Source organism: Theropithecus gelada, chromosome X, assembly GCF_003255815.1.
Source record: "Theropithecus gelada isolate Dixy chromosome X, Tgel_1.0, whole genome shotgun sequence".
Lineage (NCBI taxonomy): Eukaryota > Metazoa > Chordata > Mammalia > Primates > Cercopithecidae > Theropithecus > Theropithecus gelada.
The window spans coordinates 153088532-153199861 of record NC_037689.1 but is presented as its reverse complement, the minus strand read 5'-3'; the positions used below and the strand labels follow the sequence as shown (position 1 = coordinate 153199861).

At 47.4% G+C, this 111330-nt stretch overlaps 4 protein-coding genes, 1 pseudogene and 1 gene segment (V, D, J or C); 2 read left to right on the top strand and 4 right to left on the bottom strand.

Moving 5' to 3' along the window:
• Window positions 1–3194: 3194 nt before the first annotated feature.
• Window positions 3195–4162, bottom strand: LOC112615318 (annotated as a pseudogene).
• Window positions 4163–10273: 6111 nt separating this feature from the next.
• Window positions 10274–11151, top strand: LOC112615316. The segment is given in 2 exon segments: window positions 10274–10347; window positions 10751–11151. Coding segments are annotated over 2 exon segments (447 nt in total).
• Window positions 11152–14736: 3585 nt separating this feature from the next.
• Window positions 14737–35949, top strand: LOC112615940 (testis-specific protein TEX28). The gene is made up of 4 exons (XM_025372855.1): window positions 14737–14830; window positions 18411–19138; window positions 34678–34813; window positions 35429–35949. The coding sequence occupies exons 1-4, from the start codon at window positions 14819–14821 to the stop codon at window positions 35783–35785; spliced, it is 1233 nt and encodes a 410-aa protein (XP_025228640.1). The 5' UTR covers window positions 14737–14818; the 3' UTR covers window positions 35786–35949.
• A 174-nt stretch (window positions 35950–36123) lies between these two features.
• Window positions 36124–50392, bottom strand: LOC112615942 (long-wave-sensitive opsin 1). Its single transcript, XM_025372856.1, has 6 exons — window positions 50227–50392; window positions 44896–45192; window positions 42032–42200; window positions 40399–40564; window positions 38615–38854; window positions 36124–36337 (listed from the first exon to the last, which is right to left on the bottom strand). The coding sequence occupies exons 1-6, from the start codon at window positions 50381–50383 to the stop codon at window positions 36227–36229; spliced, it is 1140 nt and encodes a 379-aa protein (XP_025228641.1). The 5' UTR covers window positions 50384–50392; the 3' UTR covers window positions 36124–36226.
• An 11560-nt stretch (window positions 50393–61952) lies between these two features.
• IL9R (interleukin 9 receptor) lies at window positions 61953–73796 on the bottom strand. Its single transcript, XM_025372967.1, has 9 exons — window positions 73590–73796; window positions 69055–69168; window positions 68514–68625; window positions 68043–68221; window positions 67562–67707; window positions 66634–66835; window positions 66196–66301; window positions 64731–64815; window positions 61953–62932 (listed from the first exon to the last, which is right to left on the bottom strand). The coding sequence occupies exons 1-9, from the start codon at window positions 73615–73617 to the stop codon at window positions 62360–62362; spliced, it is 1545 nt and encodes a 514-aa protein (XP_025228752.1). The 5' UTR covers window positions 73618–73796; the 3' UTR covers window positions 61953–62359.
• Window positions 73797–98903: 25107 nt separating this feature from the next.
• The window catches only part of VAMP7 (vesicle associated membrane protein 7), a 71312-nt gene continuing 58885 nt past the window's right edge, over window positions 98904–111330 (bottom strand). For all 3 annotated transcript variants that reach the window (XM_025373210.1, XM_025373209.1, XM_025373211.1), the window contains 2 exons: window positions 102841–102933; window positions 98904–100786 (listed from right to left, as the gene is read on the bottom strand). In XM_025373210.1, coding sequence (XP_025228995.1) covers window positions 100718–100786; window positions 102841–102933 — 162 coding nt within the window. In that variant the 3' untranslated portion in view covers window positions 98904–100717. The remainder of the gene's footprint in view (window positions 100787–102840; window positions 102934–111330) is intronic.

Genomic DNA, 111330 nt, shown 5'->3' with positions numbered 1-111330 from the left:
GGTTCACGCCATTCTCCTGCCTCAGCCTCCCGAGTAGCTGGGACTACAGGCGCCCGCCACCTTGCCCGGCTAGTTTTTTGTATTTTTTAGTAGAGACGGGGTTTCACCGTGTTAGCCAGGATGGTCTCGATCTCCTGACCTCGTGATCCGCCCGTCTTGGCCTCCCAAAGTGCTGGGATTACAGGCTTGAGCCACCGTGCCCGGCCCTCTGGATTCTTAAGGAAATTTTTTATTGAACAGTGGAGGCACAAATCAGATTAGTTTTAATTCCGGGGTCAGGACGCACTCTAAACATGCACCTCTGCATGCCTCGCTTTTTAAAGCTGTGTATCCTATTATCTTACAATAACAGAATAATCACCTGCAAAACCCACACCCATTTAATGGACACACTCTACAAAGATTGACACTAGAGGTTGCTGGAGAGGATGTGGTTCCACGTAATATCTTATTGAGTTACCAATGAGTAAGTAAGCTGGTAAAATGTCTTTGGAAAACTCACCACGCCTGCTATACTTAAACATTCAGATGCCAGACACCAGAAATTCCACATCGTAATGTATTTCCATGAGAAAAAACAAGAGACTTGTATTAAAATAGTGATTATTATTAAAAATTATCACACTTGGTTTCCTGAATGTTTTATTAGCAAGTCAGTCTCTGCCTATTTTTAGTAGTACAACCTCTACCTAACATATATTTTTGTTTTTAATCATAAACTAAAAAAATGATATTTTGTCTTACTTCTACATCCAGTGCCATAACCAACATTTTGTAGATCCCACAGAATCATTTTTTGAATAAATAATGAATAACTTAAATAAGTTAATATTTATAGTGTCCATACACAAATAATGTATCATCTCAGAATACAGTGATAGCATGTTATGTAGAAAATTATTTCAATCTCAGTTAAAACTATTTTGGGCACAGGAGTTACTGTCATATATAGATGTTCACATTGTTTTTTTAATATGAAAATGTTTGTAATTAATGTACATTTCTGGTACATAGGCCTTTTGCTCTTGCTGCCATAGCAAATAGTGTGTCTATTAAGAACATGAACCTGAGTTTTACTTCATTTTAACAGATTTCTTAATAAAATATGTACCATACTATTTGGTTTAATACAAAGAGTCATCCACTCCAGCATTGCCACCTGTCTCTCCTCTAATGTGGCTCCTGAAGATGTTACCGATAGCAGAGGACTTTATGTTCAACCTAAGCACTTTATAGCCCTTTTATTTTGAACTAGGCATGAGATAAACTAATTCAGCAGCAATACAACTCATACTTCTTAAAGAATGACTCTTTCTTTTGAACCTGGTTAGCATTACGCATCAAGACAGAGTACACTTCTCTATCCCAGCAAATCAGTGTTGGCATTACACTCTCTACACTCTGACGACTTGTATTATTGACTTTCTTACAAACACCATTTGAGCTTATAATTTAGATGCCATCAAATAATGTACGAAAATATGCTACTTCCTTCCCCTTCTCTTCTGTTCTCTTCTTACCAGACAATTGTCAGTTGTCTTTTCTCTGCAACTGCTTTCTTCTGTCTACTTGGTTTTTAAAAGACTTTCTGCACATTTACAATCTTGGTATTGTAGAGACCAAATATATGGTCAAACTACACACACAGGAAGAGTTGAATTATATGCAAGCATTTTTAAATAAACGATTCCTCCTCAGTTTTCTGTGATTATTTTATATAATCAAATGTCTTCCAGGTATACATCCCAAACCAGCGGTTGCCAAGCTCTGCTTTATTGTCTAATTTCATTGGAATTATCCAAAATTATTATGATAAGTACAGATAAATTGGCATAACTCCAGATTTATGAAATCAAAATGTCCAGAACTGAGGAATATGCATCGAAAAATGTGCTCCTCAGGTGATGCTGATGTAATATGGGATCCGAGTTTAGAATCCAAGGAAAATTAACCTTCGTGCCCTCTAGTTGACCAGAGTTATCTAGATGACCAGAGTTGCCCTCTTGTTATCCAGAGGTCCTTTCCCCTTTCACTTTCTGCTCTCTCTCCATCTGCACGATCATCCTCTCCTTCCTCCACTTGTCTTCATCCACATCCAAGCCCTCCTCCATCAATTCTCCTAAAGCTCCAAATGGTCAGTTGTCACTAAAGTTCCCTCTGTCCCATGAACAAGTTATGCGGGCAAATGTAGAATTTAAGCTTGGACCCAGTGGAATCAAGAGCTGCAATTAAAGATTTCTCTAAACCCAGAGAGGATCTGCAAATACTTGTAGAAGATTAGAGATTTCCTGTGAGTGCAAAGGACTCGGGGTGACCTGATGCTATAGACAAAATCTTACGGTCCCCTCAGATTCATGTGTTAAAATCTAATTCCCTATGTGATGGGATTTGGAGGTGGGGCCTTGGAAGGTGATTAGGTCATGAAAGCTGAGACTATGAATCCGAACAGTGTTCCTATCAAAGGGACTGCTGAGAGCTCCCTCATCCCTTTGGTCATGTGATGACACGGTATAAAGATGACAGCCTATGAACCGGGAAGCAAGCCCTCAACAGACATGAAACTTGCTGACCATTTGACCTTGGTTCTTACCATCTTCAGAACCATGAGAAATAAATTTGTTTCCCTGCTACCTAGTCTATGACATTCTATGTTGGCACCCAGAAATTGGCTAAAGTACCAACATAACAACTTGTACACATAATTTCTGGAATCACTGATGCCAAATCTTTGATGGCAAGAGGCGATTGATCTGCTGGAGGAATGGACCTATGTGATCCCTCTTTCCACAATAAACCAGAGAGTAAAAACAAGCTAAAGTAGGTCAAGGTCTCCTAAAAGCGGTGCCTGAAAAGTTTCCAATAACAGTTGATTAGATGGTAATTCCATCGCATAAACAACCACAGCAAAGTGACACAACTCTCAGAGATTTCAGGATAACCTCAAAAACACCATCTGACAACATCAGGGAGTTAAAGAAGACATGAAGTTTCAAAAAGTCAAAATTTATTCAAATGTCATTGTAGAAATTTTAATTTAACACTATGAATAAATTCTGGGCAAGTGGCGGCATGGCATGGTGACTTTGGGGCACAAGTGCTGAGTTTCGAAGCTTCAGTTTCTATACCCTTTGGAGATGCCCCTGGCCTCCTAACCCGTACCCACCTGTCAAGTAGAGTGGGTCCTGGGCAGCGCCTCAAGGGGAAACATCACAGATGCCCAGCTGAGCACAGACTGTCATGCCTGGAGGAAGAAGCCGCTTCTGGGAGCAGGAGGAGCTGCTGGAACCCCTCCTGGCAGGCTTCTTTTCCTGCCCTCCAACGTCTCATGCAGGCAGGCAAACAATCCCAGCAGCAGCAGGCGCTCCAGCTGCTGGGCTGCAGCTCTGCCAAATGAGAGAAGCCTCTCTCCAGTGAGGCAGAGGAGCTCAGGCCACATACCCGGTCTATGCCTCCATGTCTCCCACTGTGCCCAGGACTTACAGCAGCGTGGGAGATCCTGGCTGGGGCCATGCTGGCCCCCTCCTCTCTTCTACCTCTTGCTCCAGCCATACTTTCAGCTCCAGGGCTGAGGACTATAGCTACAGCAGGTGCCATGAAGTCAGGCAGCTGCTTAATGGGCTAGTGCTAGGCAACACCAGGGCAGGGGCAGGAGGGCTCTGAAGCTGCCACTAGCTCCAGTTCTGTCCCTGATGGGGGTTCTTCCCCTAGTGCTGGCACTGGCTCATCAGATGGTGCTGGAAGGTCCTGTATTGCTGTACATTGAGCAGGAGTTGAAAAAGAAGAGAGAGTCACCAATGTCAGTCACTTTCCACTGGAATTTCCACACACAGAATCAACCTCGCTGAATTTAAGGAACTGCATTCCAAAAACACTAGTCCTGCCACGTCTCTTTGTCTATAGGGAAAACACCGCGCCCCCTGCCCCCCGCCGCAAAGTTTCTGAGACTATAGGCCACCTCACCGTGTGCCTGTGCCTCGAGGAAGAGCAGAGGCTCCGGTTGGACAAGAACAATGCCCAGATATGGCCCCAGTGGGATCACAGATGAGGCCTGCCCTGGGTGGGGTCTGCTCTGGGCTGCCCTGTGGTACCTGGGGGCGCCTTCAGCCAGAGGCACCTGGGTGAGGGATGAGCCTGCATCAGCATCGTGGGAAAGGTTCTCCATCTGGGCCCTCCTGAAGCACGAACCTCGAGATGTGGGGATGCAGCATGAGAACATCTTGCTCTCCTGAGCGTCTCCCACCAAGGGAGCAGGCTGTGGGGCTGTCCCTAGGATGTGGGTGCCTGGTTACCAGAGTTCTAAGTTCCAATGAGGTCTGTCACCAAGGAAGTGAACTCACTTCTTTAAGGTTCCGTATCCTTGGCTCCTTCCTTCCATAAGACCTACTAGGAATCGCCTGGGCTGCTTACTGCTCACCCTCCCCCCAGGTCAGCTCCTTACCTGTACACAGGTAAGTCCACCCAGGGCCTGCTTGTACACCTGCGCCTGATGTGCACCTGGGGCCTAGGAATCCACTTGGGGCCTGCGATCCAACAGGGGCCTAATGTGGATTAAAAGTCATTTTGATTATTCCTATAGGGAAGAAAAGGCCTTCTAGCAATAAGAAGCACAGTTTCACATCAAACATGTAAAAATGATCGAAATCTTATGGAAGAAAACTATCGATTTTAATCACTGAAATGTTAACTTTTGATAAATATTTAAGTTTATAAGGAAAAACAAACCATGCTGATTAAACCACAGTTGTAGGGAATGCTATAGCGTTTCTCGTTTGTGGGTTGAACACGGAAAGGTCCCACCTACTTATGGTCATAATTTTCTACCTTAATCTTCCTGTTCTTACGATCCATAGAAAAAATACCATGACAATGACGGTTATGATCGTTCAAGTACACAACTGAGGTTTAGTGACAGAAACATCAGGTGCTCCAGTTACAGTGCAGCTGTTCTTATTGGAGTGGGAAAATCAGTCTTCTGTTCAGGATACATGGGAAGCAGGAGTACATGTGGGGAGAACCGCATTTCACTGGACTAAGGTTTTTCCCAGAAGAGCTACAGTTTATCCTGCACTCTGTATTCTGTGATCAAAAACCATGGAACAGAAAAAAACATTTCAACCTGAGACTCAGTTACCAGAAATGCACCCGCCCCACCTCCCTGCAACCATATATACCACCTCTCTGTGCTGAGCCAGAAGGGTTCACATATGGCACAGACTGACGCTGGACTCCATAGTTTTCAGCCTCCCAGGTGTCAGGTGTTTTGTGGTCACCTGGAGGAGGGAAGCTCCTGGGTTCCGTCTTCTTCACCAGCAGGGGGCAGCAGAGCTGCAACCAGAAGTTAGTCTGGGGCTGCCCAGGAGGAGTCTAATAGGGAGGCCTGCCCTGAAGGCTCAACAGGTGTTTGAGGATCAGTCCTGGGTCTGGAAGCCCAGTAAAGTGCATCCTATCCCCTCGGGCTGCAATAAACCCGTCCTGAGTGCTGCATTCACGTGGCGTCACTGAAATGACAGGAGACGGGGAACAGTGAGGGCCTCACCTGGGAAATGCAGCTGGAGGTGCCTGGGCCCTGGTGGCAGCCTGGGCAGCTCCTAAAGGGCTGGGATTCCCTGGGAGATGCCCTGAGGTCAAGGTGCTCTAGGAGGAGGGCATGGTGTGAGGAAAAAGGGTTTCCAGGGCCTGAGCCCTTCACCTAGTATTGCTGCCTGAGCCTCCTGCCCCTCTCAGGGTCTTGTCCCTCTCTGTTCAGCAACATTCTGAGAAGCTGAGTCCTCAGTCCTGGGCACTTCCACAGGCTCCCCTGTCCCTTCTCCCTCTGCCTTTCCTTCCAGCTCCAGGCCGACTCTGACTCAGGGGGCGGCTCCTGTGCTCAGGGAGTCTCAGGTGGGTGGGGTGGCGCACTCAGGACCCTGGTTCCTGGATAGGACATCCCCAGCCTCCTTGAGGAGATGATCTCCACAGGGGAGGGGATTCTCACCTGCCTCAGGCCACAGCTCTGGCCACCGGGTGGTCTTTGGCTCATTGACAGGATATATCTCATTGCAGGGATCAGGGACCACCACCCTACGGAGCCCACACCCTGAGCAAAGACTGTGTCCCTGGGATTCTCACAGAGACCATGGGGCTTACAGTTGGATTTCCCATCAATATTTCATGTAAACTTGTAAAAGGCACCAGAAAACCACACTAGATAGAGAACCCTGGTGCTTTTTACCATTTTACATAAAATATTGAAGGGAAAATAAATAAACAATGGCAGAGATGAGGATGGCAATGGCTGGTCCACTGTGGGGAAGGGGATGGCCTAGAAGGATCAGTACCATGGGTGAAATGAGACCAGATGTCCTGATGACTCCACATGGGTGAGCGGTTCCTTACATGACTCAACTATTCTCACTGAAATAGGTGACAAGTGTCCTAATGACACAATCCATCATTTAGAGGAAATGACCAGGATGGGACATGTCCTCAAGCCAGGAAGACTGTGGACAAATTCATGAGCAGGGCTGGCCCCATTCACGTGGATCTGAGACCCTCGGATCTGAGTCCCTCTAGCCCTCCAGGCAGACTTTGAAGAGGGGGCATCAAGAGTGGATTTAGAACTTAGCTGACCAGGATGTATTGGGGTTTGGGGACTCAGCTGTGACTTAGGGAAATGGGGTCTGGTTGAATCATCAGACCGAGGTGGACATCCCTCAGCTGGTCTCTGGATTTCCACAGGTCATGACAAGCCAGTCCTTGGCCTGAATATCCTGGATCAGTCCCCAGAACTGCCCAGCTCAGGCTCATGTCATTCTCTACAGAAAATCCAGTGGACTGGACACTGTGGGATCTGCCCAGATTCTTTTTTCTGTTCTCACCCACCCAGCACTTTTGGGAGCTTGTGGCAGCTGAGAGATGTGCCTTCACTGGGAAGTGCCACTCAGAGCAGAAAATTGCCTCCTCCAGGTTTATGCTCTTCCTCAGTGAGGTTAGGTTTCATGACTGCCTGAGGCCAAGATCTCAAGACTCTGCCTCAATATAGAAGGACCTGAAATTCCTCCTAGCTCCATAGCCCCCTGTGGGAAAGACTGAGGCCTCAATGAGGGTCGGGGTCTCCTGCCCGGTGTTGCCTCCCTCACCTCCTTTCACATCCTCTGTGCATGCAGTTCCCCATCTCAGAGTCTGCTTCCAGGGAACCCAAATTAAGATCACCAACCATCCCCAACATGGGCCATGCAGGACCTCAGGAGGCCACTGTACACTGGAAAGCACCCATTTATTCCTAAATTAGCATTGTGAGTATCCACATGCCGAATGAGATCTGAGTGTTTCTTGCATTTGTACGGAATGCAAAGGGAGCCTGAGTCACCAGGTGCTCTGGGTTCTGAGGGAGAGTTGGAGACAGATCCCCCCGCAGGGAAACCCGGGACAGCAGGAGCAGCCTCACCCCATGCAGGGACCACAGATGCACCCACAGGGTGAGCTGCAGGATGGACACTGCCCACCTCCACCCTCCACACCCTGGGCAAAAAAATCATTCTTTCCACCCCTCCTTCAGCCTATCAAAGCTGACACTTAAAAAGCCACCACAGCCCACGCTTGTCAACAGGAAACCCATTCACATCTCCATCAGCCACACAATCTCCACAAATGCTTCAGAACATAGTAACAGTAGCCATGCAAAGTATAGAAAATGTCTCCTAAATAATTGTACTTAGATTACATATGAAAGCGATACTATTTTTGATATGCTAGGTAAATAAAGTATATTATTTAACTCATTTTCTTCTTCTCTTTGTATTTCTTTTTTTTTTTTTTTTTTTGAGACGGAGTCTCGCTCTGTCGCCCANTAAATAATTGTACTTAGATTACATATGAAAGCGATACTATTTTTGATATGCTAGGTAAATAAAGTATATTATTTAACTCATTTTCTTCTTCTCTTTGTATTTCTTTTTTTTTTTTTTTTTTGGAGACGGAGTCTCGCTCTGTCGCCCAGACTGGAGTGCTGTGGCTGGATCTCAGCTCACTGCAAGCTCCGCCTCCCGGGTTCCCGCCATTCTCCTGCCTCAGCCTCCCGAGTAGCTGGGACTACAGGCGCCCGCCACCTCGCCCGGCTAGTTTTTTTGTATTTTTTAGTAGAGACGGGGTTTCACCGTGATAGCCAGGATGGTCTCGATCTCCAGACCTCGTGATCCGCCCGTCTCGGCCTCCCAAAGTGCTGGGATTACAGGCTTGAGCCACCGCGCCCGGCCTTCTCTTTGTATTTCTAATGCGACTACTAGACACTCGGTTTCCCATGAGGTTCACAACATATTGTGAATGAACAGTGCTGGTCTGCACCCCTTCAGGTTACAGGGGCTGTGGAGTGACCTGGTGCTGGAAGCCCCGTCTCCATCCCTGTGACATTGGTGTGAACCCAGGGACAGGCGCTGGTATAAAAGAGATGAGAACACAGGTGTCAACCACCTGCTTGTACAGGGGACTCAACCTTCACTTTGAGTCAAATAATTTCCTTTCCTATCTTCAATCCTGAACAGGAGGGCTTTCTGGTCTTCTTTTTGTTTTCAAGTTTGTGCCCCTTCAAGTTTCATGCTGTCTGGATCCCAGCCAGGGGACACTGAGGAAATCCAGGAGTCTGGAGGGCCCTGTCACCTCCTCCTCCACATGTGTTTGTATTTCCATCAGGAATCTGAGCGCCTTGTGCCAGTTCCTGAGGCAGGAACGGGCCACATAGAGAAGAGGAATTTCTTCCCTGAGGTCAGCAATCCATGAATGAAGGAATCAGGGACCTGAGCAGCAGATTCTGAATCTACACCTGGACCCAGGAGGCCCCTGAGCCTCCAGCAGCAAGCGTAGAGAGGCCACCAGGGGGCAGCAGAGAGCAACCTGGCAGAAACTCCTGGGGATGGGGTGAGCCTGGGCATCAGGGAAATGCTGCCATGCAGGGAGGGTCCGTGACCGTGACCTGAGACCTGGAGGGAAAGAGGTTCTTCTTTTCTTAGAGTACTTGTCCCGGGCACTGATGTTTAAATTCTTCTGAATTCCTGGTTCTCAGATCTGACTCTTGGAGATGGTGCCTATTTTTCTGACACAGATTCAGGCACTTTGCCTCTTCCCATAGCCCGGCCCCCATCTCACGGTCACATATGCCATCCCATTCTGTAGTCAAACATATCCCACCTCTCTACCCTTTGCTCTGGGAGCTCCTGTCCTGCAGATATAGGGACTTCTCCTTCCCTGGCCACTCCTCCATGTCCACTGTTCCCAGTCTGTCCTGGTGAACCCCCCAAATTACAGCTCTTGATTTCCTTATGAGGCACAAAATACTTTCTCATTAACCTTTCCTTGATTTCAGTGTTTATCCATTGATACATTTTCCCAGCAACTGAAGACAACTTCATTATAATAAACACTCACTTCCAGGGTCTTGGAGTTTGCAGTGCCTTCTCGTTTTCTCATGAAGCCAACACCTCCTTCACCTCCTGATCTGTCCCTGGTCCTGACAGCACGCTGGTGATACTGAGGCACAGCACCTATGACCTGGCACTAGAACTCACTGTCAAGGTAGAAACTTATCACATCCCATGGATCTTGCAACACTCCGTGTGCACTTGGCAACCAAGCAATTTCATTCTCCCCTAGCACTGAGGAGCTGTGCCCTGGGGTGAGGCCCGGACCTGTCCAAGGCTTCTGCTGGCCCCTGTAGAGTGGGAATGAACAGGGTCCCTGCCTTGAGCTCTGGAATGTGTCTCCAAAATGGATTTAGGCCAATACCAGACATCTCACATCTGGCATAACATATTTATGACCAGGATATTTCTAGAGACACAGACAAAAGCTAACCACCTCCCTCCTGAGCCAGGATGGAAGGGAGGAGGGAACTCTGGGCTCCAGGTAATTCCCCCATCACCACTGTGACTCTGGCATCCCCTTGAACAAGGCCAAGCACTATCCTATAGGAAGAACTTTGTATCCCCTAGAGAATGAAGAGAAACTCAGCTCTGAGCTTTTCCGTGACCAACCCAGCGAAGCAGCAAGGCTGGGCACAATCTGGGTAAAGATGTGAGCCCAGACCATGAGACCAGTGGGTGAAGGAAAATTGCATGGGCTGAGGGGGTGGGTAAGCAGGGGCCATCCCTCCTCTCTCTGTTTCCCTTTGGGTTGAGCCCTTCACTGGAAACCACAGATCTCCTCCAGCAGCAGCCCCTGACTCTGCTGATTTGCATCACAGGCTGTTCTCTTCAGCAAAGGTATAAGAGAGGCCTGAGAGGAACCTGCCCAGCCTGGCCTTGGGAAGCAGCCTTGGCGGTGCCTCAGCCATGGCCGGGACTCTTCTCCTCCTCTGCCTCCTCGCTTACTGCACAGGTGCTGCCCCCAGAGTCTCACCAACCTGCCCAACTCCAGGACTCTGGGTCCAGCGTGGCCCTGACTCTGAGCTCAGCGGGGCCCTGCCTGTGGTGGGCAGGATGGTCATGACCCTGCTGCAGGGTGGGGGCTGTTGGGGCTGAACTCCCCCCACACTCTGCTCAAGAGCTTGTGAGAGCCAGAGCGGCTACACCTGCCAGGAGAGAATAGTGGGTTTTCAGTTCAAAGGCTCCACGCAACAGGAAAGTCCATGGGCCACTGGGACTGGGGCTAATTGCCGGGAATACCCTGAGGGTTCACAGACTCTCTGGAACTTGTCGCCATCAGGAGGGCAGGGATTTCATAAAAAGGGTCTTTTACCTGCAAGTTAACCTCTACTTTTTTTCTTTCTTTTCCTTTGCAGGCTCTGTGGTCTCCTATGAGTTGACTCAGCCACCCTCGGTGTCAGTGTCCCCAGGACAGATGGCCAGGATCACCTGTGGGGGAGACAACATTGGAAGTAAAAGTGTGCAGTGGTACCAGCAGAAGCCAGCGCAGGCCCCTGTGCTGGTCATCTATGCTGATAGCGAACGGCCCTCAGGGATCCCTGAGCGATTCTCTGGCTCCAACTCAGGGAACACCGCCACCCTGACCATCAGCGGGGTCGAGGCCGGGGATGAGGCTGACTATTACTGTCAGGTGTGGGACAGTAGTAGTGATCATCCCACAGTGACACAGGCAGATGGGGAAGTGAGACCAAAACACCCTCCCAGCCTCTGTCACCCTCTTGCTCCAGCCCCAGGAGGCCTGTGGATAAACCCATGAGTGAATCTGGCCCAGTTCACCTGGATCTGAGCCTTGCAGGCTGTCCTTCCCTCCAGCCCCCTCCAGGAGTCTCTACAGAGCATACATCAGGCAGAGACATGGCCTGGAAGGACCAGAATCATCTGGTGACTTGGGGCTGTTGTGTGAGTTAGAGAATGAGGGCCTGGGTGGAAACACAGACAGAGGCAACTTCTGTCCACTGTCCTGCCCCTGGATGCTCATATGGTTGGGACAGGGCAACTCCTGAGATCAACTGTCTGGATCAGGCCCCAGAACTGCTGCCCAGCCCTGCTGAGGTCCTGGGCCTGAGGCTGTGTGGCAGCCTGTGATTCCCAACAGAGCAAACCAGAGGAGGGGACACTGTGAAGTCTGCCCAGATCTCCTATTCCTTGTGACCCACCTGGCACTGCTGAGAAGCCCAGTAGCTTCTCAGAGGTTGTTTACAAAAGAGAAATAACTCGCTACTGCACATGACATAGACTTGTTGCTAAATCCCATGGGTCTACAGTAGGATTCTCCTCTGAAGCTTTGCCTTAAGCACAAGGTTTCAGTTCCTATGTCCAGTTCCTCTATTATGGTAGAGTCTGCTAGTTTCTCAGTCCCAATAGCAGGACACTCACACCCCTGCCTGCACCTGCAGCAGAGCCTTTCTGCTCTTGGCCCCAAAATAACGGATGAGGCATTTCTCAGACCCATGATGTATGAAGTGGCACAATCTCGGCTCACTAAAACCTCAGCCTCTCAGGTCGAAGCAATTCTCCCTGCCTCAGCCTCCTGAGTAGCTGGGATTACAGGTGCCCACCACCTCGCCTGGCTAACTTTTGTGTATGTAGCAGAGACAGGTTTTCACCATGTTGGCCAGGGTGGTCTTGACCTCCTGATCTCAAGTGATCCACCCACCTCGGCCTCCAAAAGTGCTGGGAATATACACGTGAGCCACTGCACCTGGCCATGTTTTTCTTATTTTTGCTCCTCCTCTTTTCCTCAACACCTCAGGTCAGTGAACTGGGGAGATTTTGAGGGACAGGCTCAGTGCTCCCTCAAAATTCCCCTGTCACGCATCGCTGAGGCCCTGTCCTGGAATCTCCCCAAAAGTGGATGGTCTCCCTATAGGATGGGAGCTTCCAAAATGGCTCCACAGGGAAGAGTTAAACTGAGTCCATTCCTTCGTCCTCATTGACATCCAGCATTTGTGATTTCCATGGACATCAATACTTTTGTAGCTGAAATCTTTATTAATCTACTTAAGGAGATAATTAATTTAATAAATATTCAGACATTAGTTGCATCCAATATTTAAATTTCTTTAATCAATTGGTAAACATAGCCATGATTATGTATAGTTTAGGCTTCATAAACTTTGATTAAATGGATTTTATGAAAATCAAAGTAACTATTTTATTCTACATATATCCTATATCAATATGTTGTGTACTTGAAATAACCACAAGAAAATGTATTTCAAAAATCAAATTGTATTTATTGCCTATTGTTGCATAAAAATTGCTCCCTAATAGTGAGCATGGTAAAAGAACATGTGTTTGTGATCTTGTCACTTCGGTGCGCCTGGAAGTGACAGTCGCCTAGTTTTGTGGTTCTGGCTCTGGGTTGGTCATGAAGTTGCAGCCAAGTTGTCAGGCCAGGCTGTATTCAGAGACCAGAACAGGTGGCCAGGCCCTGCCTGAGGGGCTTTTACTGTCCCTACCCTGTTTGGCTGATGTGGAAAAGCTCAGAGGGAAAGGAGAGAATGAAGTGTAAGGCTTTTGTCCTGGTCCCCCTTGTCAAAGACCATCCCCTATATGCACCATTTCTTGTTCTTTCCCGGGACATCCTATGCATAGACACTGCCCAANGTGCAGTGGTGTGATCTCGGTTCACTGCAAGCTCCGCCTCCCGGGTTCATGCCATTCTTCTGCCTCAGCCTCTTGAGTAGCTGGGACTACAGGTGCCCGCCACCACGCCCAGTTAATTTTTGTATTTTTAGTAGAGACGGGATTTCACCGTGTTAGCCAGGATGGTCTTGATCTCCTGACCTCGTGATCCGCCCCCCTCAGCCCCCCAAAGTGCTGGGATTACAGGCGTGAGCCACCGCGTCCAGCCTATTTATTTATTTTTTGAGATGGGATCTCAGTCTGCCACCCTGGCTGGAGGGCAGTGGTGCGATCACGGCAGCCTCGACATCCCCGGGATCAAGTGATCCTGCCGTCTCAGCCTTCTGGGTAGCTGGGACTACAGGTGTGCACCACCACTCCAGGATAATTTTTGCATTAATTATTTTTTAATAGAGACAGGGGTTTCGCCATGTTGCCCAGGCTGGTCTCGACCTCCTGGGCTCAAGAGATCCACCCACCTTGGCTTCCAAAGTGCTGGGATTACAGGCATGAGCCAGCATACCCAGCCCTTGTTTTTGTTTGTTTTGTTTTGTTTCCCCTTTCTTTCATTTTTTTTAAATTATTATTAATCAAGTCCCATTTTTTTCTCCCCTTGGTTATTTGGATGTTATGTACATATGTAGCTTCTTTTCTAGTGATTACTTTTTTTTTTTTTTTTTTTTTGGAGACAATCTCACTCTGTCAGCCGGGCTGGAGGGCAGTGGTGCAATCTCGGCTCACTGCAACCTCCGTCTCCCGGGCTCAAGCAATTCTCCTGCCTCAGCCTTCCCACTAGCTGGGATTACAGGGGTGTGCCTCCAAGCCCAGCTAATTTTTGTATTTTTAGTAGGGACAGTGTTTCACAATGTTGACCGTACTGGTCTCAAACTCCTGACCTCAAGTGATTCATCCGCCTTGGCTGCCCAAAGTGCTGGGATTACAGGCGTGAGCCACCACACACCGCTCCCTTTTTTTTTTTTTTTTTTTTGAGACAAGTTCTCACTCACTCTGTTGCTCAGGTTGAAGGGCAGTAGCACAGTCACAGGTCACTCTAGCCTCTACTTGCTGGGCACAAGTGATCCTCCTGCCTCAGCATCCTGAGTAGCTGGGACCACAGGTGCACACCACTGCCCTGGCAAGACTTGCTTTTTAAACAGTTAATGAATTCTTAGATTTGTCAATGGTGTACTGAACTCTTTCATGTCTAAAAATGTCTTTAGTCTAACCCCACAGTAGACAGTTGGGGTGTAGAATTTTAGGCTGGGAAATAATTTTTCCCTCAGAATTTCGAAGGCAGCACTTCATTGTCTTTTTTTTTTTTTTTTTTAAGATGGAGTCTTGCTCTGTCGCCCAGGCTAGAGTGCAGGGGCGTCATCTCGGCTCACTGCAACCTCTGCCTCTTGGGTTCAAGTGATTCTCTTGCCTAAGCCTCCCGAGTAGCTGGGATTACAGGCACCCACCACCATGCCCGGCTAAGTTTTGTATTTTTAGCAGAGACAGAGTTTCCTCATGTTGGTCAGGCTGGTCTCAACTGTTGACTTCAAGTGATCTGCCTGCCTGGGCTTCCCAGAGTGCTGGGATTACAGGCGTGAGCCACCGTGCCCAGCCAGTACTTCATTGTCTTCTAGTTCCCCATGCTGTTGCTGAAGTCTGAAGCCATTCTGACTTCTGATTCTTTGAACGTGACCTATTTTTTTCTCTCTGGCAGTTATTCTCTCAGCGTGTCGAAGGTATCAGTCAACTATCTTCTGGATTGCATTGATGCTATTGAGAAGGCAGCCTGCAGTCGAAAAGTCATGGTTTTAAAGGTAATCAGCTTTTTTCCTCTGGCTGCTTTTAACATCTTGTGTCGGCCGGGTGCATTGGCTCATGCTTGTAATCCCAGCACTTTGGGAGGCCGAGGCGGGTGGATCATTTGAGGTCAGGAGTTCCAGACCAGCCTGGCCAACATGGTGAAACACTCTCTCTACTAAAAATACAAAAATTAGCTGGGCGTAGTGGCGGGCGCCTGTAATCCCAGCTACTTGGGAGGCTGAGGCAGGAGAATCGCTTAAATCCGGGAGGCAGAGGTTGCAGTGAGCCGAGATCACACCACTGCACTCTGGCCTGGGCAACAAGAGCGAAACTCTATTTAAAAAAAAAAAAAAAAAATCTTGTGCCTAGGTGTGGACCTATTTCTGTCTTCCCTGCTTAGGATTTATTGGGCTTCTTGAATTTGTGAATTTGTGTCTTTCTTCAGTTCTGGAAAGTTCTTAGGGAGTTATCTCTTAAAATATTGCTGCTGCGCCTGGTCATGGTGGCTCATGCCTGTAATCCCAGCACTTTGGGAGGCCGAAGTGGGTGGATCACCTGAGGTTGAGAGTTTGAGAACAGCCTTGCCAACATGGTGAAACCCCATCTCTACTAAAAATACAAAAGAATTAGCTAGGCGTGGTGGCACGCACCTGTAGTTCCAGCTACTCGTGAGGCTGAGGCACGAGAATTGCTTGAACCCGGGCAGCAGAGGTTGGCAGTGAGCCGAGATCGTGCCATGACACTCCAGCCTAGGCAACAGAGTGTGACTCCTTTTCAATAAAAAAAAAAAATTATATATATATTGCTGCTGCTTCATTCTCTCTGTCTTCTCTCTCTAGTATGACAATTGCATTTTTGTTAGACCTACTCACGCTACCTTCCATGTCTTCTATTTTTCAAGTTTTCTATTTCTTTGTGCCTCTGTGCTGCATTCTGCATACTCCTTCCTTCCTTCCTTCCTTCCTTTCTTTCTTTTGACGGAGTTTTGCTCTTGTTGCCCAGGTTGGAGTGCAATGGTGTGATCTCAGCTCACTGCAACCTCTGCCTTCTGGGTTCAAGCGATTCTCCTGCCCCAGCCTCCGGAGTAGCTGGCATTACAGGCATGTGCCACCACACCTAGCTAAGTTTGTATTTTTGATGGAGATGGGGTTTCTCCATGTTGGTCAGGCTGGTCTTGAACTCCCGACCTCAGGTGATCCGCCTGCGTCGGCCTCCCAGAGTGCTGGAATTATAGGTGTGAGCCACCATGCCAGGCTTTTTTTTTGTATGGATGGGGTTTCACCCTGTTGGCCAGACTGGTCTTGGACTCCTGACCTCAAGTGATCTGCCCACCTCGGCCTCCCAAAGTGCTGGGATTATAGGCATGAGCCACCACACCTGGCCTATATTGAACATTTAAATAGTTTTAAAACTGTGAAATCTGGCATATGTATATAAAGGTGCAGAAAACATTGATGTATGTTTTAAGAAATAACGATAAGGGCCGGGCGCGGTGGCTCAAGCCTGTAATCCCAGCACTTTGGGAGGCCGAGACGGGTGGATCACGAGGTCAGGAGATCGAGACCATCCTGGCTAACACGTGAAACCCCGTCTCTACTAAAAAAATACAAAAAACTAGCCGGGCGAGATGGCGGGCGCCTGTAGTCCCAGCTACTCGGGAGGCTAAGGCAGGAGAATGGCGTGAACCCGGGAGGCGGAGCTTGCTGTGAGCCGAGATCCGGCCACTGCACTCCAGCCTGGGCGACAGAGCGAGACTCCGTCTCAAAAAAAAGAATTAAAAAAAAAAAAAAAGAAATAACGGTAAGGTGAACACACATTTAACCACTACTCAGGCCAGGCACCACAGCCTCCACTGTCACCCCAATCATAATCACCTTCTCCCGCCCTAGTGGGAACCACCATCCTGGGGTTTCTGTTGCCAGCATCCATGCTGCCCTTTATGCTTTCCTGCCTGCGTAGTCATCCCTACACAATATGGTTTAGTTTTGCCTGCTCTTGGAATTTGTGTAAATGGAACCATTTGTAGTATGGATTTTCTGTTTGGTTTCTTTTGTTGAGCATTATGCTTGTGGAATGTATTCATGTTTTTCAAGGCTGTAGTTCATTCTCATTGCCGTACAGTAGTATATTGTTGCATATATTACGGTTTACTTACACTTTCTGGGCAGGTGGTTTGTTGCTAGTTGTTGGATATTGGGAACATCAGTGTGTTTGTCTCCTGGGAATATTGCCTACGAATGCAGTTGCTGGATCATTTGGTATGCATGTCTTCAACTTTGTGATACTGTCAAGTGCTTTTCCAAGGTGGTGGTAGTACAAATTTGCTTCCCACCAGTAATGGTTGAGAGTTCCTGTTGCTCTATATCCTTGCCAACACTCATCATTGTTAGTCTGTCTGAGTTTGACCAATCTACTGGGTGCATAGTGGTACCACTTTGCGTTTTAAAAATTGAGGTATAGGCCAGACGCGGTGGCTCACACCTGTAATCCCAGCACTTTGGGAGGCTGAGGCGGGAGGATCACTTGAGGTCAGGAGTTGGAAACTAGCCTGGTCAACATGGTGAAACCCTGTCTCTACTAATAATACAAAAATTAGCTGGGCGTGGTGGTGCACACCTGTAATCCCAGCTACTCGGGAGGCTGAGGCATGAGAATTGCTTAAACCCGGGAGGTGAAGGTTGTAGTGAGCTGAGATTGCACCGCTGCACTCCAGTCTGGGTGACAGAGTGAGACTCCATCTCAAAAAAGAAAAAAAAAAAAAAGTAGAAACAGAACAGAGGCTGCACCTGAGCTGCCCCCCACCTCCGTCTCCTGGCTCCTTGCTCCCCAGTCTGCCCTGGTGGGCTGGGTTCCAGCTATGCTTCTCTTGCCATCTTTGTTTTAGAGGTAAGAAAACTGAGCCTCAGAGCAGTTTATTAACTTGCTCAAGGTCTCAGAGTGGTAGAGCCAGGATTTGAACTGGGCTCTTTGTCAAAGGCAACGTTAACCCCCTCACCATGTGAGAGACTCATTCTTTTGTGTTACAATAAAATTTTCTACCCTAGACTGTAAGCTGTATGAGATCAAGGAATGTATCTGGCTTCTGTACCACATGGTAGGCACTCAAAATATGTGTTGAATGAATGATTGGATGAATGAATGAACCTGTTAGGAGGCAAATCTCTCTGCCTAACCCTTCCTGTCTCCCTGGGAGTAGCAATACAGCAAGCTGTAAGGGTTAACGGAAGTGTTTATTCCATAGTTTACAAGAACAGCTCTTTATAAGTGAGACCCACAATTGGTAATTTTTGGAAGAGAAAATAGGAGTGCAGTGCAAAAACAGGCAGATGTAGAAGGGAGTCTGGCCACCTGTCGGTCGTAGTGAGGCACAAAATGTAGAGCAAGGAGTCAGACGCTGAAAAGGAGGGGAGAGGAGCCCTGAAGATGAGCATCACCTCCCCAGTCTGCGTCGGGCCCATCTGGAACGCACAAATCTTGCGTGTGTAAGTATCCATGCATATGTGGAGGTATTTTATGGAGTCATAACGTGTCCAATTCTCTCACACTTTGCGGCTCACAGAGCACCGTATTGTGATTTCTTGTTTCCCAATGTAGGCGGAACACACCAGGAGCCCCAGCGCAACCCTCCCCTCCAATGTGCCTTCATGCAGGTCCCTGTCATCCAGCGACGACGGCCCCAGTGGCCCTTCCAGCCTCTCAGATGGGGGCCTAGCCCACAGCTTACAGGATAGTGTCAGGCACCGCATCCTCTACCTCTCAGAGCAGCTGAGAGTGGAGAAGGCCAGTCGGGATGGCAACACCGTGAGCTACCTCAAGCTGGTGTCCAAAGCAGACCGGCACCAGGTGCCGCACATCCGGCAGGCCTTTGAGAAGGTGAACCAGCGCGCCTCTGCCACCATCGCCCAGATCGAGCACAGGCTCCGCCAGTGTCACCAGCAGCTCCAGGAGCTGGAGGAAGGCTGCAGGCCCAAGGGCTTACTGCTGATGGCAGAAAGCGACCCAGCCAACTGCGAGCCACCCAGCGAGAAGGCCCTGCTTTCAGAGCCCCCCATGCCGAGTGGGGAAGACAGGCCCGTCAACCTGCCCGATGCCAGCACACCCTTCACCGAGGAGAGTCGCTTCCAGAGCTCACAGCAGGGGATGCGCTTAGAGACGGAGGATGTGGCCCGGCAACAAAACCTGATATTGCAGAAGGTAAAGGAAGAGCTGGAAGAAGCCAAGAGGTTCCACATCAGCCTCCAGGCGTCCTATCACAGCCTAAAGGAGAGGTCTCTGACTGACTTGCAGCTGTTGCTGGAGTCCCTTCAGGAGGAGAAGTGTAGGTGAGGCCTTGGCTTTGGGGACTGGAAGCAGAGGAGGAACCGCTCCTGGGAGCCACCTCTGGGAGGGTGAAAGGGAGCCAGGACATGAGCCTGGAGAGCCAGAGTGAGGGGCCAGTTGGAAGAGCAAGTCCATGCTTCTCTTAGCGACTGGACCCTGCCGTGGGGCGACCAGCCTCTCCCTGCAGTCCCACACCTGCCTTGACCCTTGCTGGCGAAAATGCTCCAGCTCGGCAGCCCCTGCCAGGTGGTTGCAGCGGCACAGCAGCTGGCCCTGACTCTGTGGTGGCAGGAGACAACATGGGGGTGGCAAGAGTCCGGTAGACACCTGGCACTAGTTAGGGAGGTGGCGTCCTCTGGTCCCAGTCTGCCGGGAAGGTGGGAGTCAGGACCGGAGTCGCCTCGCCAGCTCTGGTCTCTTCACCCGTGCTCCTAGCTGAGCTGGGCACAGGTCGGGTCTCAGATACTTATTTCAAAAATGACTGCCTTCTGGTGAGTGCTTTCTCTGCGCCGTGCAGTAGCTCGATTTTCTTTTTCTTTTTCTCTTTTTTTGAGACGGAGTCTCGCTCTGTCGCCAGGCTGGAGTGCAGTGGCACGATCTCGGCTCACTGCAACCTCCACCTCCCAGGTTCAAGCGATTCTCCTGCCTCAGCCTCCCGAGTAGCTGGGACTATAGGCGTGTACCAGCACACTCGGTTATTTTTTGTATTTTTAGTACAGGCGGGGTTTCACCATGTTGACCAGGACGGTCTCAATCTCTTGACCTCGTGATCCGCCTGCCTTGGCCTCCCAAAGTGCTGGGATTACAGGCGTGAGCCACCGCACCCTGCCCTAGCTCGATTTTCTTTCCCTCTAAGATAAGGCTAGGGCCTACCAATTGGAAAAAAAAAAAAAAAAAAAAAAAAAAAAAAAAGGCAAACTCAGTCTCTCAACGGATTCTCTCCATTCCGACTGGGACCGTTCTCTGGGTTTCCATGGGCCCTCAGGGGGTGTCACATTCTGTCCCCCTCGCTGCAGTCTGTGGCTAATTAACGCCAGTCCCTCCAGAGTCCTGGCTAGGGAGGCAGTGACTCCCTTAGGTGAGCCAAGATTCTCAGCATTTGCATGAAAAGAAGAACTCCGCAGTCCTTTTAGTGCCTGATGCAGGGGAAGAGGCACGTGGAAATCATCCTCTTTAGTTTCCCCAGGGAAATTTTGCCAGTGTTTACATAGCCTAAGAATCTGTTAAAGGACAATCAAAGAATATTACAGGACAACCACTATCAATGAGATGACTAGTCAGAGTCACAGGTGTCTCTTGGAGGTTATTTTCATAGGACATGGCAACCAAATCTAAAATCTTGGGAGCATTAAAGACCCTTTTGCCAAAATCACACTTACCCAGTCAGCTTTCTATTAAGCAACAACAGAGTTTGGTGGCAGTTACAAACTTCCCCGTATGTTTCCAAACCGTATGGGTCAATGAGAATGCTGTGCTCGGGTAAACTCTTAACCCCTCTCAAATCCGAGTCTTTCACCCCCTCTTGATACAGGGGTGACTACCAGGGAGCAGGGCAATACCTCTCTCTCCCCCTCTCAGACTTTTGCTGCAAATTCCAGAAGCCTGCACTTCTGACCCAGTACCCCCCATTGGACTGTGACATGGGATTTCTGGTTGTTTGCTGTAGCAGCGAGCCTATCCTTACTAATGTTCGTCGTGAGCAGAAAAGCAGGTCTGCAGGGCCCAAATTTACTAGGAGGAGAAAGGGCTGATGATGATTTTTCACTGTTGTCACGGGCTCGTAACTGAGCTGGGGCACCAGGTTAAGCAGCATTGTTCTTTGGCCCTCAGATGCCTACTTTGTGGTTGGGGAAGCAGAGTCTCACAGAGGCACAAGCAGCCTATGTGGATGGTAAGAGTGGACCTGAGAGCGTTCCACCACACCCTGGCTGTGTGGCTAAGTTAGATGCAGGAGACACAGGAATTCATGGCATTATAAAAACATATACTTTCGTAAAATCTTCTTCAAAACTTTTACATGAGCTGGACGCAGAAGTGTTTCAACCAGCCAGGCCCCCTGTGACTGTTGCGTCCCTTCTGGTGCATCACAAACTGAGAAGCCACACTGCAAGTCCTGTGCTGTTTATCACAGTTAAATCCGTTTGCTTTCAAGAGGGCTGTAGTGGTTTTTACCATTCTGGTTTCTTTTTAATTTGGTCTTGGCACGTCTCTACTGAGCGTGGCCATAGCCGAGATACCCAGTCTCTAGGAGATCCCTGACCCGTGGGATCGTTAGGTTCGGATGTGTGTGTCAGGGGAGCCACAGTGAGGAGGCAGATGAAAATGTATGAAACAGCGACATGGGCTGGGCGCGGGGGCTCACGCCTGTAATCCTAGCACTTTGGGAGGTTGAGGTGGGCAGATTGCTTGAGCTCAGGAGTTTGAGACCAGCCTGGGCAACATAGCGAGATCTTGTATCCACAAAAAATTCAAAGAAATTAGCTGGGCGTGATGGCGCGTGCCTGTAGTCACAGTTACTCAGGAGGCTGAGTGGGAGCGGGGATCCCTTGAGCCTGGGAGGTTGAGGCTGCAGTGAGTCATGATTGCACCACTGCACTCCATCCTGGGTGACAGAGCGAGACCCTGTGTCAAAAAACAAACAAACAAACAAACAAACAAAACAGAAAAAAGAAATGTATGACTCAGATCGCAGAGACGTTAGGTGTGCTGATGGGAGGCAGAGGGGAAGTCTGGATGCAGCAGGGAGCTGATTGAGCTCATCAGTTGTGCAAGAGCGAAGCCCAGAATGAAGGGCGGGGAAGCTTCCGGGGCTGTGCCTGTATTAAGGTCGCAGGGTGTGAAGGGATCCCACAGGCTTTCCTGCGGGGGTTGCGGTTGGCTGGTTTAAAGAAAACATGCACAAAGGAGGAAACTGATTTACATGACTCTGGTGTTGAGCATTAGGTTTTATCGTGGTCAGCAGCCACGGAATGTGTTGGGTTTTGGGTCAGTGAGGTGAGGACCACATGAGCTATATCGCAAACAATCACATGGTAGGGAGGGACGGGTGTTATCTAGGGCAAAGGTGACAGGGTACAACTGCTAAAGTTGGATGCTGAGGCAGCAACTGTATTAAACACATTTATGACAAGCACTTTAAAAAATTGGTGTAGAATTCACACAATTTCAGATAATGTGAAATTAACCATTTGGAAGCATGTAATTCAGTGCATTAAGTACATCTGCAGTGTGGTCCAACCGTCACGTCTGTACAGTTGTCTAACATTTTCATCACCCCAGAAGGAGACCTCCAGACTCACTATGCAGTCACTCCTAGCCTCGGCTCCAGGCGTTCCCTAATCTGCTTTCTGTCTCCGTGGGTTTGCCTCTTCTGGACTTTTCATATAAATGGGACCACACAATATGTGGGCTTTTGTGTCTAGCTTCTTTCACTGTTTTCAAGGTTCATTCATGTTGTAGCATGTATCAGTACTTCATTCTCTTGATGGCTGACTTATATTCCAGTCCATGGGTAGACCACATTTTGTTTATCTGTCCGTCGGTGGATGGAGGTTTGAGTTGTTTCCACCTTTTGGCTATTGTGAGAAGCCCTGCCCTGAACACTCACATACATGCCACTTATTTGAATACCAGTTTTCAATTCTTTGGGGTCTATAATCAGGAGTAGAATTTCTGGACCCTGTGGTGACTCCAGGTGTAACGTTTAGAGGAGTCTTCCCACAGCAGCCGCGCCGCTCCACCTTCCCACCAGCAATGCCGAAGGCTTCCAGTTGCCTCACATCCTTGCCAACGTTTGTCGTTATCCTTTTTTTTTTTTTTCTTTCCAACAGATGTCACTGTGAAGTGGTATCTCATTATGAGGGCTGGCTTTCTTTTTTATTTTTCCTGAGTCTTTCGATACGCAAAAGTTTGCTTGCTTGCTTGCTTTCTTTCTTTCTTTCTTTCTTTCCTTTCTTTCTTTTTCTTCTTTCTTTCTTTTTCTTTTTCTTTCTTCTTTCTGTCTCTCTTATTCTCTTTCTTTCTTTCGTTCTTTCGTTCGTTGTTTTTTTTTTTTCAGGGTCTCTGTTGCCCAGGCTGGAGCACAGTGATGCAATCATAGTTCACTGCAGCCTTGAACTCCTGGGCTCAAACGATCTTCCTGCCTCATCCTCCCGAGTAACTGGGAGTACAAAGCATGTGCCACCATGCCTGGCTAACTTTTAAAAAATTATTTGTAGAGATGGGATCTTGCTATGTTGCCCAGGCTGGTCTTGAACACCTGGCCATGGCCTCCCCAAGTGCTGGGGTTACAGATGTGAGCCACTGTGCCTGGCCAGTTCTTACTTTTTAATACATTTTTAAAGTTGATTGTGGTAAAAAAAAAAAAAAAAAAGGCGACATGGTATATTCTTTTTGATTCTGCAACGTGCAGGGTCTCTTATCACAGCAACAATTAGACTCAGGAGGCTTGGGGCTGGGCTAGTGGCCCTGGGGTCTCCTCCTTCATGAGGTCTGGGTTTGTGGGTCCTTGCAGAGGACATTCCTGGGCCCTGGAAGGACTGTGACTGCTTCTGCTGGAGTTGCTTGAGGCCCCTGGTAACTCTCCCCTCTGTGTGCTGAGGAGAAGCACGGGCGTCGCGAACTTGATGCTTCTGGATGGAAGCGTCTTTGCCAAGCTTCTCTTTCTTTCTTGTGGAAATTGGGGGAGCTTCAGATCTCCAAGAAGATGCACAGTGAGTGGCCTGTCTCCTCGGCACAAGGCAGTCTCCTGGGGGACCAGAAGGCCCCGGTTCCTCAGCGTCTCTGTGGGTCAGGAGGAAAGAAGGCTTGAGAAACTCAGAAAATGTTCATTGGTAGAAGAGATGGCACCCAAGGAAGGCATGTGGAGCCTTCAAGTGAAAGTCTCGACTGGCCAGGTCTCATGTGGGCACCTTGCATGGAGAGTTGCAGGAGACCCCCTCTAGCCTCCTAATGAGCCAGGGGGCTCTGGGAGGGTCTGGGGGTCCTTCTCCCTCTCTTACAGGATGTACAGCTGACTTCTGCTTGATGGTGAAAGGCAGTCAGGTTTCAGGCTTGGCCCCGTAGACAGGGCATGGACAAGTCCTGGAGTTGGGGGTGTGGTGCCAGCAAAACCATCTTTACTCTCTGGGGTCCATAGCCAGTCCCAGCCTGCCCAGCCCACCCTCCTCCTTCACCTTTGTAGCCCTAGTGGTGAATGCCTGGGGTAGATGGGTTGCTGGGACATCTTTGTTCTTTGTTGGATGAGTAAAATGGTCCCAGGAGAAAACCCGACGGTGAGGAGGACATTGCTTCTTTTTTTTTTTTCCTTTTTATGAGATGGAGTCTCACTCTGTCCCCCAGGCTGGAGTGCAGTGGTGTGATCTCGGCTCACTGCAATCTCTGCCTCCCTGGTTCAAGCGATTCTCCTGCCTCAGCCTCCCGAGTAGCTGGGATTACAGGCGCCCCCCAGCACGCCTGGCTACTTTTTTGTATTTTTTAGTAGAGATGGGATTTCGCCATGTTGACCAGGCTGGTCTCGAACTCCTGACCTCAAGTGATCCACTCGCCTCGGCCTCCCAAAGTGCTGGGGTTAGAGGCGTGAGCCACCACACCTGGCTGGAGGACATTGCTTCTTACCCCATTTCTAGTTCCCTAGACCTGCCTTGGCATCACCTCATTGAAGGCTCCACTTGGTGACAAGGAACTGGCTTATTTGGAAACAGGGTCGTTGCGGACGTGATGAGTTAGATTTGGATGAGGTCATTCTGCAGAAGGGCAGGTCCTAATGCAATGTGACCTGTGTCCTGAAAGAAAGGGGAGACGGAGACACGGACACACCCAGAGGGAGAACGCCATGTGGAGACAGAGGCCGAGGCTGATCTGCCGTGGCAGAAGCCAAGGAAGCCTGCAGATGGGCAGCAGAGCAGAAGCTGGGACAGAGGCCCCGAGTGGAGGCGCCTACTCAGTCCTCAGCAGGAGCCCAATTCCGCCTGTGCCTTCCTCTCGGACTGCTGGACCCCCAGCCAGGAGAGAGGGCATCTCTGCTGGGAAAGCCACTCAAAGTTTGTAACACTTTGTGATGGTAGCCACAGGAAACTCCCACACTCAGCTTGTCCTTTAGGCTCTGCTCTGATGTCCTCTCCTCAAAGGGACTTCCCAGGCTACCACGTTCAAATGGCCTCTTCTTTTATTCTTTTGGAGGTGGGGTTTTTTGAAGTAAAGTGTTTTTTTTTGTTTTTTTTGTTTTTGTTTTTGTTTTTTTTTTTGACGGAGTTTTGCTCTTGTTGCCTAGACTGGAGTGCAATGGCGCGATCTTGGCTCACTGCAACCTCCGCCTCCTGAGTTCAAGCGATTCTCCTGCGTCAGCCTCCCGAGTAGCTGGGATTATAGGCATGCACCACCACGCCTGGCTAATTTTGTATTTTTAGTAGAGATGGGGTTTCTCCATGTTGGTCACGCTGGTCTCGAACTCCCAACCTCAGGTGATCCACCCGCCTCAGCCTCCCAAAGTGCTGGGATGACAGGCATGAGCCACCGCGCCTGGCCTTTTTGAGGTAAATTTTATACAGTGAAATTGCATTTAAGTTTAGGCATACAGTTTAACGAGTTTTGACAAAGGTTTACACCTGGCCAACTAAAATCCCAATAAAGAGCTTTGCCACCACCCCAGACAGTACCCTCACGCCCTCTTCCAGTGAACACCCATCTCCCATAATCAGCCACTGTTCTGGTTTCTGTCACTCTAGCTTGGTCTCCTCTTGAACCTCATGTAAGTGGAATCGCACGGCGCGCAGTGCTTTGCGTCTGGCTGCTTTCGCTCCGTGGAATTGTTTTGAGATCCACCCAAGCTGTGTGAGTAGCTCATGGCTTCGTATTGCTTGGCAGCATTCCATTGCATGGAGACACCGCAGGTTGCTTATGCCCCGGTCCGCTGCCAGTTGGGCGAGTGAATAAAGCTGCTATGAACGTTCTTGTACAAGTCTTTCTGTGAACATATGCTTTCATATATGGAATTGCTCGATGACGGGGAAGTGTTATGTGTCTTAGTCCCACTTTCTGGTGCTGTAACAGAGTACCGCAGGCTGGGTAGTTTATAAAGAAAGGAAGTTCAATGTCAAGGCGCTGGCAGCTGGTGAGGACCTTTGTACTGCATCATCCTGTGGCAGAAGGCAGAAGGGCAAGAGGGTGTGAGAAAGCGAGCGGGGGCCAAACTTTCACGATAACAATATTAATATTAATCCCCTCTTACCAGTCCCACCCCTTAACACCATCACATGGCCATTAAATTTCAACATGAGTTTTGGGGGGGACATGCACACCATAGCAGTATGCTTAACTTTTTAAGAAAGAGGAAGGCCAGGCGCGGTGGCTCACGCTTGTAATCTCAGCACTTTGGGAGGCCGAGGTGGGTGGATCACCTGAGGTCGGGAGTTGGAGACCAGCCTGACCAACATGGAGAAAGCCCGTCTCTACTAAAAATACAAAATTAGCCGGGCGTGGTGGCACATGCCTGTAATCCCAGCTACTCGGGAGGCTGATGCAGGAGAATCGCTTGAACTCAGGAGGTGGAGGTTGCAGTGAGCCGAGATCGTGCCATTGCGCTCCAGCCTGGGCAACGAGTGAAACTCCATCTCAAAAAAAAAAAAAAAAAAAAAAAAAAAAAAAAAACCACACAAAAGCCACCAGAGGAACGGTTTTCCGACATGGTTATACCATTTTACAGTCCCGCTAGGAGTGTGTAAGAGTTCCAGTTGCCAACGTTTGGCAAGATCAGTCTTTTAAATTTCAGCCTCTTAAGTTCAGCCACAACTTGGTGAAATTAGACTCCAAAATTTCATCACCCTAGCCCATGTTCTCTCAACCTTGGCACTGTCGACATTTTGGACCAAATGATTCTCTGTTGTGTGGGGCTGTCCCATATATTCTAGGACGATGAGCAGCATCCCTGGTCTCCAATTACTTGATGCCAGTGGTGCGGTGAATTAATTTGCTGATGGTGCCGTGACAAATTGCCCCCAACTTCACGGCTTAAAATAATAGAAAGTTATTCTCTCACTGTCTTGGAGGCTAGAAGGCTGAAATCAGTTTCACTGGGCTGAAATCAGGCGAGGACACACTCTCATTGAAGGCTCTAGGGGACAAACTGATCTTTGCCTCTTCCAGTTTCTGGTGGCTGCCAAATTCCTTAATTTTGTGGCCACATCATTCCAGTCCTGAAGGCCAGCATCTTCAAACCTGTGTTCTGTCTTCACATGACATTCTCCTCTGTGCGTGTCTAATGTCCTTTTGCCTCTCTCTCATACATGTGATTGCATTTAGGGCCCACCAGGATAATCTGGGATAATCTTTGCATCTCAATACCCTTAAACTGACCACTTCTGGAAAGCCCCCTTTTTTGGTCATAGAAGGTAACATTCACAGTTTCCAAGGATTACGACATAGATATCTTTTGCGGGGGCGGGTGGGTGTTTTTCTTTTTCAGACAGAGTCTTGCTCTGTCATCCAGGCTGGAGTGCAGTGGCACGATCTTGGCTCACTGCAACCTCCACCTCCTGGGTTCAGGCAATTCTCCTGCCTCAGCTTCCCAAGTAGCTGGGACTACAAGCACGTGCCACCACACCCAACTAATATTTTATATTTTTAATAGAGATGGGATTTCACCATGTTGCCCAGGCTGGTCTTGAACTCCTGAGCTCAGGCAGTCTGCCCACCTCAGCCTCGCAAAGTGCTGGAGTTACAGATGTGAGCCACCGTGCCCAGCCCAGGGGGGCAATTTTAGCCTACCATGCCCCACCTATTTGTAACAACCAGAAATGTCTCTCCAGAGACTGCCAAATGTCCCTTGGAGCGGAGGGGAGCAAATTGCCCCTGGTTGAGAACCACTCTCCTAGCCCATGAAACTAGTGGGTGTGACCCTGTCTCTGATGATTAATAGTGCTGAACCCCTTTTCATGTGCTTATCAGCCAACAAGTCTTTGGCTTGTTTTCAACTTGGATTGTTTTTTCATTGTTGAGTTGCCAGAGCTCTTTGTATACTCTGGACTAACCTTTGTCACTCCCCTACTTTTTCCTTTCTCGCACCACCCACCCGCCAAACTGCTCTCCCTTGTGTAGGTATTCATTTGTGTTGTATTGTTCTCGTCAAAATATCAGCACATTCAGGTTGGCCAGTGTGTCCGAGTGACTGCCCAAAGACATGTTGACACATGATGGCTGTTCTGTGAGTACCTGTTTCATGGATCAATCTGGGTGCTTCTTTTCCTCCCTTCCTGAAGGGACCCAGCTCGCCCTCTGGGCTGCTTTCCTCCTCCACGTATGCCAGAACTCTATCTGCTGTGTCTTGGGAACATCAGGGCAGGGTCAGGAGGGCTGATTCTGGATTTAGGCCTGACCCAGCCTCCTCTGTGCCGGGTATTTCCTGAATTACCTTGGACAAGGTGCTTCAAGTTTGCAATCCTCAGTTTCCATATCTGTAACATGGAGGTAATAATGATCCCACTATTGTTGGAACTGTTGTGAGTATTAATTAATACTTGTGTGTAAGCCCCAAGTAGATGCTGATGGAACTGAATTTACAATTCCTTTCTGCTTCCTATCTACAAACTAAGTCCTTGAAAGATTGTAAAGAAAAATTGGGCCAGATGTAGTGGCTTGTGACTGCAATCCCAGTGCTTTGGGAGGTCGAGGCAGGAGGATTGCTTGAGCCCAGGAGTTTGAGACCAGCTTGGGTAACAAAGTGAGACCATATCTCTGCAAAAAAATTTAAAAGTATTAACCGGACTTGGTGGCACATGCCTGTAGTCCCTGCTACTTGGGAGGCTGAGACAGGAGGTTCGCTTGAGCCTGAGAGTTTTATGTTGCAGTGAGGTATGATTGTGCCACAGTACTCCAGCCTGGGTGATAGAGGACAGAGTGAGACCTTATCTCAACTAAAAAAAAAAAAAAAAAAAAAAAAAAAAAGGAAAGAAAGAAAAAAGTTGTTAATGGCTTTTTCTTTTTTCTTTTTCTTTCTTTTTTTTTTTTGTTTTTTTTGAGATGGTGTCTTACTCTGTTGCCCAGGCTGGAGGGAGTGCAGTGACTCCATCTCAGCTCACTGCAACCTCTGCGTCCCGGATTCAAGTGGTTCTCCTGTCTCAGCCTCTTGAGTAGCTGAGATTACAGCATGCACCACCATGCCCAGCTAATTTTTGGGTTTTTTAGTAGAGACAGGGTTTCATCATGTTGGCCAGGCTGGTCTCCAACTCCTAATCTCAAATGATCCACCCGCCTTGGCCTCCCAAAGTGCTGTGATTACAGGCGTGAGCCACCACTCCCTGGCCAATGGCTCTTGATAAATTCATCAATGGAGCACCCTAGGTTGATGAGCTCAGGGATTTGGCCAAGATCTCGACCTGACCCTGCCTTCCTCTTCTTTCCCTGAGTCAATGCCTCCTGGGCTTGTCATTCCTGCTGCCCTCTCCTCTCCACAGCATTACAATGCCCCACTACCCCTTACTCTGGTTGTCTGTCATTTTCTAGCAGCTTGTCTAGGACCGTCTCCACACATCTGATGGTCTTGTCCATCTCTCATTCATAAGTTGCTGGTAGAGGTTCAGAGATAAGAAGCTGCTCAAGTCAGAAAGCAGATTGGTGGTTGCCAGGGACTGGGGTGATGGGAATGGGGAGTGACTGCTAAATGGTATTTTTTCGAGGGGGTGATGAAAATGTCTTGGAACTTTTTTTTTTTTTTTTTTTTTTTTGAGACGGAGTCTCGCTCTGTTGCCAGGCTGCAGTGCAGTGGCGTGATCTCGGGTCACTGCAACCTCTGCCTCCCAGGTTCAAGTGATTCTCCTGCCTCAGCCTCCCGAGTAGCTGGGACTACAGGCGTGCACCACCATGCCCAGCTAATTTTTGTATTTTCAGTAGAGACGGGGTTTCACCATGTTGGCCAGGATGGTCTTGATCTCTTGACCCCATGATCCACCCGCCTCGGCCTCTCAAAGTGCTGGGATCACAGGCGTGACTGCAGCCGGCCAATGTCTTGGAACTATTAATAGCCGTGGTGGTTGCACACCACCACATGTGCTAAATGCCACTGAATTGTTCACCTTAAAATCATTCATTTTATGTTACATGAAATTTACCTCAATAAAAATTGAATAAAATGAAGCTGCTCAGGTGCCGAGTAGGCAAAAGTTTCACTCTTGCTTTGTATTTCTGGCTGTATCCACAAGTGGGCAGTTGTGAAATTTTCTTATAGCCTCCTGCCATATTGAAAATGCCCTGAAGTGAATATGCCAGGTCTCCATGCTTTTTTTTCCCTTCTGGACACCAGGTCCTTGCGGGCATCCAGACCCTAGCTCCTCTGTCCCAAGAATGTTCTGGTATGTTTTGCTTTCAGACAAGGCTTGGAGATAACAGGCTGTGGTTACTAGAGGCTTCACTGTTGCTCTGTGACCTCTCAGCCCCAGGGATCCAGTCTCGGGCTGACTTTCCTCAAGGTATCTGCTTAGGCCTTTGTTGCAGGCTCAGGTCGTGTTAACTTGAAGGCACAAGAACTTCCATTTTTTCCCTGACTTCTCCTCCACGTCAGAGCATCCTGCATCTTTGGATCTCTGAGGAGGTCTGACCTAAGGTCTGAGCTGCTCTCTGAACTGGTTCCTCTCATCCCTATTGTGTTGAAGCAAAGCACAGACATTACATCAGTTCATCTGTAAATATTTCAGTGTGAACCTGAAATATGGATCATTTTGTTAATGTAGCCTAAATACCATACCAAAAATGTCTTAAAACAAGTCCACAATGTTAAATATGCAGTCACTGTCACCTGATTGCCTCACACATGCCATCATTCGTTTTTATTTCTGAAGGATTTTTTTTTTTTTTTTTTTTTTGTGGGATGTAGTCTCACCCTGTCACCCTGATTGGAGTGCAATGGTGAGATCTCGGCTCACTGCAACTTCTGCCTCCCGGGTTCAAGCGATTCCCCTGCCTCAGCCTCCCGAGTAGCTGCGATTACAGGCATGTGCCACCACGCCCGGCTAATTTTTGTATTTTTAGTAGAGACGGGGTTTCACCATGTTGGCCAGGTCTTGAACTCCTGACCTCGTGATCCGCCCGCCTCGGCCTCCCAAAGTGCTGGGATTCCAGGCGTGAGCCACCACGCCCGGCCCTGAAGGATATTTTTTGCCGGACATAGAATTCTAAGTTGGCACTTAATTTTTGGAAATAATAAGCATTTTGAACAAATCATTCCCTTCTGACTTCCATGGTTTCTGTTGAAAAGGCAGCTGCCTGTCTTCTTGTTGCTCCTCGGATCACAGTTTTGTTTTCCTCAGGCTCCTTTTAAGATCTTTTCTTTTTCATTGTTGTTTAGTGGTTTTGCTATTATGATGTTTGGTGTGATTTTCTTTCTCGTGTTTTGTGCCGCTGACTCTCCCCTTGGTGTGATTTTCTGTGCATTCATCCTGCTTAGGGTTCGCATTGCTACTTGGGTTTATGGCTTGATGTCTTTTGTCAGTTTTGGAAATTTTCAGCCATTGTATCTTCAAATGTTGATTCTGCCCTAGTCTCTCATTTCTCCCCTTCTAAGGCCCAAGTTACATGTATGTTCGACCTTTCTACTGTATCCCTACATCCTCTGGGTTCCTGTGTGAGCCGTCCTGGTGATTTTCCTTCCACTTTGGCTTCTGTTTTGTTGCCTCTTCCCGCAGCTCCCTAGGGCCCCTTGCTTTGGCACATTTGCTCAGAGCGAGCTCATCCATCCTGGCCACATGCGTCGATTGCCCCCGGGCTATTGACCCCTCCTACAGCTGTTTCTCCATCTCAGACTTTTCCTCCGAGTTGCGGGCCATGATTAGGTTCTAGCTCAATTTGCCAAAAGCAAATTCTCAGAAATGATCAAGAATATACTCTTTCTGGCTGGGCCCAATGGCTCACGCCTGTAATCCCAGCACTTTGGGAGGCCGAGGCAGGCGGGTCACCAGAGGTCAGGAGTTGGAGATCAGCCTGGCCAACATGGTGAAACCCTGTCTCTATTAAAAATACAAAAATTAGCCGGGCATGATGGTGCATGCCTGTAGTCCCAGCTACTCAGGAGGCCGAGGCAGGAAAATCACTTGAACCCAGGAGGCGGAGGTTGCAGTAAGCCAAGATTGTGCCACTGCACTCCAGCCTGGGCAAACAGAAGGAGATCCGTCTGAAAACATAAAAATAAAAATACACTAGTTTGAAAAAATAAATAAATAAAGTTTACAACACTTTTTGTTGGAGAGGGTGGTCTTAACACCTTTGGTCTGTCTTGAGGGTGTCTGGGTTGACTGGTCATTGTTTTGTCTTCATAAGAGCATTCTCCAGAGTTGTCCATTTGCCTCTGTGACTGTAGGAGTTGGAGATAGAGGGGTCCTTGACCAAGGAAGAGAAGGGAGCATGGCTGCCAGAGGGCCAGGAGATGGGGGCCAGAGAGAAGGGGAGACTGAGAGAATATCCTTATGAAAATATTGTTTATTAACATCTGAATAGGCTATTCAGGAATGCATTCAAAAATATCTTCATGTGTCTTTATCTACACATTGATGAAGATTGACTTCATATTCCTGAGGACACTTAAAATCTTGAATGTTCTCGCAGCTAGATCATTCATGTAAATGGAAAGACAGTAATGAGGAATCTATTTTCGGGGTGACCATCCTGCCGACCCACTCCCCCTCTCTGTGAGCAGTAGCCTAGTCCGTGTTGTCCACCGACTCTCTTCTTAACGGGGACCTGGGGCAGAGGCAAATGAAACATTCCTTGAAATGCTGCGAGGAACCGGCTTTTGACAAATTGGCTTTCAACAAATGAGCTGTCAGCTTATTCAGTGCCCAGGGGATTTCTCCGTGTGGGTGTTGGTCAAGTCCTTGGAGCGGGACCAAATAGAAGTCGTCACCGTTTTCCCTGTCACTGTCAGCACCACCGTTTAGACCTCCTGCACCTGAGGCCTGCCGCCACCCTCCTGGGCCTCCTGGGGCGGCAGCCCTGCCAGTCTATGGGTTCCGTCGCTCTCCGGTGCCTTCTCTCTTCTGCGTAAGCGGTGGTGCCAGAGCCCCCTCACTGGCCCCCTGGCCTCTGTCCTTCTGGCCTGTTCTTTGTGGTGCCAAAAGAGGAACTTTGAAGGAGTTTTTAAATTATGAAGTATTTCAAGCACAGGGAAAATGTACAGGACAACATAATTAACAGCCCCAGCTTTCTGAAATCTTAACATTTGCCATGTTCACTTCAAATCTTACTTTTCTTTAGGAAATAAAACTTGAAAATATTCAGTTGAAGTCCTCATTACCCCTTTCCAGCACCATCTTCCTTCCTTGGTATTCTGGCCTCGCTATACCGGCCTCGCCATTCTCATTTGGGTGCTTATCTTTTCCATGCATGGTTTTATACTTTTACTACTTATATAATTATATACACAACAGGTAGTGATCGTTTTCTTTTAGAGATGGGGTCTCACTCTGCTGCCCAGGCTGGAGTGCGGTGGTGTGATGGCAGCTCACTGCAGCCTCGAACTCCTGGGCTCAAGAGATCCTCCTGCCTCAGCCTCCAGAGTAGCTGAGACTACAGGCACGTGCCACCACACCCAGATAATTAAAAAATTTTTTTGTAGGGACAGGGTCTCACTGTGTTGCCCAGGCTGGTCTTGAATTCCTCCTGGCCTCAAACAATCCTCTTGCCTTGGCCTCCCAAAGCGCTGGGATTGCAACTGTGAACCACTGTACCTGGCCTGCTTGTGTTTTTTTAACAGCTCTATTGAGATATAATTTACATATTATAAAATGCACCATTTTAACTACATTTCAATGGTTTTTAGTAAATTTACTGAGTTGTGCAACTATTGCCATGATTCACTTTTTTCTTTTTGTTTAAATAACAGCTCTATTGAGATATAATCCACATCCCATAAAATTCACCAATTTAAAGTGTACAATTCACTGGTTTTTAGTATATTCACAGAGTTGTTCAACCATCACCACTATCTAATTCCAGAGTATTTTTATCAGCCCCAAAGCAACCCTGTACTCATTAGCAGCCGCTGCCTATCCCCCACCCCCAGCCCCTGGCACCCACTAATCTGCTTTCTGTCTCTATGGATTTGCCTATTCTGGACATTTCGTAATTAGTGGAATCGTACTGAAATCTGTGGTCTTTTGTGACTTTTCAATCCTTATAGTCACCATGTTTCTATAGAGTAACTGCAGGCTAAACTTCGTACTCCACACTGGTCCTAGGGGATTTGCGGAATTGACGAGCACCCACGGATAGTTCACACTGTCATTTCTACAACTTCTAGTCTATGGCTATTCTTGTAAAGCTGTTACAAAAGAGTAACTACATATAAAATATATATGAATGTTGGTGTGCGTGTGGCTGGTGTGTGTTTGGGGTGTTCCCAGGCAGACCTGGAGCGGGAGGCAGTCTTTTCCTAGAGCCTGGGGAGGGAGGAGGAAGGCAGAAGCTGAACCCGAATCTGGTCTAGGTCAGGACCGCTCGCTGTTGGCATGAACTCTGGGTGAAGTACTGAAGGAATCTTACTTTCTCTTTTGCTCCCAAGACAAGCCTTGATGGAAGAACGGGTGAATGATCGCCTGCAGGGACACCTGAATGAGATTTACAACCTCAAACACAATCTGGCCTGCAGCGAAGAGAGAATGGCCTATCTATCCTATGAGAGAGCCAAGGAAATATGGGTGAGAACCTCCTGGGGGAGCCTTGTGAGAAGACTGGAGAGATGAGCGAATCCATTCTGATACCCCCAAACCAAAGCAAGGCACTCGAGCTGCCCCCTCCTGAGTGTTCACTGGCCACATACACATTTGTTTCAGAGCTAGCAGCATCTGACCTTTACACGCACGCTCCGCTTCCCACCATCTGGCTTAGCTGCTTTTGCCACTCTGGTGCTGCAGTGCTCACCCATGAGCCTCTGACTCAGGAGATCTGGGGTGGAGCTGCTTCTGCTGCGGCTGCGGGTGTAGGCAGCACCCTCTCAGAACCCCTCCTTAGACCTGGCTTCCCTCTCCTCACTGTTCCATTTCCATAGCGCCCACCCCCATCCCTGGGTAGTTGTGTCTTGACCAGGTCCTCAGCTTCGGGAGACAGTGGATGGGGGAGTGCGGCTGGGTCAGATGAAGCTTTCCCAGTTGCTGGAGAGCCTGCGCCCTCCCCTCTGCCCTGGATGTGCTCTAGGCTCTCTGCCTGCCTCCTCGAATACCCACCCCACAGTGCTTGCTGCTCACCCCTAGGAACTCAATAAACGACCACAGTTGCGTGCTGACTTCTGGTGTGTGCATTTTCGTCTCCTGCAGGAGATCATGGAGACCTTCAAGAGCCGAATATCCAAGCTGGAGATGCTACAGCAAGTCACCCGACTGGAGGCAGCAGAGCACCTCCAAAGCCGTCCTCCGAAGATGTTGTTCAAGTTCGTGAGTCTGCTCTTCTCACTGGCAACCGTCCTCTTGGTCTTTATCTCCACCTTGTGTGCCTGCCCCTCATCACTGATCACCTCATGCCTGTGCACTTGCACCACCCTGATGCTGATTGGGCTTGGGGTACTGGCCTGGCAGAGGCGGCACGCCATCCCTGCCACAGACTGGCCGGAGTGGGTCTCCTCCAGGTGTAGACTGTACTCCAAGAACTCTGGGCCTCCAGCACATGGACCTTAAGGGGCCAGGAGGGCCACGTGCCTTAGCTTGCTAGCTCCCTCCCTCCTCCTGGGTGTCGAGAGCATCCAGCAAGCCCTCCCCAGACAGCCCCTCCACAGCTCTTGCTTGCCAATTATGTAACCACCAGCCTGGCGAAATGGATATAGACGCCCACCTGCCTTACACTTCCGTTTTGTCAGGATCCTTTCACGCCGTCGATAGACATGAGGCTCGGGAAAGATTAAAGTCTATGAAGCACTCTCTCCTCTTTATCCCCCTTGCACCCTCTCGAGACCCAGTGCCTGCACACGCAGAGGCTCAGGTGGTCCCAAACTGCAGTGAAAGCCTCTGTGACTTTGTTGGTTTTGGCAAAGATAAATTACATTTATTTCACAGGGATGGAGGAGGGGGAAGGGAGAGGTGGCCAAAGCCCTGGTGGGCGGGATGGGTAGGAGGCAGATCTCATGCAGGCGACACCGAGGACACAGATGAGACCTCCGTTTTGGAGGCGCTGGAGAGTTCAGAGCCATCGTCAACCTTCTTCCCAAAAAGCTGCAAGATGCAGTTTCGAAACTGGAAGGACAGAAAGTGTTATTGAGCAGAGCAGGAAAGGGTGGAGCCCTGTGCTGAACGTACGTGCCCGAGCCTTCCGTTCACCCATTCCAAACGCCATGGGGGATGGAGGAAGGCTTGGGTTATTTCTCCCTCACACGCCGGGATGTCATCCGACTTAGCAGTTGATGGTGACTACACTGGGTTGAAGTGTGTTCCCCAAAAGATGTGTTCAGGTTAAGACGAGGTCACACTGGAGCCGGGTGGGCCCTAATCCAGTGACTGGTGTCCTCATAAGAAAAGGAATGCTTAGACACGGACAAGCAGACAGAGGGAAGATGGCCACGTGAAGATGAAGGCAGAGACTGGGGCGACACACCTTGGAGTCAAGGAGTGCCAAGGACTGCCGGCAGCCCTGCAGCTGCTTCTCCCTCTCGGCCTCCATGGGAAACCTTTCCATTTGCCAACACCCTGATTTCAGACTCATGATTTCCAGAACCGTGAGAGAATCCATTTCTGTGGTTTGAAGCCACCGAGTTTGTGGTAGTTTGTGGCGGCAGCCCCAGGACAGTCATCCACAGTGACAGCTAAGGGGCAGTGGTGACCTGTCCCCAGACTGTCTGGTGAGCGGCTCAGAGAAATGTTAATGAAAAGGCATGTGGTTGTCATGTTTTTTCCAGTCCATGGATCTGGGGCAAGGTGAGGCCTAGGTAATGACAATCTAGCCCCTACCTCATCTCTCCAGGCAAGAGTCTTCCGGTACCAGGAGGAGGTCTGTCTTTGCTGCTTCACCCCAAAGAGATCTGGGCCATATGAATGTCTCAAATCATGTCCTGTGTCATCACTGAAGTAACCGCAATGCTTTGAGGACCCAGACCAAAGGCATTTTCTAATTATTTCAGGCCTACTCTTGACTAGCTCTACCTCCCTCTATCATCAAAACTCTCAAAATTAAAAAATATAATGGTTGAAATTAATAACATAAGACATGGGATGAACAGCAGAATCAGCTCAGCTGAAGAGCTGAGAGATAGGGTTAAGGAATCCATCCAGCAGCTGCTGCTTGAGCACCCGCTGTGTGCCAGACTCTGTCCTGAGCATAATTTCCTGTCGTCTTGGAACTGCGTTCCAGAAAATTCTCTCAGAATGTGGCAGGACAGGATAATTATGTGGAAAGGGTGAAAGCAGAATTGGGGGCCTGGTGAGGTCCAGAAGTGCCAACATCTGTCTAGGAGGGGGAGTTCTGGAAGGGAGAATGGAAATAATCCAGTAAAGATAGTACTTGGCAAGATAGTTTAGGATCCCAGAAACCTAGAAAAGATCCTCATGAAAGTCAGGAAACGGGAGTCAGGGATAGAACTACACTCTGGGCATCAGTGTGCTACAGCGAGTTCCCGGAAATCCACTGCAGGCCTGGTCCTACTTACTGTTTAAAAGTTACCAGAGAGAATGAACCCTTAATGAACTCTGCAGACTTGGCTTGTGTGAGTCAAAGCCGAGCCAAAGGGGCTGGAGCCGTTGAGTGGCTCTAAGATGGAGGAGCAAGGAAGAGCCGAGTGGAAGGGATGGACTGGGCCTGGTGAAATGGGAGGCCCCTGCGCACCTTTCTGGCCACCATCGAGTCACATCACAGCTGCGCTTTAATGAAGCTTGTAACCTACAGGAGGTAGGGGGATTTAGGTGTGTGAGCAGCTTGCTGCTGAGGCCCAATATGTCAGCTAAGGAGGCTGCCTCTGGGCAGGACCACAGCACTTCCCCACTGAACTAACCCACGAACTCGTGAAAGCTCTTGAACTCTTGGTCAGTGTAGCCAAGAAGGGCCGACTTTTGTTCTTATAGGAAGACAAATTCCAGAGGTTATGGTTTGAAAATGGAGAGATGAGGGTTGAGAAGGGTTGAGTCTGAACAGAAGAGGGGCACATGTAGGGTGGATATACCTAGGGCTCACCAACTCCTAGAGCGTCTGAACGCCAGGGGAGCCCCTGCAGCTCGGCAGCCATAGTTCTAGGGCCACCGGAAAGGAAGAGCACACGGCACACAGACGCTTTGGGAAATGCCACCCTCGGGCTGAGACTATAAAGGATTCCAGAGGGCGCACCTAAGCCTTCTGCTAAGGGCCAGCTGGAGCTCTGACTGGGGCTGGGTCACATGCTGAGCCTTTCCCGGTCATTTCCCTGGGGGATCCCCCCAGATGCTCCGCGGGCTTCTCATCAGAGACATGATTCCAGGTGGGGCCATCACTCTGTCCTTCTAGGCCACACAGTATTTTGAGTGGGATCTGCTGATGGCGTTGCTTACCTGCCGGTTCATAAAGACATAGATAATGGGGTTGTAGATAGTGGCACTTTTGGCAAAGTAGGCTGGCAGGGCAGCCATCAGAGGGTGGAAGGCGTAGCCAGGGTTGGCAGCAGCAAAGCATGCGAAGAAGGTGTAGGGTCCCCAGCAGACGCAGTATGCGAAGATCATCACCATCACCATGCGCGTCACTTCCTTCTCTGCCTTCTGGGTGGATTCAGACTCTTTCTGCTGCTTTGCCACCTGAGGGAGACAGGGACAGTGAGTCGGGGGTTGGGGCGCGGCAAGAGGCAGGTGCCCCAGGCATAGGGAGATGTGGGAAGGAGGAGAGGAGCCCAGCAGCCAGCTTCCAGCCCTGAGTCGTGCATAGCCTGTCCCAGGCAGACATGGCGGCCTCAGGCTGGCCCTGGGGGAGTTCTAGAATTGGAGGTGGCACGTAGCTAGGCCTGGCCTAAGACGACCTCAGAGCTGGATCTAACAAGCTCCTTTGCTTCACCTGATCCCTTAACAGACTGTCCTGTCCTGTGCTCAGGCCTGAGCATGGAGGCCGGACCTGATCACTGGGCGTGGAGAATGAAGGAGCTAACAAGATGGAGATGGCGGGGGAGGCGAAAGCCGTGGCTGGCGGGGTGCCCAGTGGGAGTTTCAGAGCAATGCATACGCATCCCTCAGGCTTCCTAGGCCAGGTTGGCCACTCTGTGGGCTAAATCCTGCCCTGGACTCATTGTGGCTGAGGGCAGCTGTGGTGGGGTGACTCCTTCATGCCTGGGAGGAAGGAGACGAATGACCTCCAGGCAGAGGCACTGTGGGGGAGGCCACAAAGGCCAGCAACCAGCTGCCAGGGATGAGGGACTGATGGCAGGCAGATGAGTGGGGATGAGAGAGGGACTGTGAGGGCTGGAATGCGGGGACGGCCAAGATAACAGGGCTAGGGTCACATTCTGGAGCTGGGGCTCCACCATCCCAGACTAATACAGCCTAAGCTATGGTTGGGTACGTGTGGGAGCCTTCAGCCCAAGGTGGTGGGGTGAGGGGGCCTTTCACAGGCTCACAGACTCCTCTAGGGAGAGCTCAGCAGGCATGCCCATCCAATTGTGGGCACAGGTAGCTTCATATAGGAAAGCCACCACCCTGAAAGGGCTCCCACTGCTAACAGAAAGAACCAGCCTTGCTCTCCTCGCTTGCCTGATGTCCCGCAGGGGCTCCCAGTGGTAACCTAGTCTAGGGGTAGGGGGTGATGGCTGTGGACAGGATCAGCTTCCCAAGGCAGAGGGCCAGATATGGAGGGTGGAGAGTGGGTCGGGGGTCAAATGGCACACTCGGGTCCACTCCTTGGTCGGCCCCACAGCCTATGAAAGGGACAAGGGTACTCTGGTGGCAGCCTCATAAAAACATGCCTTGATTTGCAGGTGTCATTTGCTGATGTGGCTGCTCCACTCTACTCTGTGGGAAAGGCAGCCTTTCCACCCCGGGGAGAACTGTCCGGGGTTGGGGAAAGGCACACCTCTATTCCCTTAGCGGACTCCTCCAGGGAGGGAGTGGCAGTGCTTTCCCGTCTCACAGACCTGAGGACAACGGGGCTGGGGCTGAACCTGCAGGCAGTGGTACAGCCCCAAAGGAATCGCCTGATTCTCATCGCTGGATCTTAATATTTTCTTATAGGGGTAGAATCCTCTTCTCTAATGATTTTTGAAAAAAATAGTTTAGGAGTCTCAGTGGACTGATTTGGGGGCAGAGACACTTAGGGGCAGGAGGGGGGTGAGGCCAGGAGGAATCGGGGGGCTTACCGCTCGGATGGCCAGCCACACTTGGAGGTAGCAGAGCACGATGATAGCCAGTGGAATGATGCAGCAGGTGACCATGAGGACAATCATGTAAGACTGCACCCCGGGGTACGAGCTGCCACTGAACACATCTGGGCCGCATGAAGTCTTTAGGCCGTGGGGCCAGTACCTGGAGAGAAGGGCCAGCAGCCAGTCCTGATGCAGGGGGCAGTGACCCAGGACCCCCAGCTCAGGCATGGTGCTGACTCGGATGGGGTTTGTTTTTTCAAATTGAGGTGAAATTCACTTTGCATGAAATTTCCCGATTTGAAGTGATCAATTCTGTGACAGTCACCACCTCTGCTTCCAGAACATTTGCATCAACCCAAAACAAAACCGTTGGGTAGGATTTTGGTAAATCCTTGTCCATTTTTAGATGTCATGCCTTTCCTGTTTTTAAAATTCTGGTAAAATATACATAACATAAAATGTACCATTATAGGCCAGGCATAATGGCTCACGCATACAATCCCAGGATATTGGGAGGCAGAGGTAGGAGGATTGCTTGAGCCCAGGAGTTCAAGACTAGCCTGGAACACGCAGTGAGATCTTGTCTCTACAAAAAATAAAAAAATTAGCCGGGTAAAGTGGTGCACCTGTAGTCCCAGCTCATCAGGAGGCTGAGGTGGGAGGATCACTTGAGCCCAGGAGGTCGAGGGTGCAGTGAGCCATAATTACACCACTGCACTGTGCCAGCCTGGGTGACAGAGTGAGACCCTGTCTAAAAAAAAAAAAAAAAGTACCATTATGACCTTTGGTACATTCACGATGCTGTGCAAACATCTCCACTATCTGCTTCCAGAACATTTTCATCTACCCAATCACTCCCCCTTTTTACAAACGGAGTGTGAGGTTCCATCTTGCCCTGACCTTCTGAGAACACCCGTGAAGAGCTGAGTCTTTTATCTGAGGTCAGCTAGGCCATGACTGAAATAAAAGGCCCTGCTCACTGGGTGGCCTGAAGGATTAAATGAGATAACCCGCGGGAGAGCCTCCACCAGGGTCAGCTCGCCACACATGTTTGATAACAGGCAACTGTGTGGGGCATGGCGGCATGAGGAGGGTGGGAGACAGAGACAGGCTTTCACAAGGTTTGTTTCCCAGAATGATGGAACGTTCCCAAAAAAAGAACATTCCCTCTCCAAACACCACGAGAACTTATTCACGGGCTTGTTGATAAAACAGTGAAATGCTGTCCATCCAGTCCCTCCCAATCAAACATTTGAGCCACTTGCTTGGTCTGGCCAGGACATGTGCTCTGCAGGCCCAGGTGGATCTATGACCCAAGCAGCCTCTGAAAGGTGGGGGGCGGGGTGGGGCAGCATGTGCAAGAAAGAGACCTGGAATGCAAACACACTGTCTGTTCACTGACAGCTGTGTTGATGGCCCGAGCTCCGTGTGCTCCTGTGACCCGATCGTGCTTGGGACAAATATGTTTCCAGAGGTTCGGGGACCACAGATCCATTTCTATGTTGCAGCCACATTCATACATTGATAGACGTTGCATGCTCAGAGGTGCCCAGAGAAAGGAAGTGATTTGCCTTAAGGTCACAGAGTCTGACCCTGCCCACTCCATCTTGCGCCCTTGCACCCTTACCTGCTCCAACCAAAGATGGGCGGGGCCGTCCACACAGCAGACCAGATCCAGGAGAAGGCAATGCCCACGATGGCGAGCTTGGCATCAAATCTCACGTTGCCAAAGGGCTTGCAGACCACCAGCCACCTCTCCCAGGAAATGATGGCCAGGGACCAGAGACCTGTGATCCCTACAGGGAGAGCAGACAGATGAGGGCTTTGTGCCGAAGCAAAGGTGGAACAGCCTTCAATGTCACTGCTCCCTTCCCCGACCAGCCGAAAGCTTTCAAAATCAGGAGGTGTCCTCCCACCCAGCTGTAAAACCTAAGTCTCCAAAGAGTGTTTTCAGGTTCAGGGTGAGCAGGCCTCTGGGTCAGCTTGTTTCTCTAACTCCTGCTTTCCACTTCCTTCCCCATGTCATTCAGCCTCTCCTCCCGCCTTGCTTCCCCACTGACCCCAGCGCCTTACTCTCTGCTCCTCTGTTCTCCTCCTCTCCTGCCCCTTTCTTTCTTTCCTCTTAAACCTCTGTTGCTCTCCCTCTGGAGCAGGAGCTTAGAGCTCCCAGTTTGGCCAGCAGGTTTCTTGCCAACCCAGTCTTAGAATCTCGAATCTGGGAACAGAACTCAGGGAGCTCTGTCCTCAACCTCCACACATCCAGCACCAAAAGGGAAGCCAGAGCCACAGACACAGTGGCCAGTGCCTGTTCACCCACAGGAGCCCTGTTACCACTTCTCGCCCTCTTGGCCACCAGCCCTTCCTCTAATGACAGAACTCTTGATGGCCACGTCCAGAGCAGGATAGCCACACTGAGCTGTTGTCGTCCCAGCCAAGAGCAAGGAATCAGGCCCTGTGTAGACCCCTGTGTTCCTCCTTCCGGTACACACCCATGTTCCTTTAGGCGTTTGTAAAGGCCTTAGATTCTCCCCGGCTCCCTCTCTGCAGTAGGTGGAGACAGTTTCCCACTGTCCTGCTTAGACCCCAAACGTCTGCACACAGAATTCAGGGCTCCACGGACTGAGGTGGAAAAAAACGACATCTTTCTCTCCATCAACCTCGAACAGACACTGGGCATTTCCTTCCATTATGAACGTGGCAGTATTAGCAGTACCCGTGACTCGGTCAGCGAGAGAGGTCACAGATGTTTTTCTGTCAATTCATAGAGGTGGCAGACAGTTCGAGCATCACTTATGTTCATCACTACTCTGAAATAACAGTGGTTGTCAGGCGGGATCCTGTTATTTAATACTTTAGTACTGAGTGGTGTCACTAATACGTTTAATATATGCTTTTATTTTTATTTACTTTTTGAGACAGAATCTCACTCTGTTGCCCAGGCTGAGTGCAGTGCTGCCATCACAGCTCACTGAAGTCTTGACCTCCAGAGCTCAAGTGATCCTCCCACCTCAGCCTCCTGAGTAGTCCTGGGACTACCGGTGTGCCACCACGCCCAGCTGTTTTTATTTGTTGTAGAGAAGAGGTCTCACTATGTTGCCCAGGATGGTCTCAAACTCCTGGAGGCAAGCAGTCCTCCTACCTCAGCCTCCCAAAGTGCTGGGATTACAGGCATGAGCCTGGCCAATAAATGCTTTTAACGAAAGACTGTGCTACTGATGAATGTTTAATACTTCGATAACTGTTTTTCAATATAATTTGCTGCCTTTGTAATCCTGGGGGTCTCATTTTATGCGTTTGCAAAAATTCCTCTGAGATGGGGTCCATAGGCTTCCCAGATGGCCAAGGTCATCCGTGGACCAAAACTGGTGGGGAAGTGCTGGCTGCTTGGCACCTGACTGACCCAGGAACAGACCATGAGCAGAGGCAAGGGTGAGCGGGAGACCCTGGCAGAAACAGAGATAGACGTGGGCGGAGATGCAGGGGGGCACTCAGGAAGGGTCGTGTGACCACCGAGGCCATGCCTGCTGCAGAGAGCACTCAGATCTGGGGATGGACCTTCTCTGCCTGACCTTCCCTTGGCTCCCCTTCTAGACTGTCAGGGTAGTGCCGGGACTTGGACAAACGCCCTCTCTGGTCTGGGCCATCGTGGGTACAATTCAAGGCAGTTAACAGGGAGTGGGGAGGCTGCTAAGAGAGACGAGGGGAGGCAAGAGCAGGAGCTGCTCCTGTTGGATGTGGGGTCTCCTCCTCCTGAAATAAAGTTCCAGCTGCTGGGTGTGACCTCTGAGGCCTCCAAGACCTGGGCCTGGCCACCTTGTGTCTGGCAGCCACGGCTGCTTGGTGGTACTCTGCCCAGTGGAACCACCAACTGCTCCCACCTGCTCCTCCACCACCTGCCCCAGGCCCCTTCTTGTCTGAGAGGACTGATGACAGTACTGTGTGGTCGCCGTCTGGGTGTAGGGCCCCCTCCTTAGCACAGAGCCTGGCACACTGGTACCTCTCGGCCACTGTCTGCTGACCTGAGCGGAATCATGGCCCACAGATATATTAGTGATGGAGATGGGGAGAGGATCTGGGAATTGTGTCTCCTCCAGGAAAAGCAGATGCCGGTGAGCTGAAATGGCAGGCATCCCTAATTGCAGGGGAGTTCTGTCCAGAGTGTCCAGAGTCCCCACTCCCCTACTGTTCTGGAGTTGTCTAGCTCTGTATCTGTCTCCTCCCACACCAACCCCATAGCTCCGAACTGGCTGTTCCCGGGCAGAGCCTGACTCAAGAGTAGGAACTCAGGGTATGTTGGACTGAAGGGAGCTGAATTTAATGTGACTGTCCAGATAGAAACCTCCAGAACCCTTCATTATATGGATGTGAGGCACAGATGTGGAGGGAGATAGACCCACAGGAGAAGCTGGGCCCAGCTCATCATGAGGTGGTCGGAGGGGCTTGCAGAGTGAATGAATGGTTTCTGCTGAGCTTGGGCCCCGACTGGCTTACCACACAGGGAGACGGTGAAGCCTTCCAGGACACACATAGGGTGGCCCAGCACGAAGTAGCCAGAGACCTGGTTCACAACACTGATAGTGCTGGCGATGACGGTCTCTGCTAGATCAGCAACTGCCAGGTTCACCAGGATCCAGTTCAGCGGGTGGCGCAACTTCTTGAACTTCATGGTGGCAGCCAGCACAAGCCCATTTGTGAAGACGGATGCGGTGACCACAAAGATCATCCAGACACTGGTGAGGTGGTACACCCATCTGGGAGCGATGTGGTAGTTGGGGCCTTCAAAGGGGCCTGGGGGCAGGAGGCAGAGGAGAGAGAGGAGCTGGGCGGCAGCCCCGCCTGTCTATACCAATGCCGATCTCACCTCTCCCTGCCCCATCAAGGCCTCCCCTCCCCCTCCCGCCCTCCTGCCTTTGCAATTGGCTCTTTCCCTCCAGCTTTGCCCATCCTCAGACCGACAGCCTCCCCCCTATCCTGTCGCTCAAGCCAGAGACCATCGCCTGCTGGTCACCGGCACTGGCACCTTGAACTTAACGGAACTCCTCATCATCTCCCCAAACTGATTCCCTGCTCCCAGTGTGCAGTCACCCCGCTTCCCTGCTCCCCTCTTCCCTTCGCCTCAGCTCTACCTCCTACCTCCCAGAGTCCTCTGCCCTTCCGTAGACAGACGCTTTCCTCGTGTAAAGCCAAGCTCAGATGCATTTGCCTTCCAGAAGCCTTTCCAGATTCCCCAACTAGTGGTAACTCGCCCCCTTGAGGGGAAGACCACTACCCACCTCTGTCACCTTCTGTCACATATAGGAGTTACTGTTCATGATGATCTGAATGTGCGTGTCCCCCATAAATTCCTGTGTTGAAATCCCAACCCCCAAGGTGATGGTATTAGGAGGTGGGGCCTTTGGCAGGTCATTCAGTTCATGTGTGCAGAGCGAGTGGGGCCCTCATGAATGGGATTAGTGCCCTTATAAAAGAGGCCCTAGAAGCTGGGCATGGTGGCTCACGCCTGTAACCCCAGCCACTCAGCAGGTCAACGTGGGAGGATCGCTTGAGCCTTTGGGAACAGTTCAAATTAGCTGGGAATGGTGGCTCATGCCTGTAATCCCAGCACTTTGGGAGGCTGAGGCAGGAGTGTCTCTTGAGCCCAGGAGCTCAAATCCAACCGGGGCAACATGGCAACATCTCATATTAAAAAATATTTTTTTAATTAAAACTTTTTAATTTTTTAAAAGAGTCCCTAGAGCGCTTTCTAGCTCTCTTTTTACCCTGTGAGGATACAACAAATTGTTGGCAATCTGCGGCCAGGAAGAGGTTCCTCGCCAGAGCCCACCACGCTGGCACCCTGACTTCCAGCCTCCAGAGCTGTGAGAAATAAATTTGTCATTTAAAAGCCACCCAATCTATGGTAATTTCTCTTTTATTCTTTTCTTTTTTTTTTTTGGTTTTGTTTTTTGTTTTATGAGACAGAGTCCTGCTCTGTCGCCCAGGCTCGAGTGCAGTGGTGTGATCTTGGTTCACTGCAACCTCTGTCTCCCGGGTTCCAGTGATTCTCCTGCCTCAGGCCCTCAGGTATCTGGGACTACCAGGTGCGCATTACCGCAATGGCTAATTTTTTTATTTCTGTAGAGATGGGGTCTGGCTATGTTGCCTAGGCTGGTCTCGAACTCCTGACTTCAAGTGACCCGCCCACCTCGGCCTCCCAAGTAGCTGGGACTACAAATGCATTACTTCTCCTTTTTATTTGTAGGAGTTTGCTAGGGCTCTACACCTTTTTTGTTGGAAGGACCTTTGTCGTAACATTGTTTTTGGCAGATTACTTGAAGGGATTGCAAGCCACAGACCTGCTGCCATATAAGGCCTCATGGAGAGTCCCAAGATTTATCAAGAGATTCTTTAGTTGTGTGTTAGAAAAGTCCAACTCAAGCTAGCTTAAGAAAAATGGGGATTTCCTGGCTCCGGCCAGGAGAGACAGACAAATCTCACCCCTAGCACAGCTGGATCCCACAAGGCCCCTGCTGCCCTCTGTGCACGGGCCCCGTCTGTTCCTAACACAAGGGGCTTCCAGAAACCCACTGACAATGTCTGCAATTCTGATACCTGGCACTGGCTCCCCAGGAACCCTCAGTATGAGCAGTAGGGACAGACCATTGACAATTGAAGGCCTTCGTGGTGTCAGTCTCCATGCAGAAGGAAGCAGAGGGGAGCAATGGGGTTGCTGATGGACCTAAGAACAGAGAACCCCCAAACTGTCGGCAGCTCTTCCCTGGGAAGTACTTCGGGTGAACTGGGGAAGAGCAGCTGAGACTGGGAGGGTTTGGGACACTCTGGCCTGTAGGCAAGTGCAAGGGGCTGGAGCAATCTAGGTGCTGTGACCTCTCAAAACAAGGCAGCCAGTTCTCTTCCCTGGCAACCCTTGCGGTCCAAATTGGGCAGTGCAGGGACAAGGGGGCAAAGGAGAGAACAGGTCCCAGCAGCAGTGGGGGAGGGGACAGGAGCTGCCACCAGTGCAACTAGAGCTGGTGTAATGGCCTGCCTCGCCCTTGTGAAAGTTCTGGAACTGATTTCATGAAGCAACGAGCAAGAGAATCAAAGTCAACTCCCAGGCAAAGTGATTCGAGGAAATACAGGGAGAGAGGGAAGGCAGCAGCAGGGGGAGAAGGGGACGCAGTGGCGCAGAGAAGCCAGACTTCTTCAAGTACACCTTCTTTTCTAGATTTTAATTTGAAACTTTTAGCTGTTTTATTACATAATTATAAAACAAAATTTAAGTGGCTGGGGTCGGTGGCTCACATCTGTAATCCCAGCACTTTGGGAAGCTGAGGTGGGCGGATGACTTGAGGTCAGCAGTTTGAGACCAGCCTGGCCAACATGGTAAAACCCTGTCTCTACTGAAAATAAAAAAATTAGCTGGACGTGGTGGCGGGCACCTGTAGTCCCAGCTCCTTGGGAGGCTGAGGCAGGAGAATCGCTTGAACCCCGGAGGCGGAGGTTGCAGTGAGCTGACATCACGCCACTGCACTCCAGCCTGGGCGACAGAGTGAGAGTGTCTTGAAAAAATAAAATAAAATAAAATAAAAATTTAAATTGAAAGACCAATCTCTGAAAATCAGCAACAAAAGAAATGAAACTAAATGCATATCCACTGAGTGGCCTATCACTTAGAGAGGGACTGTTCTAAGGGACTTGAAACACACTGGTTTACTACACTACCTAGTGGCATATACCCTCAGGGGGAAGAAGACCTGTGAAGATGTGAAAGTTTTGGTCACCAATAGGTGAAGACAGGGTAAGGTGTCCAAATGCCATCATTTTCCATCCACACTGCAGTGGTTTAATTGGTATGGGCGTTGAGTTTCACTAGCCACCAACACCCCTGAAAAGAGACACTCTCCTTGTCAAAACACACCAACAAATCCAACCTGCCTCTGGTCAGACCCTCAGATCAACTACCAATTTACAGAAAAATCATAATGAACAACGTCAGAGGAGCCTGTCAGGCTACGTCATGAACGACTTGCTTTCTTCCAGAAATAAATTGCAGGGAGATAGAGCGGGAACCTCTAGATTCAAAGATAGTCAAAAGGCTTATCAATCAATCTGAATGTGTGGACCTCAATTGAGCCCTGGTTCAAGCAAACTGAGAATACGTATGACATTTTTTGAACACTATTAGGTATTTGAAGCTATTCAGGAAATATTGTTACACTCGTCAGTGTGATGATGACTTGTGGTTATGTATTGAGAAGATCCCTTTTCTCCTAGAGTAACATAGTAAAGATTTACAGAGGGAAGGGTGTGAGGTCTTGGATTTGCTTCCAAGAATCAGGAAGAAAGGGTAGTGGAGGGGTTACAGATGAAATGAGATGAAACTGTGGAAGTTGAGTGATGGGTACCGGGGTTCATTACACTCTATTACACTCTTCCTTCTACTTTAGTAGATGCTTGAAGTTTTGTGAAAAAAAAAAAACAACAAAAAACAAAAAACAAAAAACCCACCCGGACATTTGAAAAGAGTGCATTGAAGCATCATGCATTGATGAAGTCTGGGGGCATCTAGGAAGAGACTGTTGCATTGCCACCAAGGAAATTCTGGGCACAGTCATGTTGAGGTCAACTGCAAGATCCTCAGCCGGTTTGGTCTGGGCACTCTGTCACTAATTGGCACTCGGTCCTGGCCACCCCACAGTGGGATATTTATTGGCAACCAAGGAGCTGGCGTGGTTTCTGGAAACCACAGCCCCATAGCCTGCATGATGTTCTTTTTTTTGAGACGGAGTCTCGCTCTGTCACCAGGTTGGAGTGCAGTGGCACGATCTTGGCTCACCACAACCTCCGCCTCCCGGGTTCAACGATTCTCCTGCCTCAGCCTCCCGAGTAGCTGAGACTACAGGCGTGTGCCACGAAGCCCAGCTAATTTTTGTAATTTTAGTAGAGATGGCGTTTCACTATGTTGGCCAGGATGGTCTCTATCTCTTGACCTCAAGAGCCGCCCGCCTGGGCCTCTCAAAGTGCTGGGATTACAGGCATGAGCCACCGCGCCCTGCCTTCACGATGTTCTTGAAGGCACCAAAGGAATTTGGTTTGGAGGAGGGGCCAGGGGAGAGGGCCAGGAGTAGGGAGGTCACTGGCGTCCTCAGCTTCTTTGAGGGCTTGCGTGCAGCTTTTGGATTGGGCAACTGCCAATGGCAGGACTCAGGCTGCCCTGATGAGAGCTTTCAGCTTTCTATTGTGCCTGAGCCCTCTCTCCCAGGACTGCTCCAAAGGGAAAGGTGGCCCTGGGCGCCAGTCTAGCCTCTTCCCCCAGAGGTGTGCAGCCAAAAGCTGTGTGGCCCCATCATAGAGTTCAACAAAATGACTGCCACAATCTCTGCCGACCCCGAAGTTCTAGAAGTTTCTTGTCCTCTGCTGCTGTCTTCCCCACCCTCCCGCCTCCCTTGGGTGTGTCAGTATGTTGCCTCCTTTTGGCTTCAAATGTAAAGACAGACCCGACTCTTCCCCAGGAAGCTGAGGGACTCTGTGGAATGAGAGGTTACTTGCTAGCAGTGAACACACTCATCTACGGGCCAGAAAGAAACAGCACATAAATTCTTTCCCAGCCATGGATTCTCAAAGAGGCTGGGAAGCCTGTGTGGCTTGCGAATGCATATTCGATATTATGGTGTCCTTCTAGATTCGGAGAGGACCCCTGGATTCATGTCGTCTGAAAAGCTATGGGAGAAAGCCTCTGCTGGTGGGGATGTGCAGAAGAGAGATTCCCTTGGGCGGGGCAGGTGGGTGGTCGGTGGCCCCCAGTGCAGCCACCCAGCCTCCACGGGCCTGCTGGCTCACCTCTGGTGGAGTTGCTGTTGGTGTAGGTGAAGATGCTGGACTGGGTGCTGTCCTCATAGCTGTCCTGCGGATGGCGGCCTGCGAGCCTTTGGAGGCTCCACTGCTGGGCCATGGCTATGGAAAGCCCTGTCCCCGACGGCAGCCAGCCCTGGCGCATCACCTGAGGGTCACGGCGCTTTATACTGGCCTGTGGGATCAGCCCGGGCCTCTTCACCTTAAAAGCTCCCAAACCCTACACTACCTGATCTCTTAATTGGGCCTGGGACTTAGACCTCCTCCTCCCACCTCTTGCTCCCCTGCTCCTGAGGCGAGCCCGCAAGGGCGGCTCAGAGGGATTTGCTGGGAACCAAACTCAGACGCCCCACCCATCCCCGCCAGGCAGGTGGAGGTGACTGTGGGAGCCTCTGTGGCCCTCTCTGTGTTTATGTGTCCTCTGTTCCCTTCTACTGTCTTGTGCCCGCCTTTGGGGCAGGTGGACTCAAGGGTCAGGTTTTGCAGACTAGGGGGTGGGTGGTGAAGCTGCCCAGAGCCTGAATCCTCCTTTCTCATGTGGTTCTCTTGAAAGCCCAGGGAGACTTTTTAGGGTCGAGGCCTGGAACCAGATCCTCCTTGCGAAGCTGGCCGTCTCCGTGGGCCCAAACGGGCGAGATTTGTGCCAGTGGGGGCTCCTCCTCCAGGGTGGGAGGAGGGTGCAGGCTGACTGCGCGCATCCTGCTCTTGGCTTCCCTCCTCCCCATTTCCCCCCATGAGCTGCAGGTCCTTCAGCCGTCAGGGTGCTCATGCAGTGCCCCCATCAGCCCAGGGCAGCACCTGCTCAGGTCTCCCTTGCCCTGAGTTCACAGGCTTGCCTTGGGCTTTACCAACCACAGGCCCCCTGTTGACAGAGTATTCAGACAGGCCGTGTCTGCTGTCCCTCTGTCACCATGCTTGGCAGGGGCACAGATGACCTGTTAGTGCCCAACTCCGTAGCCTTGCCTCAGTTTCCTACCAAGGGGCCCTGTCCTCTCCACAGCCCTCCCATCCCAGCGCTCCCCACCGGGAGCACAACCCCTTTCACAGCTTACACCAGCTCCCGGCTCAGCCCTGAAATCCAGCTCCCTCCAGGTACCTCCTTTTGGGTTTATTCCTTAAGCTCAGGAAAGCCAAGATGTGAGCTTGTGGCCTCCTGTCCCTGTTCTTGGAGCCACGATTCTCCATCATTCCTGGCTCATACTTACACTCCTTGCAGCATGGCCTCTGCTGCAGGCACAGGGGGGCCCTGGCTGCCAAGCTGAAGGCCAGGGCTGCATGGAGCCCTAGCCTGGCTACCCATAGCAAGAATGGCTTTTAACATCTGTCACTGCCTGCCACGTGCTAGGTGCCAAGCTAGGGGCCCCATGTGGAAGAGAAGACGAGTCCTGACCACAGACTTGCCAGGGTCCATTCACAGCCTAGAAAGGTGGGCTCGATGCCCAGCGGCACTGGTGAGCTTTTTCTCTGACTCCGTCACTTCTACGCCTGTGTACCCAAGAGACTTGAAAATGTGTATCCACACAAAAACCCATACATGAATACAAACAGAGCACTGTTCCCAACAGGCCACATGGTAGAAGCAACCTGGAAGTCCAGGAGCAGATGAGTCGGTAATCAAAAAGTGGCCTGTCCGTACAATGGAGTATCATTTGGCCATAACAGGGAATGAAGGGCTGACCTACGCTACAACGTGCACAGACCTGAAAAACAGCACACTCGGTGAGTGAAGCCANAAACCTGCCTCCCATTCTGTCCAAAGTCACCCGTTTGCTCACCGAGATAAATGCGTATCTGAGTGCCTCATCGGGAGAGGGTAACCGGCAACTCAAAAGAATGAAACCATTTGTGTCTTACCTACCTATGACCTGGAAGCTCCCTGTCTGGCCTTCTCTTCAAGTTGTCTCACCTTCCTGGACTGAACCAAGGTACATCTTTCACATACTGATCGATGTCTCACGTCTCCCTAAAGTGTGTAAAACCAAGCTAGGCCCCGACCACTTTGGGTCCGTGTTGTCGGGACCTCCTGCAGAGGCATCACAGGCGCATCCTCAAACTTGGCAAAATAAACTTTCTAAAAAATCTGAGACCTGTCTCAGATTTTCAGGGTTCACACATATAATGTAGGATGTCAATGTTTATAAAACAGACATTATTCTATCTACTATTAAAATATGCTGCCAATTAACCTTAGACTTTCTCAACAAAATAAAAAATGTTCATGAGGTACAAATAATATATTTAGACTTAAATAATGTTGCAAGTTTTAATATGCCTACTTTTCAATTTCTCCATACCACTTTTACTACTTTAACATTGTAAGAAAAATGAGTAATGAAAACATGAATAAAAGTGTTTACAGGGGGTGCACATGTTTCCTCCAGCCTCTGCCCATTCCCAGCTTTCATCCCAACTGTCCTGAGGTGGCTCTAAGCATTTCTCCTTTCTCTATACCAAGATCTCCTGCTGAAGCAAACCCAAATCTTATCACGTGTTATGACACGCTGTGATGATGAGCAACCAAAGCCTCGAGGAAGGGATGCTTTTGTAAAACAAGACTTGCAGGATATAACGTGTGAAGTAAAGCCCATGGCAGAGCTCCCTCTTTAGCACACGGGGGCAGACAGGAAGCTTTTGCCTCACCTTCCTCACTGGCCCGCAGCCACGTCTCCCCAGGTCAGTCTTGAGGACAACGAAACTCTGGTCTTCACTGTGGACACACTACCAGGTGCTCCAAAGCCATGTCCTCTCCTCAGGTGGGTCCTGAGGAGAACAAAGCGCTGATTCTAATCCTAACCCAAATCCTGTCTCTAGACTTTGACCCTGACCCTAAACCCTGATCCCTACCCTGGTCCCTAATTCTGACCCTGACTTTGACCCTGACTCTGATCTTGACCCTGACCATGACCCCACCTCTAACCATACTTCCGGCCCTGACTCTGACCTAGACCCTAATCCTAACCCTAACCCTACTATTATCTTTACAATCTATCTCTAATTTTACCCCCTACTGCTAAATAGCTGTACCCAAGAGCACTTTTTAAATTATTTGACTTCTTTTCCTTGAATTCTCTAAGGACATCCTAAAGGAGATGTCATTATGTATTTTGCAGTCCCTCTGAGTGGTATGGCTTCAGATAGGAAGTTCTAATACTTTGCAAGACATAAAAAGTTTGGAGAGTAACAGCATGGAGTTGTCAGGGATGCATGTTGGCATTCACGATAGTCATTGGTGCTCTTGTCCAAATATTTTCAGTTCAGTTTTTATTAATTCATTCTGACTATTCCAACCCACCTACTTAAAGTTTTGCATGACCACATAGCTTTTTTTTTTTTTTTTTTTTTTTTTTTTTTTTTTTTTTTTTTTTTTTTGCCAATGGAGGTGAGAAGAAATAACATGTGACTTTTTCAGGAGAAATCTCTAAGAACAGAGTTCTATTCAGCATGTTTTTTTCTCTTTTCTATAGCAATAATTTTAGCAATATTAATAGCTTCAAAAACTAACTTAGCTATTAGGTTTTTTAAAATGTCTTTTGTCTTCCAGTTTGTAAGCCACACTTACCTAGCCCTAACCCTAGCCCTAGCCCTAGTCCTAGCCCTAGCCCTAACCCTAGCCCTAACCCCAACCCTAACCCTAACCTTCACGCTCACCCTCACGCTCACCCTAACCCTAACCCCTAACCCTAACCCTAACCCCTACCCCTAACCCTCACACTCACCCTCAGCCTCAGCCTCAGCCTCACCCTCACCCTCAGCCTCAGCCTCACCCTCACCCTCAGCCTCACCCTCACCCTCAGCCTCACCCTCACCCTCAGCCTCAGCCTCACCCTCACCCTCACCCTCAGCCTCACCCTCAGCCTCAGCCTCACCCTCACCCTTACCCTCAGCCTCACCCTCACCCTCACCCTAAACCTAACCCTAACCCTACCTGGGCATGGTGGCACATGCCTGTAATCCAGCTACTCAGGCGGCTGAGGCAGGAGGATTGCTTGAACCCAGGAGGCGCAGGTTGCAGTGATCCAATATCGTGTCCCTGCACTCCAGCCTGGGTGACAGAGCCAAACTCCATCTTATAAAAAAAGATGGCTGGTAGACAAAACTCAATTGATTTTCTCTCTTTTGTTTTTAAGAGGCAGGGTCTGGCTCTCTCGCCCATGCTGAAGTACAGTGGCGTAATCACAGCTCCTGAGTTCAGCCTCCAAGTCCCGGGTTCAAGAGATTCTCCAGCCTCAGCCTTCCAACACACTGGGATTGCAGGTGTGAACAACTGCACCCGGCACCACCTGATTTCCCTTTATTTATTTATTTTTTTAAATTAAAAAAAAATTTTTTTTATGGGCAGGGAGGTCTAACTATGTTGCCCAGGCTGGTCTAGAACTCCCAAGCTCAAATGATCCTCCTGACTAGGCCTCTCAAAGTGCTAGGATTACAGGCAAGAGCCACCACACACTACCTGATTTTCTTTCTATCAGCAATAATGTATAGGAATAATTTGAACTGGAAATTTTAAAAAAATCATTTACAGTAGCACCCTCAAAATTGAATTTATTAGGTGTAAATCTAACAAAATACATACAAATATGCATTCAGAAAACCTTAGATCACAGTTGAGAAGAATAAAAATATATAAATAATTGCAGATACTACTTGTTTAGGAGCAGTACACTCATTATTGTTAGCTTTACCACAAAGCTAAAGGAATGAAGAGAGTGATATTGGTGAAGGAATGGACAAACAGATCAACAGAACACAATACAGAACTCAAAAAACCCAAGTAAATACAGTCAACTGATCTTGTCAAAGGGGCCAAAGAAATTCACTGGGGAAAGAAAAAGTCTATTCCACAAATGGCAATAGACAATCGGAAACCATAGGGAAAACACAGAATGTAGACAAAAACTTCATAGTTCACCCCCAAAAAAATCACTCAAGATAGTCTGTAGCCTTAAATGATCAAATGTAAAATTGTAAAAGTTATAGAAGAAAATCCACATGACTTTGGGTTGGTAATGAGTTCTTAGATACAATACCAAAAGCCAGTCCGTAAAAGAAAAAAACGATAATGCAGACTTCATTAAAATTTAAAATGACTACTCTGTGAAATATCCTGTTAAGAGAATCAAAAAAAGCCACAGATTGAGAGAAAATATTTACAAAACAAGCATGAAAAAAGACTTGTGAGCAAAATATACAAGGAAATTCTAATACTCAACAAGAAGAAAAAAAACCCAATTAAAAGATAAAGAGACCTCATCAAAAAAAGATATATAGATGATATGCCCAAAATGTGGTGGCTCATGCCTCTAATCCCAGCACTTTAGGAAATGGAGGCAGGTGATCACTTGAGACCAGGAGTTCAAGACCAGCCTGGCCAGCATGGAAAAACCCCATCTCTACTAAAAATACAAAAATTAGCACGTGCCTATAAACCCAGCTACTCAGGAGGCAGAGGCAGGAGAATAACTTGAACCTGGGAGGGAGAGGTGGTAGTGAGCTGAGATCATGCCACTGCACTCCAGCCTGGGCAACAGAGGAAGACTTCGGGAAAAAAAAAAAAAAAAACACAGACGGCAAACAGGCATCCAAAATAATGCTCAATAGCACTTGCTATGAGGGAAAGGCAACTTAATGTAACAATGAAAACCACTAAACATCTGCTAAAATGGCTAAAATCGTTTTTTAATGCAAGAAAAATTGCAACAGAAACTCTCATTTAATGATAGTGGAATGTATAACGGTACAGCAACTTCAGAAAACAATATGGCAGTTTTTCTCAAAGCTAAACATGCTCTCACCATAGAAGCCAGCAATTGCACTCCTAGATATTTAGATAACTGCTTTGAAAAATTAGGTCCAAATGAAGAAAAACATGCAATTATGTACAAGTGATCTCTTCATCATGGCCAGATACTTTAAGGAGTCAGGATGACCTTCAATAAGTGAATGAATAACCAAGCTGGGTACATCCATTAAATGGAATGCTAGTCAGTAAGAGAAAGGGGTGACCTATGAAGCCATGCAAAAACATGGATGAATCTGACATGCATATCACTAAGTGAAAGAAGCCAGTCTGAAGAGATCACATACTGTGTGATCCCAAAGGAAAGACTACAGACATGGTAAACAGATCTGTGATTGACAATGGTTTGTAGGGCATGGGGTGAGTTAAATAGGGGAATAGGATGATGGAAGGAGCCCCAATGGGCCAGGTGGGAGTGGACTCGGGTTGGTGAGATTGTGCTTGGTGAGTGTGGAAGAGCCTGGGACGTACAGCAGCAGTGTGAACAAAAAGGCTACTTCTCACTGTAGGAGATAAGGGTCTCCTTTCATCACACATGGAATTATTTCAGGATCAGTTCTGAAGAAGATTGTGCTGTGTGTGGTATAATTTACCATTTTAAGCATTTGTTGTTGTGGGGAAAGACACATAACATAATATTTACCATTTTAAACATTTTTTAAGTGTTAAGCTCAGTGGCACTATGTATGCTCACAATGTTGTGCAGCCATTACCTCTATCATCTCACATTCTCACCAGCAATGCACAAGGGTTCTAATTTCTCCATTTCTCTACTCACTAACACTAGTAAGTTTCCATTTTTATAAAAGATAGTCACTCCAATGGGTATGAAATGGTATCTCATTGTGGTTTTAATTTTCACTTGTCTAATGGCAAGTGATGTTGAGCATGTTTTCATGTGTTTATTGGCATTGGATTTAGCAATGATTTCTTGGGTGTGACACCAAAAGCACAGGAAACAAGAGAAAAAATAGATATGCTGGAATTCATCAGAATTTAAAACTTATGTACTTCAAAGGACATTACCAAGAGAGCTAAAAGAAAACCGACTGTATGGGAGAAAAACATTGCAAGTCATATCTGATAAAGGTATACTATCCAGAACATATAAAGAACCCAACTACAAAAGGACAAAAACCACAATTTTATAATGGGAAGAAGAGTTGAAAAGACTTTTCTCCAAAGAAGATACACAAATAGTACATGAAAAGGTGCTCAACATCACTAGCCATCAGGGAAAGGCAAATGGAAATTACAATAAAATACCACTTGACACCCATTAGAATAACCATTACCAAAAACAACCACAACAACAAGGCCAGGCACAGTGGCTCACACTTGTCATCCCAGCACTTTGGGAGGGCGAGACGGGCAGATCACTTGAGGCCAGGAGTTTGAGACCAGCCCGGCCAACATGGTAAAACCCCATCTCTACTAAAAATACAAAACTTAGCCAGGCTTGGTAGCAAGCGCCTGTAATCGCAGCTACTTGAGAGGCTGATGCAGGAGAATTGCTTGAGCCTGGGAGGAGGAGGTTGCAACAAGCTGTGATTGTGCCACCGCACTCCAGCCTGGGTGACACAGTGAGACTCTGTCTCAAAAAACAAAACAAACAAACAAACAAACAAACAGAAAATAACAAGCGTTGGCAAAGAAGTGAAGAAATGTGAACATCACTGATGGGAATGTAAAATGACACAGCCACTATGGATAAGTTTGGAGGTTCTGCAAAAGGCTACACATAAAATTACCATAGGACTCAGCAATTCTATTTCTAGATACATCACAAAATAATTGCAAACAGGTATTCAAACAAAGCCATGTACATAAGTCTTCATAGCAGCAGTATTCACGATAACAAAACAAATTGAAACCCAAATGTCCATCAAGAGATGAATCAACAAACAAAACGTGGTATATCTATACAAGAATATGAATAATAATAGCCATAAAAAGGATTGTGGTGCTGGCACTTGCTACAACCTGGTAGAAATTGTACACAAAAGGTCACATATTATACGATTCCATTCATAGGTATCCATAGAGATAGAAAGCAGGTTAGTGGTGGTCAGAGGGAGGGCAGATTAGGCCATAGTTGCTTAATAGGTGGGACTTCCTTTTGAGATGATGAAAATATTTTGGAACTAAGAGGTGATGGTTGCACAATATTGTGCATGCACTAAATGTCACTGAATTGTACATCTGTTATTTTTATATTATGTGATTTTTTGCCTCAATAAAAAGAGGAGGCCAGGTGGGGTGGCTCATGCCTGTAATCCCAGCACTTTGGGAAGCCGAGGTGGGCGGATCACAAGGTCAGGAGTTCGAGACCAGCCTGGCCAACATGGTGAAACCCCGTCTCTACTAAAAAAATACAAAAATCAGCCGGGCACAGTGGCATGCACCTGTAATTCCTACTACGCGGGAGGCTGAGGCAGGAGAATTGCTTGAACCCGGGAGGCAGAGGTTGTAGTGAGCTGAGATCGAGTCACTGCACTCCAGCCTGGGTGACAGAGCAAGACTCCATCTCAAAAAAATAAATAAATAAAAATAAAATAAAAAGAGGAAAACCCAGTCCCCAGTGTTCCCTCAGCAGGGATTGGCCTGGCATTCGAGTTTCTCCACAGTCCAGTGCTGCCTGGGCCTGGCCATCCACATTCTGCACCTGTGCTCCAACCACACTGTCCACCAGCTCTTAAGCCCACAGTGTCATCATTTCAGGTCCAGGTCACCTTCTCTCTGAGGACTTCACAGATGCCCAGTGATCAGCGACGCCTCCTCAGAGCTCACATGGTCTTTTGAACCTTGCCCTGCTGTAATCCACACCTCATCACATGGTCTTCAAGGGTTGTCGCATCTCTCTTTTTTAAATTTCCTTTTTTTTTTTTTTTTTGAGACAGGGTCTCACTCTGTCACCCAGGCTGGAATGCAGTGATACAATCTTGGCTTACTGCAACTTCTGCCTCCCAGGCTTAATCAGTCTTTCTGCGTCAGCCTCCCAAATACCTAGGACTACAGGCAAGTACCACCATGCCCAGCTAATTATTTTGTATTTTTCGTAGATAACTCAGGTTCCAGCCCAAAATCAGCTCTCCAGGAGCCACTCGGGGAAAGTTTGTGAGTTGAATGAAAACGTGTCCATGCCACACAGGAGAGGCATCCCAACTGTGGGTTCGTTTGTGTGATCATGAGGTAGCCCAGGTCACACATGGAGCCTCATGAGCCACACAATCCCTGTTATAAATGCACTACCCTGGGGATCCCCAGAGCCCAGCTACAGGAAGTGGATTTACACTAGTATTTTTATACTTGGTTACAGCTGAGGATGTCTGTACCTCACTTCCGTCCACACCCCTCCCACTCTCTGGATACTAAAGATATATTCTGGGGCCTGCCTCGCCCCCACAGACCAGCATCCAGCTCTGCTGAGGCTCCCCACAAAACCCTAGAAGTTCTGCAGGCATGCAGGGTGGGAGGGCTGCCTATCTGAGCCAGAAAGGGCTTTTGCCTTTGGGGGTGTCAGGTAGCAGGTACTTCTTTCTGCTCAGGTTGCAGGGAGCATGAAAGCCCCCAGGACAGTTGCTCCCTGTGGCTCAGGGCCCAGTGAGAGAACAGCTTCCATTTCATCCTGCCTTCAAAACTTCAGCGCTCCCAGCCCCAAAACCCTCTTGATGCAGGGAAGATGAGCCCAGAAATTGGGGTTTAGCACAGGAGGGCTCTTGGCTTCACCCAGGAAATAATTCAAGGGCGAGTCGGTGGTATTAGACAGCAACTTTTATTGAAGCGGCCGTGCACAGCAGCAGCAGAGGCACTGCTCCTTATGCAGCAGGGGATACCCCATAGGCAGTGAGCTCAGAGTAGCAGCTCAGAGGCAGTTCTGCACACATATTTATACTCACTTGTAATTATATGCAAATTAAGGAGCAGGTTATTTACAAATTTCTAGAAAAGGGGTGGTAACTTTCAGGTCATTGTCATGGAAAGGGGCAGTAATTTCCAGGTGTTGCCATGAGAACCACAAACTCACTTGGCACCAGTGGGTGTGTCTTATGGAGGGGTACTTTTGCCTGTTTCAACTAGTCTGAAATCTGGTCTAGAGTTCAAGCCCTGCCTCAGGAGTCAGGTCCCCCTCCTATCTCAGTCTGGTCACAGCCCTAACTAGGCAGATGATCCCAATGCCAGCCCAAAGCCCGGCAGTCAGGCCCTCCTGTGATCTGCCTGGGGCACCCAGGAAGGGGATGGGGCATGCTGGGGAGGGGCCATGGTGTTTGGGGCCAGCAGTCAGGCCCTCTAGGTTGAAGTCCTAACCCCAGTACCTGTGAATGTGACCTCATATGGAAATAGCGTCTTTGCAGATGATCAAGTTAAGATTAAATCATCAGGGCCAGCCTTAATCCACTATTATTGTGATTTTTAAAAGGGGAAATTTGGACACAGAAATGCACACAGGGAAAAAGCCCTGTAAAGACTGGAGCTTTGGCCAGGCTTGGTGGCTCATGCCTGTAATCCCAACACTTTGGGAGGCAGAGGCAGGCAGGTCACTTGATATCAGGAGTTTGAGAACTGCCTGGGCAACATAGAGAAATGCTGTCTCTATTAAAAATACAAAAACTAGCCAGGCATGGTAGCAGGTCAGGCCTGTAATCCCAGCCACTCCAGAGGCTGAGGCAGGAGAATCGCTTGAACCTGGGAGGTGGAGGTTGCAGTGAGCCGAGATTGTGCCATTGCACTCCAGCCTGGGTGACAAGAGCAAAATTCTGTCTCAAAAACAAAACAAAAAAAAGATTACAGCTTTGGTGTCACAAGCCAAGAAACTAACAGAAGCTGAAGAAAGGCCTGAAACTAATCCTTCCCTAGTGCTTTCAGAGGGAGCATGGCCCTGCTGAGACAGAGTAGAAATGGGACTTGGCCCACCCCCACTAACGTGTTGTTCCATACATGCCTGCTGACCACTAGACCTTGCAGCACCATACTCGCTAACCAGACCTTGCCAACTGTCTGAAAAAAAAATAAGATAAGTAGCATCATGCCATAAGTCTTACTCAGGGGAGTTGACTGTATCACCTGCTTGTGCACAAGGCCAGGAGAATTACCCTGGCCTTATGATAATACTAAAGTCCTCACCCAGGGAGGGGCTTATCTGCCATTTTCTGATCATGCAACGTATGTGTTAGCATGCATCTGAGCACCCTTCACTCCACCCCATACATGTAATGACACTCACTTAGCTTATAAATTATGCATGTCACCCTCCTTAAGAACCCTTCCTCCTGCACTGTCTCTCTTCTGCCCCAACCTTTTGGGCCATAAGACTCAATGAAGCCTTGTCTGGGAAACTTGCTTGGCCTCGTATCAACTTCTGTTTCATGGGAGCCTAAGAACATGTGGTCGGGAACACTGCCAACATCTTTGTTTCCAACTTCTGGACTTTGGAACTATGAGATAACAAATCTCTGTGGTTCTAAGCTACCCATTTTGTGGCACTTTGTTACGGCAGCCCTAGGAAACAAATGCAGGCATGTTCTGCTGCAACTGCCACTCTCTCCAGACCACAGCTCCTCACCAAAGCCACCCCCTGAGAGGCTGAGGACAGAAGCAGGACCCTTCACAGGCCACCATCACTGCTGGATGGTCACTTCCAGCACTGACTGTCTGGGAGCTCCAGCCTCAGTTCTCAGTTTCCTGGAGCGGATGGGAGGATGAGGACAAGGAGGAACGAGGGTGCTGGCCTCCCAGGAACTGTCCCTGAGCCTCCACCCTGCTGTCCCTGGAGCTGCCCCTGAACCTCCGCCCTGCTGTCCCCAGAACTGTCATTGAGCCTCCACTGTGCATCTCTAGAGCCCAGAAAGCCCAGGGCTGGACAAACCCCACCCCTCACCTCTCCTCTGGCCCCTCCTCCCAGCCATCAACACTTTGGAATAGCCATCAAGCTCATTTTAATCTCTAGAAAGGTGCCTCAGGAAGACACAGAGAGGTCACACCAGGTGGTCATGGTGCCTTACCTGTGTCCACTGGGCCCAGGCTGGCCCTTTAAGGGGATGAAGGCAGAACACCTGAGAGACCACACCCCTCTTCTCAGAGAGGCCAGGGATAAAGAAAAGGGACAGTGGAAGGAGGAACCTGTGGCCAGGATGCTGAGGATAGAGGCTCCTCCCCACAGGCACTGAGCAGAGGGGTTGAAGGGGAGCCTACAGCCTCCATCCAGACAGGACCTCTGACCACTGCTAGGGGCCCCTTCTCAGGAGGTTCAGTCCCAGACAAGGGCTCCAGAGACCTCAGTCCATTTTCCCAAAATGGACATGATGCATCTGGCAAGTCAGGGACCTAGAATGTCCAGGACCGAGCCTTGCTGAGGACAGAAGGGAAAACCATGCCCTGGAGGTCCTCATGCAGCCCAGGCCTCTGGCAGTGGCCAGCCAGCACCCAGGCAACTCCTTGCTGGGTCTCAAGGCCCTGATGGTCACAGGAAAGACCACAAGCCAGGGCTGGGATGGGCCCAGGGCTCTGTGTGTTCCCTGGGAGGGCTGAGAGGTGCCATCCCCCATAGCAGCCCAAAGTACAGTAGTCACTGCTGCTGCTGCTGCTGCCCTCTGAGTCTGGGGGAGCTGACCCGGTGGGGGACGTGGGGGCCCAGTCCTCCTGTGGCAGATAGGCAAGCGTCTGTGCCCTCCACTCCGTACACCCTGCTGGCAGCACATTCTCTGAGCTCAGGTTCCCTGCAAGCCTGGTCCCAGTGCCCTCCTCTTCCTCCTCCAGGGCCACAGATTTCCAAGGATGCACTGGGCCACAGGTTAGCAGTGCAATGGCCTCCTGGATGCAGGGCTCCGAGGCTCCTCGTGGGGCGCCAGCACAGTCCTGGCTCAGCAGCACACCGGCCCTGTGGGCCCCCATCCAAGTCTGGAACAGAGTGAGGGAGGAGGGAAGGGCTCAGGCAGCATGTTCAGAACTCATCCGGGGAGCAGCTGCCTCCTTTCTGGCAAGCCTAGTCTCCCTCCTCCTCCAGAAAGCCCTCCTGAGGTTTCCCTGGGAGGGCTGAGAGGTGCCATTCCCCATAGCAGCCCAAAGTACACCCAGAGGTCAAGCATCACCTGTGTCTTGGACATTCTGTCTTTCCTCCATGTGCCAGCCCAACCTCAACGTGGGACCCTGAGTCCCTTCAGGCCCCTCATCGCTCCCCCAGCACAGGGCCTGGTGTTCACAGCAGCTTGAAACAAGGTACAGATGGTGACATCTGCCCAGGACAGAGCCAACTCCTGACAGCATGTGCCTCAGGGCCTTTCAGCAGCTACAGAGACTGGGCACTCCCACCTGACATGCACACACACACACACACACACACACACAAGTCGCTGTCAAGACCGGTGACTTTCAAAGCACTAGGCTACAGCCAGCAGACCTGGATCCTTCTGTGGGGCCACAGGAGGCCCCCGCCTCCAAAAAGAAGCTATTCCCTTGGTGTGACCAGGAGCCTCCATTCCATTCACCACACACACCACACCCTCCATCACTGCACTGCTCCCTGAAGACCAACCTACGGCACCAGATCCCCACCAGAGGGTCTAAATAACCCCTGGCAGGTGCCCTTGTTCTCTAGGGAAGGGCTGGTGCCTGCAACAGGATGACAGTCCCGGGACAATCACAATCTGTGCCCTGCTCAGTCTTGTCCTCGGCTGCCCAGGCTCTTGACAGTCACACCTACACCCTGTGGAAAGAAGGGGACTCTGCCAAGAGTCCGGTGCCCGGTTTATGGTTCAAATTGAATATCTGGACAAAAATCTTGAGAACTAGGCTCTTCATTGAGAGAGAAAAGCATTTTTCTGCATAGTAAGCTGGAGCCGTGGTGTGGAGGGGACATCCTTGCCGCACAGGGCCCAGGGATGCCCTAGGGCACAGGGAGGGAAGATCCTGGAGAAGAGAGGTCAGCTTGGCCCAGACCCCAGGGAGGGGCCCTCACTGCCTCTCTTGTCCTTTGCCCAAAGTGAGGAGTCTGAGGGGAAAAACCAGAGACCACTCACTGGAGTCCTCCCTCTCCTGCTCCTCCCACCCCCCTCCTCCCACCCCCCTCCTCCCTCTCCCGCTCCTCCCACCCAGGGGGCATGAACCGCCAGCCCAGCAGGGAGGGGAGGGCCTGATGCAACCCCCAAGTTGCTCACTGGTCCGTGGGCTGTGGGAGCCCAACAGGGCCACAGAGGGGGAAGTGCAGAGCCCACTCCTCAGCTGTGGTGCCAGCATGCGATCCGGGGGGACCAAGGGACCAGGCAGAGCAGGAACCCAGAGGCAGTGAGAGCCCCAAGGGCAGCCCACACACCACAGACCCTTCCCCACGGCCACAGGACAGACACATTCGCAGAAGGAGGAGGTGAGGCAGCTGCAAACCAGAGGGGACAGAGATAAGTCATGAGAAATTTGCATTTTTTCCATCGACAATGGAACTGGAGATATGAGAACAAAAAGAAATCAGTAATGGAAAATAAAGCTAGTTTTTCCCCATTTGAGACACGCGTATAATAAAGCTAGTTTTTCGCCATTTGAGACACGCATATAAACTGAAATTCACTGAATATACAGAAAAGGCTCCAAGCACTGACAAGCCTCCCATACTGGCCACCAACCCTCATGAAAGCCAACATCCCGGGCAGGCCAGAGCTCTGGGCAACCCCTGCCCCCCACGCCCTGCCATGGTCTCTGCACACACCTGGAAGTTCCCATTGTGCACACTGTAGAGGGGCCGGAAGAACGCCGCTGGAGAGGGCACGTTCTGGTAGAAGATTCTCTTCACCCTGAGGCGAAGAGAGGCCAGTCAGAGGCCTGTGGCGACCCAGGGGGCCTGAGGTGGCCTGAGGTCATTGCACAGGCTGAGCTTCCTTCCATCAACAGGAGGCCCACCCACCTTGTCCCTGCCACTGCCTCTCTCCCGTCTCATCACATTCCAACCCACTCTCAGGGTAGGACCCAACTGGGCCTCCTTGCTTAACGGCCTCACAGAACTGATTTATACTGAGGCAGGCATCCTTTACAGCGTGAGCTGCTATGGTGGGTTCAGAACGGGGAGTTACCAGCCGGGTCCTCAGCCCACAGAGGGAGCCAGCACCTGCAGGAACCCCGTCTTTGCCATCAGCAGAAGGTCTGTGGCTCCCACTCCACCCAGTGTCTCCTTGAGTACCAGACTTGCTGCCAAGGATCCACTGACCCTCCCACAAGGATGTCACCTGGGGCTCCAACCCAACAGGTGCAAATAGACCTCCCCAACCTCCCCGCAAGGGTGTCCCCCATTTTCCCACCTCAGGGGTCACCACTCGTATCTCATCCACCCACATGTCCCCTCTGTTTCTCCTCCTAAAACCCCGCAATTCCTTCAGATTTGCTCTGTCTCCGCTTCTTTCACTGGCTCATGCTGAATCATCTGCCTGTGGGCACCCCACTGGCCCCCATTGGCCTCCAGCAGGTCCCCTGTGTCCCCTTGTCCCAGCAATCTATTCCTCAAAACATAAACTAGGTCGTATCACACAGTTTCACACTTTCCTTTGCTCCAAGGAGAAGCCAAGCACCCTCCCGCTTAGCCCCACCCAACACCCACTCCCCACACCCTCTTCCTCACATCTGCTGCCTGACATGGCCCCTGCACCCCTTCTTGTAACCTGACATGCGGTGCATGAGGCATGACGGTTTATTTAAAGAGAGTCCTTGTCTATCTTGTTCTCTAAGGCATCTGCCAGGGTGAGAACAGGGTCCTGAGCACACCAGATGACCCAACTGTCCTTTCGTAGACTATGTGAACAGATGAACAAACCAAGCTCCTCCAGAGGCAGAAGACTAGGATCCGGGCTCTTGATCTCGGTGACTCTGGGTCTGGTCGGGACCACACTGCCCTTGTCTTCGGCCTCTGCCACAGATCCCCCTTCCCTTCTCTCCCCTGGCAACTTGTGAACCCTCTTCTGGCCCAGGGTGGAGACTTGAAAAGACCACCCCATCCAGGACCAAACAGTGGAGAGGGGAGGGGAGGAACCAGACAAGGGTGGCCCTTGACTCCCCACCAACCACACACTCACACATGCACACAGTGACACATCTGCACACACACACTAACACATGTACACTATTACCCACTCACACATGTACACACAAACACACACACACACACACACACATCAGCTACCTACCTGGGTGAAAGCTTGAACAGGAGGTAAGTTAGGCCAATCAGCAGGAGGAAGACGGACACAGCGACAAGGGTGTTGTCTGGCTGCCCCCAGGGTGGGATCAGAGGGCCTGTGGGCAGGAAGGGCCCAGGGCTGTGAGCAGCCTCAGTGCCAGGAGGCTCCCCACAAACCTATATGGCAAGGGTGCGCCCTTTAGTGCCCTGGGCTAAAGTGGAAGGTTTGTGATGGGCCTTGGAGGTTTGTGTCACCTGCTGAAGGACCTTGGCAGGTGTTTGTTTCCGCCGTATAGACCTCAGACCTTCAGAAGAAGGGGATCAACTGGGGTATGACTGCCTTAGGGAGGGGCTTCCAGGAGTGTGAAAGGGTGCGGGGAGTGAGGTGAACAGGGGAGAAGACGCCCAGCCCAGACTCTGGAAGTGCAGCAGCCACAGCAGCGCCCACCTTGTCTCTGGGGAGTCTGGAAGCACACAGGCTGGCTCCACTCACTCCACTGGCCTGTGTAACGCTCCTCCTCTGCCACGTCATCCTCCAGTGTGGCCATCCGGACACGCAGCCTGGCCTCAAGGATAAAGCCAGGGTCCAGCTCAAAGGCTTCAAGTACGAGCCAGGTCACCCCGACAATGTGATCCCTGTGCTGGGCCCGCTGTGGGGGTGGGGGCAGTTAGCAGGTGCTGAAGGTGGGGCTGGGTGCCTCAGCCCTTGAGAATACACACATGCATTATATGCTCATATAACACACACACGAACACACCTGTGTTAACACACAGGCACACTCACCACATTCATGTGCACACACACACACACACAGAGAAGGCACACACTCACACACAGATACAGCTGCGTTTGCCCACCAATACACATATGCACACACAGGCAAACATGTCTACAGGCACACTTTCACACTCCTCACACTTGCATGCACACTCATATACACAAGCGTGTGCACAGAAGCAACTCACCACACTCACATACACACTCATACACATAGGCATGTCCATGTGCACACTCACAGATACAAACACAAGGCACAGGCACACTCATATGTACACTTACATACAAACACATAAACAAGGGCACACAAACATGTGAGTGTGCACACTTACATGTGTGCACACATAAACACATTCATGCACACTCACACTTATGTGCACATACTCACAGAGACACAGGCACACTCACCCTACTCCCATACACACACACAAAGCATGCACATGTGCATGCCAGCATGTGTGTGTGCACACACACACCGCTCTAGTTCCTCCCCTCCTCATCACTATAAGTTGACATCTCCCTATGTAGAGTGGGGGGTCTGCCTTGGACTGCTGTTCCCAGGAGAGAGGCCCCCAGGGAAAGCCAGCCAAAGTGTTACCTCCCAGGCCTCTTCCTGCTTCTTGAAGGCCAATTCATAGCTGAGAAGTGTGGTCATTGGCTCCAAGGCAGGACTGATGCTCCAGGTCAGGATGCAGTGGCCAGAGCTGATGTTGCTCTGCAAGTCAGAGGGCGGGTCCAGCTTAACTGGAACAGAGTGAATCCACGTGAGGCCGAAGCCCCATGGATCTGGGTGTGTCAGTCGGAATACACAAGACTGGGGGCCTGAAAGATTCCCAAGGGGCATGGTCAAGGCCCTCTCAGACCAGGCACCTCACTGGGAGACTGGTCAAGAAAAGCCCCAGGCGGGACAGGACAGCAATGACTTCCTCTGGCCTCTGCAGCTAGACTAGGTGGTTTCCAAATCTTGCCCACTCACTGGGCCACAGGGGTCACAGGCTGCAGGGCCCTGCTGCCAACGCCCAAGCAGCCAGGATGTTCTTGCCAAGGGGCCCCGCCCCAGACCTATAGCCGCTGCTCACCATGTCTCCGGGGCAGGTACTCCGGGTCCACCAGGCTGACCTGCTCCCTGCCAGACACGCAGTGGTGGAAAGTGATGGTGAAATTGTCGGATGGCACGAGCACTGCCTCGGGTGGCAGCACTACGGTGCACTCACTGCCCTGCAAGATGCACTTATGTGTGCCGCCGGGAGCCTGGTTGCTGGAAAGGGCATGTGTCAGCACCACGGGGCTGCTACACTGTCCTGGTGTAGTTGCTTCAATCCTGGGGACCTCACCCTCATCCCTGTCCAGAGCACGGGAGGAGGGAAGGGCTCAGGCAGCATGTTTAGAACTCATCCTGGGAGCAGCTGCCTCTTTTCTGGCAAGCCTAGTCTCCCTCCTTTCCCGTGGAAAGCCATGTCTTTCCTCCATGTGCCAGCCCAACTTCAACGTGGGACCCTAAGTCCCTTCAGGCCCCTCACTGCTCCCCCAGCATGGCCCTCCACCCTCACCTGGTGAAGAGGAGCCAGGGGCTGGAGCCCTGGCCAAGCTCTGGGGCAGACCAGCGGCAATCGATCCTGAGAATGTTGTTGGTGAGGCAGGTGAAGTTTCCAGCCCTTGGCCCTGGAGACAGTGATCATTGGGAGCCCACAGTAAGTGCTTCAGGGCACAGTTGAGCTAGGGGGCTGGGGGGGATCTGACAGCTGACACCCTAGCAGGGCAGTCACCAGTGAATGATCCCAGAATCTGTCCAGGGAAGCACTGGGAGGCCTGGGAAATGATGGGCGCTGACTCCTGGTACACGGGCAAGTCAGACCCGGAGAGGCATCAAGAAGGTGAAGGAAGGGAGACTAGGGTCGGTCCAGGGACTGAAGGTAGGGAGGTAAAGGTAGGGAGACTAGAGACTGAGGCCCAGGCTGACCCCTAGAGGACATGCCCCAGCACAGTTTGAGCCAAATCTTTCCCTAGGGACTTGACATTGGACAACCCAGTCCCCCAAACATGCCCCAGTTCTCCCCCCACCTCATACAAACACTAGTACCCAGCCCTCACCTCGTCCTTCCTCTGTGACACAGACTCCCAAGCAGACACAGGTGCAGACGCAGGTGCAGGCCAGGAGCCAGGTGCCCATGTCTCGCCTCAGGGCTTCACTCTCCAAGGTCCAGCCTGCAAGGGACTGGGCTGAGGGCCTGTGCAAATCATCCCTCCCTAGAGGGGTGCTCCCCATGAATTGCTCCCCAGCAGAGTGGTCAGTGGGTCCCCACCTGCACTCACACTGTGTCCAGCGTCCTGGCACCACTGCCCAGGCTTTACTGATAAGGAACTGTAGCTCAGAAAGGACATTTGACCCAGCCAAAGACTCATGGCTGCAGGGTATAAGGAGCACCCTCAAACTTAGATCCTGGACTCTGACTCAGCTTGGTCTCCACATTTGCCAAGAAGACTCCTCTCTGGGATGGGCATCCTTTGCCAGCCCATCCCCCATCCCTGGGCCCAGGCCCCATCTGCCGCCATGTCCAGCTAATTTTTTTTTTTTTTTTTTTTGTATTTTTAGTAGAGACGGGGTTTCACTATGTTGGCCAGGCTAGTCTTGAACTCCTGACTTCAAGGGATCCACCTGCCTAGGCCTCCCAAAGTGTTGTGATTACAGGCATGAGCCATCACACCCGGCCTCTGCATTCTCTCTCCCTTTTGTCTTCTTAAAGACCCATCCAAGTGTTCTGCCCCAGAAAGGTGGACGAGGGTGGCAGCAGAGTATTCATGCAACTTCCTGAACTCTGTCGCACCCCTGTTCCAAGGTACCTGCAAAGGAGAGCACCACCAGAAGGGCAAAGTCCCCCAATGCTGGAGTGTGAGGCCTGAGTCCCAGGATCCCTGGGGGAGCCAGAGGTTGGCCAGAGATGAGGGGCTGGGTGTCAGGAAGTGCTTGGGTGTGGGAAGGCCACTGATGCCCTATCACCCCATTTGCAGCTCCAGATGGTACACAGATAGCCCCTAGGCAGGAAGCAGGGCCAGCCTGGTTATACAAGACTGATTACTGATAAGGAGGCGGAAAAAACCAGACATGCACACAGACTACAGCATGCATGCCCTTAAGGAACCCGCACACCTCAACGGGCAGCAGGCACTACTCTAACCCCACCCCGCCCCACTACAGGTACTCATAGGACAGTCCCCTGTTGAGACTGATGATCAGGAAGCCTCACCCTTCCCTAGAATGGAGCGTGCAGCCTGGCACCACCGGCCGCAGCATGAAACACCGTGGCAAGTTCTCTGCAGCAGTGTCTGTCCCTTCTTGCAGCAGTTACTGGAAAGGTGGGAATGGGGAGGACAGTCAGCCTGCTCTTGGGATATGTGAAGGCAGGGTTAGAGTGACCACCAGGGCCTGGGGAAGCCCAGGCACAACAGCCACAGCTGAGAGCTGACCCAGGCCCCAGGATGGATGACCGCTGCCCCAGCAGTGGAGAAACACCCACATCTGTGTAGAACCAGTCCAGGCCAGCCACAAGCTAACCCAGGAGCAGATGGCTTGAGAGCAGGGAGTAGGGTGGCTCCAAGTTCAGCAGGCCTCGTTTCTAGACAGGGAAGGGGGATGGTAGGGCAGGATCCACATGTGACACCTGAGAGCTTCAAAGTAGGACTGGAGAGTTGGGTACAGTGACAAGGGAGTATGGCCATCTGAGGGGAAGGTCTCTGCTTTTCCTCTGCACTGAAAATGCACAGCTGTACCTGGTAAGCTGAGCAGGGCAAGGTCACCACCCTCCTACAGATGAGAAAACTGAGGCTCGGAGACCTGGGACCTGCCAAATACCTGACTCCTGACACCTCTGTTCTTGGCCCATTCCCACCGGCTTCCACATAAGCCTGTGAACTTCCCGAGGGCAGTGCCTGCGAGGTGCCCCTCAGCACATGCCCCAACAGAAGGCACCACAATGTTTTATAACCCCCATCCTCGACCACAGGGCCAGGCAGTCAGGGCAGGTGCACATACCCCTACTTGCATGCTCCCTGCTCCTGGATGTCACCAGGGAGGTCTCACCACAGCTCAGACAACACCAGGTCACAGGAAGATTGTGAGAGCAGGAGGGGAAACCAATGTGCCACCTGGGACAGAGCTGCCTCTGACACCCCCACTCCTGCTGCGGAGCCTGGCTGACATCAATGCCCAGCACAGCCTATCCCGCATTGAGTCTGTGGACATAGCCTTCAGCCCACGATCACTTTGGTCCCTTCTCAGAGCCCCACCTGTTCCATGGCCTCAGTGTCAAAGTCTGGCCCAGATGCCTACTGGGCCCTATAGCCTGGCTGCCCTGCTTCCGTGGGCCACTGTGAAGCTGTGGGCTGTCCTGCAGCTGGAGCCCTGCCTCAGATCTCAGGGTCTGCCACACCCACAGGAAGGTCTTTAGACAGACTCAGCCCTTCACCTTTCCTGGCCCTCATGCCCTGAACACTCACCTAACACCAGGAAGAATCTTAACCCACAGCAGGCCACCATCATGGAGGCTGTCCAGGCAGCCCTGAGCATCTCTGTGCCTCGAAGCACACTCTTCAAGTTGCCCTCACACCGGCTACTGCGCACTTACTGTTACACAGAGACTATTACGCATATATCTCACTCTGTTGCCCAGGCTGGAGCACAGTGGCGTGATCTCAGCTCACTGCAACCTCTGCCTCCCGAGTTCAAGTGATCCTACTGCTTCAGCCTCCCAAGTAGCTGGGATTACAAGCATGAGTCACCATGCCTGGCTAATTTTTGTATTTTTAGTAGAGGCAGGGTTTCACCATGTTGGTCAGGCTAGTCTCGTACTCCTGGCCTCAAGTGACCCACCCGCTTCGGCCTCCCAAAGTGCTGGGATGACAGGCATAAGCCAACATGTCTGGTCATATTTTGTCTTTTTTAATGGGGACAGGAAAGGGTATCCCGGTTCTTCTGGACCATTCAGGAGGCTGGCAGCCATAGAGGTGGATAGGATGGAAGTTACTATTGAAGTGGACACTTGTCCAGCAAGGTCTTCTGTCTGCTGGGGGAAGAGGAAGAAATGCAGACCTTGGTATCCCAGAAGCAGCTGGAGCCTGGGGACATGGAGGCTCTGCTAGAAAATGGGTCTGGAAATGGGAGCAGGGGCCAGCTCCTCTCTGGACCACATGAGGACTTCCTTCAGCACAGTGGGAATCCCCAGTGCTGTTGGGCACAGAGTGTGTGGAGGTGCCGACAGGGTTGGGGATGGGGATGGGCAGGAGGCAGGAGGGATGGGGTCAGAAAGGCCAGCTGGAGGCAAGTACAGAGACAACAGACACCTCATCCAGAAGGTGCAGGGAAGGCAGGGTGGGAGAGAGATGGCACCAAGAGGCATTTTCCACACACTTTCAGAAAAGAGGATGGGGGGCGGTGCTGCATCCATGAGGTAGATGTCTGTGGGAACGCTGGGCCACAGCTCAGAAAGAAGTCAGGGCTGGACTCGGCACTGCAGAGGTGTTGTTGGGTGGACAAGGGCACAGACCCAGGGCAGAGGGGAGCAGGCGAGGGTGGGTGTGAGAAGCAGAGAGGCATGGAGGAGACCCCTGCTGCTCTGCTTCCCACTGTACCCTCTGCCAGCTTCCCTCCCCATCACAGGTATGGTCTTTCATGAGGCCTTCCCCCAGTCCCCTAGTAGGCATCCCCAGCTGGATGGAATCCCTGAGCCTGAGCAACTCTCGTTCTGCACAGTCCTGAACTGACAGGGCCCAGGGGTTGGGCAGTGGCCATGGGCCAAGGCTGGAGTAAGGATATTGATACAATTCCCTGGGAGTCTGGAGGCGAGATGGGAAAATGATGTCCGTGCTCTTCCTGCTGTCTTGGTGAAGAGGTACCAGCATGTTGCCTGCTCTGCCCAACACGCCCCTCCCACAGCCTTGCTGCCCCACTGCAGTTGAAGGTCATCACTGTGCGGTGTCCCTACATGAGGCTCCTTAAGGCAAGACCCTGTTTGATCATGTTGCATCCCCTGCACCCATCTCAACTGTTTGATAAATGTTTTCCACTCCCCCTACAGAGGCTGCCCTTGCTTCTGGATGGTATTCATGTTGTGGGTACCCAGGAGCGGGGCTCTGGGATGCTACTTGAAGACACGCTGAGAGGATACCCACTACTAATCTACCTCGTTTAGCTAAGCTCTAGAAAGAAGGTGAGCCCAGAACAGCATAAATCAAAGGAAGATAAAATGGGGGCCTAGACCTCAGTTCCACCCCGTGGCCCTCACAACTGAGGCCCAAGTATGCCCATTTTCACCCAACAAAGGCACCCCCACAAAGGTCAGTTCAATCATTGAGGAAGCAGAGTTCCTTCCACACTGGCCACAGCAGAACCCATGACCCTTACAGGACTGGAAATTAGTTTGTAATCCTTGAGTTCAGCACTGCAAATTTTGCCATCTCTAAGAGATACCCAAGGCCAGGACACTGGAGGAGGTAAAGCTAGGGTGGTGTTCTCAAACACCACGCTTCCACAGTGGCTCCCTGGGCCCAGGGATGGAGGGCCACTTGTCCCTCTCTGCCTTCTGAATTTCAAGCTGACTTGAGAGGTCGGGAAGCCCAAAGCACAGACTCACCTTTCCAGATGCATCTGCCCAGTCCCATCACAAGTCTGAGGCATCCCCAACCTGGAGGTGATTTGTCACCCAACTGTCTCTGGGTGCACAGCAAAGACCCTCAGCCTGATTCAGGAGATAACTGCAGCAGTTGGTGACGTGAGCCTTGCACGACAGGTTCACACAGGCCGCCCACATCTGAAACCACAAACGCATTACAGAGCTGCTCTCCCGAACAGAGCTGAGAATGTCTGTCAGCACTAATCTTGTAAGTCAGGGAACTGTGAGACATGACAACCTTACAGTCCCCATGACAATGAGAACTGCCAGACATGGACTTCAGTGATTTGTCTACTGACTGGCAAGTGAGTGTCCACTGTGTTCTTCCCAAGAAACACCACTGAGATGCATTAAACTGACCCCAGGAGGCAAGGACCTGTGCAGGTGCAGAGCAGTGCTCTTGTCCCCTTCTATACTTTGCCAAAACCAGAGGTGTAGGTTCTCCTTCCACCAGCTAAAGCAACCTGTGAGCATCAGGGGTGGGGAGAGTATTAAACATAAAAGTAATGCAGACTCAGTTGAAGAAAAGCAATACAAAAGAAAAATTATTTAACAGGGTCCCCTTTCACCTCCCCCCAGAAGTAGTCACTGTGAGTAGTTAGGCACAAGTCCATGCAGACACTTCTGTTTCTTGGGGGTTTTGTTTATTCGTTTTCTTTTCTTTTTTGAGATGAAGTCTTGCTCTGTCACCAGGCTGGAGTGCAGCGGCGCGATCTCGGCTCACTGCAACCTCCACCTCCTGGGTTCAAGCAATTCCCCTGCCTCAGCCTCCTGAGTGGCTGGACTACAGGAATGCGCCACCATAACCAGCTAATTTTTTGTATTTTAGTAGAGATGGGGTTTCACCATGTTGGCCAGGATGGTCTTGATCTCCTGACCTCGTGATCCTCCTGCCTCGGCCTCCCAAAGTGCTGGGATTACAGGCATGAGCCACCTTGCACCCAGTCTTTTTTTTTTGACCAACTCTCACTCTGTCGCCCAGGTGGGAGTGCAGTGGTGCGATCTCGGCTCACTGCAACCTTGGCCTCCCGGGTTCAAATGATTCTCCTGCCTCAGCTCCCAAGTAGCTGGGATTACAGCCACCTGACACCAAGTCCAGCTAATTTTTTTGTATTTTTAGTAGAGATGGGGTTTCACCATGTTGACTAGGCTGGTCTCGAACTCCTAACCTCAAGTGATCCACCCACCTCAGCCTCCCTAGGTGCTGGGATTACAGGTGTGAGCCACCACGCCCAGCCAGACACTTCTTAAGCTGAAACAAATGCTTATTTCTTAAAGACTCCTGCTGTGCTGCCACTTTTACTCTCACCAACAATGAAAGAATGCCTGTAACCCTCACCAACAGTAAACGTTATCAGTCTTTTTCATCTTTGCCAATCTGATAGGCTAAGATATTTCAATGTGGTTCTAATTTGTACTTCCTTGAGTATTAGTCAAGATAAGCATCTTTTCATGTATTTATTACTTGTGTGTTCTTTGAGGTTGAATTTTAATCAGCTTGACTTATCTGCTACAAGCATATACTGTTCTACTCACTGGAGCCATCCCTGCACTGGTGTCCTTACCAAGAGAGCTTCTTCCTGTCAGGGTGCCTTCCATCTTGCTGAAGCCAGAATTTACCAACTCAAGACCAGCAGACCACACTACCCATATCATAACCTCAGAAGCAGAGACCACAAGGGCTGGATAGGGAGAAAGGAAATTCTCAAAAGAAAAACCAGAGAAGAAAGCCCAAAATTCTGCATCTAAATTCTACCCAAATCTCTGGATGACCCTTGAACTATACATCTGCAGGCTAACTCCAAGGAGCCCAGCTAAGGTTAAACAACCTGAACAGAAGTTTCAGCCGTTCACCTCAGGACACAGAGTTTTCTGCCTGCTAAAATAACAAACAAACAAAAACAAAATTAAAAAAAAATTTAAACACCCTCCAGAGAAATATAACAGAACACACAGTCTCAACAATGTATATCATTCACAATTTCTAAGATAAAAACAAAATTATCAGACACATGAAGAAACAGAACTATTTTCTTAACCCATACTTAAGAGAAAAGATAATCAATGAAGATTGACTTCCAGGAATAAGTTGTTGGAATAGCAAAGGTTTTAAAGCAGATACTCTATGCTCAGATATATAAAGGAAAATATGCTCCCAATGAATAGATAGGAAATCTCAGAGGAGAAATAGAAACTATGCAAAAGAAACAATGCCAGGTGCGGTTCTATACAAAAGAATCAAGGCTGAGGCCGATGGATCCCTTGAGGTCAGGAGTTCGAGACCAGCCCAGCCAACATGGTGAAACCCTATCTCCACTAAAAATACACAGATTAGCTGGGCATGGTGGTGCACATTTGTAATCCCAGCTACCTGGGAGACTGAGGCAGGAGAATTGCTTGAACCCAGGAGGCAGAGGTTGCAGTGAGCCAAGATCATGCCACTGCACTACGACGACCTGGCTGACGCAGAAAGACTCTGTCAAAAAAAAAGAAAAAAAGAAAGAAAAGAAAAGAAAATATATAAGAAAAAAATACCTCTTAAGTAAAAATATATCTTAAATAAAAGGAATAGGCCAGGCATGATAGCTCATGCCTGTAATACCAGCACTTTGGGAGGCTGAGGTGGGTGGATTGTTTGAGCCTAGGAGTTCAAGACCACCCTGGGAATCATGGTGAAACTCCATTTCTACAAAAAAAAAAAAAAAAATACAAAAATTAGCTGGGCATTGTGGTGTGCACCTGTAGTCCCAGTAGGAGGCTGAGGTAGGAGGATCACCTGAGCCTGGGGAGGTTGAGGCTGCAGTAAGCCATGATCAGGCTACTGCACTCCAACTTGAGCAACAGAGTGAGACCCTGTCTCAAATAAATAAATAAATGGAATAAATTATAACAATGCATACAAGAAGAAACATTAACCTCTCTGAGCCTCAGTTTCCTTATCTGTAAGATGGATACAGAGAGGACTTGTTATATGTTAAACTACATAAATTGTCACAGCCCTATGAGGTAGAACAGAGGTCAGCAAACTACACGGGCCAAATCCAGCCTAGTTTTTAAAACTTGTGAGCTAAGAATGGTTTATACATTTGTATGGACCCAGCATGCTTCCAATGGTTTATACTCTTTTTTTTTTTGAGACAGGCTGGAGTGCAGTGATGCAATCAAAGCTCACTGCAGCCTCAAACACCTGAGCTCAAGCGATCCTCCTGCCTCAGCCTCCTGAATAGCTAGGACTACAAGTGTGCACCACCACACCTGGCTAATTTTTTGCTTTTATTTTACAGAATGGGTCTCACTGTGTTGCCCAGGCTGGTCTTGAACTCCTAGCCTCAAGTGATCCCCCTGCCATGGTCTCCCAAAGTGCTGGAATTACAGGCATGAGTCACCACATTTGGCCATCTTAACCATTTTTAAGTGTACAGTTCAGTGATATTAACATATTAAGCACTATTATATTGTTGTGCAACCATCACCACCACCCATCTCCACAATCCTTTTCATCTTGCAAAACTGAAACTTTGTACCCTTAACCAACAACTCTACATTCCCTCCTCCCCTCAACTTGACAACCACCTGTCAATCACCTTTCTGCTTTCTGTCTCTATGAATTTGACTATGCTAGGTACCTCATGTAAGTGGACTTATACAGTATTAATCTTTTTTTTTCCAAAGTGTTTTTTTTTGTGTGTGTGTTTTTTTTTGTTTTTTGAGACAAAGTCTCTCTCTGTCGTCCAGGCTGGAGTGCAGTGGCACGATCACGGCTCACTGCAAGCTCCACCTCCCAGGTCCAGGTGATTCTTGTGCCTCAGCCTCCCGAGTAGCTGGGATTACAGGCATTCACCACCACACCCGGCTAATTTTTGTGTTTTTAGTAGAAACAGGGTTTCATCATGTTGGCCAGGCTGGTCTTGAACTCCTGGCCTCAAGAGATCTGCCCGCCTCAGTCCCCCAAAGTGCTGGTATTCAAGGTGTGAGCCACCGCACTCGGCCTATAAAGTATTAATCTGTCTGTGATTGGATTATTTATATATAGCCACCTCTGCTCTCTTCTGGTTACTATCTGTATGACATGTCTTTCCCTATCCTTTCACCTTCATCCTATTTGTGTCTTTAGATCTAAAGTGAGTCTCTTGTAGACAGTGTATACTTGGATGATTTAAATATGTTATTTATGTCTTTATTTTTTGAGACAATTCTTGCTCTGTTGCCCAGGCTGGAATGCAGTGGTGCAATCACAGCTCACTGACATCCTGGGCTCAAGTGATCCTCCCACCTCAGCCTTCTAAGTAGCTGGGACCACAGATAGGCACCATCATGCCTGGCTATTTTCTTCTTTTTGTATTTTTTGTAGAGACAGGGTTTTGCCACATTGCCCAGGTTTGGATCATTCTTTAAGTGGTACATTGACAAATTATAATTGTATATGTTTATGGAGTACAAAGTTATATTAGAATTTAGGAATATAAGGTGAGATGATTAAATCAAAGTAGTTAACATATCCATCACCTCATATACTTATTCTTTATTGTGAGAACATTTACTCTTGGCAATTTTGAAATGTGCAATAAATTACATTTATGGCTGGGCAGGGAGGCTCACACCTGTAATCCCAACACTTTGGGAGGCCAAGGCAGGAGGATTACTTGAGGTGAGAAGTTCAAGGCCAGCCTGGTCAACACAGCAAGATCCCATCTCTTACAAAGTTAAAAATTAAAAAACAGTCAGGAGTGGTGGTACATGCCTATAGTCCTAGTTAGTAAAGAGGCTGAGGTGGGAGGATCTCTTGAGCTCATGAGTTCAACGTTACAGTAAGCTGTAATTGTGTCGTACTCCAAGTTCATGTTTGGGATAATTAATAAAGAAAAATAAAACTTCAGCGCTGAAGGAAAGGCAAATGGAACAATTGATTATTGCAATTTTATAAGAATTTACTGGACAGACTATTACCTTGCTGTATTCTCTAGCCCCATGCTAGCAGTTGCAAGGGATTTCAGGTTTAAACACTTATGTTTATGTAATCAATAGGTACCGTTAACTGACAAAAGTCCTAGTGTATATCTTGACAACCTACAGAAATATTTGCAAATATCTTTGTCTATACAATGGACATATTAGTAAAGTAAGCTTAGACATTTAAGCAGATGAATTATTAATATTTAAGTATTGAAAAGCAATGAGCAAGTGCGTATTCATGTACCCATGAACCCAATGGCTCTTTCTGTCGCCTCCTGCTGGATGGCAAATTCTTAACCCATGGAGTCTGAGGGACAAACTGTCAACTTCATTTGAAACTCTAGCCCAGCAAGAAAGCCCTCGTATCAGAATTCATTTTTTTGGCAGTTATTTCCTTTTTTCATCCAAGGAAACCTGCTCCTCAGCAGTAGTGTCAAGCTGGCCACACCTCAGGTGGAGTTAGTCAGGAATAAGTGACTAGCTGAAACCCTTAGCAAATTAAATTTATGTGCTAAAAATGCTCACACATATATTTACATGGGAATATATATAAATGTCAACTGAAATGCCAGCCCCACCTTGAAACTTGAAATCAAGAGGACCTAATCGTGTTCTATAAATGCGATGGGAACTCAACAGTATCTTAGTTCAGATCCGAGCTACTCCTGTAATCACTCTGTGCTCTTCGGTCATGGACTTGGATCACGGCCTCACCTAGCATTATATTCTTTGTCTCTAACACAGGGTAAACTCTCCAAGGGCTTTATGATTAAGTAAGATGAATTCAGCAAACCTGAAAATATAGGCCGGGCGCGGTGGCTCAAGCCTGTAATCCCAGCACTTTGGGAGGCCGAGGCGGGTGGATCACGAGGTCAGGAGATCGAGACCATCCTGGCTAACATGGTGAAATCCCGTCTCTACTAAAAATACAAAAAATTAGCCGGGCGTGGTGGCAGCGCCTGTAGTCCCAGCTACTCGGAGGCTGAGGCAGGAGAATGGCGGGAACCCGGGAGGCGGAGCTTGCAGTGAGCCGAGATCGCGCCACTGCACTCCAGCCTGGGTGACACAACGCGAGACTCCGTCTCAAAAAAAAAAAAAAAAAAAAAAAAAAAGAAATATGGCCTCGTGGGATGAGAAAGACCTGACCATCCCCCAGCCCAACACCCGTAAAGGGTCTGTGCTGAGGTGGATTAGTAAAAGAGGAAAGCCTCTTGCAGTTGAGATAGAGGAAGGCCACTGTCTCTTGCCTGCCCCTGGGAACTGAATGTCTTGGTATAAAACCCAATTGTACATTTGTTCAATTCTGAGACAGGAGAAAACTACCCTACGGCAGGAGGTGAGACATGTTGGCAGCAATGCTGCTTTTTTATTTTTTACTCCACTGAGATGTTTGGGCGGAGAGAAACATAAATCTGGCCTACATGCACATCCAGGCATAGCACCTCCCCTTGAACTTAATTGTGACACAGATTCCTTTGCTCACATGTTTTCTTGCTGACCTTCTCCCTATTATCACCCTGCTCTCCTACCACGTTCCTCTTGCTGAGATAATGAAAATAATAATCAATAAAAACTGAGAGAATTCAAAGACTGGTGCCTGTGCAGGTCCTTGGTATGCTGACTGCTGGTCTCCTGGGCCCACTGTTGTTTCTCTATATGTTGTCTCTATGTCTTATTTATTTTCTAAGTCTCTCGTCCCACCTGATGAAATATACCCACAGGTGTAGAGGGGCAGGCCACCCCTTCAGGAAGCATACATGATAATTTTTATTTAGGGGTTTGGGGATAAAGCCAAAAAGACCTGAACATATGGGACCTCTGAATGCAAAAAAAAAAAAAAAAAATTATACAATTCTTTTTGAGAGTTTGTGGATTAAAACGGGGTCAGTTTTTAAGACTGCAACTCAAGGGCGAGTAGGAATGAATTGAAGAATGAATTGGACCCATGTTGGGTTTAGTTAAGGGATTACAAGATCCCTGAGGTGTCCCTGAGGGATTTGGACCTCCCTTTTCCCTGTGGCCCACTCTATTCAGGGGTGTCCCACCATGGAAAGAAGGCTTGCCCTTACCTGGATGACCAGGCCAGGTATGCCCGCGTTTGAGTGGTCAACTCAAACCTAATGTGAAGGAGAATTCACCTGTAACTTGGGATGTGGTGCTTCTGATGTTGAATCCAAAATTGTGTCCGCAACCAGTGGAGTGCACAAAGTTGAGATTATTGTTTCCAAGGCATGGTTTACAGAGTGTTCAGTGAAAGTGAACTTGCCACCACTAATAGCTAATTATTTTATTTAATTTTTTTGTAGAGATAGAGTTTTTGGTTTTGTTTGTTTGTTTTGATACTGAGTCTAGCTCTGTCACCCAGGCTGGAGTGCAGTGGTGCGATCTGGGCTCACTGAAACCTCCACCTCCTGGGTTTAAGCAATTCTCCTGCCCCAGCCTCCTGAGAAGCTATTACAGGTGCACACCACCATGCCAGGCTAATTTGTGTGTGTGTGTGTATTTTCAGTAGAGACGGGTTTTACCTTGTTGGCCGTGCTGGTCTCAAACTCCTGACCTCACATGATCCCTTGGCCTCCCAAAGTTCTGGGATTACAGGTGTGAACCACTGCACCTGGCTATCAGCAGATTTCTAATCATAAATTTTGGGGAACAGAAGGCAGTGGGCTGATACATTTAAAGCAGTGGAAGAAAATAGCTGTCAACCAAGAATCCTGTACTTAAAAGGTGAGGGAGAAATTAAGACATTCCCACAGAAACAAAAGCTGAGTGAGTTCATTACCTCTAGCCCTGCCCTGCAAAAAAATGCCAAAAGGAGTCCTTCAGGTTGAAATGAAGGGACACTAGGCACTAATTTGAAACCATAAGAGGAAATAATTTTTTTGTGTGTGTGCGAGATGGAGTCTTGCTCTGTTGCCCAGGCTGGAGTGCAATGGTGCAATCTCGGCTTTCCACAACTTCCGCCTGCTGGGTTCAATCAATTCTTCCGTTTCAGCCTCCCGAGTAGCACCACTGCACCCAGCTAATTTTTGTATTTTTAGTGGAGACAGGGTTTCGCCATGTTGACCAGGCTGATCTTGAACTCCTGACATCAGGTGATCCTCTCACCTCGGCCTCCCAAAGTGCTGGGATTACAGGCATGAGCTACCTCACCTGGCCGTAAATAAAGACCTTAGTAAAGGTAAATACATGGGCAGTTATAAAAGCCACTATTAACTTTGGGTTGCAATTCCATTTTTTGTTATTTCACTTGATTTAAGAGACTAATACATGAAAAAATGAGTATTAGTGTAAAAGCTAGTATTAATGTAACTGATTTGTAACTTCACATTTTGTCTTCTACATAATGTATGAGATTAATGCATTTAAATTATTAGTTTATATTTCTGGACATACAATGTATAAATATGTAATTTTGTAACAATGGTAACTGAAAAGGAGTGGGGATGGAACTGCATAGGGGCATCTTTTGTTTGTTTGTTTGTTTTTCGGAGATAGGGTCTCACTCTGTCACCCAGGCTGGAGTACAGTGATGCAATAACAGCTCGTCGCAACCCGAACCCCTTGGGTACAGCTGATACTCCCACCTCAGCCTCCCAAGCAGCTGGGACTACAGGCGTGCGTCATCATGCCTGGCTAATTGGTTTTTCTTTCTTTTTTTTTTTTTGAGATGGAATCTCACTCTGTCACCCAGACTGGAGTGCAGTGGAGTGATCTTGGCTCACTGCAAACTCTACCTCCCTGGTTTAAAAGATTCTCATGCCTCAGCCTCCTGAGTAGCTGGGATTACAGGTGAATACCACCACACCTGGAAAATATTTGTATTTTTTAGTAGAGACAGGGTTTCACCATATTGTCCAGTCTGGTCTCAAACTCCTGGGCTCAAGTGATCCTCTGGTCTCGGGCTCCCAAAGTTCTCACAGGCATGAGCCACTGTTCCTGGTCTGGTTTTTGTATGTTACTGAAGTTAAGTGATATAAATTCAAATTGGAGTGTCATAATATTAGGATGTTAAATGTAATCCCATGCTAGCCACAAAGAAAATAGCTTAGCCATAGAATATCCACAAAATGAAATGAGAAGAGAATTAAGATGTTTCACTGTAAAAAAAAAAAAAAAAAAAAATCAACTAAACACAAAAGAAGACAGTAATGCAGGATATAAAGGACCACAAAAAAAGCCATAGGGCATATAGAAAACACATAGCAAAATGATATAAGTGAGTCTCCTTATCAGTAATTATTTTGAATGTAAGTGGATAAACTCTCCAATCGAGAGATGGAGATTGGCAGAATGGATTAAAAAAAACATGATCCAGGTGGGTGGTGGAATGGGGGAGATATTGGTCAAAGAGTACAGTTTCAGATGGGAGGAATAAAGTGCTTTTAGAAAAAAAAATGATCAACTTTTCTGCTGTTAGATATCACAACTGCTGTGACTTTACAGTAAGGGAGGAGACCACCCCTCATATTGTCTTATGCCCAATTTCTGCCTCAAAAGAAAGAATTACCAGTGCACACAGCCCCCAGTCACGTACCCCCTGTTTGCTCAATCAATCACGACCCTCTCACGTGCACCCCCTTAGAGTTGTGTACCCTTCAAAGGGACAGGAATCGCTCACTTGGGGAGCTTGGCTCTTGAGACGAGTCTTGCTGATTCTTCTAGCCGAATAAACCACTTCCTTCTTTAACTCAGTGTCTGAGGGGTTTTGTCTGTGGTTTGTCCTGCTACTTCTTGGTTCCCTGACTGGGAAGCGAGGTGACTAATGGATGGCTGAGGCAGTCCCTTAGGTGGCTTAGGCCTGCCCTGTGGAGCATCCCTGTGGGGGACTCTGGCCAGCTTGAGTGACATAGATCCTGAGAGCACTCCCAGGTAGGCAATTGCCCTGGTGGAATGCCTCACCAAAGCAGTGTGTGGCAGGCCCCCACGAGGATCAACACAGTGGCTGAACACTGGGAAGGAACTAGCACTTGGAGTCTGGACATCTGAAACTTGGTAAGACTAGTCTTTGGAACTTGCCCACTCCATTTGAGTGGTCTGATCACCCATGGTGTGCCTGTACCGGCACTTTAGTTTTTGTTTTTGACTTGACTTGAACTGCTTGATACTTTGGTTTTCGTTTTGACCTGGCTTGGATTTCTTGATTTTCTTGATACTCTGATTTTGGTTTTGATTCTGGTTTGGTGTAAACTGTAAAACCTGTAAACTGTGTGTGTGCCCTTTTTACCCATTCTTTGTTTTGTGGTATGTGTGTGGTGTGAGCGTGGTGTTTTGTCTCAAGGAAACATGGGTCAGGCACAAAGTAAGCCCATCCCACTATGTTGAAAATTTTCAAAATGGGATTTAAAGGGGACTATGGAGTCACCATGACCCCAGGAAAATTTAGAACTTTGTGTGAGATAGACTGGCCAGCATTAGAGGTGGTTGGCCATCAGAAGGAAGCCTGGAGAAGTCCCTTGTCTCAAAGGTATGGCACCTGTAAGTCAGGGCACCCAGATCAGTTCCCATATATAGATTCTTGGTTACAGCCAGTTTTTGACCCCACCACAGTGGTTAAGAGGACAGGCAGCAGCTGTACTAGTAGCAAAGGGATAGTTAGTTAAGGAAGGTTCTCACTCTACCTGCCGAGGGAAGTTGGCACCAGAAGTCCTGTCCGACCCAACACCAGAAGAATCATGGCAGGAACTGGTACCAGCAATACCCCTTCCTTATCGGGAGGAAGGGCTCCCCACCCCTGAGCCAGCAGCATCTCCACCTCCACCAGATTACCACACCCCTAGACCACCCAGAGTAGACAAGAGAGGAAGTGAAGCCGCAGGAGAAACTACTCCCTTGGCAGCTCGCCTACAGCCCAAGACTGGAATCCAAATGCCCCTGAGAGAGCAGCAATATACTGGGGTAGATGGGGACAGACACATGGTGGAAAGGCGTGCCTTTGTGTATCAACCTTTCACCTCTGCTGACCTCCTCAATTGGAAAAATAGTACTCCATCTTACACTGAAAAGCCTCAAGCTTTAATTCACTTGCTCCAAACTATTATACAGACCCATAATCCTACTTGGGCTGATTGCCACCAGCTGCTCAGGTACCTCTTTAATACAGATGAAAGGCGAAGGGTGCTTAGGTGGCAACTAAGTGGCTAGAGGAGCAAGTCCCAGCTGATTACCAAAACCCCCAAGAATATTTAAGAATTCAACTGCCAGGAACAGACCCCCAGTGGGACCCAAATGAGGGACCAGATATGGAGAGGCTAAGGTGGTACTGTGAGACATTAATAGAAGGTGTAAAGAAAGGGGCTCAAAAGGCCACAAATGTAAATAAGGTCTCTGAGGTCATCCAAGGAAAAGAGGAGAGTCCAGCACAATTCTATGAAAGACTGTGTGAGGCTTACTGTATGTACACTCCTTTTGATCCAGACAGCCCTGAAAATCAGCGCATGATTAACATGGCCTTAGTTAGTCAAAGCATGGAAGATATCAGGAGAAAACTGCAGAAACAGGCTGGGTTTGCAGGTATGAATACCTCACAGTTACTGGAAATAGCCAATCAAGTGTTCGTGAATAGAGATGCAACAAGCTGCAGAGAAAGCCATAAGGAAGGTGAATGCCAGGCTAGGCAAAACACCAACTTACTGGCCATGGCCATTAGGGGAATTATCCCAAAAGGAGAGGAAAAGGGGGGTTCCAGGAAGAATACCCAGTCTAATCGCCCACACTTGCAAGGTAACCAATGTGCATATTGTAAGGAAATAGGACATTGGAAAGATAAGTGTCCCCAACTGAATGAAAAGCAAGGTGATTGGGAACAAAAGACCTCAGATAAAGTTGAGGGAGCTTTGTTCAATCTGGCTGAAGGGCTACTGGACTGAAGGGAACTGGGCTCAAGCACCCCCAAGGAGCCCATGGTTAGGATTACAACTGGGGGAAAGGACATTAAGTTTTTGGTCGATACTGATGCTGAACATTCAGTAGTGACCACCCCAGTCACCCCCTTATCCAAGAAAACCATTGATATAATCAGAGGAACATGAGTTTCCACTAAGCAGGCTTTCTGTCTACCACAGACCTGCTCGGTGAGGGGACATGAGATAGTTCACCAGTTCTTATACATGCCTGACTGTCCCTTGCCCTTGCTGGGAAGAGACTTGCTTAGCAAGCTGAAAGCCACCATCTCTTTTACAAAACAGGGCTCTTTACAGCTAGAGTTACTGGGAACAGGAGTTATCATGGCCCTTACCGTCCCCCAGGAAGAAGAATGGAGACTTTTTCTAACCGAGCCAGGCCAAGAGATAAAACCAGCTCCAGCTAAGCGATGGTCCCGAGTATGGGCAGAGGATAATCCTCCGGGACTGGCCGTCAACCAAGCCCCCGTACTCATAGAAGTTAAGCCTGGGGCCCAACCAATTAGACAAAAGCAATATCCGGTTCCCAGAGAAGCTCTCAAAGGAATCTAGGTTCATCTCAGGCACTTGAAAGCCTATGAAATTATAGTTCGTTGCCAGTCTCCATGGAACGCGCCCCTCCTGCCTGTCCCTAAGCCAGGGACCAAGGACTACCAGCCAGTACAGGACTTGCACTTGGTCGACCAAGCTACAGTGACTCTGCACCCAACAGTTCCTAACCCTTACACTTTGTTAGGGCTGCTGCTGGCTGAGGACAGCTGGTTTACCTTTCTGGACTTAAAAGATGCCTTCTTTAGCATCAGAATAGCTCCTGAGAGCCAGAAGATGTTTGCCTTTCAGTGGGAAGATCCAGAGTCAGGTGTCATTAGTCAGTACACTTGAACCTGACTTCCCCAAGGGTTCAAGAACTCCCCTACTATCTTCAGGGAGGCCCTGGTTCGAGACCTGCAAAAGTTTCCTGCTAAAGACCTAGGCTGTGTCTTGCTCCTGTAAGTGGACGACCTTCTGCTGGGACACTCCACAGCAGTTGGGTGTGCAAAAGGGACAGATGCCCTGCTTCAGCACCTGGAGGACTGTGGGTATAAGGTGTCCAGGAAGAAAGCTCAAGTCTGCAGACAGCAGATATGCTACCTGCGATTCACTATTCAGAAAGGGGCGCGCAGCCTGGGGTCAGAAAGAAAGCAGGTCATCTGCAGCCTACCAGAACCTAGAACCAGAAGGCAAGTAAGGGAATTCCTAGGAGCTGTGGGGTTTTGTGATTCTGGATTCCAAACTTTGCAGTACTAGCCAAACCTTTGTACGAGGTTACAAAGTGGGGCGACCAGGAGCCTTTTGAATGGGGGGTCTCTACAATAACAAGCCTTTTGTAAGTTAAAGGAAAAACTTGTGTTGGCCCCAGCCCTAGGACTACCAGATTTGACAAAGCCCATTACACTCTATGTGTCAGAAAGAGAAAAAATGGCAGTTGGAGTCTTAACCCAGACTGTGGGGTCCTGGCCAAGGCCAGTGGCCTATCTCCCAAAACAACTAGATGGGGTTTCCAAAGGCTGGCCACCATGTCTAAGGGACCTGGCAGCAACAGCCCTGTTAGCACAAGAAGCAGATAAACTGACCCTTGGGCAAAACCTGAATATAAAGGCCCCCCATGCTGTGGCAACTTTGATAAATACCAAAGGACATCACTGGCTAACAAATGCTAGATAAACCAAGTACCAAAGCTTGCTATGTGAAAATCCCCGTGTAGCTATTGAAGTCTGTAACACCCTAAATCCCACCCCCCTGCTCCCAGTATCAGAGAGCTGGGTCGAGCATAACTGTATAGAGGTGTTGGACTCAGTCTATTCTAGCAGACCTGACCTTCGGGACCAGCCATAGGCATCAGTAGACTGGGAGTTATACATGGTTGGAAGTAGCTTCATCAACCCACAAGGAGAAAGATGTGCAGGATATGCGGTGGTAACTTCAGATGCTATCATTGAAGCCAAACCATTGCCACAGGGTACTTCAGCCCAGAAGGCTGAGCTCATTGCTTTAATTTGGGCTCTAGAACTCAGTGAAGGTAAGACTATAAACATCTACACTGACTCTCAATATGCCTTTCTAACCCTCCAAGTGCATGGAGCATTCTATAAGGAAAAGGGTCTGTTAAACTCTGGGGAAAAGGACGTAAAATATCAACAAGAAATTCTACAATTATTAGAGGCAGTGTGGAAACCTCAGAAGGTGGCAGTCATGCACTGCAGGGGACACCAGCGAGCCTCCACCTCAGCGGCCTTAGGAAACTCTCAAGCTGATTCAGAAGCTCAAAAAGCGGCATCCACCCCTTACCGGGCATCAGTAGTAGCCCCCTTACTCCCTCAAACACCTGACCTGGTACGTACCTATTCTAAGGAAGAAAAAGACTTCTTCTACGCAGAAGGGGGCAAGTAATAAAAGGAGCATGGATCAGGCTGCTAGATGGGAGGGTAGCTGTGCTGCAGTTGCTAGGAGCCACAATCACATTGGCCATGTGCGAAACTACTCATCTAGGACAAGAGTCACTTGAAAAATTGTTAGGCCGGTACTTCTACGTCTCACACTTGCCAGCCCTTGCCAAAGCAGTAGCACAATGGTGTGTTACTTGCCAACAGCACAATGCGAGGCAAGGCCCCACTGTTCCGCCCTGCATGCAAGCTTACGGAGCGGCTCTTTTTGAGTATCTTCAGGTGGATTTCACAGAAATGCCGAAATGTGGAGGTAACAAGTATTTTCTGGTTATTGTGTGTACTTTCTCTGGGTGGGTGGAGGCTTATCCAACACAAACTGAAAAGGCCTACGAGGTAAGCTGTATGCTTCTCCAAGATCTTATTCCTAGGTTTGGACTGCCCTTAAGAATCAGCTCAGATAATGGGCCGGCGTTTGTGGCTGACTTGATACAGAAGACAGCAAAGGTGTTAGCAATCACTGGGAAGCTACATGTCGCCTACTGACCTCAAAGTTCCAGAAAGGTGGAATGAATGAATCGGACTTTCAAAAATAGTTTACAGAAAGTATGTCAGGAAACAGGATTAAAGTGGATACAGGCCTTTCCTATGGTATTGTTTAAAATTAGATGCACTCCTTCTAAGAAAACAGGATACTCCCTTTGTGAAATACTGTATCATAGGCCTCCTCCCATACTACGGGAGCTTCCAGGCACTACCCAAGAGATAGGTCAAATTGAATTACAGCAATAGCTACAAGCTTTAGGAAAAATTAGACAATCTCAACTTGGGTAAATGAGAGGTGTCCCATCAGCTTATTCTCTCCAGTTCACCCTTTCTCGCCAGGTGATCGCGTGTGGATCAAGGACTGGAACGTAGGCCCTTTGTGGCTATGGTGGAAAGGACCTCAGACTGTAATCCTGACCACCCCTATGGCTGTAAAGGTAGAAGGAATCCCAGCCTGGATCCACCACAGCCATGTGAAACCTGCAGTCAGTGAAACCTGTGAGGCAAAACTGAGCATGGACAACCCCTGCAAAGTGACTCTGAAGAGGACAACAAGCCCTGTTCCAGTCACACCCAGAAGCTGACTGGTCTACGCATGGCCAAAGCATGAGGAGAATCATCATAGGACTCATTTTCCTTATAATTTGGACTTGTATAGTAGAAACTTGTCCGGAGCTGCACGCCCCGGCCATAGCGAATGGTAATTGACGATTAAAAACGCCTGAGCTTTATTCATTTCCACCTTGCACCTCCTCCCTATCTTTGCCTTTTCCCCTGTATTAATACCTCATAAAAGATGGCACTCTTCCTGCTTCTTCTTCACCTATTTTTCCCACGCCCGCGAAAATTGCTACCTGACAGCGCAGGCGCCACATGACGTTCGACCAGAGAAACCAATACCTATCTGGCCACACCCTCCGCGATGAGATCATTTTCGCCCTGGCCCAACCCCTTCCCCTCCAAGTGTATATAAGGCACTGCATTACCGCCATTAAGGAGAGACTTGATCAGAGCACTGTCTTGTCTTCATTTCTCGTATCTCTTGTTCCCCAAATTCCCACCCCCTCTTCCAGGGCCTGCAGTGACGATCCCGCGGGCCGGGATAGAAACTTCCACTGATTTTCCCCATATGGAGGACTGCTCTCAGTGTATACATCCAGTTACTGAGGTAGGGCAACAAGTTAAAACAATCTTTTTGTTCTATAGTTACAATGAATGCCTAGGAACTTTAACAGGAACATGTATATATGACACTCAGTACAAGGTATGTAGCCCAGGAAACGACCGACTGGATGTGTGTGAAGTTGCAATTCTGGTACTGGAGTAACCACTGGGGAATCAGAGAAAGGATAAAAGGTATTTTGTACTGCTATTGCATGTTTCCTGTAAGTATGAATTTACTGGAAAGTAAATTACTTTATAAAACAACCATATCAATACCATACCAGGAAAGTAGAGATGACATCAAACTTCATTATAGAGGCTCCATTTCAGCCAAAGCTGTGAAACCAATCACTCTCAAAAGAGTGTGAATTTCATTAGCGGCCACTGTGTGGACATGATTCCATCAGTAGTAGGGGCCGCTGAGTGGATATTAACTACTAGAGGACATTGTGTGAATATATATTGTAGCCACTATGTCTTGGATGTTGAGAATGATCTCAGGGTGCAATGGCAACAGTGGGATTTGGGGGTTATATTTTTCTACATGAACCCTTCCTGTGCAGAATCCTCTGAAGACTGAGGAAAATGAAGTTCTTGTCTCCCAGCTCCCACCATCTGAGGGGAGATGGTCAGAAGAGGCGGGTTCACGTGCCATCTGGTGGCCATCAGGACTCAGCACAGGACGCTCTTGCTCACAGTTTATCGGTGGATGTGGGCCCCCTCCTGGCTCTCTTGAGAAATCACTACAATGCAGTATTCGTTTACTCAGTGCCATCATTTTGGAAATTCACTATCCCGTGTATTTTCCAAAAATAGTGATGGAACTATTATTTAGAAACCACATGGAATGAAAATAATGTAATACAAACTAAAGTTTACACAAAAATTCACTCACAATAGTCCATAGGCTGAAATTTGAAATGCAAAACTATAAACATTCTAGAAGAAAGCCTGCGTGACCTTGGATTTGGTGCTGAGGTTTAACACATAATACCAAAAGCCAAATCACAAAAGAAAAAATACTGATAACACAGACTTTATAAAGCTAAATTTTCAACTCTGAGAAAGAGCCTATTCAGAGAACAAAGACAAGACACAGACTGGGAGAAAGTATTTACAAAATACATATCTGGTTAAAACAATTGTATTAAAAATATAAAGAGATGTTGGGTGGGGTGGCTCATGCCTGTGATCTCAGTTACTCGGGAGGCTGAGGTGAGAGGATTGCTTGAAGCTAGTAGCTTGAGACCAGTCTGAGCAATATAACAAGACACGGTCTCTAAAAATAATGGTAACACAAAATGAACTCTTAAAAAGAAGCAATAAGATAACTAAAAACCCAATTAAAATGAGTAAATAGCTAAATGGACACCTGATCAAATAAAATATACAGATAGCAAATAATCATACAAAAGGGTGCTCAACATATCATTAGGAAATTGTAAGTTACAACAACAATGAGATAGCTGCACACCCTTTAGAACTGCTGAACTCTAAAAGAGCCCTGACAAACCAGTTGCTGGAGGCTGAAGAACAGTAGGAACTGTCATTCATTGCTGGTAGAACGCACAATGGTACAACCACTTCAGAAGACACTTTTGCAGTTTTTTTCCAAAGCTGAACAATTCTCACCTTATAATCTGACAATTGCACCCCTAAATTGCCTGTCTTTAACTGTTTTGAAAAGTTATGTTCAAACATATACCAGCATGTAATTATGTATAGCAGTTCTATTCATAATGGTCAAAATGTAATCAGAATTTCCTTCAATAACTGAATACATAATCAAATTGGGGTGCATCTGTGCAATGCAGTACCATTCATAAATAGAAAGGAATAAACTACACATGCAAAGACATGGGTAAATCCTGCATGTATACTGCTAAGTGAAGGAAGCCAGCCTGAAGAGGCTACCCATCATTTCACCCCATTTTATATGATATTTTGGAAAAGGCAAAATTACAGAGATAAATGAATCAGTGGTTACATAGGGTGGGTGTTTGAAGTATTCTGTATGGTACTTTAATGGTGGATACCTGACACTATGCATTTTATAAAACTGATAGAATTTTACAGCCCAAAGAATAAATCACAAGCTACACAAATTAAATCAAACTATTTAGGGTGTAGTAGTATCCAAGGATAAAATACAGAATGGGACCAAGAATCTAACTGTATTACAAATTTATGGAAAAGCTCACTGCAGGTGATGGGCAGAAGGTGTTAACCTAGGTCACTTTGGAAATGAGTAGAATCTATAGACTAAAAGCAGAATATACTGAATATAAATAGTGGACTCTATTTTATAAAGTTCTCTCCCTCAGGTGTAATAGTTAATTTAAAACTATTACATCTGTAAAAAGAAAAAAAACCTGTTTTTCATCTATACTCTCAATACTTCACTTCTGACAACAAATATATGAGGGGTTTTCCCATATCAACCAATTCTCCGACTTTCTGGACACCAGCTGGGTGCCATATAATTCAATTTATGACATGAATTAACTGGAGTTATTACATACCTAATAGTTTAAGGGCTCAATAACACCAAACTGCCCCCCACTTCAGATGCCAATCACAACTAGTAAATCCCCAGTTTACTCACACTTCTGTATGACTTGGCTGCAAATTGAACAGTCCCACACCTCCTCCTCAGGATTGATAATTTGCTATGATGGCTCATAGAACTCAGAGAAACATTTACTTATGTTTACTGGTTAATATGATCTCAATGTTGGTGTCCCCCCAAAATTCATATGTTGAAACCTAACCTCCAAGAGTATGGTTTTAACAGGTAATTCATCATCAAGTGTTGAGGGCAGTCAGGGACCCCGAACACAGGGACTGGCTGGAGCTGTGGCAGAGGAACATAAATTGTGAAGATTTCATGGACATTTATCAGTTCCCAAATAATACTTTTATAATTTCTTATACCTGTCTTTACTTTAATCTTGTTATCTTTGTAAGCTGAGGATGTACATCACCTCAGGACCACTGTGATAATTGTGTTAAGTGTACAAATTGATTGTAAAACATATGTGTTTGAACAATATGAAATCAGTGCACCTTGAAAAAGAACAGAATAACAGCGATTTTTAGGGATCAAGGGAAGACAACCATAAGGTCTGACTGCCTGTGGGGTCAGGCAAAAAGAGCCATATTTTAATTCTTGCAGAGAGCCTATAAATGGACGTGCAAATAGGATAGATATCACTAAATTCTTTTCCTAGGAAGGAATATTAATATTAATACCCTGGGAAAGGAATGCATTCCTGGGGAATGTCTATAAACAGCCACTCCGGGAATGTCTGTCTTGCACAGTTGAGATAAGGACTGAGATATGCCCTGGTCTCCTGCAGTACCCTCAGGCTTACTAGGGTGGGGAAAAACTAACTCTGCCCTGGTAAATTTGTGGTCAGACCAGTTCTCTGCTCTCGAACTCTGTTTTCTGTTATTTAAGATGTTTATTAAGACAATATGTGCACCGTTGAACATAGACCCTTATCAGTAGTTCTGCTTTTGCCCTTTGTCCTGTTGCCTCAGAAGCATGTGATCTTTGTTAGACCTTTACTAGTAGTTCTGCTTTTTGCCTTTTGAAGCATGTGATCTTTGTACCTACTCCCTGTTCTTACACCCCCTCCCCTTTTGAAACCCTTAATAAAAACTTGCTGGTCAGAGACTTAGGTGGGCATCACAGTCCTATCAATATGTGGACCCCCAGCGGCCCAGTTATAAAATTCCTCTCTTTGTACTCTTTCTCTTTATTTATCAGCCGGCTGACACTTATGGAAAATAGAAACAACCTATGTAGAAATATTGGGGGTGGGTTCCCCCAATAGTCAAGGCTCTGCCCTCATGAATGGCACAAGTGCCAATATAAAAGAGTCTGTAGGTAGCCTGTTTATCCATTCTGCCATGTGAGGACATGGCTAGAAGGTACTATCTCTGAGAGATGAGCCCTCACCAGACATGGAATCTTCCAGTGCCTTGATCTTAGACTTTCCAGGCTTCAGAATTATATGCAACAAATTTATGTTGTTTAAAAGTTACCCAGTCTATGGTATTTTGTTACAGCAACCTGAAAGGACTAAGACCCCAGTTTATTATAAAGGACATGGTAAAGAAAACACATGAACAGCCAGATAAGGGGGCACACAAAGCAAGATTTGGAAGGGTCTCACGTGCGGAAGCTCTGTCCTCATGGAGTTGGGGTTTGCCATGCTCCCTGCACTTGGATGTATTTAACAATTTAGAATCTCTTTAAACCCCATCTTTTAGGATTTTTTAAGAGACAAAGTCTTGCTCTATCCCAAGCCTGGAGTGCAGGGGTACAATGATAGCTTACTGCAGCCTTCAACTCCTGCCCTCAAGCAATCCTTCTGCCTTAGTTTCCTGAGTAGCTGGGACTACATGTGGACACTACTACACCCAACTGTCTTATTTTCTGTAGAGATGGAGTCTCACTGTGTTGCCTAGGCAGGCCTCAAATTCCTGGCCTCAAGTGATCCTCCACCTCTTTCAGGGATTTTTATGGAGGCTTTATCACATAGCTGTGAAACTCACTCATTTTCTGCCACCGGACTTACTTCGGTCCTGGATGAATAATATTGAAGATATGTGCTTAAAATATTCCTAACATCAGAATTTGTGCATGTGTTTTCTTCCCCAGGAAAGCTATAAACAGTGAAAATTTCACTGTAAGCTTCCCTGTGTCCTCTCTCCCTTCCCGCTCCCTGAAACTAAAAGGAATGTTAAAAGCCTGTTTTTCTGTCACCAGCGGACCTTATCTATGCTCCCAATTCCGATTCCTTTAAACACAGTTTGTAAAATCCTGTGAGATCCTGTCTCCTTTGCCCTGCCGCTGCAAGGTTATAAAGTCATCAAACTTAAGTTACAATTCCAGTTTTCCTCAAGATCTGAGACATGTTAATTGTCTTTGTTTCTCACTCTGGTAACATCTTTGCCACCTTAAAGCATTTAAAAGGTGGTCAAAAAATCTAACACTGGCTACCCGCTGAGGACCCCTTCCACGCTGTGGAAACTTTGTACTGCCACTCTGCTCAATAAAGCCTACAGCTTTTTTCTCTCGGTCCGATCCGTGTCTCTCCCACCGCGGGCTACCGCGACACCAATTCTTTGGCGTGGCTAAGAACCTTTGGGGTTATAATGAGACCAGAAACCCAAAACGATGGTGACTGAGAGTACTACTAATGCCCTGTGTTTTGGTCACACTCTCACCTAGGTGAGAACCTGACCAAAAGGGGAGAGTTATTAAACAAATTATGGCAGGCTATTGTTCTGGACTGGGCTCCTGCATTAGGCCACAACAGACCAGGCCAAACTAGAATGGAGTCACTGATGCTAAATGCCACTCAACCAAACTGAAGCTTTAAGGAAGCAGATAAATCCCAAAACAGACCAGTGTTTCATGAAAAAGAAGTGATTCCAGTCTACCTGAGTCAGCATAAGGAAATCCCCTCTGCTTTAACCCTTACCCAAAAAGTAACCTGATATTAACTGTGAACCCAAAATATCTGAGACAGGTCTCAGTGAATTTAGAAAGTTTATTTTGTCAAGGTTAAGGACACATCCATGACACAGTCTCAGGAGGTTTTGATGACATTTACCCAAGTTGGTCAGGGTAAAGCTTGTTTCATACATTTTAGGGAGACATAAATACATCAATCGATACATGTAAGATTTACACTGGTTTGATCTGGAAAGGTGGAACAACTCAAGGGGTGGGGGCTTCCAGGTCATAGGTAGATTTTAAAATTTTCTGACTGGGAATTAGTTGAAAGAGTTGTTATCAATAGAAAGGAATGTCTGGGTGGATAAGGGGTTATGGAGACCTAGGTTTTATTATGCAGATGAAGCCTTCAAGTAGCAGTCTTCAGGGAAAAAAAGATTATAAATGTTTCTTATCAGACCTAAGGTCTGTGTTGATGTTAATGCTGGAGGGGTATAATGAGGCATGTCCAACCCCCTCTTTCACAATGGTCTGAACTAGATTTTCTGGTTAACTCTGGAATCCCCTTGGCCGAGAGGAGTCCATTCAGGTTGTTAGGGGCCTTAGAATTTTACATTTGGTTTACATAACCAATCAGCTGTTATTTTCCATTGTTCTGTTTCCTTGTTTCCATCTTACAAAACTCACTGTTCTGCTATTGCCCAGTGGGAACTGAGACCAAATAAGAACTTCTGAATTCCACACTGAGATCAAATAAGTACAATGATGACAGAGAGTGGAGTCATGATGACAATGCCCAAAATTTTGGTCAATTTCTAAAAATTAATAGGCTGATCAAAAGTGGGGAGTTGCTAAATTTGGGCTTTAGAAGCCTCCCAACAAGTCCTTGTAAAGAACTACAACCTAAAGTATATAAACAAACTGAAAATCTGACTTAGAAATGTGTTTATAACAAATAGCTGAGGCTAAACCAATCACAGCTGCCAAGTGTCAGCCAATGGCAGGTGGCCAACTGTTCAAACTAGGTTCCATAAAGGCTAATCCAGGCTGTAACCAATGGCGCTGTCTCTGTATTTCACTTCTGTTTTCTGTATGTCACTTTCTTTTCTCTGGTTATAAATATAACCTGCAGATGTCATGTGGCAGAGCATTCTGAACCATTTTTGGTCCTGACTGCTGCCTGATTCTAGAATCTCAAACAAAAGCCAGTTAAGATCTGCAAACCTAGATGTGCTGTAATTTTGTCTTTTAACAGTTGGGTCCTGAAAATGATGGCCTATTAAGCTGAAGTTAATTAAAAATCATTTAAGGTCATCATTGGTGTCATGCACGTCCCTGTGAAAAGACCACCAAACAGGCTTTGTGTGAGAAATAAGGCTGTTTATTTCACCTGGGTGCAGGTGGGCCAAGTCCGAAAAGATTCAGCGAAGGGAGACAGGGGTGGGGATGTTTTATAGGATTTGGGTGGGTAGTGGGAAATTACAGTCAAAGGGGGTTGTTCTCTTGCAGGCAGGGGCGGGGGTCACAAGGTGCTCAGTTGGGGAGCTTTTGAGCCAGGAGAGGAATTTCACAAGGTTAATCACTCAGTTAATGTAGGGGAGTAACAAGTCACAATGGTGGAATGTCATCAGTTAAAGCAGGAACCAGCCATTTTCACTTCTTTTATTTATTTTTTATTATACTTTAAGTTCTAGGGTACATATGCACAATGTGCAGGTTTGTTACATAAGTATACATGTGCCGTGTTGGTGTGCTGCACCCATTAACTCATTTACATTAGGTATATCTCCTAATGCTATCCCTCCCCCTTCACCCCACCCCACGACAGGCTCCAGTGTGTGATGTTCCCCTTCCTGTGTCTTTTTAAAGTTTTCTTTGTGCTTTTCTAAACTGGGAATGGGGATTTAAAAAGAAAAAACACGGTGTCAGCCTGTGCATGTTAGTTTTCTTATACAGAATATTGCCATGATTTTCTTTCTCTTTGGAAGAGATATAGAAAGTCACAGCATTTGGGATTTAGATTGTTTGGGTTTAATAAAGAGCACGAACCCAAAATAATTTTGTACAGTGTATTCTGACCAGAAGAATGCTTTAACTTACCAAAAGTGTCTTGATAAAGCAGTAGAGCCAATCCTATGAATGAGTCTAGAAGGAACTGGGCTATGCTAGACTGGCACCATTGCTCTTGCCAGAAGCTGAGAATTTCGTAGAATCCCCTTACCCTAGATGGTTTTAGGGTTAGCTTTTATCAGTGAGATGAACTTACATGAGACTTGGAAAGCAGAAAAAAAGTGGAGGTCAGTACCCTTCAAAGGACACAAAGATGCTTAGGTGCCTGGTGTGTCCCAGATTTTCCTCAATCTTTTCCATTCCACATCCAACTCATTCTGTGGACTGCTAGTCAACCAGCTGGGGCTGCAAGCGTACTACTTGGTACTTGGCATCAGCTCTACTGAAGCTGTGGCTTCCATAAACCTTTCCACATGTCTCTCTCTTCACACACCAACTTTGGCAAGTCTATTAGTCTACTCTCACACTACTGTACAGATACTACCCGAGACTGGGTAGTTAACAAAGGAAAGAGGTTTGACTCACAGTTTCGCATGGCTGGGGAGGCCTCAGGAAACTTACGATCATGGTGGAAGGGGAAGCAGCCACCTTCTTCAGAAGGCAGCAGGAGAGTGAGTGTGTGAAGGAGGAACTGTCAAACACTTATAAAACCATCAGATCTCATGAGAACTCCCTCACTATAATGAGAATGACATGGAGAAAACTGCCTCTATGGTCCAATCACCTCCCACCAGGTCCCTCCCTCGACATGTGGGGATTACGATTCAAGGTGAGATTTGGGTGGGGACACAGCAAAAACATATCAGCAAGCAGACATACAGGGATTCTCAGGTTTTCCAGCAAGTTCTGACCTGTCCGCCTATGTCAATGCCTCAAGTGAAAGTGCTAGGACTGTTCTTCTGGTACCTGCCTTCCAGACCTTCACTTCCCAGTTTGTCACACATTTGTGTAACCTTGAATCCTATATTAAACTCTGTTTTCCTTAATAGTGAATGTAGGTGCCTTAGATAATAGTTTCTTGCTTGACTCTGTTGGTAATAAACAGGGTGGAAGTAGTGGTTGTGGTTGCCGTGTATATCAGTGTGAATCCAGTGAAGACAGCAGAGCCAAGACAAGTGTTTGGAAAACAGAGTTTAATCTGGATAAAGCCAAGGGAGAACTTAAATAGGCTGTTTTTAAGTTACTGCAGCCTGTAACAAAAACATATTCTATACCTGACTTTAGCCACCTTACGTTCAGAGGTCCCAAGTGACTGATTATTTTGTTGTGACCTATTTGTATATTTGATTTGTGCCCGTTTTTCTTTTATTTCTGTTTAGGTAACCCTGTTTGCTATAATGAATTATTCCCTCCCACCATTATGCCTTCCCTTTGAGTCTCTTTCAGAACCAGTCATTTAACTTTAGATAGAAAGACTTTTCAGAATTGTGCTGAACTGGATGACAATCCCTGGGGTTCTTTTTCAGATCTATCTAAATCATGGGCTCACGACAATCGTTGTGAAGGCTGTGTGATCATTTCAGAATCTTTCATTGGTTTCACCATGGGCTATATATTTTTTAAGTTCATTTGTGTCTTTTGAAGAAATTCTACACACCTGAAACTATGCTATAGATCTTTACTGAAAGTCTCCAGGTAACACTTTTTAATATATTTTCGGCATAAGTAAAATACTTTTGTTCTGTACACAATGGCAAATGTCATCAGAAGAAATTAGGCTCCAGAAAGAACTTTTAAAACAAGCAAATCATTGTATTACTCTTAAATTTTATTAACGTCTTCAGTTTGTGCGTCATTTAAAATGAGACATGTTTGCTTTAAAAAGCATTCTTATACATAAATAGACCAAGGAACAGTTAGGTTATTGATCCCTAAAACATGCACATCAATTTTATTCAGGTGTGTATAAGAAAGGGAAATAAACTTGAAACCTTTTTCTTTGGATTAAAAACATTTGGAAATTATTCAGGAATGCCAAATGTTTTTCTGGGACAGATGTATTTTCCAATAGGAAATGCTGATGCAATTAAGAGGCATTAGTGTTGATAAAGAAGACTGGAAAAACATTTGTGCTATGCTAGATAAACAAGAAAAGAGTTCAAGTGGGCCTAAGATATATGTCAAATAAATGAATCAGATAGCATGAATTGAAAGGTTTGGATGGAAGAACAGGTACCATAAGCTAGATTATGGGACACATATATGTTCAAGGCACATGACTAGGCTAAACAGGTGGCTAGATTCTACAGACTAATTTGTTCATTCATTGAGAAAGTGTAAAATGTAATATAATTTCAATTTAATGGCACTTATTGATAAATAAATGCAATTGGATCTAGGGTAGAAAATGTCTTCCTTTCAGATACACACCAGAAATGCATACTAGATAACAGATGCCAGTAGCGATATGATTACAGTCCAATTTTCTTACACTGCAGTTAAATGGTTAAACTGTTTTGTATTAATTCTATATGTCATACTATCTATTCTCTTTCAAGTTTCACAAAAGAATTCATCAAAACTAGGCAGATTTAAGAATTTATTAAACCACAAAGAATGCTCAAACTATTATTCAACAGGAGTCAAGCCCAAACCCTAGAGTTGACTGCTGACCGTATTAGGTTTGGCCTTTTCCCAGAATGGAAACACTTTTCCCACACTACCTCCCCTTTGCACAGCTAAAATGCTAACACATCCATTGTGGTTCCCTTCTTTTTCTTTGGCAAGTCAGAGGAATTTACCTCCCCGCTCCCTCTACTACATATTCTATTAGTGACATGATTTCCCTAAATATTCACAGAAGAAGAAGGAACACAATTAAAAAACTGCAACCTTCAACAATATTTAAATCTTCATCTTCTCAAATCAACTGCAATGGGAAAACAGAAGATACCAAGCTATCCACTGTATTGTGAATGATCAGCACACTGAACTTTATTCCTGAAAGGGAATACTAGGAGAACAAGGATAATCTGTGTGCTTCTAATGGCCTAGCAAAATGCTCCCCATCTGAACATTTCTAACTGAAATAAGAATGTTTCATACTTTGAGCTCTTAGAAGGAAGCAGCACAAACGTCATTACAATTCCCCAAATCACAACTATTATCCATTTATATTGTTTTGAAGCACCTAAAACTTCTCATTAACAAAAGACATTAAAATGAGATGTTAGCAATACTGTCTCTTGAATACTTCTGTGTGCACATACAAAATTTCTCCACAGTTTTAGAAGATAGCTCATAAGACTAGTGGCGACAGCTTTGTGCAATTAAAAACAAAAATGTTGCTCTAAATAGATGACACTAGTAAACAAACCAAAGAAATAAACAAAAGCCATTTTAAGGCTACTGCTGCAATGAATGGTTCAATCTGAAGTTCATGGGAATAAACTGGTTGATAAGACAAAGGTAAACCTGGAGGCATGGAACAAGATTTTAAAAAGTGAGAAGAGGGTTGAAGAGACTGGCAGATACCATCTGTCAGTATGTGAAAGGCTTGAGTCACATGGATTGCTTTTAACTCCTTGTTCTCTCATATCCTTGGTTAATGATAACTTTTTCTTATTTCTTCACACAGCTTGGCCATGTAAATCCACCACAGAGAGGTGAGACAATGATATAGATGAATACCTGGAGGGAGGAGGAGGGCAATTTTATTTTCTTGAATCAATCATGTTATTCTAAATAATATATATAGGAAAGTAGAGCCTTATTAAAAAATACTTCTGATTCCATTAGAGTAGCAGTTATGTAGTAATGGAACACACTAATCAAGTATTTTCCAAGACAGAAGTGTAGTTAAAATTGTCCTTTTTGGTGTAACTCACACCCGCTTGAATTCTAGCGTTTCCTTCAGTGGGAGAGAAAGCAGTGGGGTTGTTGCTCTTCACTGGTAACTCGGCAGAATCAAGGCTAAATGAGCAACTCTTACTGACGTGTGATTAACAAGTCATAAAAAAATCACAAATAAGCATAATTCTCCTGAACTATGATTTCATTAATTATATTTTTAGGTTTTGCACATGAATTTAATTTGTGATTAATATAAGAATATATTTTAAAAGCCTGAGTAGAAGGCTTTCATCTGTATCACTTATGGGAAAGAATACTGCTATGAACTGTTCAGTGGATAACGACACAATAATTACGATGACCAAAACAAAGAAAAGCAGATGATGTAAGTAACATTGCAAAAATACTGGTGCTATTACAGATGTGTTTGCTTTTTAATTTTAGATTTTAATTTTAAATTATAAAATAGTCACTACTTGTTCACATTATTATATTACAAAAAAACAGATTTTAAACATTAGGTTCACTGCATTAGTCACTTTATTTTGCTTTATTTTTATTTTTTATTTTTGTAGAGATAGGGTGTCACTATGTTGACCAGGATGGCTTCAAACTCCTGGCCTCAAGCGATCCTCCTGCCTCAGCTTCCCAAAGTTCTGGGATTACAGGAATAAGCCACTATGCCTGGCTTTATTTTGCTTTAAATTGCAACTTCTTGAGATCTTTAAGTGACTGATTTCATTACTCGCAAGCTTGGAAAAGGATGCATTTATGAATTGCATACCCTTTGCTCCAAAAGTGAGCAGCATTTGCCTTGTAGGGAACTGTAAATATGGTCAGGGTTGGGAGGCAGATTACAGCAAATTCTGTTTATTAATGAATAGGTTGAACTTCTGACATCATATTCACACATACACAAGAAACAAATGTAAAGTTTACCAACTTGATGTAAAGTTGACTATTTGTCACAGCTGTAATATAAGGATTTTTGAAGCTGAAGTACATCTCGTTAGGTGACAACACCTTTTGGCAAAGATTGATATTGCATTTAGAGCTGTGCTCTGCATGTAGTAAGTAATCAGTAAATATATTCTGAATTTAACAAAAATTCAGCTGCACAAATCAACCTAAACTCCCAGACCAAACAATAAGAAGCTAAGCTCAGGAGCCTAAAATGTGATGTTAAAAAGAGAAGCCTGAGCAAGGAACCATTCAAGGCCATGACAATTACTTCCAGTATAAAATCTACAGATCTATGACTGCTCTTCTCTTTTAGATAAATCCAACTGTCTAAGGCAGAGGACCCTTAAACTGTGGTCGAGGAGACGCAGGGTCAGAGGTATCTGCTTGGAGGTAACTTTGGGCTTCTGGACATGACTGGAGGATGGGGAGGAAAGGCAACTTTATCTGACCATGAACAGGGTGAAGAACCCCCCACCCGTTAGCAATAGTTTTAAAAGTTGTGGTTTAGGACCTCTTTACACACTCAAAAATTACTGAGGACTTCAAAGAGTTCTTGTTTAAGGGGGATTATAATTATCAGCATTTGCCATATTAGAAATTAAAACTTTAAAAATACATAATTAATATACAAATAAAAACAATAAACCCATTACATATAAACAGAAATAACTTTATTTAAAATAACTACATTTCTGTGATGTCAGTTTTATATGTCTCTTTATATATAATAATTCTCAATAGGAAGGAGGGGTTTAAGTAGAGATATTTCCTATGTGACTTCATAGGAAAGCCACTGCCTGGTCATGTGTTTCACTATTAAAAGACATATGTAGCTCATTTCAGAGTGTTACTCACTGAGAAATAATTCTAGTACCTAATTTCTTAGAGACTGAAAAATAAAGCCGTACACTAAAAGGACAAAAACTTACAATTGATACGATGATGATAATGATCGTGAGCTTGAGGTTCTTCATACACATGGCTCGAGCAAGATTTCTGCTGGTAGTTTTGAAGGTGACAGACTAGAAAAGAGACAAGAATTGTTTAACCCCTGGCACTGACTACATGAATGATTTGCAATAACAACATGCGAACATTTTATTTCCATTAATTCTGTTTAAGTCCAATGATCTCTCTTTACAAGTAGAGACTGGCCATTCATACTCAATAGCTGCCAAAAGCAAGACTCTGCCAGGCCTATCATAAGCAGTATGAGCCCAATTAAAAGGCTTCCCTCTTTTTTCTTCTCCACTGCAGCAATGCACATGATGTTGAGCACCAGAAGTGGTTCTTCCCCTAGTGGAAAAGCATTTTCCTCTCTATACTTCCAATAAGAAAGGCTCCTTTAAAGCCAGCTGACTGCAAGCACATTTGCCTATTCTGCCCAGTATAATTCTGGGGCTTTGAGCCATAAAAACCTGTTTGATTTCCATAGGAAGATATGTATTTACTTTAGTGAGGGCCAAAACCCATAGAACTTCATTCCTTCTGCTATCCATTTTCTTTTGCCTCATCAATTTCTCAGTATCTACTGAACGATTCCCACCAGGATACAAGGAGTTTAAAACAAAAAGGCAACCAACCAACCAACCAACGAAACCTCCTAATAATCCAGCAATTCCACTCTGGGTATGTACCCAACAGATTTATGAACAAATTCACCAAAAGACATATACAAAAATGTTCTGGATAGCACTACTTTTCATACCTTAAACTGGAAACCACCCAAATGCCCATCAACTGTACAATGCATAAATAAATTGTAGGAGAGTCATAACATGGTATACAATACAGCAATGACAATTCACAATCTACTACTACATTTACCCAATTTACCACAGATGAATCTCATAAACATCATTTTGAGCAACAGAAACTTGACATAAACAGAGTACCTGCTATATTTTATTATTTATTTTGAGACAGGGTCTTGATCTGTCGCCCCAGCTGGAGTGCCGTGGCACAATTACGACTCACTGCAGCTTCGACCTCCTGGGCTCCAACGATCCTCCCACCTCAGCCTCCCGAGTAGCTGGGACTATAGTTGTGTGCCACCACTCTAGGCCCCTGCTGTATTTTATTAATCTATGTGGAGAAATCAGGACAGTGGCCACCTTTGGAGGGGAGCAGCGACTAACAGAAGGCAAAAGGGAGCTTCTGGGGTCCTGTTCATGCTCTAGTTCTTAATCTGGGTGTTGGTTCTACATGGTATGTTCACTTTGTGAAAATACAAGTTGTATGCTCACAGTTGACGCACTTATGTATATCATACTTCAACATACTGGTTTTAAAAAAAACCACTCCCTTAACCATAGATTAATCTCCAACCACATACACCACAAAGTCTCTGCGGTAGAACAACTGACAGGGGCACCAGCCTTTGGGTTTCACTTGATGAAGAGTGCACAGGATGCCACCTGGAGGCACAGACCAAAACTGGTTACATCTAGAGCTAAATATATATGTTGAATAGAATATACATATGGACTAGAACTTTTGAGAAGAAATAGTGCTTAAAGTGTGGAGACAAAAAAAGCAATGGGGGCAAACAGTCCTTAATGGAACTAAGTTAATATGGGAAACAAGATAGAATAATAGTAATAAAAAATGTCTAATAAGTATCCTCAGATACAAGACATAATTGCACTAGTTTCACACAAAGTCATCAGAGGACATAAAAAATTAGATAACATAAGACAATATTCCAAAAACTGTATTTTAATAAAATGACTGGCATAATTTTTTAAAAGCAGAACATAAATGAGCAAAAGCAGCTTCTGCAGTAACAATTCAAAAAAAATTGCTCTGAAAACAGAGCAAAATGTCTAGGTTGTAAATTATGAAAGAAGATGTAAGATACATGGAAAACTGATCAAGCAAATCCAGGATCGATTTATAAAATCAACAGATACTTAATATGTGCTTATTATGTGCCTGGTACTGATTTAGGCACCTATTAGCAGTCACAGGAGAGAATACAACCAAAAGAGAAAGATCAATAATCAAAGGACTAACTGAAGAAAATATCCCCCAAATAAGAAATACTTGAATCTTCAGACTAAAAGGACCTACGTACCATGTGGCAAGAATATTGAAAAAAGGCAAATGTTACTTTTAGTAACATTTCAGAACTCCAACCTTTTGTTTCTACTCATTTTATGTTTTTCTGCCTTGAAGTATAATTGGCAAATAAAAATGGCATATATTCAAGGTATACAATGTGATATTCTGATATATGTATACATCATGAAATGATTACCACAATCAAGCTAAGTAAAATATCCATCACCTCACATAGTTACTTGTTTGGATGTGTGGTGAGAATGCTTAAGATTTATTCTTATAGCATATTTCAAATATTCAATACATTATTATTAACTATAGTTGCCATGCTGTATGTCCAATATCCAGAACTTATTCATCTTATAACTGTAAGTTTATACACTTTGACCAACATCTCTCCATGTCTCCACCCCCTGGCAACCACTATTCTCTCTCTGCTTTTTTGAAATCAACAATTTTCTTAGATCCCATATATAAGTGAAATCATACAGTATTTGTCCATTTGTATCTGGTATATTTCACTTAATATAATGTCTTCTAGTTTCATCCACATTTTAGAATTGTTTTTTCTATTCTGTGAAAAATGCCATTGGAATTTCAATAGGGATTGTGTTGAATCTGTGTATTGCTTTGGGCAGTATGAACATTTTAATAATATTGATTCAAACATAGAATATCTTTCCATTGATTTGTGTCTTCTTCAATTTCTTTCATCAGTGTGCACATTTTTTACATCCTTGGTTAAAATATATTCATATTTTACTCTTTTTGATGCTATCATAAATGGGCTTTAAAAAAAAAATTTTTTTTTTTTTTTTGAGATGGAGGTCACCCCTCTGTAACCCAGCCTGGAGTGCAGTGGTGTGATCATAGCTCTCTGCAGCTCTGAATTCCTGGGTTCAAGCAATTCTCCATCTTCAGCCTCCCAAGTAGCTAGGACTACAGGCGCACCCCATCATACCTAATTTTTTCTTTTTGTTTTTTTTTTTTGTTTTTTTTTTGTTTTGTAGAGATAAGGTCTCACTTTGTTGCCCAGGCTGGTCTTGAACTTCTGGATTTTAGAGATCTTTTGGCTTTGGTCTCCCGACATATTAGGATTATAGGTATGAGCCACCATGCACAGCCTTGATTTATTTTTCTAATAGATTGTAATCTAGATAGTAACAGTGTGATTTAGGGTGGGGAAAAGACACTCCAGAAAAAAATAACTGTGTGATTTAGGAGGCTGTGGATCACAGCCAGTGGAGCTGGAGACTGAGATCAAGCCAGAGGGCAGTCAGTCAATAATGCCTACATAATAAAACCCCAATAAAAACTCTGAACACTAAGGCTTGGGTAAGCTTCCCTGTTGGGCAATGCTCTGTACATTTTGTCACAGATTGATGCCAAGAGAGTAATGTGTCCTGACGCCATGGGAAGAGGACAACAGAAGCTCTACATTTGGTATCTTCCCAAACTCCACCCTATACACTTTTTCCCTTGGCTGGTCTTACTATGCATAATTTGCCTGTAATAAACCATAACTGTGAGTATAACAGTGTTTATGGAGTATTATAAATCCTTCTAATGAACTATCAAATCTGAGGGTGGTTTGGGGAATCCCCAAACTTGCAGTTGGTGTCATAAGTGAGGGTGGACTTGAGTAAACTGTATAGTTGTTCATGCCATGGCTCCATCATGAGTGGATGGCTTGACTGAGATCCTGTTGCTCTGCCCCTCTGTGTTGCCAATCAGTTTAGCCTGGAGACCTCATTAACTTCTTTAAGCCATAGTACCTTTTTTACCTCTTTCCATCCAACATGGGACAAGAATGTCTGGGAATAAGTCTCCCCAGTGACATGGGATAAACTTACATCTAAAATGCTAATCATCAATGCTTTCAGAAGAGAAAAATTTTGATCAAAAGGGGGAAATGAGAAAAGAAAAACAGCTCAGAGCAGCCTGAGCTATGTGAGGTATATAAAATTTATCAGGCCCAGAAGACATGAGTATGGGGACTTCAGTCACACCCCCCACACAATACCCAGAGGGGCAACTGTTTAAAGGCATTTTGTTGCTGACTAGCTCCCTCGACCATTATCTTCATGTTCCTGGAATCTGTGATACAAAGGACAATGTATAGCCAATCAATAACTTGTTATTTTAATGTAAATTCTTGGTAAACAAATTAGATACTGCCTCTCCTTTTTTCCTTTAAAAACCTACTTGTAACGGCTGCTAATTAGTTTCATTCAGAGCAACTTGAATCTACGCTTCTGGGTTGCAGTCCTCAAACTTGGCCCAAATAAAAAACGTGTAAGCTATATAGTTGTTGAGCTTCTTAGATGCCTAAACTCTTCATGCACTGAAACGCGGCAATATTCAGAGAATTTTGAGAGAAAATGATCTTAACCCTAGACTTCTACACTAGTCAACATTGTTCAAATATGAGACCAAAATAACACTTTTGTTCTTGAAGGGATTATCACCCACAAACTCATATGAAGATGATGTGTGAGGATATACTACAAAGACTAATTCACAATACATAATTCAAGAAAGAGGAAGATGATGTAGATGAGAAAAAGCAGTGAGGAATGAAACTAATAAATCCGAACATAGTTGTGTGATTCAACAGGTTGTAATGGAGATTCCTCCACCATCCTCAGGTCAACACCTGAACACTGACAAACCACCTGTTAAAACAAGTTCACCTATAAAGAACAATTGTTAGATGTTGCCCTAAGATATGCCTGTGTCCTAATCCCTGTGAATGTGACATATGTGATATTATCTGGAAAAGGGGTCTTTACAGATGTGATTATGTCAAGAATCTTGAGATGAAGAGCGTATCCTGGATTATACATATGAGCCCTAAATGACATCACAAATGTCTCTAGAGAAGGAAAGTAGATGGAGACTTGACACACATGCAAAGGAGAAGGTAATGTGAATATGGAGGCAGAGACTACAATGATACAGCCACAAGTCAAGAAATACTGGCAGCCACCTGAAGTTGGAAGAGGCACGAACAGATTCTCTCCTAGAGCCTCTGGAAGGAGTGTAGCCCTGCTAACACCTTAATTTCAGCCCAGTTATGCTAATTTTGAACTTCTGAAATCCAGCGGTGGGAGAAAATAAATTTTTGTTGTTTTAAGCCACCAGATTTGTGATAATTTGTGATAGCAGCCACAGAAAGCTAATAACCATATATAAAAAGTTGAAAACCAAATATAAAAAGACACTCTTAAAACCAGCCAAAGGGGGCCAGGTGTGGTGGCTCATGCCTATCTTTCCAGCACTTTGGGAAGCCAAGGTGGGAGGATCACGTGAGCCTGGGAGTTTGAGACCAGCCAGAGCAACATAGGGAGACCCCTATCTCTAAGAAAAATTTTAAAAATTAGCTAAGTGTGATGGCGCATGCCTGTGGTCCTACTTGGGAGGCTGAGGCAAGGCAGGAGGATCACTTGAGCCCGGGAGGTGGAGGCAGCAGTAAGCCATGATCATGCCCCTGCACTCCAGCCTGGGTGACAGAGAGAGACTCTGTCTTAAAAAAAACAAAACAAACAACAACAATAAAAACAGCCAAAGGTGGGGTAAGAATCACTATTTTTCAAGTAAGACTAAGAGAGATGACAATCTCTCCAAGAACATGTGAAAGCCAAAGAAAAATGGAATGGCATTTTTAAAGCACTAATTTTTTTTTTAAATTGACATTGTGAAAAACTAAAAAACTATAAAGTATTCTTCAACAAAATGATGAAACCAGATTTTCAGACAAAAGCTTAGAGAATCTCCCATCAGGATCAACATTGTAACAAACAATAAAAGAACTTCAGTTTGAAGCAAAAAAATCGTACATGGAAACAGAACTGCAGAAAACAATAAAGAACAACAGAAAGAATTGCAGGCATATCTCCTTTTATTGTACTTCATGTTATCGCACTTCATGCATACTGGTGTTTTTTTACTTTTTTTTTCAAATCAAAGGTCTGTGGAAACCCCATGATGAGACTATCAGCACCATTTTTCTGGTGTTTTTTTTTTCTGCTTGGCCTGTACTTTTTGTTTCTTTTTATTATTATTATTATACTTTAAGTTCTGGAATACACGTGCAGAACATGCAGGTTTCTTATATAGGTATATACGTGCCATGGTGGTTTGCTGCATGCATCAACCTGTCATCTACATTAGGTATTTCTCCTAATGCTCTCCCTCCCCTAGCCCCAACTCCCCGACAGGCCCCAGTGTGTGATGTTGCCCTCCGTGTGTCCATGTGTTCTCACTGTTCGACTCCCACTTATGAATTAGAAAATGCAGTGTTTGGTTTTGGCAGCACCATTTTTCTGACAGCATGTGATCACTTCATGTCTGCGTTTTGTTATAACATTTCAAACTTTTCATTATTTTCATTCTATCTGTTATGACGATCTGTGACCTTTGATGTTACTATTGTGATTGTTTTAGGGTGCCATAAACTATGCCTATATAAGATGATGGAGCTAACTGATAAATGTTGTGTGTTCTAACTGTTCCACTGACCAGCTATTCTCTTATCTCTCTCCGTCTCAGGCCTCCCTATTTGCCGAGACACAATATTGAAATTTGGCCAATTAATAACCTTACAATGGCATCTATGAATTCAAGTGAAAGGAAAAGTCATACATCCCTTGCTTTAAATCAAAAGATAAAAATAATTAAGCTTAGTGAGTAAGGCATGTTGAAAGCTGAGATGGGTCTAAAGTTTGGTGTCCTGTGACAAACAGTTAACCAAGTTGTGAATGTAAAGGAACAGTTCTTGAAGGAAATTAGGAGTGCTACTCTAGTGAACACACACATAAGAAAGCAAAACAGCCTTACTGCTGACATGGAGAATGTTTCAGGGGTCTGGATAGAAGATTAAACCAGCCAAAACATTTCCTTAGGCCAAAGCCTAATTCAGAGCAAGGCCCTAACTCGTCAATTCTATGAAGGCTGAGAGAGGCGAGGAAGGTGCAGAAGAAAAGTTTAAAGCTAGCAGAAGTTGGTTCATGAGGTTTAAGGAAAGAAGCCACCTCTATAACATGAAAGTACAAAGTGAAACAGCAAGTGCTGACAGAGAAGCCACAGTAAGTTATCCAAGAGACCTAGCTAAGATTGATAGAGGTGGCTATACTAAACAACAGATTGTTTTCAGTGTAAACAAAACACTGTTCTTTTGGAAGAAGATGCCATCTAGGACTTTCATAGAGAGAAGCCAATACCTGGCTTCAAAGCTTCAAAGGATAAGCTGACTTTTATTAGGGACCAATGCAGCTGATGACTAAGTTGAAGCCAATGGTAATTTACATTCTGAAAATCTAGGGCTCTTAAGAATTATGCTAAATCTACTCTGCCTGTGCTCTTGAAATGGAACAACAAACCAGGAAGATAGCACATCTGTTTACAGGATGGTGTACAGAAGATCTGTGGAGATCTGCTGCTCAAAAAGAAAAGATTCCTTTCAAAGTATTACTGCTCATTGACAATGAACCTAGTCACTCAAGAGCTCTGATGGAGACGTATGAGGAGACAAATGTTGGTTTCATGCCTGTGTGAAAGGAAAATAAATCTTGGGGCCCCCAAATCACTAAGCTAAAGGGAAAAGTCAAGCTGGGAACTGTTTATGGCCAACCTGCCTCCCATTCTATTCAAAGTCACCTTTCTGCTCATTGAGATAAATGCGTACCTGATTGCCTCCTTTGGAGAGGCTCATCAGAAACTCAAAAGAATACAACCACAGTGAGATACCATCTCACACCAGTTAGAATGGCGATCATTAAAAAGTCAGGAAACGGGAGGCGGAGCAAGATGGCCGAATAGGAACAGCTCCAGTCTCCAACTCCCAGCGCGAGCGACACAGAAGACCGGTGATTTCTGCATTTTCAACTGAGGTACTGGGTTAATCTCACTGGGGAGTGCCGGACAATCGGTGCTGGTCAGCTGCTGCAGCCCGACCACCAAGAGCTGAAGCAGGGCGAGGCATCGCCTCACCTGGGAAGCGCAAGGGGAAAGGGAATCCCTTTTCCTAGCCAGGGGAACTGAGACACACAACACCTGGAAAATCGGGTAACTCCCACCCCAATACTGCGCTTTAAGCTAACGGGCACACCAGGAGATCATATCCCACACCTGCCCGGGAGGGTCCCACACCCACGGAGCCTCCCTCATTGCTAGCACAGCAGTCTGTGATCTACCAGCAAGGCAGCAGCGAGGCTGGGGGAGGGGCCCCCGCCATTGCTGAGGCTTAAGTAGGTAAACAAAGCCACTGGGAAGCTCGAACTGGGTGGAGCTCACAGCAGCTCAAGGGAACCTGCCTGTCTCTGTAGACTCCACCTCTGGGGACAGGGCACAGTAAA

Coding starts and splice junctions, on each gene's coding strand:
- LOC112615940 (XM_025372855.1), top strand. Junction 19,139..34,677: donor CTTCAGGAGGAGAAGTGTAG/GTGAGGCCTTGG, acceptor TTTGCTCCCAAG/ACAAGCCTTGATGGAAGAAC. Junction 34,814..35,428: donor AGAGAGCCAAGGAAATATGG/GTGAGAACCTCC, acceptor CGTCTCCTGCAG/GAGATCATGGAGACCTTCAA.
- LOC112615942 (XM_025372856.1), bottom strand. CDS start 50,383: ATGCGCCAGGGCTGGCTGCCGTCGGGGACAGGGCTTTCCATAGCCATG. Junction 45,193..50,226: donor CAACAGCAACTCCACCAGAG/GTGAGCCAGCAG, acceptor TCCTGCCCCCAG/GCCCCTTTGAAGGCCCCAAC. Junction 38,855..40,398: donor TGTGGCTGGCCATCCGAGCG/GTAAGCCCCCCG, acceptor TGTCTCCCTCAG/GTGGCAAAGCAGCAGAAAGA.
- IL9R (XM_025372967.1), bottom strand. CDS start 73,617: ATGGGACTGGGCAGATGCATCTGGAAAG. Junction 66,302..66,633: donor CCAGACTCCCCAGAGACAAG/GTGGGCGCTGCT, acceptor TCCTGCCCACAG/GCCCTCTGATCCCACCCTGG. Junction 62,933..64,730: donor TGCACAATGGGAACTTCCAG/GTGTGTGCAGAG, acceptor ACTCTGTTCCAG/ACTTGGATGGGGGCCCACAG.